This window comes from Barbus barbus (assembly GCF_936440315.1).
Source record: "Barbus barbus genome assembly, chromosome: 47".
Classification (NCBI taxonomy): domain Eukaryota; kingdom Metazoa; phylum Chordata; class Actinopteri; order Cypriniformes; family Cyprinidae; genus Barbus; species Barbus barbus.
Window position 1 is genome coordinate 16,977,897 of NC_136725.1, and position 123,405 is coordinate 17,101,301.

A 123,405-nucleotide genomic window follows, 5' to 3' on the forward strand; every position below is an offset into this window, starting at 1 on the left:
GGTGATTTGTTGTTTGGACCTCTAATTATACTTTATCAATTTTAATATCTAATTACTTTTCACCCACCCTGTAAATAACATATCTAATTATATGTAGGGTTCTTTATACATGCTTATTGCGTACGTGTGGTATAAGTCGTACATTTAGAATAAATTTTAGTACGAAAGTTTTTGATGAATCATGATTTATTCGTGAAAACGTCCGTATGCACATTTCACGCAAAATTTGTGCGTACATGTTTAGTGAATGAGACCCACTGTTTTTATTGTGTTTTTAATCAAACAAATGTAGTCTTTGTGAGCATAAGAGACTTCTTTCAAAGACATGCAAAAAAATCTCATCGAATCCAAACCTTTGAATGGTATTTACTTTTAAAAAACAGGTTGCATAACTGCAACACATTTATTTAGGCATGTATTTTACATCTAATCATCATTTTAACCAACATTGTGATCTGGTGTATCAATGGAAGCAAGAAAATCACAAATTGTGACCCTGAAGCACAAAACCAGTCATAAGTAGCATGGGTATATTTGTAGGAATAGCCAACAATGCATTGTTTGGGTCAAAATGATTTATGCCAAAAATCATCAGGATATAAAGTAAAGATCATGTTCCATGAAGATATTTTGTAAATATATCAAAACTTAATTTTTGTTTGGTAATATGCATTGCTAAGAACTTCATTTGGACAGCTTTAAATGTGATTTTCTCAATAGTTTGATTTTTTTGCACTCTCAGATTCCAGATTTTCAAATAGTTGTATCTTGGCCAAATATTGTCCAATCCATATATCAATGGAAAGCTTAATTATTCAGCTTTCAGAAGATGTATAAATGTCAATAAAAAAAATAAATAAAAAAAGACCCTGGTTTTGTGGTTCAGGGTCACATTTGATAAGCTCTATCTTAAATATTTCTTATATATTTTACATCATAGTAATTTAAAATAAAATTATTTAATAATGAAATTAATAAAATTAATTTGAGTAATTTGTCAACTAGCCAGATATATGCTAATATGTTTAGAGATTTTATTTAAAAAGCTATTTCTCTAAATCAAGCTTCCATTCAAATCAATCCAAACCAAAACAGTTCTCACATTCACTAACACAGGGAGCAGGTAAAAGAGCTCCAAACAAAAGTTCACATAATTCGTCCAACCTCAACGCTAAGACTACGAAAACACTGGCTCATATCTCTTGAGTGTGTAAAAACAAGTTTCTCAGCATCTTCTGTGACAGTTGTGTGGAATGTGTTGAAGTGTTGCAAAAATCTGCACAACAAAACAATCTGCAGTATCACAAAGGTAACAAAGAATCCCAGAGCTCTGATTGTATCTCTGTCTGCGGTTTGATGCAGCATTATTCATTTTCTGTTGTCATTGGTTGTACAGAGACTGATGCACGAACGTGCAGAGCGCTCAGATATCTGATCAACCCCAAACACAACACGATAAACCTTTTTTTAATCAGTCACTACCCTAAACTCTCCAGAGTGCAATGGTGGAGTTTGAAAATTACAGTTACATTCATTTTCTCATTGACTGTTAGCGATAACATGCAACTTTAAGACATGTCTCAGGGTGTTTCACAATGTTATAATTCTGTATGTAATTTGATCTCCCATTCAGTCAACTTATATACTGTTAAGATGAAATATTTTGCTATAAACCTCTACTGGTACATTTACATAATTTTAAATGCTTAGAGACAAATGAATGTTAAAAATCAAGACCACTAGAAAAAATTGGGAGGTTATTGTTGCACTCTATATTACTTACAACCTAGTTGATCTATAAAACCTAAAGCCAGAAAACACACTGTAAAAAAAAAACAACTGCTGAAGCTGGTTGCCTTAAACTTAAGTCTGCTCAACTTTTTTTTTTTTTTATACAGTGCAGATGACCCCCCCCCCCCCCCCCCCCCCCCCCGGAAGTAGAATATATGACCTTTCCTTAAACAATTACCAGGTCTTATAAAGGTCAGAGGTCATTCTGACTGTTTGATATGCATTAGTAAAAATGAGTCCTGAGGTCCCTGACTGATTTATTCCAGTGATTTATTGCACAGCACTGATAATTCACTTACCAAACAAAAATGACGCCCTATTAAACTGCCGCTGACCTTCACACCATCAGAAATCTTACACCCACTCTATTGCACTGCAGGATTGCTGGGCTGGAGGAGATTCTGTCGAAAAGGGGCTATGAAATGTTTAATTTGAGCTCTGAGAAAATGCAGGTTTATTATTTAAGACTACCTGAACCATCTTAACAGCTTTTTTATTAGCTCATCTTTATGGGAAATTGTTGGCAGCAGGGCTGAACCAGATCTGACTGAAACATTTCGTCAGCAGTTTGAATAGGTCGCAGAGAGTCAAGGTTTATTGTCTCTGTGTTCTGCATGGTAGATCTACAATAACACTGCGACAGACACAAAGACCGCTTCAATGTTTCCCAGTCCCTGTCAGATCTGGTGAACAGATACATTTGCTCTATGAACACAATAACACACATTTTCAAAAATGGGTACAATGAGGTGACATTGATCTACTCACCCTTTAAGCACTGTGTAAAAGCATTTTACAAATTACTACAGCAGACCATGAATAACTCCAAAAGCTTGATTATTTCCACAGCAATATTACAGACTTGTAAAATATCACTGTAGTTATATACAGTCGTGTGAATATAACTGTGTAAAAAAGTGCTTGCCCCCTAAACCTAATAACTGGTTGGGCCACCCTTAGCAGCAACAACTGCAATCAAGCGTTTGCGATTACTTGCAATGAGTCTGTTACAGCGCTGTGGAGGAATTTTGGCCCACTCATCTTGGCCACTCACAATTGTTGTAATTCAGCCACGTGGGAGGGTTTTCGAGCATGAACCGCCTTTTTAAGGTCATGCCACAGCATCTTAATAGGATTCAGGTCAGGACTTTGACTAGGCCACTCCAAAGTCTTCATTTTGTTTTTCTTCAGCCATTCAGAGGTGGATTTGCTGATGTGTTTTGGATCATTGTCCTGCTGCAGAAACCAAGTTCGCTTCAGATTGAGGTCACAAACAGATGGCCGGACATTGTCCTTAAGGATTTTTTGGTAGACAGCTGAATTCATGGTTTCATTTATCACAGCAAGTCTTCCAGATCCTGAAGCAGCAAAACAGCCCCAGACCATCACACTACCACCACCATATTTTCAGAATGAATCAGAATCAGAATGAGCTTTATTGGCCAAGTATGTTTACACATACAAGGAATTTGTTGTAGTGACAGAAGCTCCACAGTGCAACAGAAAGACAGTAACAGGACAGGACACAGGTAATAAAAACAAAATAACAAGAAATAGCCAATAACCAATGTACAAAGCAGCAAAAAAAAAAAAAAAAAAAAAAAAAAAAAAAACTATATATATATATAATATAGACAACTATGTATATACAGGTCAAGTATGTGCAAGTTAGAAATGAGAAAAAATAGAGCCTGTAAAGTTCGGACCTCTGACTGAACAGATAACTTGTTGATTTATTAGTTGGGTGGAGGAACAGAGCAACACCCCAAGCAAGGACAGTATCTAATTGGTCAAGACGTCCAGATGGGACGGTCTGAAAGCAGAGTTTAAAAACGCTGCTCTTTGAGCGTGCTCAGGCTCACGTGCCAGCTGCTGCCACAATGAGAAGAAAACCACCTAGTCTCATTACCTCCTTTTATTTTTATTCTTTTACTTTAGTTTCTTTTCTTTTCGTGGAGTTTCGTGTTCTAATGTAAGTTTGCTGCAAAGTTGAGCTCCGACTGCACTCGCTTCAAACTTCAACCAGACCAACTCCGCATTTTCAGCCAACGCCCAAGACCTCACTTCAAAGACTATTGAACTTCCAGCCAATCAGCAACTTCGGGGAACCCCCTGTCTGCAACGACGACGACACAGAGGAAACCACTTAACACAGGCAATGCAAGCAAGTAACACCTCCAGGTTCTAACTGAATTGGTGTCTTTAATATAAATTTTAGCCTCATTGAGAAACTCAAAGCGAGGGTTAAATAAGTGATTGGTGGTTGTTCAGGTCTATGCAATTGAACATATTGCTGTAAACTTGGGATTTCACATTTTTATTCTCTTAAACTCATCCTTTCCTTACTTTCTCTCTTTCTGCAACGTGTGAATGTGTGAATGCTTGTGTTCATGTGTTAAGATTAGTTTATGTCTTAGGTTTATATAAATAAAATCTTATTTATATTGAAAAGAGAAGTATATTGTGTTTTGTGCTCACAAGTTAATGTCATAATCTGCCGATCTTGTTACTGTGCTATTTAATAGTGTTTTCACTATATTTTGGATTTTAATATCCAGTGCAGAGTTTGTTATACGGCTCGTTCAGTAAATCGCCGTAACAGTGAGTCTGTTCAAAATTACCTATAAAATCATAAATGATTCCCTTTTAGCTAAATTAAACTATTTCTTTAAATTACATATTAATATTAAGTTTTTATTACGTTACAATTTCAAAGTGATTTCTGTCATTCGGACAGATAGCAAATATTGTATTTACCTGCTTTAGAAACATTCCAGTAAACACTGATAATTAGAAGAGAAAAAGGGAGACAATTACATTTTAAAACATCTGTGTGAAAACAAACCTGGAGAGAGACGTGAGGATTTGGGGAGAAAAGGGAGAGATTCTTAATGCATTTCAATGAGCTTTTAGGAATTCAGGAGGACAGACATCACTTGCTTATTAATAGTTAGTAACGTAGTTGTTAAGGTCTAGGTATTGGGTAGGATTAGGGATGTAGAATATTGTCATATAGAAAAAGGCATTATTATGCTTAATAAATACTAATAAACAGCCAATATGTTAGTAATATGTAATAAGCAACTTGTTAATAGTGAGAATTGGTCCCTAAGCTAAAGTGTTACATTTATTATTTGTGTCAGTCTTTTTAAGTAGCACTTCTCCAAACAGGAATTGCCTCTCCTAATCTCCTAAAAGGTGCATACAACATGCCATTTTTCTATGACTGTCCAAAGTCATGAATATGAGGTACATGATTGGTTGTCTGTTGCTAAGCATCTAGCAGTAACATTCTAAGTGCAGACGTTCACATTGCAAAGTTTGCCACTGCAATGCAGGGGTTAACACTGCAAAAGAGTCTGCTCTGGGGCTAACACCACTAAATTACAAGTGTGAAATGTTTCTCTGCTTGGTTAAAAGCGGATTAGAATGAGAATAACCCAGGGTTAAGCACAACATGATTTATTAACTGTTTAAAGTTTGCATCTTGTGCAGAAATCTCTAAACTGCTACTGAAACAGTCTGGCAATCTATGGCTGGATCATTTATCTATATATACCCTACAGAATTCATTCCATCTGCTCTGCTAATGAACTTTGGAATTAAATGGCTAATTAATTTTGCACTTTTAAGCAGTTTAACGTTCTGAAACATAAGTCTTTGGGGGGATCTTTATAATGATCTCAACACTGTAGAGACCATTAAAGCATGAATAATAAAAATGCAGTATTTTTAGTTAAGAATAATTTTCACATATTGCAAATCTTTTATGTCTCCCAACCCTGCAGTTATAAACCAAGCAAGCTGTTAAAAAACGATTAGCCACTTTGTATCATGATTCCTGATGTTCCCGCATCCCTCTCAACGGGAACATCAGTCTGCAGACAACACATTCCCTACACTTCAGTGGGGCTCCAAACGGGAACTGCACAGTGAGAAGATCAGAGCGTATTTATTAGGGGAATAAAGTAAATTTATATTGACTTTGTCTGACAATGGACACATTAAAAGACCATTAGCTACACCAGAAGAAATCCATCCTCAAACCAGAGAGGGCTATGTTAATTAGCTTCAGGACTGCCGCGATCAGTGGAAAGCAAAATACAGGTGTTAAATCACAGGATTCTAGCATAAGTTTAAACTTGTTGCGACTTGGGAATTTTTTATGTGATATTAAAAGACTTTTGAAACAACCCATCATCTGTCAGAACAACACGATACACAACTTTATGGTTATAGTTATCATAGGCCTTTAGTTCCTATCCTTTAATTCAATTGGCCAAGAAGCATTCAGTTTGTCTATTTAATAGAACATTATATCTTTGATGTGAGTCGCTTGTCAAATCTAGAAAACAAAGGTGTGACTATCATTCGTTACATTGCTATTTAAAACCTGCATTATTTTACTAGCACCTAGAAGAACAAACCATCGATTAGCATTATACTTGAACCAAAACAAAGCATGCATGTCTACAGGTAATAAAAAAACAAACTCTCATGCATTGCCCATTAATATCATGTAGGCTTACATTGAAAACAGCAGTCTTCTAAAACAGTACACATCCAGCACTAACTCCGACAGATAAAATCAAGCACCATAAGCCTCTGCCAGCTAGAAAATCACAAGACAATGCAAGGGAGGGTTTAAACCAGTGTCCTGCTGGTTTAACTTTTCCACTGAAGAGCAAATGATAACAGTGAACATGGATCAGAACAGAGTAGACAGATACTGTGGATGAGCCCAAACACAAAGCAGTGGGAAATCTCAGCATGCCTCTCCTGTGCGTTCCCACAACGCTGTTTATCTAACGGCCCCCTGGAGACTCCAGAGATTAAATGCTATTCTTGTGTTTGCATACTGCGTTCCTTCTAGTCTGCTAGACAGATGTTCTTATAAACCTTAAAAAATAAGGCAAATTTCTCAATAAAAAAAAAACTAATTTGCACTGTTGTTCATAGGGTAACAGAGGATATAATACACTAAAACAAGTTTGTGCACCTAATGTGAATCTACTGTTTTTGCACACGGAAGTACCACTTTTACACAACTGAATAAGACCCATTGTTATACTTTTTGATCTCATTAAATATGTCAAGATTCTAAATTTCCCTATTTAAATATAATGTTTCAGACAGTGTGTGATAAAATGAGCATGATCATGCTCGTATCATGCTCTTTTTCATTAGCTTGCATAGCACTTATAATTTATAATATAGCATTTAAACCTTTATCTCAGGATCAAATGGCATACCAACAAACTTCCCATAGTCCTTTAAGTAATAGTTTGTTGCATATGACACAAAAATAATAAGAAATGACTGGGTCGCCTGGCTCTATGCAACTTCCGGGTGTATGGGCTGAAACTATAGACACTCTTTAGTCATATCTGTCAGAAATCTAGTTCACAGCCATAAAAATCGATCAACATCTTTTATTTACAATAAAACAAATGCAAAACTCTTTCTTATATATATATATTGCTTTTATATATCATATTGGTTTTACTGCATAAGCCAGACAGTCTCTTGTTTGTATGTACTTTCATAATAAAAGTCTTATTTAATGCATAGAAAAACATACACACACTACACATGCACACACCACACTTACCCACAGACACATCATAAATTATTAGACTCCCATCAATAATTAATTTTGGCAGAGTTAAATTATATAGTACTAAATTATTATCTTAAATTAATGATTATAAATGTAATTTAAGGCCCAAACATGAAGCACCCCCAAGAAAATAAACTGAATCATATACAGGTGTAGAATTAAAATGCTGCCATTCAGTAAACCAGTGCTAAATTAACTTTCTCTGGTTAACAGTAGGTCACCAGCTCATTAAGGAATAAAGGAGAAAAAGATAAATACCCTATTTCATAACTGCAAACTACAGTAAAGCTGTGCTACACAGTTCACTCAAGCAAATTCAAGGCAAAATGTCATGAAGCAGTCACTCTAACCAAATAAAATAAACATAAATTAGGTAAAGATTCTCATTTCGTTTCACAATATATTACTTCATTTTCTTGGAGGGGTTGTTGATGGAGACATGTGCAATCTAAACAAATACAGGTGCCACACAGCTGCAAAAAAAAAATAATACTAAACTCTAAACATACTGTATATGTAGACCTGCAGTGATAAACTTTAGTCCCACTGTAGGCTATGAAGAAACCAAAGTGAATCAGTGCTAGGGTAGATGAGAGGTAAACCGAGGCACTTTTCAGCAGCAGATCAGATCTACGCAGTGCTTTCCGAAGGTTGACCGTCACCATTGCTGTCTTTAAGGATAGTACTTTCAGTTTGTGTAGTGTCTTTCTCCGTTCCAGTGTTGTCTTCATCATGCTGCACTGAGTGTGGTCTGTAGAGTCGGGGGCTGGAGGGGAAAAAAAAGACAAAATATTTTTTAGAAACATGAAGATAAGGTTATAGCCACACCTTCATACTAGTCCCTTGTGAGAGGTCAGACGGGCACAATGCCATGCAGAGATAAATAGCGGGAAATGCACAAATGTTTCAATAATAGTTCCAAAACATTCACTCAGTTTGCAATAAGGTCTTGTTCAGTTAACAGTTTAAACTCTTTCAGTATTTCTAAAGCTTTATGTAGGCCTACATTAATTGTGGCTTACTGCATTTCCAAGTATATCTTTTGCTGATCCTGGAACAAAAATACTGTCAAATTAACAAGCATCTCTTATTACCCGCTATCCTTTCCTATTAAGTCTCCAACATTTCCCTAACCATTACCCAAAAAAATCAATGGCTGATAAAGTTTTTCGAGCTCTAAAATCGAAGTCAAACCTACCACAAAGATCTGATTGATAGTATATTGTTTCAAAACCAACAAGGAACATGTCCTACTTGGCAAAATCAAGATATGCATTTGTGTGTTAGTACAATACTCTGTGCGGCCACACTTTCAATCTGTTTGTGTCCAAACCCAAAACAATGTTCAGGCAACGGTGTCATGGCATGCTTTTAATCCAATGATACAACTACTGTTTAGAGTTTAACACACAGCAGAACACATCATGCGTTTAGAGAGAAGCTTCTTGAAAATATCAATCCTGATTCTGGCCCATCCAGGGTCACCTGTTAATCATCTTTAATCACTGTCAGGCTTGTAGAGATACTTCATAACCATACTGTCCACTTTCTTCTTCTGTTTCTTTATTTCTTTTTTGCTTGGGGGTCGTTCTTCATCAGGACTTTCCGGACCCCCATCTGAGTCTTTCTGTCTTGGGGTTCTCTTGACGCTGTTTGAGCTGCGGTATGAAACTGTTGATGCAGAGCTTGAAGATGATGATTCAGAGTCAGATTCAGACTTGGACGATCCAGATTCTTTCTTTCTTGAGCTTTTGGATCTTTTCTTTTCTTTCTGTCTGGAATGCCGCCGAGTGTGACCCTCATTGGAGGAGCTGTCAGACTCAGAGCGCCTGCTCTTCTTCTTGTTCTTCTTCTTGCTGCTCTTGGAGCTGAAAGAACTCAGCGAGCTTCCAGAACGTCTAGAATCTAAAGCAGAACCTGAAGCTGAGCGTCTCAGACTTGACCCGCTAAGGCCCAGACCTTCATCGTCCTTGTCTTGCAACAAACTCTTGATGCTCTTCCTATCTTCTTCCTCTCCTGCAGCGCCACCTCCTTCCTCTTCTTCATCTGAGTTTTCTAAGCTGCGGCGTTTGAATTTAATTGGCTTGAAGCTCAGGACTTCATTGATGGCTTTTTCTAGCCCGGGGTCCAGGTAGTTGCGGTGGCTCACAGGTTTAATGTCAGAAGCGTCCTGTGGGTTCTCAGAGGAGCGTAGCTGGGCAGGAGTGGACAGACTACGGCCCACTGAGCGTGGACTGTATGCGGCCACACTCACAGAGTCAACATCGTCATCATCATCAACATCATCATTATTCAAACGAACTCCAAACTCGCTAAGTCGGGTGCTGCGGGCCAGGGAAAGTCGTGAGCCGACGCTGGTACTTCCAGGGCTTCGGCTTCTAGATCGTTGACTCATACTGGTACTTGTCGGCCCGTAATCACTGCGGCTGTCATCCATCCAAGAAGTACTACGTCGCAAGCTGAAGCTGCTCACACCAGACAGAGAATCGTCATCTTTGTCTATCCCACGGCGTGTGGAAGCTCGGCTCGGGGCAACCGAGGACACCATGGACTCTTTGTCAAATTCTGGACTGCTTTTGGTCCAGCGACGATCTAGACCTTTCCTGGCCCTACTGGCAGCCTCAGAGTAAGCCTGGGATATCACTGAACCCCGGTCATCCAGGTCATCACCAGTCTGAGGCTTGTCTGTGGATTTGCTTTTAGCTTTGCGCAACGACAACCGGTCAGGCATGTCCGGCTGCTCCCGAAGGGCACTGAAGAGAGAGCTCTCATCCCCTGCACCTCCGTTCCAGTCCTTCTGGTGGGAGCGTTTCCTGTAGCTGAGCGAGCTCATCACAGACACTGGACGGCTCTCGTCCGAATCTTTTTTTACTTCCTCCTTCCCCTCTTTTCCCTCTTTCCCTTCTTTTATATCTTTCACATCTGCATTAGCAGCATTGGTGTGTCTGAGACGGACAGAAAACACATAAAAAATGGCAGAATTGCAGATGATCAATGAATGAAACAGGATGATACCCGTGACAGAGATAAACATGAATTCAAATAACGAAAGAGATTTGAGAGGTAATTTAGGAGCATATTTTACACCAACCCCAGGAATAAACTTAAAAGGATTAAACTCCTAATGGCAGTTATGTAACGCGCCGTACTAATACTACTGAGGAACAGAACAGTAACAGCAGCTCCCGGTGAGACCGTCATGAATCCAGCATCATCAAATGCTGTCTTGAGCTAATTAGCACTTCTCACAGATGGAGAGAACATATGTAAATCTTGGCTGGTACTCTGGTAAACCACATCAGTAGCGCCCCCAATGTTCTTACCCTGTAAATTTAGCTACAAAAGCTGCCTATACTCTTTGAACGATTGTTCAATCAGCTTTCCACAGAAAACTTATAGAGGATTACATGAAACACTGTAAATTAAATATGCATCTGTTAAATAAGTATTCTTGTTTAGCTTGAAAGGGGTTCAAAATCAAAAATGTGAAAAAAGACCATATGTCAAATGTAAACAAACTCATAATTTTAGTCACCAGTTCCCCAACACCATTAAGTGTGGTTTAATTTCTCCAGCTCTGCAGATCATAAATTGATCTCAGTCTTTGAAATGAAACTTCAAAATGCAACTAAAGGGGTTCCACACTGACCTAGTGGTCTTCTGGGCGCCCTCATCAGAGAGTGTCTTGGTGGATCCTTTGCTCTTGGAGAGCAAGGACTTCACCCCATCCACGCGGTCCTCCACCTCAGAGTCCATATCCGATTCATCTCCACTGCCAAGAAGAGAAGCTCAATCAAGTATAGCACCTGACATAAAGGTCATTTTGGCTGGTCAAGGCAAGAGGGTTACAATACTTCGGTTAGTGCCAAAACAACACATGGTTTCAATAAAAGAAACAGGGGAAAAGAGGATTTCAATCCATTCCACAATAACACTAAAGGCAGATATTTAACTGCATTCTCTCTGCAAACGCAGTGGCACGTTATATCATTTCCATAAGCCGTTGCGGTTACTATGACAGTTTATATCAGGCCCTGATTTTAAGAAAATACACAAAAGCATTTACAAGTATAAATCTGTGTGCAAATATTGCACAGACACACAATCAGGGATGCCATGATTACAGTGAATTTAGGCTACAGATGTTTCTGGAGAATTTCAACTTACTGTCACACACAATTTAAAGCTTAAGCACACACACAGCTCACATTTAAATGCTAATCGACTGTGACAATCTGCTTCTATTGGTTGCATATCGCAGTTCCACTCAATTACAGCAAATCAACCGAATGCAATTGATTCCCCCTTTCCAGAATCCAAGCAGTTACACTTGCATAACAACAAAAATGAACATATCACAACTTGCTAAGCACAGTTAAGTAGCAATATGCACTAGTAATTCATCGAACTCTTCACAGAACTCTAGAAACTTAATACATTAATTTGGATTTTCAAACAAACACAGAATGAAAACGGGTTTAGTGGTGGGATTAATTTCAAATTGGCTTCTCTGTGTTTTTCGATGTTTAAATTTGATATTTTCATATTTTCCTGAGTGTATAAATGGCTCTGATGAAAAGATGGCTGGTGTAATGATGAGTATAAAAAACAGATGAGCAACACACAATGATATTGTTAAACGTGCAGCACATGCTCATGAAGACAGGAAAATGCTGCTGTATTATCAAATTAGTTATTGGACGAATAATTCTTCTCATTTCAGCTGAAAATAATACTTGCCATGTGAGACTTATCACGGTTTGTTGGACTGCAGAGTAATACAACAGCATTTTCACATGTTCTCAAAATGAACAGCATTATAAACTCAATTCAACAGACGAGAAACAAACACCACTTAGTGTTCTCACGTTTTGTTCTTTCTTTTCTGATACTTTGTCACCATGTCTTGTAAACTGTCAAAAATAAAATAAAAATAGATGGAAATAAAGGGGGAAAAGGGAAATAAGTAGTTGATCACATTCAACAACAAAAAAACTGAAGACAAGAAACAAAAGAAGAGGAAGAAAAACAAAAGAACTTAAAAGGGGTCTATGTAAACGATAGTAACATGCAGTGGTCATCCTGATCAACTTCAGAGAATTGTTGCCATGGAAACAGTGGCACTGACGGGATACCTGTTGATGAGGTCATCATCATCATCCGTCTCCATTTCATCTTCCATAGCAGCCTGCAGGTCCCCAATCCGCTTAAAGGCCAACTTCAAATCTGCTTGTAAGCTCTGATTGGCTGCTTCCAGACTTTCAATATCCATTTCCTGTTTAAAGTCCAACCAAAGTTATTAAAAAAAACTGACTATGGTTTTGCTACAGCAATCATATTGTGTTCTATGCATTACCATTACATTTACCTGAGAAGCCATCTATGGTTTAACCAGTGGCCTAACTACAATTCCACAGTTAAGCTATGGTTACTATGCAAGAACTATGTCACTTTTCATAAAAGATCCATTGTGGCAGTTTCCCTTCATTATAGTTGCAATAGCAATGGGAAGAGAATCTCCATCCAGCAGGGGGGCGCTCTGGAACTCACCAGCTCATGTTTTTTGCGACTGGCTTCTGCCTCTTTCTTAGACAGTTCAGTCACCTCCTCCTTTATGTCCCGGATCTGTCGTTGCATGCGCTTGTTCTGATCCTTCTCCCTGTTTTCGCAGCCAATACGCTGATCTCGTTCCTCAGTCATCTTCTCCAGGTTTTCCTTCAGCCGTGTTACAAGAGACTGAAGGACGAACATGGATAGATGGAAAAGCCAAAGATAAGAGCTCATAAAAAAGACAGAAACACACTGAAGCAGATCACTGTAAATGAATTGTGGCCACTGATGGAGTTGTTTATCTGCATGCACCATGGACATTGGTTTAGCAACCAGTTCACTAAAAGAATTATGTATGGAATAAAATAAAAACATTAAATCAAACTAAAATAAAATTACATTGAAATTTACAACTAAAATAAAGTGACTGAATGCAGTATGAATGCCATGCAGGGATCTGAGCATCACATGACTCACCTCCAGACGTTTGGTCTGGGTCCTCTCATATTCTAGTTTGGTCTCTAGTTCACGGATTTTGGCTTCCTGACGACTGACCAGCGATTTCTCCACCATAGACTGTTCCTGAAATTCAAGCTGTGACTGCAGGGAGTGGAGCTGCCAAAAAAAATAAAAACACACAGGTCACTCTGAGGTCATGTTTAAGACTGACTCATGTTTCAGACCACATTCGGCCAGCCCTCTGCACCTCTCTCACTGCATGGGCTCTAACCATCTACAAATCCACTATGTACTATAGAACATAACGATTGAGCGGACAGAAGGCAATTTCGGGCTCCTGCAAATAATTTTTAGTGCATTTGGGTGATTTTATAGTACCTTGTCCTGGATCTCTTGTTTTTCTTTCATGGCCTCCTCCACCTGGGCCTGTAGGTCACTGATCTGTGCCAGATCCCTTGTGGACTATACACATATCATACATACAGTTAATTTTAACTCTTAATCTGTGTATCAGACTTAGACTTATGTCATACACATTTTTTGTTTTTAAAGATTCTTTGATGAATAAAAAGTTCAAAAGAACAGCATTTAAATAGAAATAGAAGTGTTCTGTAGCATTATAAATGTTAATTTTGATCAATTGAATGCATCCTTGTTGAATACAAGTATTGATTTCTTGACTTCTTGATTGATTTCTTAACTCCAACTCCAAACTTTTGTACTATATATGGTACTATATATATATGAGATCACCTGAGCCACAGCAGCTTTGTGTTTCTTCATGAGTTCATTCATGTCCTCCTGATCCTCCTCAAATCGAGACTGCAGGTCATTCTTCTCTCTCTGCAGACGACTTAACTGCTCCTCCAACTGAGGGAGACAGAACAGACAGGGTTGAATGAGTACTTTGAATAGTTTTAGTCATGGTTTTCGAGAATGCCACGCAACCTGTCCCTGTTTGCATCTGTCTGATTTGGCAGCTTACCATGTGACAGATCAATACCACACCAAAATACTGCAGAGTTTGATTGGAAGCACAGAGTTTGACATCAACAACAAAATATTTTTTCTCAATTCTTTTGAAAGCTACTAAACCTGTTTATTACATATCTAATAGTTGCTCTTTATTCTCCATGACCCTTTCAGGACTAAATTGTCTAGAGAACCCCCCCCCCAAAAACATAACTTTTATTAACGGATCACTTCCCATAATATAGTCACAGAAGCCTTCAGTGTTTTAAAACGACGTTTCTGCCATTTTAGAGTAAGAGTTTAGAGTAGAATTTCAGAGTGGGTCTAAAACACTGTCATTACACACAGTAATTGCATATTTCTGGTTGAGACTGTGACGAGGAGATTATACCCTTAAACTCTTCTATTTGACATCATCTCCTCTTCCTCATAAATAATAAATCAAAAGCACATCCCAAGTGAACCATTTAAATCTGAGTGGCATATTTTTGGAGTCCTGAAAGAGCCTGTAATGTGTATGGGGGAGGAATCAGAGAAGAATAGCTGCACTGATTTTCATTTTATCTCCATCATCTCCATGTCGTCACCGAGGTAAATTGTGAAGTGACAAAATCAGAATATATGTAAGATATAAAATTTCATGTGAATCAGGATTTGAGTCAATGAGATTTCACTGTGGGTGGAGCCAGACAGCATGAATAAAAACCAAGCAACTGTCAAAATGTCTTGTCAGCTGTCACAGTCACAGTCGGTTAGGACAAAAACTCAGATAAACATGGAAGAGACAGGATTTAACGCTTTATCGCGTCATGCTTGGTTATGACACCATGATTTCTTTATCTGAAAATGAGTCTGGAGGTTTAAATTTTTCCCTCTGGAATATTTTCTAAATGTTTTTTCCCATCAGCCTGAGCAGGAAAATGATTGAACTGATTGAAATTTGTGAAATATCTGAAAATGTGGGTTAATTCCTCAATATTTTTAGAGTTGAAAAGGTCATAAATGTTGCAACAAATGAACTGTTGAAACAAAATGAACAAAACTATTAAAACAATCAAACAGCAAATAACCACAATCAGAAAGTAAACAAACAGCTTAAACAAGTAAACAGCAAACAAAAGACAGTAATCAGTAAACAAACATGTTAAACAACTAAAGGACAAACAATAAAGAAAACAAACACTCTAAAAACAAACAAGCAAACAGCAAAGAAAGAGCCCAAACAAACATATATAAATAAATGTACTCTCTGTTTGAACAAACATATTAAAAAACATTCAAACTTGTCCTGTTTATGACCACATTTCCAAATAAAATAGAATATGACTCACAGCCATCTTAGCTTTGGTAATGTCGTCCATCTGGATATGAAGGTCTTCAATTTCCAGCTCCATAGACTTGCGTGCTTTAACTGCGGCTGCGCAGGCAAACTCTGACTCCTCCAACTACACCAGATACAACATACACACATACGCTCACATGAAGCAATTAATCCTATTCTATTCCCATTAATTGTAATTTCTACAGCTCTGATTGCGATTGTACCTTATTTTTGAGTGCGACGATCTCTCTTTTGCTGGGCACATTACTTTTTAGGTGGTCCAGCATCATCTGCGCATCAGCCAGAAGAACTTTTGTGCGCTTCAGATCCTTCCTGAGACGTTTCTCTGTCTCTACATCTCTCTGACCAACCTGTTATATGGTGTTATACTGTGTTAATCTTTCTTGAGTATTGTATGCTATCTGCGATGTTTGTGTTCTGTTGTGTTAGTACCTGTTCCTGTGCCATCATCAGTTTGGACTCCAAGTCCCTCTTTTCCTTTAGGATTCTCTGTTTGTCTTCATATTCCTCCTCTAACTGCACTTCCATTTGCTTCAGCTACACATACATTTCAAAAGAGCCATTAGGAAACATGGAGCTCTCAAATTGTGTGATTTGAACCCATGACAGAGTGTTTAGATTCTGTTTGTTCACCTTCTTACTGCAGGACAGTCTGATGTCCTCCACTTCCTCGTCTTTACTGTCTAGCTCTTTAGAATGTGTTTGTTTCAATCTCTCCGTCTCCATTTCCAAACGGAGTTTAGCCTAAATAATCCACACAGATCAGATAAGGTTAACTGTTGATAATATCCTCTGAAAAATAAAGTTTCCAGGTTTTACTTTTCTGAAACGATGTTATTTTAATATGATTTACATGCTATTATATTATTTATTAATATATTAAATTAGCTTTTATTTTTTCAGTTTTAATTTTAGTTCAGGTTTTAGTAATTTCATTGTTTTTTAATAAAAAAAATAATAATTTTATAATTATTTCAGTTTTACTTTTCAGTTTCAGTTTCATGAATGAAAATTATTTTTAATCAGCTTTAGCTAACAATAACAATGGCTCTGAACAGAACATAACATAATTCATAGTCACTATCCATCTTTGATTCGGCCGTTTTTAGCTTGTACCTGTTCCAGCATCTGAATGGTTCCAGCCTGTTCATCAAGCTCCTCCTCTTGATCTTTGACCTTTGCTTCCAGATCACGCAGTTGCTTCTTAACCTTGGAGAGTGATGCCTCGTCTTTTGACTCCTGAGAGGAGAGATCCTGGAGCTCGGATTCCAGCTGCTCTACTTTCAGACTGACGGTACACAGCTCTGTGTCCTTCTCCTGTTTGTTAAATTATGAATTTGTCATTAGCAACTTACCATAGACTTATTACAGCAACCTGAATTTAAGCATCTTGCTTAAGAATGCGAGAGAGAGCAACACACACTCTTCTATCTTTAGTCTCACCTGTATCTGCTGTCTGATTGTAAACACCTCACCAGTTAGCATATCTCTCTCTCTGCCCAGTTTCTCCCGCTGGTTCCTCTCCTTCTGTAGTTCCTCGTGAAACTGGTTCTTCTCCACATCAAACCTGCCAGAAAATTCAGAAGATAGATAGGTTTTGAGATGTGTAATTTCAACCACAGTATGACAAGACCAACATGATAATGTGCTCATGGGCATAAACTACCAAACAAATCAGAAAGTAAACGAACTGACAAAACAACTAAACATTAAACAACAAACAAAAGACAGTAATCAGACAGTAACAAACAACTAAATGATAAACACAAAACAGTAGTGAGCCAGTAAATGGCCAGCCTAAAAAGTTTAACTAAACAACAAACAAAAGACAGTAATTAAGTAAACAAAAAAATTAAACAACACACAGCAACAATCAAATAGTGAAGAAATAGCCCAAACAATCATATAGTAATCAAATAACAAATTGTTTACTGTACTGTATTATTGAACGAACTGTGATTAAACGAACAGCCCAAACAATAAAGTAAACAAACCACTAAAACAGTCAGTAAACAAACACATCAAATTATAAACAAACAGCCCAAACAATCAAACAGTAAACATATGGCCCAAACAACCACAGAGTAAACAATAATCAGAAATCTCTATAATCAGACCCCAGCAGGTGACCAGGCAGGAGACTGAAGACACAGACTGAGATATGTGTGTGTGTGTGAGTATGATTGGCTCTTACTTCCTCTGCTTTCTCTCCAGCTCATGGTTGCGTCCCTCTTGATTTTCTAAGTGCAGTTTGGTGTCTTGCAATTCAGCTGCCAGCCGCTGACATTTCTTCTTCAGCTGCTGGACTGATCGCTGGGACTCCTCGTGGTCAGCCTGCAAGTCTGCTAACTACACAGAGAGACAGGAAGGTGAAGTTTGTTAGCAGGACTAGTATGTGTGCACTCTGTGTATGTGTTTATTTAATGTGCTATACTAACTTTTCTCTCCAAGTGTCTCTTGTTCTGTTGTTCTGTCTCCACCTTGTCGTCCATCTCCTGCTGGAGTTTTTTCTTTGTGAATTCTGTGTCTCTGATGGCACGTTCATATTTCAGCCTCCATTCACCTCCTGACATGCACAAACACAGAAAGACAGACAGATTTTTCCTGAGTTGTTTTGTTGAGCTGTGTGTGTGTGTGTGTAGAGCAGTTTTTGACCAATCCGGTCCTCTTTCCATCCCAGTGGCTAAAAAAAGCTATGTTCTAATCAAAATAAAGCATTTTCATAATCAGCTTCAAGTGCTGTCTGATTGTTTTGTTGTTGTTTTACCAGAATCATCGCCATCATTGTCCATCTCGCCGTTGAGTTCTGATGCTTGGAGGAGTCTGGCCTCCATGATCTCCATCTCCATGGACTCCATCTGTTTCTTCACAGCGTCAAACTTTACCTGAGTTTCAGAAAAAGAAAAGAAAAAGATATGTTCTACAGCAGCCCACTCACAAATTTACTCCTATCACAACTTTCACAAAAGAAAGTTTATATAAAGTATAAAAATCTCCCCAACACACTTTCACCACAACTTATTCAATCCATAACACAAGCTACTTATAATTTAAAAAAGTTCAAATTCAGTAAATCTACATTTATAAAAACATACACTACACTACGTTACTAAAATGAAGATGCCATATTATTTACTTTTTTTTTGTACTAAATATTGTATAAAAACATAAAATGTATTTTTTCATGGTAATCATTTAAATCCAAATTCATACTGGTCTGAATTAACCAATTTGCTAATAAAAGTCGTGACGTATTGTCAAGTATGGTGACCCATACTCGAAATTGGTGCTCTGCGTTTAACCCATCCAAGTGCACACACACAGTAGTGAATAAATGCGCGCACACACACACACACACACACACACACACACACACACACACGGAGCAGTGGGCAGCCATGCTGCGGCGCCCGGGGAGCAGTTGGGGGTTCGGTGCCTTGCTCAAGGGCACCTCAGTCGTGGTATTGAGGGTGGAGAGAGCGCTGGACATTCACTCCCCCCACCTACAATTCCTGCCGGCCGGGGACTCGAACCCGCAACCTTTCGATTACGAGTCCGACTCTCTAACCATTAGGCCACGACTTCCCCGCTCTTGGTTAATATGAATCAGACTTCCCAACTCTACATGTGAGAGACATTTTAGTTGAATTTGAGTTTGCTTATAAGAAAAACTGTAGGCCTACATGCAATATATTGTGACAAAATATTGTGATGCAGTTTTGTAAACTAAACCATATTATTTTACTGAATTATGTTACTTAGTTCACCTAGCGGCTATTTTTTATTTAGTTACTCTCCATCACAGTTTAATAAAGACTGAAGCAGGACTGATGGAGTTCATATACCTGCATGTCCTTCATGTCCTTCTCCAAACGCAATCTCTCGCTTGTTTCCGTCTCCAGCAGCTGGGACGTCGACTCCGCAGAGTTTCTCTCATCTGAAAGCTCTGCCGTCAGCTCTGTGATCTACATAAACACACATATGCTCTTGGTTTTCTAATATGGTGGAGGCTTTCTGCATTTTTATATTTTCATTTAGACACCACTTAATACATTTATTGTCTATACTTGTGGAGACACTCTTTCTAACTCAAAAATAACACCCTTTGCATTTTCATTTTCTCTCTGAAGGAGCCAAGCAAGACTTAAATAAGATGCTTGGATCTCTTACTCTGCTCTCCAGACGATCCGAGGTCAGCCGTAGCTCATTTCTTTCCTTCTCCACCTTCTCCAGCTTCAACTTCAGATGGATGATCTCCTCCTACAAGTGAAAACAAAACTTTTATCGCCATCAAAAGACAATACTGAATATTTAGATAAGAACAGCACAATCTTTGGCCTGAGGCTTGTTGAGCTAATATTATATGATCTGATGTTCTTTTGATCAGGCGAGATCTTTCTGCCTTCAGGTGAGTTCAGGAAGGGGCCAGACGCCAATGTTGCATTTCTAAAGCGAATGCTTTGAGCTGGGATTGGGATTTGATGGCAGCAGGACTCAAAGAGAAGTCTCGGCTCTAATGCTGATGCAACAAAAGCCCTCAGATCGTGTCATCTTTATGGCAAACGCATCCACACACACAGATAACCCTTCAAGCTCTACTGTAAACTGACAGAAGCTTTGCATAGCGAGCAAACCAGGGCATGAAATAAAGAGTAAGATGGAAAGACTAACGTCTTTTCCTCGAATCTGTTCTTCGGTGAGCTGAACCTCTACTAGAGGTCGTACAGTGGTGATGAGCTTCCACCAGGGCCAGTCCTTCACACCACGATTCTTCTTGATGTTCTTCTGGACACAACGGATGGCCAAATCCTGAATCTGAGAGACAGAAAGATTTGTTTTAGAATATTTAAAGTGAACGTTTACATGAAAATTTAAACTTTTATGTAGCCTAGTTTTCATTCATTTTCATTATAATGAACAGAATGGCCCATTTTTATGTTTTAGGGTAAAAAAAAAGCCATAGAGGTTTTGAGTGACATGAGGATGAGTTAATGATGACAGAATATTAATTTTGACTGAACTATTCCTTTAGTCATCAGGCTGATGATACAGATCTCCGTCTGTGAATGACATGACAGTTGCATTAACAGCGCGGCATGAAATGATTAATGTTCCATTGCAAACACAAACATAAAAGCCACAGTATGACTTTGAAATGACATTTTTGAAAAAGTACAGAAAGACTTGCAAACCAAAACTGTAAATCCGATTGGAATTAATTAAATTCATATTATGAGGAATTGAGAGGATTTTATTCAGAAGCCTGACTGCATGCCGTGATCTGAAAGTGTTCAGAGGAGCTTTTATTAATTTGACATCTTCTAATTCTAGGGAGACTAAACAGGAGAGCACTTAAAGCAGAAGTGTGTTTTTTCCCCCATGTGTTAAAATACTTTCTACCGTAGTTTAATATGCAGAGACCGCCAAGTCATTTGTAGGTGAATTCCCTCAAAATGTGTAAAAAAAAACTTATTCTGTGGTGCTTTCAAAGCATTTTCAGTTTGTTTAAATTGTAATAATATTTCACAACATCACTCTTTTTACTGTATTTTTAATCAAATAAATGCAGCCTTGGTGAGCATAACAGAAAAAAAAGAAAAAAACTGTCAAATAAAAAGAAAACTTACTGATCCCAAACATTTGAACGGTAGTGTAAGAGAAATAAATGTTGAGATTCTGATTGACTGACATTGCAATTTCAGCTCAAGACTGAAGCAAAATGGAAAATTGACTTTACCTTCCTCTTTTTGAAGGCCTGTCGAGACAAAAAGCCCCTGCAGGCGGCTTGGAACAGCGTGATGTTTTGTCTGGTGTGTTCATCCCTCTGTCCCTCTAGTTTAGCCACTGTTCCAGCCCTGAAGAACACCTAACAGACACACACGCACTACCATAGTTGTGACAGCAGCAAAGAGCGCATGTTATAAGTGCATATTATGATGGTCACAAAATGTCAGAGTAGAATCAAAGAAACACACATAAACTTATAGAGAGTCATATTTTTAAACGGAGGCAACATTTTAAGGTTCATAAGCACATGGATGAGTTTTTTTTATAATTAATTACCAAAATGTTACACTATCATTTGCAGTTTAAACTGAAAAAAGAGCTTTTCTTTACACTACAGTATCAGTATCAGTATAATTCATCAAAGAAATAAATATTTATTGATCAGTAATTTTGTTATATTTTTTCATATATATATTTGGTATAATATTTAACATTTTATTTATTATAATTATATTTGGTTTTTAATGTTTATTTTTTAGATTTTATTTTTATTTTATTATAAAGTACTATTTTAATTTGCATGTATTCATAGCATATGCTTTTATCCTTTCGTTTTTAACCGACTGGTATTAACAATCATCTGATCTGGTCCATGTAGTCACGAAATCAGATGAACTATAGCATTAGTGAAACAGCAGTTGTAAACGACAATCAGTCGATGGATGTTAAACTAGATATAAAGAACCTAATGGTTTGAAGAGAGCAAAAATTGAAAAATCTGAAATGTTATTACACGTATGCAATAATTTTATCTGGCATCATGTTCAAAAACTGAACATCTGACCACAGCAATCTGAATAACCTAAGTGAATTCATATCCATGTAATGCATATTTGGTTGCTTTTTCATTGCAAGCAATCGTAACAGCACAAGTTGAGCAGAACTGACAGGAGATGTTGGTGGAGTTGTAAATCAGTGTTTTGTTGCTTGAATCTTTCATAAAGGGCCCCTGACATTGTAATCCATTTCTGAATGCAGTTCAGCCTTCGCAAACCTTGACGCCAATTGCAGCTGCCACAAAATAATTACTAACTATACCAACTTATAATACGGTCCAATAAATCTCCATTCTTCTGGGAACGCGCCAGGCGGGGCTTGTTTACACACGCCACCCTTTTTTTTTTTTTGGCTTGCCGTGGTCTTCCAGCTGATGGGATTAAACTGTTGAGCGCCAGCGTCTGTTCACACTGATTAGGACGGCATGAAGAACCAGGAAAGACACAAACAAACAAAGCAGCTCATGCCGAGATGAGAGTTTCTTGCATTCAGCCGACGGACCACGCAATAGTAGACAGAAAAACATACAGATAACATATCTGCTGCATACAATTCACCTGCATCCTTTGATGCTTCCGAAGTGGTAAAATGAATATTAACTTGTGTGTGTGTGTGTGTGTGTGTGTTTGAGTTACTCACCCTGCTCAGGCCCATGTGATAGCTGCTCTTCTCCAATTCCAAAGACTCCAAAAGCTCCTCTACTGCCTGCAATGACAAACAAACTGTCATGTCTAGTTCACACAGTATACATTACAAAAACACTGCTGACCCCTATGTAGGGCTACTGGACACACACACACACACACACACTGGTTATTCTCTGCCGTACAGTCCCCAAACTGTCCAGACGACATCAGCCCTCACCGTGACTCTGACACTGTCTTTCTCATGTGGAAAGGTCTTGAGAACTCGATCTGTCTGAAAGGGCCCATCTAGATTACAGTACTAAAGGGGGCGCTGGCCCCTGACAACCAAAGGGCCATTGTTCGAATCACTTCGAAAAAACCTTTCCTCTGAGACACGGTTCTACCTCCCTCTGTCTTTTTCTTTCTCTCCGCGTCTCTCTAGATTTCCAATTTTGCATCGTTTCAACTTCCTCTGGGACTTGAAACACGACTGACCTTCTCTTCTGTGTCACAAAAAGAGGACGGTCATCTTTCTGTATTCTTTGTAAGGTCATTGCACACTGAGTCCGAAATTTTCGCACGTTAAAAAATAAATACGACCATAAATACGACCTCATGTTGTGTCAATCACATTTACACACTGCCTCCGGATTCGGATCAGGTTTGATTTTCTGCGTTTTCGCATCCGTAGCAAGCATTTTGATAGGAAAGGATGACGAATACAAAAAAACGCATACAAAAATTTCTGACTCAATGTGCAAGGACCTTTACTCTGAAAAGCTGATGGTCAGACTCTGAAATTGATTTTTTTTTGCTATACCTGTTAATTTACCAGCAATTAATATTTGAAACTGGTCATGCAACTTTATTTTGCTTTATTTTTAACAATGTGATTATTTAGCTGTTTATTATTTACAGCATAGGTTTGTATGAACATGTAAGTCATGAACATGTTGATTTCTGCCTCAGAGTAAAAAAATTAATATAATAGTGAATTTATTTCTTCTGAATCTCCCAATGATTTTATATCACACAATTGTAACTTTATTTTCTCATAATTGAGATTTTATATCTCACCATTGTGACTATATCTCACAATTCGATGTTATATATATGACTCCTACATGACTTATATCTCACAATATGACTATATTTTAATGACTAATTTTATCCTACAGTTTCTCAAAATATGATTTTTCACAATGTGACTTAACTTCTCATAATTGTGATTTTTATCTCACCATTGCAACTATATCTCATATTCACATTATAACTATTGTGGCTTCATTCCTCATAATTACAATTTTTATATCTCCCATTATGTATTATGCTTCTTTTGCTAATTAAGCTTCCATTCAATTCATGAATAACTCAATTTTATTTACTTGGCAAAGCTAATTTTTACTTGCATTTGGCACTTGGTGAGTATTCATTTGGACCCTGTCTGCTGTGTACATGCCCAGGGCCACAGTGCAGAGGTTTTGTATATAACTCTCCTTTCCCCTCGGCTAATCACAGGGCCAAAACGAGATTAGGAGACCCCTGGACGGAGACATTATCCTAGCAAATAATTACAGTACATTTGGGCATTTAGTAAGCACTAAAGCCCAGAGCAATTACTACATTTTTCCTGTCTGCTCTGCGTATTGATTCAAGTCAGAGACCCAGCTGGGGTTTCTTGATTAAGCCATCACAATAACCCTGATTACCCAGAGTTCATTCTGTCTTGGATTCATGGCACACAAGAGCAAGAGGAGTCCAAAACTTCATTTCAGTCATTTCTAAAGCTTTTGTTCTATTATTTTCATGCTCATTATTCTCTTAAATAGCTACTCACTCGTTTCTCATCCTTCACGATGTAGTTTCTTCCCAGTTTCTTGGTCAGGTGAGGGGCCAAAACATCAAAGCGTCTTCTGAACTCAGAGAAGACCATGTGGTCAGGGTAACCTGCAAAAAACATGCAGATATTCAGCAGGAAATAACAAAAAGGACTTGATTTTATCTATTTGATTGGATCTTTCGGTGTCTCTTCTCACCTTGTCTGTAAATCCTCAAGCTGTCCAGCAGCTTGAAGCCACGGATCTGGGCCCTGAGTAAAGCTACATCTATCTGCATGAGTCCAGGGTCACAGCTCTCCTCTGGAGACCCTGCTGCCCTCAGAACCTCCGCTCGGGGTAACAGACAGTGGACAAAGTGAACCCTGGATCTGCGCACGGTGTCCAACAGTACATCCTGATCAAAAGAGAAATACACAATGTGTATTTTTAGCCATTTTTTGGAACTAATAGGGAATTTGAACAATTTCATGAAAGATAATATTTTCAACGAGTATTCGGTGTAGGACCCTCTTAAAAACCCACCACTTGGAGTTTAATCTGAAGACAGAGAGACTTCTTTTTGACAGCTGCCATGCCTGTGGTGAAGGTCTTCCTCATGCTGGTGGCCCGACGCATGGCGAGCTGAGAGACGCCCTCCAGTCCGGCTATGGAGCCGGTCAAAACAGCACTGCTGGAGCGGCCCACAAACATCCCGCTGATGCTCTTCCTGTTAGGATCATCCAGTGAAAACTTGAGTCTGATGTAGGGGTGTGCAATATGTATATTCTACGATAATAATGTTTATTGTTTTAACTATGTACGAGCTGACATAGTGTATGTTACTTGCAACAAAAACACTGCTGTTTTCCTGAATATTAGCACGATTACAAAATGTTACATCAATAAACAAAAAACTTAAGATTTGACACACAATATTTTATTTTTGCTTTATTTTGTCAAGATAATGTGTATCCGAGCAATGCATAGTGGTGCTTTATTACAGAATAAATCTGCATTTTGAACAAAACAGTTTAATGACTGATTCTGAATGATGGAATGAATCTAGCTTTTCAAAGAATAATCTGAATAACTCAATCACTCAACTCATTAAGGAAGTGAATTGCAACCACCCACTGACAGTTTTAGTTTCAGATGTAAAATGTATTTTTTTATGTAATCAGTTTAAGGTGACACATCCCTAATATGGTGTCTTAACTGTCAGTTTATTTTGTCATTCTTCTTGAATTAAAAAAACTGCGTTTTTTGACTGATTTCCTGTAGTGACAAGTGCAAACGGTTGTGGGTAATTCTTACTTCTGGGAGTTCTGCAGCAGATTGGCTGCGTTCTGGGGGGTGGGATTTAGCCTGGCTAGGTTCAGCCAGCCGTGCGTATCATATTCCACCCAATCTGTCCCGTGACTGTGGCCGAGCAGGAAGTGATGTGTGTTTTCACTTTTAAGCACCACTGTGTGACCTGCAGAAAAACAATGCATAAATTGGTCTAGGGCAGCATGTAAGTGTGTGAGTTTGGGTGTTTGTGCATGTATATGTGAGTGACCTGTGCTCTCTCCCTCTGCAGGGCCGTAGTAACTGAAGAGTCGCTGCAGGAGTGTTTCCTCTGACCCTCCCGGCTGCAAAACCTCCTCCTCCATCAGCCAGAACAGACCTCTGGCCTCATCTGTCCTGGACAGAGAACGTACCTGAAACACAGACATGGATATCCAAATAATCATAGTAGTGTCTTTTCCACACCCACTTCTCCTTCAGATCTACCTCTTCTTTTTTGATACTTATAAACACGGTTTAAAAAGACTGCAGTATATATAACTGTGACCGGCCAACTAATTACTATTAATATAAGATTAAATGTGCCCTATATTGACATTCTGTCATTTCAAGTTTCAGCCTTTAAAAGTGAAATCTTTTGTAATGAACACAAACGATTGAAATAAAATTAAGTAATTATCCACAGAGCTCTTATTAAAATAATCACAAAGACACGCAAACTTTAAACATCAGCAGTTTTGACTTGTTCAGGAAGTGCGTCTCACCAGGGTCTGACTGGAGGATTGATCAACCACAGCTACTGAGCGAGAAGGGCTGGGCTCCAGGTCATCCAATGTGATCTCAATGTTTTCCTATGGAAAGACAGATTCTCAGTTATTCAAATTAATAATGAATAAATAATTTGTAAAGATGCGAACTGGAATTTTTTTCATCAAAAATCCTAAAAAACGTTTCTATAAAAAATATTAAGCAGCAAAACTGTTGATTGATAATAATAAAAAATGTTTCTTGAGCAGCAAATCAGCATTTCTGAAGGATCATGTGACATTGAAGACTGGAGTAATGATGCTGAAAATTTAAAAAGTTATTAAAAAATGTTGTAAATTTTAATAATATTACTGTTTTACTGTATTTTTGATCAAATAAATATAGCCTTGGTGAGAAAAAGAGACTTACATTTAACCTTCATAATATAATTTTTGATTAGCAAATTAATTGTCTGTCCAAGTATGGTGTCACAGACATCCTTGATCATCTTTAGCACCATCTCATGCCATGAACTTTGTTTTTCAAGATTCTATGTGAAATTAAAAGTAGTTCAAGTTTTGAAAGGGCCATTCACAACCCCTGCAATATATTTTATTGCATTATGTGGTGGTAATCTCAAACAGCTATATAATTTAGTGTTTTAATAAGAATTGTGAGAAAAAGTTGTAGATGTTGGTTATGGGTGTTTTGTGCACCTCTTTGTAACGCTCCAGTTCCCGTACGAACGTTCGCTCCTGGAACAGGGTCTGCAGGCGTTCCTGAGCGTAATTATGGCAGAGCTCCTCAAAAGTGGCCCCACGCTGGTTCTTCACCTGATGAGGGTTCTGGAACCCTGGTGTGTCCACAATCAGCAGAGAACAGAGAGAATGCTGACTGGACTTCAGCGCTCTGAAAGTAGAAGAAGATATAAGAATGCATCTCTTATTCAATAAATCATGTTGCTCTAGGTAAATCACCGGTTAGCGATTACCTGTTAATGAGAGAGATAATGAGTGTGAAAAGCTCAGAATATAAACCAGATGCCATGAACTCCAAACACTCAGCTGCTGTTGCTTTAGACACTGAAACGCACACAAAAACACTTTTTTAGACATAAAATAGGGAAGCATTTATCAAATATTTAAGAATGTTATGAAAAAAACATTACCTGAGCTATCTGTGTCATCCGTACTTTGCCGGACACTTGAGGAGCGGGGAAGACTGCCTTTGCCTTGTGTTTTAAAGATGCCGGACGACAGCCCTTCCAGTGTGCAGCCCAGGAGATACGCTGCTTTTTGTGCCCACTCATGCCTGGCAAACTGCTTTCGGCCCGCTGAGGGGTCAGAGAGCCACATTCACAAAAGAAAAGCAGTGTTATCACAAAACATCTGTCACATTATGGTGAACTACAATAGGTAGCCAAGTGTCCAGAGAACAAGAAGAAACTTTCATCTCCTGGATTGATGATCAAAGAGAACAAACATTTCCATTCTGGCGTTCGACATCAGAGTGGAAACTAGCACAAAGGTAGATGAAAGACGAACACGCAGTTCTGTTAAGATGCTAAATAAAATAAAAATAATAAAACCACCTGCCTTCAGTCTAAAACAGAAAGATAGAGACCTGCATTTACCTGCATCTGTTTCTGTGATATGATGGGGCAGCATGCAACATCAATATGCAATAAAAAGACATGATTACAATGGTTAAAACACAAACAACAACTGTTATACACAAAGAAGCATGATTAGAGGGATAGTCCACCCTAAAATTTTAATTCTGTCATCATTTACTTCCACTCATGTTGTTCTGAACTTATATGGCTTTCTTTGTTTAGTGGAACATACAGGAAGATATTTTGAAGAATGTTGGTCACCAAACAGTTTTGGTTTCCATTGACTTCCATTGCATGGACAAAAAATACAATGGGATCAATGGGAACCAAAACTGTTTGGTGACCAACATTCTTCAAAATGTTGGTTTTTGCTGAAAAAGGAAATGCAAACAGCTTTGGAATGACATGATGGTGAGTAAATGATGACTTAATATTTGGGTTGACAATCCCTTTCAATACTGACAAATGTTTTTAGACATCAAACACACACACACACACACACACACACTAAAGTCTAAACAGCCAGACATTTTCTCAGTTACATGACTGGAAAGACTCTAGTGACTCATAGTGGACAGATTTTAAAATACACTCTGTGCAGTCAGACATGCTGTATATTAATGTGTCACAGATTTAGTGTTGGTTCAGACACTTGAGGAGCCGGTAGCTTTACCTTTGGTGGCCCCAGCGGCACCGAGGTGGTATATGGCCCCTAAGATCAGCCACACGGATTTCTGTTCTTCAACAGAAATGCCCAGGAACTTCATGGCAGCCTGTAGCTTAGTGAACTGCTGAGCGGCTTTCTGCTTGTCCTCTGGCTACAGAGCATTTGACATATGACACACTGTTTCCAGATAAAATAGATAAAATGAGTCTAATGATGGTACATGTGGCTTTTCTTACCTTCAAGAGAGGGAGGAGCCCGAATGCGCTGTTCTCAGCGAAGTGATTAAAATGAAGTTCAGTCCTGAAAGGCATAATATTCTATTAGCTGGCCAACTTTAATCTGTACATGTTTCCTGCTTTGACCTCAATCTGTATGCTATATTTGCTATTTAGTATGCCAGAATATTACAAAATGGCATGTCAAAGGTGGCTGGATAGATTTATGCAAGATGTATGCATTTAGTATGCATGCTTTTTAGGTTAATACACTGTAAAAAATTATATGACCACTAAGTCAGGTCAACAATGATTCAAGATTTCTTTTTTTTTTTAATTCAACTGAACTTCAGTTTTTAAATTGAGGTAGATATAGATTTTTTTTTTTTTTTTACAGTGTAATTGTCTCTGATTTACTTTAGAGCTGCATCTGCTCCAGCCATCAGATAGTAAAACACACTGAAGCTTGATTCTGCTTCTGGTCGTCTGGTCACTCTGAACTTCTCCAGCAACATGGTCTGTATGCAAGACATGAAGCAAATCAGAGATAAATCCCCCAATGCCTTTAGAAATTTTGAGTAATTGCCCTCGTTATACACTACCTGAACAGAGGCAGAGGCCACCTGTCCTGTCTGGTCGAAGTCAAGAGAGACTATGTGTGAGAAGCGACTGGCGTTCATATTCATAGCTGTACTGCAGTTCCCGAAAGCCTCCAGAACTGTGTAGACCGCCTGCCATTTCTCAGCTGTGGGGAGAAGACAGTTCATAACGTTATATATATAAAATCATAGAATTTATTTAAAAAATACAATAACATTTAAAAAACTTAAATTAAAATTAAAAATAAAGTGAAAATGAACTCTAGGAAAGCTGAAAAGGAGAGTGGGTCTATATTGTGTCCTCCTCGTCTTCCTCACCTGAGTACACCTTTCCACTTCCGGCTGCGATGGTGACCAGGTACTGTAGCAGGTGCTGGCAGTTAGTGGTCTTTCCGCTGCCACTCTTGCCCAGCAGCACAATGGTCTGATCCTGACGTGTGGTCAGCAGCTGATGATACGCCGACTGAGCAACAGCGAAAATATGAGGGGCAGTTTCCTCCCTCCGGCAGCCCTTAAACATCTGCATCACCTGATATAAACAGACCGTGTCCCTCCATTAATCTTTGCCAAAAGTTTAAGGTAATTTTAAAACTTTGTGTGAAGTTTGTACCTTCTCGGAGTACAAGGCAGGGGTGCTGAGAGGATTGATCACCAGAAGACTTGGCCCAGCGTAGGAGTGAATGAGGTTTCCACCATAGCGCTGACGAAGGGTGTGAAGGATGCTGGACTCGTTGAGGTACAGAAGAGAGGAGAGATCCTCCACTCGATCATATGATAGAGGATTTGCCTGACAGACAGACAGACAGATGAGAGTAATTAAACAGGTCTCTTGGCTTTTGCATGAGTAATGTCACATATTTGTAACAATGACTCCACCCACCTTCTCCACATCATCCTCGTCCACTTCCAGTACTGTCCCATCATGTTCAAGTCTGACCTTAACTTTCCCCTCTGGGAGAGAACCCATCTCTGTCTTGAGCTGTGTAGCTATAAAAATAGAACATTTATTTACTTAAACTGGACATGATAATTCAGATCATTTTAGGAGTAATGGACTATGACTTCACTAACCCAAAGAAAAGCCATCTTTATGGACAAGCCAGACTTTCTCAGTGTTATACCAGGCCTTCTCTGCAGCAAGCTGCTCCTCCGTCTTCACCTGCAGCAGGAAGTGAGAGAGATTGTCATCACAGAACATGAAACACTACAGGTTTCCAGTCCATGGACTGATTGCGATTCAGTTCAGATTTGCATTCTGTTTAAGATTAATTGTGACAGAGACATATAGGTGTGACTTTAGAAGTGGGTGCTGCAAACAAAGACCGGAGGAGATATAAATTAAACATAAAATATAAATCATTTATACACAACAAAACAGCTGGAGTCTTGTACAATACAGACTGACAAACACGTTCAAATTAAAAGTAAACTGCAGAGCAACGCATATCAGGTTGAAGTCTATATGTTAACTATGGAAAATTAATTAATATTCTCTTCACACACCACAAAGAAAACTATAATGCACAGAAAACTGCAAATAAACTGAACTGTAAAACATGCACATATACACCAAAGTAGAATTTGAATGGGAAATGTGCTTTGGTTCAAACAGGAGCTCTGAGGTGATGAGATTCCTTCAATGGCACAAGAAGACTCTACTAAGCTTTACACATAAGCAGAATTACACACAGGCAATGCATTAGCCAGACCTTAGACAGACTGGCAGCTTCATGTGCAGCCTGCAGGATAGCCACAGGATCTTCAGCTGCCTTGGCCTGCAAAGGGCCGGGAAAAGCAAGAGAGCAGAAGTCAAAAAGTCATAAATACAAAAATCCTCACAGGACTTAACAGAAATTAACAGGAGAATAAAAGACTTCATATGAGAACTGTGAAAACAAGAAAGAAAGAAAGAAAAGAAAAGAAATGGTAGCGGTTAAGGGAGGTGTTTCTGCACCTGAATCCCTTGGGTGGGCATCATTGGAGATCCCTATAAATGGAATCAAAAAGGATCAGTGAAGAGTCCAAGTGGTCCTGACCAGGATCAGCAGTGTGATTATTATCAAACCACCTGACACTAACATTGAAACCAATGCAAGACCAAGCCTGACACAATAGTATAACTGCTAACAATTGTTAACACCGATCAAATCTGGAAATAAGCAGTGAGACATAAACACCAATAATGCAGAATACATTTAACTAACCACATATCTACTTTCAGGCAACACACAACTCAGCTGAACACCATTGTCTTACACATACATCTTGGCAGTTGTGGGACACACCTGTTGGTTGGCGATAGTGGAAATCTGGGATTGAAGTTTTCCAGCAGGAGCTGCAGAAGGTTTTGACACCTCCTTCACCTTTACAGACAAAGCGCTTGTCAGTACGATGTAAGCATATGGTCTACAATCATGCCAAAAACTAGCGAGATAGGAGCCACCACATTACAACTCTATAAGAAGTCTGCATCTGAAATGGTCAGCACTAATGCAATAATTGTCTGATATGTGATCACGGCTGCAGCCAACAATAATTTTTACCTCAACTTAAAGCCATTTGAAGGGTCAACAGACATGGTGTGCTTTAGAAAAGGATGTCAAGAATCAAAAAAGTCACTTCCAGCATCATTAGTTGACATGCTGAATTCTCGCAGGCAACAGCTGCTGAAGTTACTGCTTCAATCCACTTCAAAGGGTTAAAGTGAGACAGCAGTCAAAGTCTTTATGCAAGGGTGAGAAAAAGCATTGGACATGAGTTATGACAAGATATTAGTTCTGCAGTGAGCCTTGCATAGTTTCACAGCATTGGCCTGCTGAGCAAACATGCATTACTAAAGCATTCAGAAACACATGCAGGATGTACCTCTGGCTTTCGTACAGCAATGGACAGTGGCACAGGAATAAAGCCTGCAGGGGGTGCTAATGGGTCAACTTTGGGCTTGGGGATAAATCCTACCGCCAGGGCAAAAGGGTCTCGCTTTGGGGTGGGAACGAATCCCACTGGTGGTGCCAGAGGATCAGGTTTGAGCGTCAGTTGAGTGGAAGGGTTTGGTTTAGGAGCTGGTATGAATCCCGTCGGTGGTGCCAGGGGATCAGGTTTGGGTGTAGGTTGAGAAGGATTTGGTTTAAGAGCTGGAATGAAACCAGCAGGTGGAGCCAATGGATCAGGCTTGGTGACTGGAAGGAATCCAGCAGGTGGGGTAAGAGGATTTAGCTTAGAAGGAAAAAAGCCAACAGGAGGGGCAAGAGGGTCAAGTCTAGGAGGCGGACTGATTGCAGGGGTGGATGGTTGGGGTTCTTCTGAAGGGGTCTCACTTTCACCAATCCTTTCTTTACATTCCTCTTCAGGTTCTTTGCGTTCGGCAGCTCTCAAGCGAGAGCGATGCTCTTTAGTCCTTGCACGGCCCATTAGGCTGGTCAACCCAACAGAGAGGGCATCTCCATCCACAGAGCTGCCAGCTTGCAGTGGACGGCTTGTTTTGGGGACTGAAGTGGCTGTCGAAGGCTTTTCCTCTGGCCCCGCTTTGTACGCCAGTTTCAGTCCTCTCCTCGCCAATGTATCAGACTCAGCGCTGCCATGTTGTCCATTCATGGAGTCGCTGCTTTGCTGGTCTACAGTCAGTGGTCGCTCTGGATTCACCGCTGTTAATGGTTCACGCTGGCGTCGCTCGGTTGAGCCACTCACTGCTGCCTGAGACTGACTCATACTGTTCTCACTGTCCAACTGTTCACACAACCCAGAACACACACGTACAGGTTACCACAAAATAAAAAACCTATGAAATTACACAATAGAAGCAAGAACGAAAGGTAAAATTTCACATCCATTGTAACCTAAAATAGCACTATTTTGAGGTTCACAGTAGCTTTGATATAATTTCAAGCAACAACCTTCCAGAGTTTCCTGAATTTCCCAAATGATGACAGATGGGTGCCGTTCTGAATATCAGAACGTCTTCACACTCTCCAGCCCAGCTGTACTGAAAGTTCATCTGAAAAAGACTGTTGCTTCCACATGGCCAGGCACTTTGCAGTTCTTTTCTCAGCACAATCAGGCAGGTTAACAGACAAACCCAGTAATTAAGGTCACTGCAGTGCAACACTGGCTCACAGCCCTGAAACACAACTCTACAGGATTAACCACACAGGCTTTAGTCTCTCTCACACTATACACAATTCAGAACCTGGAGTATTGTAAAGACCAATCACCTCACACTATAAAATAGCAAATTCAAGTGCATATTTAGTGACAAGATACTAGGAATGAGCTCTTATGTGGAGACAGACCTTCATGTCTATCCTGAAGGTGATGATACTGGTGCTCTTCCAGCTGTGCACGGCATTCTGTGGGACACTGAAATTGACAGCAGCACTTTGAGAGCCCTGTGCCTCCATGATGACTTGCAAACCTCTCACACATTTGCTTCAGACACACACAATCTTAGCTCAGCATCCCTCTCATCCCTCTGCTCCTTCCCTCTATTTCTTCCTCCAGCTGCCCCTCCCACTACAGCAGCGATTGGAGGACAAAAAGGGCAGGGTGTGATGTCAACACACCCCACCCACTGGAGTACAGCAGCACTACAGTTCTAAACAAACATCCACATACAGTCACTCTCACCTTATTCTGCAAAAATTATCTTTACACCTGCTAATATTCACATTTGAGCATTTAGGACCCTATAGTTATTTCAACTCACCCTGTTTCCATTCAATTTCAGAAACTAATTTTCATCTGGATGAAGAGAAGAAACAGATGAACTGCTTTCATACAGTAATTACAGACAAAGTATGAGGTTGGAAGCAAACAGCTGTCCTAAAAGAAAAAGACGACCATTTTCTGAACAAACCCCATCTTTAGCACCTCCTGATGATATACGTGAAGTAAACACAGGATGTGTTTTAGAATGAACCACAGACACAATAACAAATGCAGATTTCTGGGAGATGTAATCTCTTCTGATCTCAGAACAGACACCCATCTGAAATCTGAGTCATGCAGTAATGACGACACTGCTCAAACACTTACATTCGAGCTTTTTGCACCCGGGACATTCTCATCTTTCACCTGAAGGGAAGCAGATAGAGACAGGAAAGTTAAACCAGAGATCAGACGCTCTAACCTGAGACATTGTTCTTGGTGTGACATCTGACCCTGCTCTCTCTCTGTTCTCTCGATATACAGTTTATCCCTCTGTCAGACTGAAGATTAACCACTGTCTTTCTCAGTTACTAAAAACCAGTACAGCTAAACTCTCATATACATGCGCTAACACTAACTAGAATGTCAGCAAGGGAGGTTCTTCTGGAGAAAAGTAATACTAAGAGAATGCAAAAGATTTGCAAGCGAATGCAAATCTACTTGGTGAAATCCAACACTTTTGAGAGAGAACGCAAACGCTTGGCAAGCGAATGCAAAAGCAATGAAATATATTTTTTCCTCCCATGTCATAGTTTTTCCATCACAGTGTCCTCTTAAGGGCTCTGTAAGATATTGACCAGACAATCATTTATCTTAATCTCTATGTCATTTATCTTAATCTCTATGTTCTATGTCATCTGTCCTGAACAGACAATAAATTAATGAACAAACAGCAGAAAACGGTACTTTCCTTTTTCTCCCAAAATGAAAAACGAGATGAGAAGGCCATGATGAAACGGACAGTTCAAGAGAAGAGAGGGAAGGAAAGGGGAGGAGAGGAAGGCCGGTTTGTGGAGAGACAGAATACAGGATCGGTTAAATGCAGGCAGTCTTTCCGATTGAAGTTTTGGGGGTACTAGGACCCTGCGGTGAACGGGTAGAAAGAATAGCTACAAGAAAAGAAATAAGGATTAACATCTAATCTGTTAAATGGAGAAAACATAAAGCAGGGAGCTTTATTTAGGCTTTCAGCATAACACTTAGTCAAAAGGCATTCTCATGATGGTCAAAACGTTCGACTTTCGATGTGCTATTGTTTTTAAAATGATCTTGGTCACTCCTTTCTGAATGAATGTGAATGACATGTCTGGTTGTTAATTTCCAAAATGACAATGCAAGCGGATCATATGACTCGTGTTATATTCCAAGTCTTCTGAAGAATGAAAATAAAGTTGTTATTTGGAGCGACATGAGGGAGAGTAAATGATGACAGATGAGAGAGCTGGAACTCAAACTTTACTGAAGTATAGCTACAGATAAAATAATGTGAATCAAGCTTCACGTGAACTGAAAAAAACAATGCTGAAAGAGCAGATTTGTAATGCAAAAAGTAACAATGTGTCTGAAAGTGAAAGTGCAACGGTACTGAGCTTTCATGATACACCAGAACATTCACTATAAATAGAGCACATGTGATGAGGCCACAATGTGAAGTAACCAGCACACACACACACGAACGGCTGGCTGTCCAGTAGGCTTTAAACACTGATTCTTGTACCTGTCAAACACAAAGTAGACGCATCGGATCTTCTTTGTTATGTTAAGCAGGTGGTCAGGTAGACATCCATGGGCAGACGTCTTGAGCGGGGCTCAACGTGGGACAGGACGTTACGACAAGGATGTCAAGCAAGAGTTCGGGCTCGGGAGGGGGGATAACAGCTGCTTGAGGACACCGAGGATATAAATAACCATGCAGACCCCAGTTCCCCCTGACCACACATTTACACACACACACACACATGTTGGTTTTTGTGGTTTATGGGGACTCTCCATAGGCGTAATGGTTTTTATACTGAACAAACTGTGTGTGCTATTGCCCTACACCAACCCTACACCTAAACTTAGCCCTCACGGGAGACTTTGTGCATTTTTAGATTTTCAAAAAAACACCCTTTGGTATGTTTTTGAAGCCTTTTGAATTACGGGGACATAGGCAGTGTCCTCATAAACCACCTTCATATTGTAATACCTCTGTCATACCCATGTCATTATACAAATTTGAGTCCTCATAAACCACATAAACATGCACACACACACACACACACACACACACATATAACAAACTGGATTACAACAGCTTAACTGTTCTTTCAGAAAATCCAGCCAAACTCAATTCACAAATTTCGCCAGCGGAGACAACATGTCTCACACAAGGGGGCCACAACACGTGTGAATAAACAGAACGCTGCCGTTTCCCAAAGATCCACCAGAGGGTAATGTTGTGCACATCTCTTCATGAGTTAATTTCTGGTGGCCTGACTTAACAAACCCCCAACCCTACGTGTTATAAGCTTTGCCATGTAACCCATCCCACATTGTCCCATCAAATCTAGGGACCAGAAGGTCATCATTGAGCTCTTTTAACTTGCAGGAGTAAGCAACACCCAAAACAACCCAACAACCACACAGCAGCATGCTAAAAATCCTCAAAACACTTAAGCAACCACTTAGCGACATACTTGCAACCATCCACAACATCATAGCTTGGTGCTAGCGACAGAATATGTGCAAATCTAAAAAATCTTCAGCTCAGAAGTAAACAAATCATGCTGGTGAAGTTTATCTATTGAATGTTATAGAGCTGCAATGAGCCTCTGTGATTGGCAAGAGTTGGTAACGGGGTGATTGGTTTTGCTGCAACTGAAAATTAGTTTTATGTAAATATAGTAGTCCAAAAATACATACGTGTGAAGATATATTATTGTTTTATACTATAAAAAGGAATTTTGGGTCCCACTTTATATTAGGTGGCCTTAACTACTATGTACTTACATTTAAATTAATCATTTGATACAATGCACTTATTGTGTACATACATGTTTTTACATCGTACTTATATTTTAAAAAATACCTATATGTAGTTACATCTGTAATTAATTTCTGTAATTACATTTATAATTACACTGTTGACCCATCCCTTACACCTTAACCCACCCTTAAACCTACCCATACCACCAAACCTGTCCCTAACCTTACCCGTATCCCACCTCAGTAGCAGCAAAAGTGTTTTACAATACAATATGAACATAGTAAGTACATTGTACTTATTTTTTGATGTAAGTACATGGTAGTTAAGGCCACCTAATATAAAGTGTGACCGAATTTTGTTGCTCTGTCACCCAGGCCTGTTCATAACACACAATATTGATGATCGATTACCTCATGCAAACCCACCATGAGGCCCTATAGTCTGGTGGGGTTGTAGGCCAGTCCAGGCCTGTCATATCATATCATATCAGTGCTACCAAGCAAGACACAAACAGGCTAGCATTGTCTATGGAGGACGTGGTGGGCTCTCCATGCAGATGGATCCCTTGTCTCTGTGTGGTCTTTCTAAGAAATCCTGATGGATCAGTGATTTTTTCTCGTCTTATCGGCTGTTTTCACTGAAATGCACAGTATTCACAATGCTATAAAATGGACACAAAATGAAAGACTGATGTGAATCTTATCAAACATTCTTTCATTTCTTAACTATAGCAACTGATTAGAGGAGAAATCAACAGAAGGCGGCACTAAATGGCATACATCACACACATGTGCTAACACATACATACATCAAAACTTACATTACTAGTATGATGAAGTGTGGAGTTTAGGTGAGTCTCCAAACAAGTACACAATGTGAAATGGTGGGAGGTCTAAAGACTTTTTAAGCCCCACCTAGTATCCTACACGTTGCTTGGGTAATGAAATGTGGCACCTTCTTCCTTTAAAGCCTGATTATTCTTAGCTGTTCTTGCTAATCCACTGTTTGCTAATAAGTGCTAATGGAGCAGAAAACTCTCAATTTCATCTGCTTTTAAATACATATGTGCTGTTTAGTCATGTTTAATATAAACTATACTGTACATGAAGGATTTGATCAAATCTAGGATAAAAGCATCTAGCTAGCATAGAGAAGATTAGCATAGCATGATTTGATCTCTAAGGGGAATCCAGGTCATAAGTTAAAGTATATGTTGTATCATTCATTTGGAATTGAAAATATGTCTTTTAACAAATTTCTAGTGTACTTTAGACATGGAACACACAAGTAAATTAACTACAGCCTGATTTAAACACCTGCTCCACAAACTCATAAAGTATTGCACAAAGATGTAAAAAAAAAAACAGATGTTTCCCTGCGGACAGATAACAGCAGCATGTCTGGTCTTGCTCTACATAGTGATTTACATAACATTTAGATTATGGAAAAAGTGCCCATATGATGTCTTAAGTAAATGATACAAGAAACCCTTAATAACTTTTGGTTATAACTTAATAAGGTTTGGTTTGGTTACAATAAACTCTGGTCTGATTGCTCAGATGTTCCCCCTTGGTAGAAATCGTGGTCTGGGGGGGTGTTCCCCCTCCGTAAAGATCAGTAGAAATCGTGTTTCCCCCTCGGGGGCCCCCCTCCATCGTCGGGCTCTTACAATCATCCTAACCTACCCCCCATCCCCCCACCCAGTGTCCAGTCCACAGCATTATTTTGTATATTCGGTAAGTTTTGATGCAAAATATACATCATAAAAGCTGTTGAATCAGGTTGCGACCTTATCCTTATATCTTTTGTTTTGTGTCTTGTACTGGTACTTGTAGTTCGCTAAGCAAACAAGGACCAAATTTATCCTTTTCTTTTTTGGTATGGACCAAAAGAAAACTACAAGCATGAACACACCCTTAGTGTCAAATTTGAAAGAAATCAAACTTCACCTTTGTGAAGCAACCAAATCAAATTGCAGACGTTATGACAACATCAAACTGCATTTGAAATGCATTAAGTAAGTAAATATGGTCATTGTTTTGATTCAATGCATTATGTCATTCTGAGGGTGTGAAAGGCCAGCAGGTAAATGACTAACCAACTGCTTCCGTTAACCCAGTCACATTTAATGGACTGGTAAACTGTCTGGGATCATCCCTATGCCAACATGCTCACAGTAAGAGCTTGAATACTGGACAGCTTCACACAGTCCCACTGCCAAGTCCCAGTGAAAATCAGCCCAAAATCCGCAGCTGGTCGTCACACTGACCCGACGATCCAAACCAGCATAATTATCAGCCTGACTAAAGCCACTTCCTGGACCCCTGCGTCCCCTAATCAGCGTCAATATTTAGGCCCTCTCAATCTCATGATAGCACTGGGGCGACACTGACAGCTCAAGAAAGACTTCTAGGTCATCGGCCAGGAAATAAAATGGAGACATAAAGGGAGATTTGACAGAGAGGACAGAGGGACAGCAGACACTGATGACAGACGAAAGACACTTCCTGTATTCAGTGCCTGATGTGCAGCCAAGTTAATCCATTACATAATCTAATCTGATACTAGTTAATGAAGCCATTCACGGACAGATTGTTTCAGAGCAGTCAGAGGACATTCATAGTCCACAGGCTGTTGAACCCTCACAGGGCAGATGAAAAAGGGGAGCCATTGAGCCCAAAGAATAATACAGGAGTGTGTTTATACAATTTAGTGGGGGTTATTTAGAATAGCAATGCAAACATTGACTGACATAGACATGCAGAGATATAACTGTTTGATTGATCGACTGTTGGTTTGTTCTTAATGCACAGTTTTAAAATAAAACATTTCGATACTACAAAAGTTTGGGGTCTGTAAGATATTTTGTTTTTAAAAGAAGCCTCTTCTTACCAATACTGCATTTTTTTCATCAAAAACAGTAAGAACATTAATACTGTGAAATATTATTACAATTCAAAATAACTTCATAAATTCATAATTTTACTATATTTTAAAATGTAATTTATTCCTGTGGTGGCTAAGCTGAATTTTCAGTATCATTACTCCTGTCTTCAGTGTCACGCGATCCTTCAGATCCTTCAGCTTATTGCCAATAATGCATTTCTGTAACCAAAATATTAACCAGCATAATATAAAGAAAACTGACTGAGTGCACCTTTAAGACTACATGTAATGTACATGTCAATCATCTCAGTTATGACTGGCTAACCTTTGCGTATCAGCATTGTTTGCATTGTTGTTCATCAGGACAGGCCAAGTTGCTGAATTCTGAATAGGTGTTGATATACAAGCGTGGGTGGTTTTAGGTTAGCAAACATTGCATTGTAAACTTTAAAGAATGTCTACATAGTACACTGAACACTTGTACTTTAAAAGAGCAAAGAAAAACCCTTCTAAACATGCTCATAACTCTCAGTCAAAAAAGCATTTGTGTGTTCAGATTTCCCAACAGATTCAGCAGTCATACACAAAAGAGCATATAAGAGCGTGTTGATTCCTTCATTCAGAGGCCAACCCTTCAGATAAGAGGACAGGAGAGGGTGTGAGGAGATCGTGCGTGTTTAAGTGTAGTTCTTCTCACTACAGTAATGCAGCTGAAACCTGTCTGTCTGGTAACTATCAGCACAAACAATCAAACCTGTCAAACAAAATCACTAGCGTTTCCTGTCACATTCACAGACACACCACGATTGAACAAATACCTGACATTCTACTGGCATAAAGCCACTCATGCTGCATGACATAAGAGTATCTGCCTTCCATTTCAGTTCTGGAGGGAACTCACTATGATAAAAATTGCTTTTGGTAATTGAAATAAAGGCAAAATGAAAGCTTTACTGTAATTAAATCTTGCATTAAAGCTTAAGAACTAAAACTTATAAAAATAAACACAAATTTGAATAAATATAACAAAGATGAATAAATACTATACAATAATACTATATAAATAATACTAAAATAACATGCATATGCTGTCTGCACTATTTTAGCATCCAATTCAAAGGAACTGCATATCAGGTAACCGTGTGAACGGGAACAAAGGTTTTGCTGTATTTGTCCTTTTCAAAAAGGTCAAGCTAGTTGCACCAGGCAAAAAAAAAAAAAAAAAAGGTTTTGTGTATAAATGAGCTATACTGATCCTAATTTGCATAGAAAGCCGTGTTTAACAATGACAATGACTGCGGAACTATTACAGCACATTTAGTCTCTGGTTAAACTTAATTGCAAGTGTTTAGAAGCAGGTGGAAAATCTTTTTGCACTGAACAACAAACAAAAGTGAGCGACTGTCTACATTTTACTATATTTTTCATCATGCAACTTCACCATGCTGCTTTCCACAGTGGCATAGTCTAGATTTTTTTTATCACAGTCTTTATATAGAACAAGTGCTTCTAGGCCAATCCCAAATGTGTCATGTCTTTTTCTGTGCTCGGCTTAAAGTGGGCCAGTAATAACCCCGGTGGGACTCCTGCCCCCTGCAGGCTGGGTGAGACTGGCCACTTTATCACAAAGGGTGCAGTTTATTACTGATTTGACATCTCCTATCCCGATAACATCGTCATTTGAGATGGACGGTATGAGGATAAGTGTTTTGTATCATTATCGTAAAATTGAATATTGTGAGTTACTTGTATTTGGTAACAGGAGCTGGGAGAAAACCTGGTCAACATAACTTGAATGTCCTAGATTCCCAGCATCTCTGATGTGCTCTTGTTTTTCAGCATTATTGGGGCAAATTTGCCAGGAGGCATCTAGACTGCATAAATGCATGGATTTGTATGAAAGCCCGTTTCCACCAATGGATTAAAAACAAAGCAGCTTTTTTATCTCACAATTTCCTCCACAATTCAGAATTTTGAGATACAAACTCAGAATTGTGAGAAAAGCCAAAATTGCAAGCTATAAACTTTGATATAAAATGTTTTTTTCTGACTTTTCTTCTGAGAATTGTGAGTTTATATCTTGCATTTTTGAGTTTATATCAGAACAGAATGCAGACCCACAGTTATCAACAAGGAAGAAATTCATGGGGAAATTTAACATTATGTAGAATAAATACATACTTTCACATACATAATATAAAGCAATCATGCTAATGTTTCTAATGAAAGTTATTAGAAATTTTATTTACATTTTTATACGTGATTGGCTATAAAACTTTTCTAATGGTCTGCTGATGGTGTTCTAAAATAACACTCAGACTTTGACACTGAGATTTCACTGGTTATCCATTAGCAGAAGGCATGTAAAGAGTTCTCTCCACACACACTCCTATTCAAACTCAAGCAAACCAACACCACAACAGGTTCAGCAGGAGTGACTGCTGACTCATGTGACACATGCCACCTCATTTGATTAGCTTGACCAAAACATTCTCTTCAAATACCTGTTTCTTCCTATTTTCACTCCATTAGATAAAATGCTGTTTCTGTAAAGAGCTGCTCTGTCAGATCAGCTCAGATGCCCTCAGCTGCACTAGGATAAACCTCTTACGGTTCAAAAGAACAAATATTACAGTACAGAAACACCGCATTCTATATTTTTTTTACCTCCCCCATGTTATTCTACACATCACAAATAAATCACTCAATGCACTTTAATCTCTTCTGAGCTTTGGTTTTGTGCTGAGCCAGATTAAATGAACATATCAGAGTTTGAACATCAGCCTAAACTGTTTGTCTTTATTTTTCTCAATTTGTTAAAACTGTTTGCATAATTGTTTGCAGTCATATTGGAAACATATTGGAAAAAATAACACGTTTTTCTTTAAAAATATGTCCCAGATCTTCTGTGACATTCAGCCTACTAGATTTGTACTATTTATGCATAAATATCAAGCATCTAATAATAATAGGAAATGCAACCACTGTGACTTCCTATGTGACTCTGAGCTTGTGACATTTTTTGTCTGAAACAAGGACAACTGAAATTTTTAAATATCTGATGAATCACGATGACAGACGATTATAGAAACAAACACAGCTGACATCACATCTGCTTCCACCCGGAGCACCTGACCTTCAGACTGAATACAAAAATCGCAGGAATCTTCATTTTCAGTGTTTTCCTTTCTGTTATCAAAAAACCAATACGACTAAAATATACTAACAGTGCTGTCAGGCCAACTGATTTGCCCACATTCTGAAACGGGGCCGTTTGCTCAGCTGTACCAGGATACAGAGATGAAAATGTGTCAGAGAGCACCTGGGGAATACAGCAAAGCCAAGAGAGCAGACAAGTATAAAGTCTCTAATTCTGCTGCAAACATTGAAACAAAAATCTCAGAAGATATGATTAGACCTTCAAGAATAGTTTCTAATCCATTTCTACGTCCAAATTCTATATTTATGCATTTCACAGATGCTTTTCTCCAAAGTGACTTACACTGCATTCAAAGTATATACTTTATATGTTCATACATTCAATGTAGGAATTGAACCCATGCCATTGGCGTTGCTAGCGCCATGCTCTATCCTAAAGTTATGTAGAGTAAATATAAAAAAACATTCAGTGAACAAATAAAAGACTCTTTCTGACTCAGAACTTCTCCATTTAACAGCATATTAGATAACAATATAGACTTTTTCTGCTTTTTTGCCATTTGTTCCACTCAGATGGAACTCTACTGTCTTTCATAATGGGACTCTACACAAATACAGATGCATTATGGGTGAACGACCAAAAACACATTAGACAAGTTATTAACCCCCATGAGCTGTCTCACTGAAACTGTTGACATCATCAACAGTTCTTTGCACAACGGTCTTTTCAGATGTCAACAGACACACTCATATTGCTCTGAATTCCCAAATACCTCAAGGCTGTGACTGATCTTCCATCTGAAATGTTGCTGAAACATACAACAGTACATACAGTTGTTTTTCCTGAGAAATGTCAAAACGCCAAACATGTATGATCCGAATTGCACTTTTAGCTAAAAAACACTATTTGTGAACCTGGACCACAAAACCAATCTTAAGTCACTGGGGTATATTTGTAGCAATAGCCAAAAATACATTGTATGGGTCAAAATGATTGATTTTTCTTTAATGCCAAAAATCATTAGGATATAAAGTAAAGATCATGTTCCATGAAGATACTTTGTAAATTTCTTACTGTAAATATATCAAAACTTAATTTTTGATTAGTAATATGCATTGCTAAGAACTTCATTTGGACAACTTTTAAGGCGATTTTCTCAATATTTTGATTTTTTTGCACCCTCAGATTCCAGATTTTCAAATAGTTGTATCTTGGCCAAATATTGTCCTATCCTAACAAACCATACATCAATGGAACGCTTATTTATTCAGCTTTCAGATGATGTATAACTCTTGACTCTTATGACTGGTTTTGTGGTCCAGGGTCACATTTATCAGATTATACTGACACAATTTCATTGGGCTTTACTGGCCTAGTGGATGGTGGTGAGACAACAGAACATTATGTGAAGAAGAAGAGCTTGCACCCATGCAACTCCATGGCTCAGAGTGTTAGAGTTAGTCTTCAATGTGCGATTCAACACATCAAAACCATAACACATAAGCATCTCACCTCGTAAACATCATGGTACGGGCCTCTGGTGTTCTTCAACCAGCAGTGGCTCAGCTCGCTCAACTCCACGATGGGCTGCACCTTCAGACGCACCGTGTCTCCAGACTGCCTGATCATCTCCACGATCTCATCCCTGCTTTTACTTTCCACGTTCCTCCCGTTGATCTCTACCAGACGGTCGCCTGGCACCAGTCCCAGAGTCAGGTCCTTATTCCCAGCACCAGGCTCAGCAAAGTGGACAACCTTTCGGTAGAGCGACCCATCGGGCCGCTGGTCCACCATGGTGGTACGACGAAGGGAAAAGCCGAAATCGCCCGTATTGCGGCGCTGAATTTCCAACTCTCTTGATGCAGGAATTTGCGGAGGTGCCACAGCAGGCAAGCGCAAGTCTGCTGGGAATGTTCGGTCCACTATCTCTGGGACCTGGATGCTCTTTGCAGCGCTGGTGGGATGGTAAGGTGTATATAGGGGCGGGGGATTGAACACCTTGACCTCTACCTGAGGTGAGGGAATGGCGGAGTTCTGCCCTGATGGTGCAGTTGACCCTGAAGGGCTTTCGTCTTTGCTCTTCTGTGAGAAAGAAAACCGCTTCAAGATTTGTTCGACTGGGGAATTCTGCTTCGTCATGGAGTCATACTTCACCGCCTGTTCTTTGATGGATGATCGACGGACGTCTTGGTCCAGCTTAATGTCATCACTGGAGCTTGTGGGTGTTATGGTACCCTGAGTATAGAGTTTCCTGAGGTCCGCGTCTGTCAGGCTGAGCTCTGTGTTTCGGACGACCTTGATGGGAATGGGGCTGGAAATCTCCAGTTTCCCTTTTGCCTCCCGTTTAGAGCTGCTTCGATGAAGATTAAAGAAACCTCGCCTCACGCTCATTTCCTCTAGGCTCTTCAGCTCGGCTTGAGACATTCGCTCTTTTTTCTCTTTCTTCTCCTTCTTCTCCTTTTTTGGTCCATCCTTCTCCTTGTCTTTATCTTTCTTGATCAAGTGGAACATGGTTGGGCCTAAATGTAGAATCCACCAGATGTTGGTCTCTTCACAGCATATAGATCAATGTTGGCATTCAGTCATGACCAGCACTGGTTCCACAGCACCAAGGGCACCTCAGCAGCAGGTGAAGCCCTCCTCTAAAACAACAGATTTTTTTTTTTACATTTTTTAAATAAACACATGATTATTAATAACAATATTAATTATTGAAATTAATAATATATATATATATATATATATATATATATATACACACACACACCACTAAATATTATATATAAAATATATAAAAAAATTTACGCCTATGTTTAAAGTCTAATTTTATTTGGTAAAAAATACAGTAATATTGCACCGGACAATGTTCCTATCAATAATTTCAGTAATTCATGGGTTACCACAGCTAAAAGAAATCCGCATAATTTATTAATCAAAAGAGTAAAGAAAGCGTACACGTGACGTCGCACACTCTCATTGGCTGTTCTTACCTTTCCTGACAGGTACAAAAAATCGGTAAGAGATCCGTACAACTTTTATCATCGACAACTATTATAAAATGTATATAACAACGGCATAAACATTATGTAAAACACAGCGACATAATCAGAGATGATGTTAAAACGATCAGTTTTCACAATTATCCAAACAAAACGAATAGAATGAATTACTTCCTGAAACTCTTCGTCTCATCGCCCCCTGAACGCTTCCTCTTCGAAGTAAACTAAACTCTATTTTTGGAATCTATACTTTATACTATTTATGTACCTATACTTGTGCTACGAAATCCCTTGACCTCACCTGCAGAATCATGTCTATCATGTAAAGTTGAATTCAACTCTATTTATAAACTACCGGCAGAAACTCTTACTGATTCAACTCTTAATGTAAATCTACGAGGCTTTTAAAAATGAAACTCCTTGTGCTTTTAATATATTACATAATTATGCAGTATTAACCCCTATACTCATATCCTGCATTTATATGCTGTAATTTCTAAATCACGTATATCATGGCTTTAAGGTGAATGTTCTGCTGCGCGTAATGCGCTTCTCTAAGCCTATTTATTCCGCATCAACGCAAACAGACAGTCTGTTCACCTGTACACTGAACTAAACACAAATATCGCTAAAGATAAGCAAACTTACCGTTGAAACAGCGCTGAAATAGTGTGGCGATGCCCGGTGCGCACTGATCTGCAGCATCGGTCCTGTGGCAGCGCGTCTGGAGCGTTTGACGGTCAGTGGGACGCGCGCACCAGCTGAGCGCGCTCTCGGATCACTGAGCCCTGCTGGATATGAGCCCCCCAAGAAGAGTTGAGCACATCAGTTCATCCCTTCTGCATGACTTTGAAACCCAGAGAGTTTTAGATACTTTGACTAAGTTCAAAGTTTAGTTTGTCTGATGTGCTGCAAAGTATCGTGCTTAAAAACGCAACCAGTTAAACTAAACTAAAATAAAAGGCATTTTAAGATAGTAGGCTAATTTGTATTACTCGATCATAAGAATAATAGCTATAGGTATTAATCAATTAACCCTATTTAGAAATAATAATAGTAATGAAAAACAATAAATAGGCCTAGTACAAGAATTGACTGGTATGCACACTGTTGACATTGTAAATAAATAAAAAAGCAATAAAAATGTAAAATATATTCAATAGAAATTATTGTCTTTTCAAATCAACCATGTCCTTGATTTTGCTAACACAAATTTAATCGCAATATGCCGTGTGTTGTATTGACAGTGGTTCAGTTTCATTTGCATGGGCATATCGCCCTCCTCTGGACCGACTCTGTGACAACACTAATCCCTCTTTATGTATGTTTTTAGATTTTTCCAATTACGCAATAATCTTCAAAATCCCCATCTGTTGCACATTTGTGATGTATTTATCTTACATTCATATTAATACAACATCTCTTGTTCTGCTCTTGGAACCTGAATCAGCACATATCTTTATATGTTTAGAAGGTTTAGTGGCATAAATTGCAAGAAAATAACAGATGGTCCATTTAAAGTCAGTCAAATTAAATCAAATATCCAAACCATTAATGGAAACTCCTCAACCCAATACAGATGAATAAACCATACGTTCTAATTTGGCTGTGGTGTTTTGGTAGAAAAGCTACATAGTTGCATGCGAAACTTTGGGAAACCCTTCCAGAATCTGTGAAAATGTGAATAATTTTAACAAAATAAGAGAGATCATACAAAATGCATGTTATTTTTTATTTAGTACTGTCCTGAGTAAGATATTTTCAATAAAAGATGTTTACATATAGTCCACAAGACAAAAAAATAGCTGAAATTATTAAAATAACCCCATTCAAAAGTTTGGGAACCCTTGGTTCTTAATACTGTGTGTGGTTACCTGGATGATCTACGACTGTTTTTTTGTTTAATTTATGGCTATTTTTTTAATTTATGTTTTATTATTTAATGTACATTAATTGAAAGAACGAAATCTTTACTGAAGTCCTAATTAAATTTAACGTTTAATGTTGGCTAGCCACGTGTACACTGCACACACACACACACACACACACACACAGCTATTACTTCTGGAAAAACATTCTTATAAAGCATGACCTTGTAATCTCTCTGTGACCTATTAGAAGGGAACCCCGCTGATAATAAATCGGGTTATTAAGTTAATTCAGTTCAGGACTCGCCCTGTGTGTTAATTATAATTATAAAACGATCCTAAAATAGACAGCGTCTTCAGCTAATCATTCTCGTGTGTCTGCTTGGGGATTTATAGTAATAAATCAGGTTAAAAGGGGCACAAAACTCTGTCCCATGTAGGTTTGCTGCATCTGGTGTTTCGGTGTGATTTGAACGAATCTTTTAAACGAACGAGTCGTTTTCGTTCCATTCCATGCAATGACTCGTTTTGAACGAACCCAATGAACTACTAAGCGACGATGCTTGATTCCATCGATTCGGTTAAGTGAACGATTCAATGAATCATTCAATACCTGCAGACAGAGACACTAAATTAATCAATAAACGAGTCTGAACAAATCTTTTTAGTGAAAAAAGATTAGTCTTTTAGATTAACTAAATTCCCCAACACTAATAGGCACATAAATAAAGCCTTAATATGCATAATATTGTATTTAAATGTATAAAATAGACTTTACATAGACAGACACGGATAGAGCATGTCTAATCGTATAAATGCAGATACATCCTGCAGTCAATCTCGCGCAGTGAGTTATGACGAGTCTCGCGACAGTTCCACGCTATTCATCAACTTCACTCCTGTTTTTTGGAGCGTCCCAAGAGTCTGTCGAGATGGAGATGAAAAACAGGGGTGTTTTGAAAATCACTATAGTCAGTACTTCGTGACATTTACCCCCGAAGCATAGACAGAGCGTACTGAACCACAATATTTGTAAAACTGTGTTTGTAAGGTACCACACTGTAAAACCGGATAGCGTTTTATTCATTAAATCGTTCAGACTGTTGTTGTATTCCCCCGTCCCGTGAGTGGTACGTTCCGCGGGGTGGCGGAAGTCTCGCTCTGCCATGTTGAGCGCTTTGTTTCTGTGAGTGAGACGCGATGATGGAGCAGAGCTGGAGCTCTTTCTTATTCCAGGTGAGAAACTCTCTCTCTTAAACACACACGCACATTCACACTCACACGCAGCTCACTCGTGCTACCGGCCTGCCTGCTTCAGTTTGCTTTATCCACAGAGATATTTGAAAAGGCGCAATTGGAGCAAAACAATAGTAGATGAGTCCCAGGCGCCCAGCTGCGCTCCCTCTCTAGATGTAGTAACACTCAATCTCTGTGTTTACCCCTCTATCTCTATAGATCTAACCCTATATCCCTCTTAACCCCTCTTATCTGACTCTATAGATGCAGCCCTGTGTATATCAGTTTGTTACTCTATCTGCAGATCTTTCCTTCTGTCCCCTGTTTACTCCTCTGTCTGTTCTCCATCTATCCCGCTTTATTTCTCTGTTATCCTGTCACTGTCTCCATCGCTCTTCCATCCATCTTTTCCTCTGCCTCTATCTGTTCATTCATCTCCCTATTCACTCCTTTATAGATATTTCACTTTATCTCCGTCTATCTTTCTATTTTCTCTCCTTCACTAGATCAGTCCATCATCAATTCCTCAATCTCTTTGTTTTTCCACCTCAACTTCCATCAGTACCCCTATCTAATGTTCCCATAGTCATAAAATCTGGGAAGATTTAGCATTTTTTTTTATTTGTGATTTTTCAATATGTATTAAAAAGTTGTAGTCGGTGTATTCTTAAAAAAATGGAAGTAATAAAAATATTTACAGATTCAATTTGGTGGAAATATTTTTGTGAGTGACTGTATAAAAAGTGTAAAATTATAACAGCTTATTTATTACAGCAAAGGTCATTAGTCAAAGGGGGTGGTATCTATCTTTCTATCAGCTTTGGGGCAGCAAAATTCAGACAGTATAATAAGCCGCTGTAGTGACTCAGATCCTGAGAACTTGTTCACATGTAAACTCACTTTATGAGGTGTTTGGATAAACTGCATTTTGCTTTCTTAGTCACTTCTATCCTCCGGCTTTAGTTTAACTTTCTGCTTTCCATTATACCTTTCACAAAATGCATTGGTTCATATTGCACCTGGTTCCTCCGTGCGGTTTTCTGCAGCTGGATACATGTATTTTAATATTGTTGAAGACCATATTTATCATGCCTTGTGATTACAGAGCTTTTGATGTCAATGAGAGTTTTACAGTATAAATTATTCTGGGGAACATGTTGTGTTTGCATCACACTTTGAGCCATATGGATGAGGTTACTTAACTGTTCTTTACTCTGCATGTCGTTTTTTATATATGTTTATTACTTGTGTTATAGTGTATGTAACATTGTGACCCCATACTTCACTATATGACTCTCCTGAAAAGATCCTAAGAAACATACCTTTTTTTTTTTTTTTTGCATTTTAACCTATGCTATTTACAAGATATCATATTTCCTTAAGCAATGGATTTTGGGGTCCTGTTTTGCCCTTGAAGTGCTTCACGACTGAGTCATTTCACAGTCAGTTCTCGGGAAGTGAGATTAGACAAATTTGGATGTTTGATGTTTGGATTAGCATGAATCAGGCTGAAACTTGTGACAAAAACAGCAGCTCTGATTTATCAGGTGACTTGTCTTTTTGGTAGAGCATCATAGTGAAAGTAGTGACTTTGGGCTTTAGTCATGAACTTGGTGAAACTGCAGAAGCTGTTCTGATGGTAAACCTAACTTTGAAGGTGAATCACTTCAGTGGGTGTTTAACAACATGGCATATCATTCAGGTGTCTTGGGATGCACTTTTTAAAAGTTGACCTGGTTTAAATTGGGCTTCTTGATAAACTAGTTGACCTCACTAATCAGTTATTGGACAGTTAGTTGGTCGTTGTGACCCATCACAACCTAGTGTAGCCTAGGGAAAGTAGAATTCCCGTAATCCATTTATCATCAAGCTGAGGTAGGTTTGTGACTCATGAGTCACTGACTCATAAAGCACCCTTCATTTGTTGATCAGAAGCACAGTACAGACGAGACCCGCCACATACCTGCTCCGTCATCTCCGGGGCCCATCCGCAGCTTGCCTTTAGTGCCTAACAGCTTTAGTCTTTCATATTTACTTGTGCTGAAGATTAAATTTTCATGATGAATGAAAGTGGTGACGTCCGACCGTCTGGGATCTAAGAATGTTTTTGGAGTCAGTGCCTCAGTCGACTCACCAGAGTGGAAATGTTTGCTGGGACGCTTTCTCAAATGTTTCATACAGTGTCACAGTTTGGGTTGGGTGGTATGATGCAATATATCAAGAAACGGTATGAATGTGTCAACACACCAATCTGTTATACCATTTATACCACATTTTTTCAAAGCTTTGGGTTTAACATCATATCAGCTCTTTTACAGTGACTTAAAATGTTTTTAATATTTACAATGTATTACACTAGTACAGCCTTGATTTTAGCTGTGTCTTATATCATGTGCTTTTGCACTGATGCCAAATTTCTTATTAAATTTATCTTGTGATTTGCATCCATCAAGTATAAATACCAGTATATACATGTATTTAAGTCAAGAGATAATGTTGAAAAAAAGAAAATAAATTTTGTAAAATACAATTATTGTTTCTATTCATTTCTAATACTTTATTTCTACTTATGCAAACATGTATGTGTGTTCAATAATATATTGAGGTAAAACACTGTACATCAATAAATTACATCATTTACATCAATAGATTTTTTTTTATTAATTATAGAGATTTTGAAAAATAACCAGTTATTTTATTATATATACACTTTGTTTTTATATCATATCATAGTTAATTCTAATTAGTATCTGACTATTTTTGTGGATATAATATGAGATTAGGCTAATAATAGACAGAATAATAGATTCAAATTTTAAATAAATAAAAAACTATCATGTGAAATATGAATCTATTATTAATGGACAAAAACAGATATATGCTATGATTATGTAATATAATCAACATTATGGGGTTGAAATTCCAGCAAAAATTATTTTAATGTATTCCGTTACCGTGATATAATATCTCATAGCATGATGTTAGGTTGTGGTCATACCGCCTACCCCAGTCCCAGTGAAACACAAGCTTCATGCGTCTGTGAAAATGTGTGAACTGCAGGGAGATTATGCATTGGGATTTGTCCTTTAGGGTCTAATAGTTGTAAACAGCTGGGTTGTGTAGTGTTATGAGCTGTTCGCCTTCCCACAAGCTCCCTGTTCCTTTTATACTGTTTTTTTTGCCCGTTTAATCACCTTTTCTTCTTTGCTGTTTCTTTTCAAATTCAAATTTAAGAAAGCTTTACTTGAAAATGAATTACCATGTGTTTCAGCATCCAGCCCGGGCCCGTTGCGGATCTCCATTGTGTGGCCGCTGGCTTTTCAAAACTCCTTATTCTCTGGCTGAACTCGTTTTCTCTGTTATTTACGTTACACTGACCTCAGCCTTCAGAGCCGATTTGTATCAAAATTGTCAGAGTGGCGTGAAGACGCAGCAGGGCTACAGTCATTCTGCGTCACACGCTCGCAAAGTTCACACACACACACACACACACACACACAGCGGCCTAGTCTAGACTTGCATCCCCAGACGTAGCCAGTAAACTGATGACTGGGATGCTATAGGAAGTGAGCGAGCAGGTGTGTGTGTGTGTCTGTGTGTGTGTGTGTGTGTGTGTGTGGATATGCAGTTCTCCTCATGAATAGAGGAACCAAATCAGAGAAGACTCCCGCACAAAGACCCCCTGCGGATCCATGAGGGCATCCCCGCTCCGATTTGTGTCCATCACAATAGAGCAGATGAAATAAGGAGCAGAAAGAAGCGTTCATTTTTCTTGTCCTGCGTCTGCCTGCGTCGCGGTCAGCCCTGCGAGATGGATGGATGATGCTGAATGCGAGAGGTCAGGTATTTAACCCTGCCCTCTCCGTGATTGCAGGAGAGCACGCATCTTAATTGCGGTGTCCTCTTTTTGCTGCGTCTGCATCACTTGCTCCTGATTAGGCATGTGCAAAATTACATATTTTTAAAATCTACCCTTTTCATAGACTGTGAATGTGTTTCCACAAATATTAACATCGTGAATATAGTTTTTGTTCATTTTAATTTTAAAAATATATAACACTAGACTTAGTTTTATGTTACATTGACATTACATCTCAAAAAATAGTGTCCAAGATAATATTTTTCCCACATATGTGATGTCATATTTTTGACATAGAATTTATTTTCCTATTGGAGCTAATAGAAATGGAAAAGAAAATGTGTTGTAGTTTCCATTCACCACCATAGAACTTTTCCTAATTATGACAAATTTCGCTTCTGAGAACCTCAGAAATGTGAAAAGGATCCATAAGTTCTAGTCAGGAAGGTCCAGCAGACCCTGGCTTTCATAAAGCATGGCAATACAATTGCTTTTTCAGAACATCTGTCTGCAATTATACATTTAAATAAATTGAAAAAAATAACACAGAAACAGACTGAATGCTAAAACATGCAATGCTTTAAAAGACAGATATGAAATAAATAAAAATGCTAAACCTCAATGTCTTTTTTTTCACAAAATTAATCAAATTTGAGTTTTTAGCATCCAGTTACTACAAGACTTTAGGCACACAAATTTTTTCAGTATATGCAGTATATAAAATAATATTAAATAAATAATGCTGTGCAATGCTTTGCAAGCCAAATAGTCATCAAATAAGCATGTTAAATATCAAATTACCCTTTTTAGTTTTGCACAAAACTATTATGGTCTACTATAAAATATTTTGACATTTGAGAAACCAGTTAACAGGTTTTAACATCCGCAGTTGTTTTGAGATTGTCAACATGATAAAACTCTTTATCAAGTTGAAAAATGTTAACTAGTGCACTTCACTAATCAATTAGCTTGTAGGACGACTAGTGAACCCATCCTTATGTTTCCTTTGCCTCTGAGAATTGACAGGCCTTGTTGTTTTATCAAGGCAGGGGAAGCTGTTCCCTCAGGGGCCGAGCACTAATAATGCCACCTTTGACCTTTCGCCGACTTCATTCATGGTTTAAAATCTACATCTGATTTTTGCTCATTAGTTGTGTGCATTTAGGTAAGGTTTTTTTTTTTTTTTTTAACCAAGCTGGTTTGGGGCTGTTTCTGTGGTTTGTGGGGGCTGTGCCTGTTTTAGATGCTCCATTGAACATCAATAGTGGGTGAACAAGGCGTTTGCCGCACTTTATTGGGTCTTTTAAGCGCCTCAGGCTGTGGTAGAGTTGAGAAGTCATATTCATTTTGGTGAACCGCTTCGTTAAGACTGTTCATAGATGTATTGGATTTAACTTTCATACATGTTCACAAACTCCCAGTTTGCCAATTGATCTGTTTGTGATCGTTGTATATTGTTTTCCCTCTGTTTTTTTTCCTGGTGTTGTGGCTCAGAGATCAGTGTCTGCCAGGGCAGGTGGCTGTGATGTAGGTTAACAGTGAGTGTCTGTAAGCTCTTGCCCCTGGCTGTGTAAACAAATCCCTCACGCTGCTCTGTGTGTGTAAGGGAGAACCAAAGGAGTGCATCCATCCTCCCAGAAGCCTCAGTAAACAAACAAACAAACATCCACCTCTGTTTCCAGGCCTGCGAGGTGGGTTTCACTGTGTTCAAGTTGGCTGCATCCCAATTCACATACATAATGGGAAAGTATGCACTTGAGTTGTAGTAGGACAGTATGTCAGTATTGTGTCACAAAACCACATCATAAAATTGCATGATACATTTTTAAACTTGTGTGGGAACATCTGACTCACACAGATGTAGACTTTAAAAATCAACTGTATTTGTGAAAGTCATGTTTTCCATTTATCCATTTTAGTAGTCGACCGATATATCGGCCGATATTAGGCATTTTTCAAATATCAGCATTGGCCGCTAAGTTTTCCTGTGTGGCCTATGCGTTCGAAGAGAGACTTTTATTTTGACGGTACTGAGAGCGGCTGCGCCTGAGCACACAGCGCTCACATTCTCCCTCTTGTTCGCTGTTGTCGTTAACAGTTCTGTCTAATACGGATATAAGTCTATCTAATGACCAGATAGAACTGTTAAACAAAGTAGTTAAAATGTATACAAAAAATGTATAATGATTGCTGTAATATTATTAGTAATAGAAAGGCAAACATTATAATACTTTCTCGTTTCCTGTCGGCATTCAGCAAATACGCATTTATATAATTTAAACAAATCTTTGAATGACTAATAAACACTTAATTTCACAAACCTTGCAGACTTAGCCGAAACTAGTTGAGATCTTGTGAAGTATGCATTTGTATCCTGTAAGAGTTCAGCTTCACTGGAGACACGCGATCGACAAACTGTAAACTAGTGAATTCAAATTATGCTGCGCTTTATGCATTTGCCCATTCATGTCATTTTCACTGTGTGCTATATATAAAATGAGTGTTACCTTGGCTTCATTTAAAAAAATATGATTCCCAATGCACACAAACTTCCCAGAATACTGAGTGCCCTGTTGGTTACAGGGTTGTTTACTTCCTTTTTAATTATATTTTTATTAAATATGTATTTATTTGTGAAAATACTTTGTTACTTATTTTACCCATTTATTTTTAATCCATTTTCAAATAATTTCAGATTTCTTAAATATTAATTAAAATAAATTAAATTATATCTACCATCGGCCACCCTGTTTTCCAAGATATCGGCATCGGCAGTAAAAAAAAAACCCATATCGGTCGACCACTAGTCCATGTATATATAATTGTACATTACCATTCAGAAGTTTGAGGCTAGTGAAATTTTTTAAAATGTTTTTGCGTTTAGGGATGCACAGTATATCGTTTTTCTGTTTGTTTTAATGGTGAGACTTTATCAGGCTCTCAAAAATTATATAAAAATTTTGGATATAGATTTATCGGCCAACATATAATTTATCGGCTTTTTCAAAATATCGGTTTTTGTTATCGGCCCAAAATTTTCCCTAAATTAGTTGATTAAAACTACAGTAAAAAGAGTAATATTCTGAAATATGTTTACAATTAAACTAACTGTTTTCTATTTTAATAAAATGTAGTAAAGCTGAATTTTCAGCCAACATTACTCCAGTCTCCAGTGTCGTTCATAAATCATTCTAATATATTGATTCAGTGCCCCAGAAACATTTCTGATAAATTATCAATATTGAAAACAGTTTTGCTGCTTAATATTTTTGTTAAAATCATGATATGTTTTTCAGGATTCTTTGATGAATAAAAAGTTCAAAAGAACAACATTTATTTGAAATAGAATATTTCATAACATTATAAATGTCTTTGCTGTCACTTGATCAATTTATTGCATCCTTACTCAATGCATTTCATACAGAAGAGATCTGGACTTTCAGCCATGCAGAATGTAGGCTAGTTTGATACTATCTCATTAGAGCCAAAATATTACTTATCAGATTCTGAATATAAATCTTACATATAACAGATTTGTTGAACAGATAGTTCAACAAACGCAACTATCTGTAGTGTAAATGCCACAACTCTCTGGTTTTCTCTGTAAAGTCCTTGTCATCTCGTTCACAGGTTTAGCTGAGTTTGTTCCTGACCTGCTGAATCATCTCACTTGTGTTACAGTTAATTTTGCAGTCACATGAAGAACCGGGAGCATCTCAGCAGATCGGTTTACGCCGGACAGATTTAGATTCCTCAGCGGCCCAGCGTTGTTTTTGAGTTCAGTTAATCAGAGCGCACAGCCTCTGTCCTGTACCCAGCGTTCATGCCAGCATGTGCTCTATCACGACTGCAGCGTAATCTGTGTCATTAGTTTGGGGCCCAGATGACACTTTTGATAACACTGTGAATCATTCTGAATCAAGATTCAGGAGTCCAGTCATTAGCCCAGCATGCATTTCTGTGGTTGAAGAGGGGAAACTTGACTCATTTGATTTAATGAGAAGATTCTCAATGGAGTGCCTCTTCCTCCTGCCAGCTGTCGAGTCCAGTGTGTGTTTGTATGTATGTAACGTGAGCGTGTGTGTTCATTTCTGAACTTCTGCTCATCGTTAGTCACCCCGCAGGCTGCCGGAAGTGCTGATGGGAACACAGAACACACACACAAACAGCAAATCTGTGCAAGTTGGAATTTATTATCTACATCTGTGAGATCTCTCAGAGTTTATTTTTTACCTGAAGAAAAGTCAAATAAAAGTAAAAACCAGTATATCTGTGCAAAAGCAAATATGTGCTTATGTGTGCATATATATTCTATCATTTAATTCTATTCTATTATATGTGATAGTCGCACAGGTACATTTTCAGCAATATCCAACATACATTGTATGGGTCAAAATTATACATTTTTCTTTTATGCCAAAAATCATTAGGATATTATGTAAAGATCATGTTCCATGAAGATATTTTGTAAATTTCCTACCATAAATATATTCAAATGTAATTCTTGATTAGTAATATAAGAACTTAATTTGGACAACTTTAAAGGCGATTTTCTCAATATTTAGATTTTTTTGCACCCTCAGATTCCAGATTTTCAAATAGCTGTATCTCGGCCAAATAGTGTCCTATCCTAACAAACCATATATCAATGGAAAGCTTATTTCAGATTTTAGATGATAAATTGACCCTTATGACTGGTTGTGTGGTCCAGGGTCACATATATTATTATCATTATTATTTACTACATATATTAAAGTTATTTTTCTAATTTAAAGATTATGCCAGGTTACATAAGTATTAAAGTTATCCATCTTTTGTACTGTAAGATACAGTGTTTTGATGTCTGACTTCACTTAAAGCATGTTAAAATCTTTATCTATATCATAAATATTTAAACCTGTGGTAAACAAATAAAAAATTTTTGGGTTTATAATATTTATCTGAACTTATTTTTGGGGCGTTGCCATACATGACTCTACTGTGTGTGTGTGTGTGTGTGTGTGGTAAAATCTAAACAGTTTTTAAATTATTTATTTTTGGGAATTCATTTATTTATCATCTCATTATTCTATTGTTTTATTTAGTTTTCAATTTTTATTATTTCATTCTATTATTTTCATTTTATTTAGTTCCTTATTTTTACTATTGTTATTTGTTTTTTATTTTATTATACTGATATATTTGTTTATTATTAAAAATGTGTCTCATTCTGTCTCATTATTTAGTATTTTATTTCATATTAAGCGCAGAATTTCTCTCTCTAGCACATTTCTATCAGCCATAATTTTGGTCAATATTGTTTTTATTTGTTTTTGGTCTAGGCATCACCGTTTTTAACCTTCCTCTCTGGTTCTGTCTTCTCCTTCCAGCAGGCTAATGAAGCCCTTCACCACCAGCACCAGGTGGCCCCAAACAGCCTGCTGCCACTGCTGAACTCTGAGCCGCAGGACCAGAAGCCTGTGATGCCCATTCCTCTGGACCACAAGCCCCCCGTCAATGCCGCCGAGCTCCTCAAGGACAACGTAGCCAGCGGGACGGGGGGAGGAGGGGGTGGCAATGCCGGAGGAGGTGGTCCTATGCCCGTGGTCAAGAAAGAGCACAAGAGCAAGACGCCGTTCATCTGTGGCTACTGCAACAAGGCCTTCCGCGACAGCTACCACCTCCGCCGACACGAGTCCTGCCACACCGGCATCAAAATGGTGTCGAGACCCAAAAAGACGGCGCAAGCAGCACCCACCATGGTCCCGCTCATCTCCACCATGCCCCGTGAGACCACGGGTGACCCTGCCTACATCTCAACCGTCGCTGGCATCTTTTCCACGGCGACCACTTCCACGTCCTCCGCCTCTACTGTCATGTCCCCAATGTCCATGTCCAACGTGACCCAACACAGTGCCCCCAAAAAGCCACCAAAGCCCGTAAAGAAGAACCACGGCTGTGAAATGTGCGGGAAAGCCTTCCGGGACGTTTACCATCTGAACCGGCACAAGCTGTCACACTCGGATGAAAAACCGTTCGAGTGTCCTATATGCCAACAGCGCTTTAAGAGGAAAGATCGCATGACGTACCACGTGCGCTCACACGACGGAGGTGTCCACAAACCCTACGTCTGTTCTGTGTGCGGAAAGGGATTCTCGAGGTATGTGGAGCTTTTTCACATGCTTAAATTTAGTCCATGTGTTTGGTTTCGAAGTTATGAAATACAAGGAATTTAATGATTCTGGTTCAGATTCTAGTGAACAATTCTGGTTCTTTAAAGATTCCTAAAGTATTTTTGAGGAACTTCTTCCCTTTTTTGACAACATACACTAAGTTTGGGGTCAGTGAGTTTTTTTTTTATTTTTGTTTTTTTTTATGAACTAAAATAATACTTTTGTTCAGCAAGGATTCATTAAATTGATCAAAAGTAAAGTAAATTCATAATTAAAAAAAATATATATTTATATTTAAATAATTGCTGTTCTTTTGAACGTTCTAGTCATCCAAGAATCTTTCAAAATAACTGGTACTGTTTCCAAAAAAATATTACGCAACACAGCTGTTTTCAACATTGATTGAAATGTTTCAGTAAACTACCATATTAAAATGATTTCTGAAGGATCATGTGACACTGAATTGCTGCTGAAAATTCAGATTTGCCATCACAGAAATAAATTACATTTAAAAATAAAGTGAAAAGAAAAATTATGAATTGTAATAATTTTTCACAACATTAGTTATTAGTTTTTGATAATAAATGGAGCCACAATAAATGTTATTAATTGTCATTTATGACATAATTCATGAAGTTGTTTAAAAAAAAAAGAAATCAGTATCTTTTAAAAACAGTAATTAAACCGAATTAAACTTAATTAACTGAACTATCACAAGTTTTGAGTACAGTAACAGTTCATTTCAAGTTGGAAATGAAAATAAATAAATAATCTATGTTTCAGAGCAGCTCAAAAAGATTCAAACCATAAACTGCTTTGGTTTGAGAGACTGATATTTGAGTTTTTTACTGATTAATTTAAAAAAACGGGCTCATTAGATTAATTTGTTTGCATATTGGGCTGCTCACATTGTAACTTTAAGATCTGCGCTAAAAGGCATCATTTTGCACTGTAGATTTGGTAGCTTGGTGTAATTGTTAATTGATTGATTTAATGTTGGTTAATCATTTAATAATGATTTAATGTTGGTTCTGATTAAGAACCAGTTCTTAATAGAAATCCGTACAAATAACTATATCTTCGCTGTAATCAATATTAGAATGTATACGTTAATGGCGAATGTGAGTCATTTCCATCCTGCATGAAATGAGGTTGTTTGTGGATTCTGATGATGTCAGTGTGTTTAATAATGTCTGTTGAAATATGTGTTCAAAGCTCGAGCTGAATCCACCATCTGCTGTTCTGATGATGTTAATGTCGCCTCGTTCCTATTGGCTGCTGCTGGCTGATTTATAGTTGTTGTGAATGGATCTGACTGGCTGCCTTTGTAGGGCCCAGCATGCCGAGGTTCTGCGTGAACAGAAGGAGGAGGGGGTGCTCTTATTCCTCTGTTATTCCCTCCTTCCCTCCTGTTTGTTCTGTCTTAGAGGATCAGCGCTGGGGTTTCCTTTGAGTCACTCAGGGGCCGCAGACGTACGGCTGCTTTAGGAGTCTCGTCTATAGCTCGTCTATAACGTCCCTGAATATCCGGGAAAGCATCGGAGAGGCCTAGCTATCCCTGAAATTAATCCTGGGATTATTAATCACGCACTGACACAAGTCAAAGCGCAGAGATAAAAGGGGCTGTTTTTAGAGCTCTGGCTGTTTCTGAGAACACCACCTGAAAACAAAATGTCCCAGTCTCCTCCGGCAGGTCATGTCACGTTCATATTTAGTGCAGTTTTCAAACCTGAATTAAATTATTCTCCTCCAAATGCCCCTGTTCATTTGCTTTCACTGATATTTTGTTCCACATTGTAGTAAAATTGCAAAATACTTTTGTTACGAATATGAGATAGCAAAAGTTCAAATCTGATAGTTCGAATGTTATTTTGGTGTCTTTGAGCTACTAAAATAGATACTACTTGAAATTATTATATTATTTGATTAATAGATACTGCTTGATTAATGTAGTTATTAGCTTGTATTTGTACATTTTCATGTTTTACTTAAATTAGAATTAGTTGTTGTTTTTTAATGTTTATATAGTTAGCAGTGTTTATTTCGGTTTTACTTATTTTAGTACATCAAGTGAAACTAAATTAAAACGATGAAGCTGAAATATTAATTCAAATTTCATTTTATTTATTTTTAATTTGATCAAAAATTCAGTAAAAGTGTAATATTCTGAAATTTTATGGGCAATCAAACTTATGTTCACAATCACACCAAAACCTCCAGTATGAAAGCAGCTTCATTTTTTTCTTTTGGCAGCTGTGAACAGTGAATTATTGCTGGTGTAGGCCAATATTTACTGTATGCCACATCTGCAAGCATGCTTTCCAGCTGATGAATCTGCAGCTCAGAGGCGGACTTGTCAAAACGGTCTCTCAGAGGCAAAGTACAGCACCTGAGCCTGCTGGTTTTGTTTTTGTGAAGTGCACACAGATGCAGCTGGTACCAAAATCCAGTGGCTTTGTTACAGAGATTTGATGCTGTTTTCCTTCTTGCCATGCTTTTCATTTTTCCCTCTCTTTTCAGGCCTGACCACCTGAGCTGCCATGTGAAGCATGTTCATTCCTCGGAGAGACCTTTCAAATGCCAAGTAACGGTAAGAACAGGAACCCATTTATCCGATTTATTCAGTTGAACCTCACAACTTTTTGCATCTTGATTTGAACCCCGTAAAGGGTTAATATTGAAGCTTGCATCAATTTGGATAATTTAAAGAAAACTGATTGAATTTGTGCTGTAAATTATGTAATTCTGCATGTCCATTATAGGCCTGTACATCAGCCTTTGCCACCAAAGACAGACTTCGGTCGCATATGATTCGGCACGAAGGGAAAGTCACTTGTAACGTGTGTGGAAAGATGCTGAGCGCCGCCTACATCACCAGCCACTTAAAAACACATGGCCAGAGCAACTTCAACAATGCCTGTAACAAAGGTAAGTGCAACATGATTGGCTGCCCCATCAGCCAATCAGACAGTAGTCTGCACAACGACTCTCCCAGCCTCTCTGGGTGACTCATGTAGCTCTAGCTCCAACATATTTCTACTAACACTCTGTTCATCCTTTCCTCTGAGCTCTTTGCTGTCCCTATAGCTCCCAAACTCTCCTATACACTCAAGTGCACTAGTTTAAGAAGTGACTTTCCAAGCACAGTTTGGGAGATTTTTTAACCCTCTTGGAGAACCGTCCAGAATGACAGCGTAATCTGCCTACAATAAATTATACTCTGTTGTGGTCTTAATAAGTCCTACAACTTTTCAGAACATATTTTAACATCTACAATCATTTAATTCAGTGTTTTCATGACATCACAAGTTATTCTGAAAACTTCACTTGGTTTGGACACTATCCCGTCCCTGGCCTATGAGGTTTCAGGTTCTTGGAATGACAAAAGTAGGTTTTAGGAGCCTGTGCAAAGTTGGTTTTTCTTAGATGAAAAAATATGGGTATCTGAAGATGCACAGAGAATCTTGGGAGTGAAGTCTCTGTAAAGTAGACATGAGGGCCATTTGAAGCCATTTTTTGGGCATTTCAGTTCAGAATGATACTTGAACATGGCTTCCAAGATTCTTTTTCATTCAAAGTCCTGTGCCATTGGCATCATTTATGGTTGGGATTGTTTCACTGTGATTCTTGAGAGCTGTTTGGTTGTGCAGTCCATCACGTTTCATTGGTCATGGCATTTGACTCGTTTGTTCAGATCTTAAGTCAATCAAGCATGTCAGTGAAGAAGACCAGTGCTTTGCTTTAGGCAGAAACTGCGCTGACTAAACCGGATCCTTTCTAAGGATGTGTACGACAGGGTCAGGAGTAGGTCAAGGGGCAGGTCTACTGCAAGGATTGAAAAGAGGTCAGCAGCACTCTGCAAATTAATTCTTTCGTTTACTTTAATTAGAATTTAATGGGTAGAATTTGCTTAAATTCATGCCTGAGGTCTCAGTTTGTCTCAGAACTGTTGTGCTATTTAGTGATAGGTGCCATTACATGTTCTTATAGATTTTTTTCATGAATTAACCCACTGATCCCCATCCCATAATCTGTCTCTGTCATGTAGTTTATTTATTTTTTCATTAATTTCTTTATCATGATTAGCTCATTTTTTTGTTGTTGTTGTTGAATGGGAGTCTTTTTTTTTTTTTTTTTTTTCGTCGAGTGTTAGAATTTGGTAGAGTTGTATATTTTAATAGCTAAAATCTCTGAATGTTCTGGTTTCAAGACAAATTCTCTCTTTATCGACAGAATCGGCGACCATGCTGTTGATTACCACAGAATATTATTTAGTAATTCTGTTAAATTAAAAGTATATTAAAGTATTTTTTATAATATAGTATAATAATATCATATGTGACAAATTGTATGTATTAATTTATTATATCCTTATTTATTTAATTATTTTTTTATTCTCGCCTCAGTTAAAAACAGATATAAAAGGGTGCAAATTGAATTATTCTATATTACTTATATTATATTATTGAATTGTTATATACTATCATATTGTTTAGCACCTCAAAATTCAAATAATTTTTAACAGTAATGCCCTTAATAGACAAAGAATTTTTGCTAATTTTTGCTTGTTTTTACAAACTGATGAATGAGATTTTTTTTCTATGCTAACGTCTACATACCGTCGATAGCGCATAACCTGTACTGAACCTGAAACATTCACATTCAATTTAAATTTCTCCGATTTTAACACAATAGTCATGTCTGAATTCACACTGTGCATAAATGCTGCAGCCCTGCATTGCTAAAAGCCCCATAATGCATCATTGCAGGCAGCTGCCTGCCCATCATAACCCTCTGTCTGTTTCTAAATAGGAGATTGGCAGTGGAACCACTCAGGGCTCCGAAAAGGTAAAAATGAAATGAAACAAAAAGGTGGAAAAGCAGATGTACACACACAATAACCATTTGCTCTCTTCTGTCTCTGCTGTTGATAACAGGAAGTTCAAACACAAATGCTCCCATATATCTACTGGTCTAGGTCTTGCCACACCAGTCTAGACACCCAGAGAGTTCGGGAACAGAATACACACAAATCCCCAACATAAGTTCTAACGCTTCTCCTGTCTCTTTCTCCGTGCTCTACAGACAACACTGAAGTCTGCAACTCTGCCTCCACTACACCTGTCACAGCCCCAATCACCACTGCAATGAACCGTGGCAACATCAGCAACCCCGTTACAATAGCAGCCCAGATGAACATCTCTACCAACACGGTCAACATCACGTCTCCCATCAGCCTGCAGCACCCGGTTACCATCACCGGCCCTGTGAACATCGCCCATCCGGTGGCCATCACCACGCCCATGCCCATGCCCATGAACATCGCCGCCCCGCTCAACATTGCCATGAGACCTATGGACACTATGCCCTTCCTGTCCCAAGTCTTGCCATCTTCTCACTGGTAGAACCGGGGGTGCTGACCAGCATTTTTGCCCTGACTGCTGTGCTTCTGACGTCTGAGTGGCGCGAACAAACCCATCACGTGGCTACATTGCAACACTAGCAGAAGATTTGCACGGATTTCCAACTCTCTGGCCTTCGAGTATGTTTGCGTTTGCACCTGGTGAGTAGCTCTGTAGTGGGGCATTTCGCAAGCTCCTCTGAGCACTTCAAACCCCGATGACGGACGTTTTTAAGGACAAATGCAATAATTGATATGCATTTCGAAATCTTTTTTTAATAAGCAGAGTGCCGGTGGGTTCTTCAATGATGTTGAAGTGTAACCTGCTAATCAGTATTTAAGGAAATTCGTTTGAAATTGACTGTTGCTTCCATTGGGAGGGAGGATTATTAAAATATCTTTTGCATTATTTTGATTTTGCGCAGGGGTGTGAGTGCGTGTTTTTTGTGTGGCAACTTTGTTTATTACTTTTCAGTTTTTATGAGAGGAAGGCAGCTTCGTTCTCTTATTGTTTACGCGGCCATTTTTAGCTGTTGCATGATTCTTTTTTTTTTTTGCATACAGAAGAAAGCGTTTGGAGGAAGGAAAGAGAGTCTTGCACTGAAAGCATATCCCTAGTCTTAAAGAGGCAGTATTATCTAAATATGAATATCAAGATGTGTCCCAAATGGTGCACTTGATGTAGTCGCTACTATCCCATGGTCTTTGTGCGGATCTACAAAGTCCATGAAGACGTAGAGTATCCAATTTGTTATTTTATTATTGAGAAAGGTGCTCAAGAGCGCCCCCTTTGCACAATGGTGCAGACTTCACAGCAGACTACTCCACAGTCTTTGCAGCATTTCTTCACCAAAGTGTGGACTCAGAAGAGGACCATAAGGGCCAAGTGTGTCATTTGGGACAGGGTTTATGAGCTGTAGGTAACCAGCTCGTATATAACAAGGCCTTCTATTGGTTGGAGTACCGCGCTGACGCCCTTTAAAGTTTTAATTTGGACTTTTGCCTGTTAAAAGTATTTTATAACCTTGTTTTTTGTATTTTTATATGATGTTTGCAAGATCTCTGTTCTAAAAACATATTCTATAAAGGAAATGAGCTGAGAATAGGAAATGAACATGAATAATTCCAGGAAAATGCCTTGGAATTATTCATGTTTGTTTGTAAATATTTCACTTTGATTTTGATTTTATTGTTTTGTTTTATTTATTTATTTTTTCAATATTTTTTTTTGTTTGGTTTAAGGTTTTGTTTTTGTTTGTTTTTTGTTTTTTTGCATGTTTTTTGTTTTTGTTAGTTTTCTGTTTCTGATTTGTTAGATTTTCTTTTTCTTCCTTTGTTTTATGGTTATTTTATGTGTTATTTCAACAGCAGCACCATCCTACTCATTTTATTTGGCTCCAGTAGTTTGAACTCTGTAGATGATAGTATTTTCCTGTAGCTAAAGCCCAGAAGCACCATTTAACATAAAAGTCTGAAATAATGGAGAATGTTTACAGACTGGCTCTGGAAGTTTCGACATTGTGTGCTGGTCTGTGTGGACTGAAGAGTTTAATCATTTTGTGTTAATAAAACACAACAGTAGAAGTAGGAAAACTGAGCTGTGTCACTCACTACACAGATCTGCCACCAATGTGAGAGAATTTAGGTACATTATGTCGGCAACTTCCTCTACAAGCTTCCTGTGGATGGAGCAGATGCCAGAGAGAAGAGACTGCTGTAGTGAAAACACTAATTATTTGACTTGTATGCAATTTTTTGTGGGTAGTTTTCCCACTACAGCCTGTGATGTGACTATCTGGAGTGTCTGAATGGATGCCGTCCACCCCAGCACTGAGTCTCAGGAAGGGGATGCTTTTTCCTGATTAGACACAATGAATCCCTGATCCATGTGTGTTTGTGTTTGCGTGTGTGTGAGGCATTTGATTCTCCCGTCACACTAGAACAAACAAAAGCATGTTTCCATAGTTTAGTTTGTGGGAGAGAGAATACACGTTTATGCATTTCATGGTAGATGCATTACAATTGCCTCTTTTATTTGCCAAATTTAAACCAATTATGAAATTCAATGAAGTGAACATTTTTGAATCGAGTCTAATGTTGCTTGTTTTGAATCAGTTGACGAACTGGATGATTTTTGGAGCCCCTGTGAAAGAGGTTGAATGTATATGTTTGTACAGAAGTGTTTAGCTCAGAAGATCTTAGAGTACAGATAGACAATGTGAGCGAAGAAAAGCAAAATAACCTTTTATAAAACTTTTGTATTAGTATATTAACAATGGTAATTTTGTATATATGAAGACTAGACTTTCTGAGTAGCAGAAAGAAAAACATTCCTACATTTTTTTTAAATGTAAGTTTGTCAGAAATAATTATGTAAACATGCGCAATGTTTATGTGCCTTTTATTTGGGTTGTCTAAATAAAATAAAAAAAACTGTAAAACAAGTGTTTGAGAGAGATCTACCAGCATTTATTCTCAACAATGCCAAAATTCATTGCATAAATTTGGAAAAGCTACACATTCTACATCTACACGTTTGTCTGCATGACCTCATGTTAACATTAATCTTTTATAACTTTCTTGCTCTCTTCACACAGATGTACCTTTGTTTGACAGGTTCTCTGCAATCTAGGAAAAAAGAAGTAACAGTATTAAAATGATTTGACATTTCTATTATATTTCTAATTATGCTCAAATGTTTAATTGGCCTCTTTATCAATGCAATCTCAATGCAAATTATTTTGGTCCAAAAAAAAGATAAATTATTTTGCTGCTCAAATATGGAGACCCTGATCTGAAATTGTTAAACTAGCTTCTGGCTTTATATCAGGATTACATGAAATACTGTTACTGTTGTTGTTATAGATTTATTTATATATTTTGCATCTAAAATTCAATTATTTTTGCTGGTTAAAAAAAAAGTGGAAACTCTGACCTTAAAATATGATCTTGTTTATGTGTTAAAAGGCTTGATATCAGGATTATATGAGTAAAATGTTTTGCTAGAAATCTCTTTGTAAAATTACACTGGAAATTCGGAGTCTGGCCAATGGGAATGCAGAAGACCAGTCGGCACTCAGCCTACTAGGCAATGGGCCAAATATTTTGTCCAACACTTGATTTTGCATCAGTACAGCATCAGGCATTGCACATCACATATAAGCGTTTTCTCAATGCATGAACCGCACCCAAATAAAAGAAAAATCCTCTTTCATCTCTAATTCATGGCTCTCCATCTGGCCCTGTTCCAGTGTTCCCCTCCCCCCGCACTAGTTCCTTAATCTTACATGCTGCCTTTTCTTTCTTCGCAAATCTCATATTGGTCGTTAGGGCTCATTTCCATGTGCATTGGCTCCATTGGTGCGCGTTCACGGCCTCACGCTTGCCGCATCATTTGATCAGGCGTGACGCGCCCCTGGGATCCCAATACAATCAGCCCTGGGTTTAATCTCGTGTCCATGAGCAGGTGCTTCGGGTTCAAGGTCTTTTGTTTCACCCCTCACTGTCGCCTCACAACGGGGATAAAAGACAATGAGCCCCATTGAAAGAACAATTGCGCTTTTTTCAGGGCGCCGCTGTTCACCATCTGCCCGTGTCTGTAAGTACAGGCAGCTGTATTAGTATTTGAAGAGCATTTCTCTTCATTCATATTCATGAAAACATCTCATTTGGATGTTTCAGCAACATTGAGCACTTAAGTAATAAATAATTTAGATTTATTATTGAAACAGAAAACAAGTATCGCCTCTATAAGAAATATTATTGTGGGGTTTTCTGTGTTAACGTTTGGTTTATGTATACATACACACACACACACACACACACACACATATATATATATATATATATATATATATATGATTTACAACTCTAAAATGTGTGGGTATATGGCAAGTTTTTAAAATATTTTTTGAAATAGGTATTATTTTCACCAATGATGCGTCCAAAAATACAATAAAAACAGTAGGCTATTACGGTAAAATATTATTATAATTTAAAATAACTATTTTCTATTTGAATATATTGATAATATAAAATGTAATTTATTCCATTCCAATGTATAACCATTACTCCAGTCTTCTTATTATCGATGTTTAAAACAGTTGTGCATGTGGACACCTTGATGCAATTAGGCCTATATTCAAGATTATTTGATGAGTAGAAAGTTCATAAAAAAGCATTTATTTGAAATATAATGTTTGATCAAATTCATTAAAATATTAATTTCTTTAAAAATCTTAATATAATATAATACTTTATATAATATATAATAATACTTTATTTAAAAAATCATATAAATGAATGAATATTTATGTAACGGAGTTGGTTTAATCTTTTGGAATGAATGGGATGCTTTGCTCACCTGTATCCGCTAGGTTGCTGTTGAGCGCGGTGAGAGGAGGATAATCTGTCCACAGCTCAAGCGCTCCAGAGCCGATAAAGAGCTTCCATCTGACGCGCTGTGAACGCCGCGGTCTGCTGCTGTCACGCACTCAATATCACTGTTTATGAACAACATGGAGGAATTCAACATCGAGTAATGCGATCAGAGCCGATCTCTTCAGCTGGTAAGCTCTCGTCCTCATTATAATGCTCCTCTCCCTGCCAAATGATTTGATTATGCATTTATTTAGATTAAATTAAATACAGAAGCGCTGTTTAGTAATAATTCTAGCCAGACAGGCTTCGAGAATGAATCAATCCTGCGGCTGTGCTCTAAAAACGCCCAATATAGCTCAGGTGCTTTTATGTTGCTACAGTATGATGCTGGAGTTAGACAAACACACATGTGTCTCTGGGCCATTTATGTCAATATGTAACAATTAAATAATAATAGTTTACTATCTTGTACTGAGAGGTATTACTTGCACTTTTTCTTTCAGATAAATAGTAGTATGCTATAGAATTTTTGACTAGAAAAAAGAATACATGCCTATGTGACATTTTAAGATATGACATTTTCCACAGTACTGCTTGGTTTCTGTTGTGGATTCCTATTAACTGATAACAGACTGATGTTTGACCTCCCAAAGGATTCTGGGATGGGGTCCATTTACTTCCAAAAGTCTAAGTGACCATGTGCCTCTAATATCTGACATTATTTAGTCATTATATTATGGCTTAAGATCAGAGATTCTATTAAAGGGATAGTCCACCCCAAAAAAAAAAAGAAAATTCTGTCATTATTTACTCCCCTCCCCCTCATGTCATTCCAAATTTTTGCATTGCATTTCTTTCATCTGTGGAACATAAAAGAAGATATTCCATAGTATGGAAGTCAATGGTACATGAAACCACTTGGTTACCAGCGTTCTTCAAAAGAAAATGGACAATTGGATCCTCTGCAGTGAATGGGTGCCGTCATAATGAGAGTTCAGACAGCTGATAAAAACATCACAATAATCCACAAGAAGTTTCTTACAAACACACAACTTTTTGCTTTACAAGATCTTAAATGATGGAGTCATGTGGATTATTGTAATGTTTTGATCATGTGTTTGAACTCTCATTCTGACGGCACCCATTCACTGCAGGGGATCCATTGCTGAGCAAGTGATACAATGCTAAATTTCTTCAAATGTGTTCAGATGAGGAAACAAACCGATGGCCTGAGGGTGAGCTAATTTCAGCTAATTATCATTTTTGGATGAAATAATAAAGTTATGTTATTTAAAGGTGATGTGCAACTTGATTGCCTCAGTATTAGTCTAAACACCATTGTAAAAGTACTGGACTGTCACCTCTCCTCTGGACTGTTCCTTCCTGTCCTCTCCTTCTATCTCAGTGGAACCAGGTCAGAAACAAGGACAGTGTCAAAGCCCTGCTCATGCTTTTGGTTCAGTGCACTCTATGCAACTTTTCCCCTTTTCTTTAGGCTGAACATTACAAAAGCCTTTGGGAAAATGCTTGCATCCTTTCAATGCAATCTGCAATAGATTTATTTTTAATTCTGTTCCTATAAAATGTATTAAAACAAAAATCTTGAAAGTGTGTAAGGGACTGCTGGAATTTATCCTCATGGGTTTTGCCCCATTAGAGCTAATGATAGCATAGTGTAGAGAGGTGCCAGTGAACGTGCTGCTACTTTTATACGTAGACAGCAGGCATGTGTTTTGACATAAGCACTAACCCACAGACGACTCCTGTGGTGATAACAGCTCTCCTTGTCAGACACCACAATCTGCCTGCTTGGATTTCACTCTCCTCTTGGCTGCTGAATCAGCCAGAAAAGCATCCGAATTTGGCACAGTAATACAGAAATGGAGACTGGGATCATTTTGGCAGGGACTGCCTTCTAAATTTCATTAAAACTTTGTTTTTAGCTTATTATTAATGACTGGGCTGTCGTACGTATGCCAGCTTCACACTTATGTCCTGTTCCAAAAGGAGTCATGAAAGATTTGTTCAACTTGTAAAGGAATAGTTCACCCAAAAATAACAATCCTGAAATTATTTGTTGACCCTACACACTTAAAATTCTTTATTGGTATCTGTGGTTATGTGAAGATCCTTTAACATTCATAGAACATTTCCATTCCACAAAAGGCTCTATATAGTGCACAAAACACAAAACATTGATAGCCAAAAAACATTGATAGCCATTCAGAATATCCTACTTTAAAGCATTTAAAGCAGCAGACAACAAGACTGCAGTGCACTTATTATGACCAGAATGTATGTTCTATATAAATGTATAAATTCATATATCTATATAAATTCAGCTTTGAAACCAAATGAAAGTGTGTAAATGACAGAGTTTTCATTTTTGGGTGAATTATATGACTTCTTGACCCCAGGTTTGACCTTCACCCAATTCGTATCTGAAAAGCTTCACTTACAGTGGGGCTTTTATTGATTTCATATCAAGTGTGTGACAAACAGCAAGACTGACTGAAGCTTTTAATTGGGTTCGATGCTTTAACACCACTGCTGTGGTTTATTCTGAGCTTCCTTAATGAATCACTTACTCCGAGGGTCCAACGACTGCGGGATTGATAGTCGTGGGGGTTGCCATGGAGACAAGACCAGCAGACTTTGATCACATTGACTGTCGATGATGGCCGTAATTTAAAATAACAAGCTTTCCTGTGTTGCACCAGAAGGATGATTGCCCCCATTATGATGACACCTCCACCGTGCTGAGATCTCTTTCACAATTATCAATCAGCTCCTGCTCTGTGTGGCATTCCTCCGGCTCTAATCCATCTCAGTGGGTCACACGGACCCCTGCTTAACCGATATCAGCTCAGCGGGCGTATTAACTATGGGTGACGTCAGTCTTTGCTGTATGTTATTCACAAGGGCACAGCCGCCCTTCTTCAGAGACACATCACTAAGCTGCTACTGTTCCTGCGCTCGCTGGTGAACTGTGCCAGAGTCTGTGGCTATATTTAGCACTGCCTGTTTGGTTTTGGGTGCAGATTAATGTGGAGAGATGAAAATGGGAGCGAGGGATATCCGAACCTCTCCGATGACGGATTTTATGGAGGAGCCCGCAGCCTGTGATGGGAGCTAAAGGTTTATCCTGCTGGCTGTAGTCGCTTCCTGGTGGATCTTTTGGTGTGAGCCTGCATCTCCTCTGCAGACAGACGGTAAGCAGGAAATAGATACATATATGGGCATGAGAAGCACACTGCACATACATGATTACATTGTGAGCACAGTGTCCGATCATGTATGGTGTGGGAGCAAAATGTGCCCTTTTAAAGAGTTTAATACCTATCCTGTCTTTTATGGAAGCCTTGTTTGTTAATGACCCTGATCCATTTAATGTCCAGTGGGGACCATCCACTGTGTGACTCATGCTGTTTATGTGTGTGCATATGTGTCTTTGTGTGTGCATGCTTATGATTTAAAATAATAATTTTCTTAAAAAATTAAAAGAGAGGTAAAGATGTAAATTGAAGATCTATAACCACTTCTATAATTGTTTTTGGGTTGTTCACATGACATCTGAAACTATTTTAACTACTATTTAATGTATAATATGAATATGATTTATTATATTATATTATATTTGATACTCTTACACTGATGTTAAAGCCAATAAATACTGTAGAATCTACCAAAAATCAATCAATAAATATAGGTTCATGGTGTTTTGGGGTCCTCATATTCAGTTTACTGTTAACTAAATATAAAACAATTAAAATAATTTTTGTTTATAGAAATAAAGCTGAAATACAAAATATAAATATCAGATGAAAAACTTACATTTTGATTTACATTATTGCCTTGGTAACTAACTGAAAGAAGTAACTAAATGAAGTAATAAAATAAAGTATTGAAGTATTAAATTATTAAAACTGCAATAAAAATAAATTAAATCTATATAGAAATATTTAAACAGACACACACTCACACAAAAATGTCAAAAGCACATAACATAATTACTAAAACTTGAAGTAAAATTATAATAAAAACTGAGAATATAAAAGCAAAAGTATTTATTCAAAATATTAATAATTATTACTATAATAGTATAGAAATAATAATAATAAATAATAAAATACAGTGTTCATATTAAATGAGAGACGACATGGAATAATTGTTATTTAAAAAAAAAATCTATTTTCACATTACGGGACCATTTATAATTATTTAGTGATGACAACAAAGTTATCAAAAATGGTGAAAAACTTTCCCTTATGTATTCATATATAGACATATAGTTTATATCCATGTTTTTTTTCAGCAACCCTTTTACTGAATGAAATATCAATGGTTAACATTTTGCCGTTCCAATGTAGGTCTTCAGGAGTGCGCCGCTGTTTGTCCTTTGCTTTGAGGGTGACTGTGAGAGTGAGAGCAAGGTATTCTGGGAATCCCAGCCAGACCTGGATCAGCAGCGCAAGAAAAGTTTGTCCAATGCTGCCCCTCTATATACTGAAGCTCACCTCCAGGGGCATCATGAGTGGATAACGGGTGTGGCCGGAGGCGGTGCATAGGTCAAGGGGTGGAGCCACTGCGGTGGATGGGCGGTTTTGAGTGGGAGCGAGGTGCTGTAAATGATGACCAGTCTTTTCCGCCGTAGTAACGCGAACAGTAACCATGGCAGCGGTACGCGAGAAGGCGACGCTGCCTCAGGAGAGCTCAATAACAGGAGGCCTCCACGTCAGGTCCGGCATTTGGAGTTTAGCCAGGCTATGGATGACTTTAAGACGATGTTCCCCAGCATGGAGCATGAGGTTATCGAGTGTGTCTTGAGGGCCAACCATGGTGCTGTTGACTCCACCATTGACCAGCTATTGCAGATGAGCTTGGACAGCCAGGCCACGGATGACAGCTCGGATTCAGAGGACAGCATCCCTCCAGAGGTGAGTTTAGGAACTTCTATTGAGACCTAAAAGTCTGGCATTTTTAGATCTTGGTACACAAAAGAATCTTCCTATCGAATCTCCTGCAGATCCTGGAGAGAACGCTGGAGCCGGACAGCTCAGATGAGGAGCCTCCACCCGTCTACGCGCCGCCCTCCTATGACATGCACATCTATGACAGAAAACATCCCGCAGATGTTCCATCCACACCACCACCCAGGCAAGAAGAACATCTGTTCATGGTTCCTATTGGAAGAAATTACTAATAATAACACCAGACTGTGTTATTTCTCTGTGAGAGAGATATTGTATCTGCATTCGTTTTCTTCAAATGCTTTTTATGTTGACTTGAGAAATTAGTCTTCCTCTTCTTCAATCCAAATAGTTTTGATGACAGACTTTGGATCAGGCATTTCAGAATGACAAACAACATTTGAGATGGTTTACAATGAGATTGGTCCACTAGTTATCCAATCACATGATCTGCTGATGCAAAGTCGCATAAGATTAAATGTGTGAAGAAGTAAATGTTTCCATCGAAGTTTAAGTCTTTCTATTGGATAAAAAATGTATCCACATCATACTGATCTACAATTCTTCTTTTTCTTCTTCTTCTTCTGAGACCAAATTTGTAAAATTAATGCAGCCTAGACGTTCAGGCTATAATCACCAAACTCGGCACAGATCTTCGCGCTGTTCTGACTCGGTGTAGGCTACTACATTTTTTCTAACTGATCCAGTTTACAGAATTTCCATATTGGACTTCCAAACAGGCCCAAATTCCCATAGACTTTCTTTGGGGGGGGTGAAAACTTTCATACAATAACTTCTGTAGGGTATTTAAGATGTAATATCACTAGCAAAGCCTAGCAACTACCCTGGGATAAAGTGCTAAATTATATAGTTTAAAGTTTAATGTTAAAATATGCAAAAACATGCTTGCAACATGGTAACTTATGCTAGCCAAATGATAGAATATTCTAGCAATGTACTTAAAGGTGCTGTATGTAGGATTGACACCCAGCGGTGTCAATATTGGTATTGCAGTCCAAATTCAAAATATTGGAGACAGTTTTCTTCACCCGGCCCCTCCTCCTCAGACTTGATGCACGCACAGGTTGCCAGATTAACAACACCGAAATGCAATTGGGTAAACTGGCAGTGGGCAGGTTTCACAAACCATAACATAAATAGGGCTCGCTGCATCCTGCGGTGGACATCCAACCCTGCCTACATCCAAGTGTGACATCATATTGGTAGGTTTAGGGGTGGAGATGGGGTGGGTTTAGGGATCAGGGCGTGGAGATGGGGTGGGTTTAGGGGTGGAGATGGGGTGGGTTTAGGGATCAGGGCGTGGAGATGAGGTGGGTTTAGGGGTGGAGATGGGGTGGGTTTAGGGGTGGAGATGGGGTGGGTTTAGGGATCAGGGCGTGGAGATGGGGTGGGTTTAGGGATCAGGGCGTGGAGATGGGGTGGGTTTAGGGATCAGGGCGTGGAGATGGGTAGGTTTAGGGGTGGAGATGGGGTGATGGGCACATTTTCAAAGGAGAGTAACTGACTGTAGCATTGTTTTTCAGATAAACTAGTATGTTAACTTAGCATGTTTCTTAAATATCTGCAACTATATTATGGTATTTTTATGCTTTAGTAGAGTCGTTTGATGTTACTACATCAAAGCATCAGTCTTGAAGACTACATTGTTTTATTATTCAGAGGTGTTTATGTCTGTAATCCAAACTGACATCAAAAGCTGTTTCCATCCAAACTTGATCATTTAACTTTTTTGAAAATTTGAATATCGCATGAAACATTTGCGCATCAAGTAAGTGTTCGAAAGAACAAAATCACTTACTGGGAAACTGAAGCAAGTATCAATAATAAAAACAAAAGTTGCTGCAACTGGGGAAGCCAGTGTAGCTTCTGTCTTCCTACATAATAAATTACTTGCGCTCCGAGCGCACACAGACAAAACGCAATTTATTGCAATTTATTACGCATATTTTGCATTTGGAGGAGGATACCTGTTGTTTGGGAATGCGAATGTGTGAGACAGGTTTGTGAGGTAACCAAATCAATTTGATGACAGACTTTTGCCCAGGGATTTCTAAAGCAACATTTGAGACAGTGTTCAATGACATTGATCCACTGGTTAGTGCACTTATCCAATCACAATATCTGTTCATGTGTTCAGGCAAATTTACAGATGTTTTTTGTTGTGCATTGAGGAATTTATTCCACCTCAGTCGAGAGCATGCATTTTTATGCACAGCTTGATATTTCCATCATGTGTTTTTTAATGCAATATTACAAAATTCTCATAAAATATATGGATGAAAATTAGTTACTGACCTATTAGTGTGTGAACTCAGTAAACAACAGTTTTTAAAAATGATTTAAATCACAAGATGAAAATCCCATCTGACCTTTCTAATTTCAGGAGTGTTTCATAAGAAGATTTAGCTTTCTTTTATACTCATTATTTTGTCAGGTTCGATGATTATCCCCCTCCTGGGCACCAGCAGGTCGGCAGATACAGAAACTGGAATCCACCATTACTAGGCAACCTCCCTGATGACTTCCTGCGTATCCTGCCTCAGCAAACTCTCCAGGTGGATTTATAAACCATTTATAAACACGTATTCTGTTGTAAAATAAAGGCTAAATATCATGTGTTTACATCAACAAACATATCGATCCAGGTTCAAATTCTGTCCAAATTCGGTGGGTTTATATACAGTGGCCATATCATACATATAATATTTTTGTTGCATAAAATGCATACTGTTTTTTCTGCAACAATTACATTTAAAATGACACACAAAAATCTTGAATTTAAAACAATAAGCATAACATCTTGATTTGAGGACCTCAGTTAATGTCAAAGCCAATTAATTTGTAATTTCTTTCTCTTGCAGCATTCTCAGAGCAACCTGTCTCAGCCTTCCTCCTCCTCCTCTTCCTCCTTGTCATCCCTGACGCAGCTTTCGTCCAGCAGCAGTGCCCTGTCAGGTGGTGTTTGGCCATCTGAACAGGACAGGAAGTTGAAACAGTACTTAGAGGACGAGCGAATAGCCCTTTTCCTGCAGAATCAGGAGTTCATGAAAGAGCTACAACGTAACAGAGATTTCCTCATAGCTCTGGAGATAGGTACACATACACACAAATGTATATGCTGACCTCAATGCGAATTTCATATTGCCTTTTGTTGTTTATAATGTCGTAATATAACAGAAGTAGCAACAGAATTTTTCTTCCATATTGTGATGTATATCAGAGTGAAATGGATTATGGAAAAGAAAAAAAATATATAAGGCAGAAAGGGGTGGAGTTTAAGTGGACTAAATGATTGGAAAAGATCAACAAACATCACCAGAAAGAACTCTGTCACTTTACCAGAAGATTTGATTATAACATTTTTATTTTTTTTAAATTACAAGGCCAAAAATCGTTCACAATAAGTTTCATAATAAGTGTATTTTATTTTATTGTTTTGTTTTATTTTATTTTATTATTTAACTTACATTACATTACATTACTATGGGGAAAATTTTCAGACATCCCCCCTCCTCCCACAAAGGTTTAGTGAAACTTAGTCCGAAAAACATCGCACACTGTCACACAAAAACTCATTTCTCAAACATACTTCACATAAGATGAAATAATGTTTGGATTTCTCCATGTGAGGAAAACCCCTCATTCATATTAAAGAATTCATTAACCAACATTGCATTAAAGCATTTTTTTACCATATTTTGGAGCCCCTCAAAGTCTTGGTTCCTTCCAAGATTTCTTCCACATCTTACCTGCTTTTTGGAATGATTTGTATAATGAATAGCACCATACATATAAATTCACAATTGAGTACCACATGCTTAATTTTAAGCCCCTTTCTATTTGCAAAAAGATTTGCAATGTTTTTCATTCTCATATTAGTAAACCATTCCTCCTATCATTCTGCTAAAATGCATTTTAAATAAACCCCAGAGGTGTGTGTGTGTGTGTGTGTGTGTGTGTGTGAACAGCTTTCATTCCTCACTCACTGTTTGCAGTGTTGTGTTGCTCACTCCACTCTCTCTGGAGCGGCAGATCTTCACCTGCCCTCAGTGACCCTCTTACCTGCTGTGTTTTAGATCGTCAGAAGTGCGAGAAAACACAGTGTGGTCATTCATCCGCTTGCACGGAGAACTCCGCCGAAGGTAGATTTCCTTCATCTTCATCCATAAGCCACGTCTGCCACACAAAGACCGACAGGAAGCTTCATCTGACAACAACACACAGATAACGGCCTACAGGGACCATATTCTACACTTTTGCAGCATTTTGTTTTGTTTTGTTTTTTATTATAAGGTTAAATTAGTCTGTTAACCAAAAAATGAAATTTCGGTCATCATCTGCAGAGCACAAAGGAGAATGTGATTTGTAAATGTTAGCAGTCATATAATGATGCTGTCATGTCAAACTCTTGTAGGTGATAATTGTGGCTCGGGGTCTGAGGAGGCCTGTTCATCAGTCTCTGACGATGCCTTATTCCTGGAGAAGCTTAAGCACATGGGCAAATGTAAGAAAACACAGACCTGAAGTTTAACAGCAAATTCATGTAATGGCTTGAGCGCTCACCCCTTTCTGACCACTGTATTATTACCTACAGCTACAAGGAAGAAGCTCTTTGAAATTGCTAGATCATTCTCGGAGAAGACCAGAAGAAAGAAGTCCAAAAAGCGAGCTCTGCCCAAACACCAGTCATATCCTCACATGCCCAGCCCTGACAGTCGCTGCCTGGAGATTGCATCTGTGTATGTTTTGTAGAGGAGGACTTCTTATGTTTGTATTTCTAGATTTTTCTTAGTCTAGCTATTAGTTTCAATGTAATGTGTGTGTCTAAATCTGATTATTCGATCGAATATGTATTAAAAGGTAAACTTTTAAAAGTTAAAAGTGCTAGTTTTAAAGTACATCTTAGGAGCTATATGGCATTGTAGTATTAAAATTGTAGTGTGCTTGGTCCTTGACTTCTTCTCAGTCTGGGCTCTGCAACCTCCACCGTCAATCTCCTGGAAGAAGTAGAGGGTCCGCCATCAGGTGAATATTTTCCTTATCTAAATGCAATTGTGGACTGTTTTGGCACTGCATAAATGTATAATATTTGGTGAAACCTTATAAAGTGAATATGTGTGTGTGTGTGTCTATAAGCTGAGGATGAAAGCCAATTTAAGAGACTCTCAGGAAGAGAGGAAGGAGAGGAGTCAAAGGAAATGATGTCATGGTAAGCGTACACAAACACACTAAACATCTTTAAATCACTGGACAAATTTAGATAATTACTACATATTTTTATGATCTCTCACAGATGGATGAATCCTGGCTGGAGAAGCAAATGGTCTCTGCTTTAGAGAGCTTGTTTCAACAGCTCTGAAGACTGAAGCATCATGAAGATGGAGATTTTACTCATTAGTTTCCTGCAATGCTTAATTAAAGCTGAGCCATAAAATCATCATAGTTCTATATTGTTTGTAATATTCTGGTTTATCGGTGAGGTGATAGTTTCTGATGAGGTGTAGCAGATCTGGTGGTGTTTAGAAGAATGCTGTGCTGGGACTCAGGACTCAGAACATCCACAAGCACAAAACCTCATTGCTCTGCTTGATAAGAAAATCTGTGTTTATCTCAGGAGAATTTAATCGGCCTGGAGCCCATGTACAGTTCCTGCCATGTTTATAGATAACGCTCTTTCCATTTCTCATGATCTTATTTGATAGGTATTACTTTGATAACCGGGTGATTGATTAAAAAATAGTTATCAAATAGTTGCTATGTTGTGATGTGTTTTCAACCAACTCACAATCTGAAATCATGCTCAAGACTTTTTCGAAAATGCTGCTTCTTTTCACTATTCATTCCTGAAATTAACAGTCATATTTTATTCTTAGTGTTAAGTAAGGTCTGGTTGTGTGTGGGATAGTAATTATTAAAACTAAATTGTACTTTTCACAGTTTAGAGCTGTCAGCTCACTATAAATTGCTATAGATTTTCAGAGGATCATTTTGTTTGTTATTATATAAATTACATTTTGAAACCAACACGTCCTTGTTTGTCCTTTGATTATTAGTTTCCAGAATGGATGAAACTTTAAAATTTACTCAGTCAAATATTTAGAATTAGAAATTATATATATATATATATATATATACAGAAACAGTATATTTCAGTATATTATAATTATTGATTTCTCTGTTGATTTTTTTTGTGCTGTTTATTTGGATCCCCATTAGCCACTACAAAGGTAGTGGCTATTCTTCCTGGGGTCCAACAAGTAAAAAACAAAATTACATAATCCATAACAACAAAAACCAATACAATAATACATAAAAACCCCAAATTCATACATAACATCAAGATCAACAATCCACTTAATACTGTACTGTACCATTAAATATTTCTTCAACGATTTTTAAACCTCATTTTACTTATTAAAAAACATGTGATGTCCGATGGCAATTCATTCCATGTTTTCATTCCTCTATACATTACAGTCCGTTGCTTTGCATTAGTTTTTGAAAGAGGAAGCAAAAAATATCCTTTTGATGCATGCCTGGTGTTAAAATTATGACTAGCACTACTATACAAAAAATTGACAGTACAATACACTTGGAACTCTTGATACTGAAATGATTCTTATAAAACAAAGCAGAGAAACAATTACCCTATCCTTCACCAGTAGCCAACCTAGAACCTTCTGCTGTTGTGGTGTCCTACAAAAACCAGTAGAAGATGTCATATGTGCCAAAAGGTCAACCCTTATAAAAGATTAACCATAGTTTTACTATAAATAAAACCAAAAAACCATGGTTACTGTAGGCTAGTTAAACCATGGTAACCACAATTCAGCTACGGTTTTGCTAAACTAACCATAGACTATAGAATATTTTTTAAAACTTTTACTTTTGCGTGATGCTGCATCCACAATGCTAGGTGTCAGCATCATATTGGCCAACATTACCTATGCACGTTAAAATAATCAGCAGCAACAAACCACTTTAACAATAAGATATACAGGTGCATCTAAAAAAATTAGAATATTGTAAAAAGTTCTTTTGTTTTGTAAATTATTTCAAAAAGTGAAACTTTCATATATTCTAGATTCATTAGGCTACATGTAAAGTACAACATTTCAAAAGTGTTTTTTGTTTGAATTTTGATAATTAGAGCTTACAGATCATGAAAGTCAAAAATCCAGTATCTCAAAATATTAGAATATTTACATTTGAGTTTTATTAAATGACCATCCCTACTGTATAAATTCAGGGTATCTCTTGTTCTTTGAAACCACAATAATGGGGAAGACTGCTGACTTGGCAATGGTCCAGAAGACAACCATTGACACCCTCCACAAAGAAGGTAAGTCACAGAAGGTCATTACTGAAAGGAGTGGCTGTTCACAGAGTGCTGTATCAAAGCATATTAAATGCAAAGTTGACTGGAAGGAAGAAACTGTGCACAAGCAACAGGGATGACCGCAAGCTTGAGAATACTAACAAGCAAAGCTGGTTCAAACACTTGGGAGAGCTTCACGAGGAGTGAACTGAAGCTGGAGTCAGTGCATCAAGGGTCACCACGCTCAGATGTCTTCAGGAAAAGGGCTACCAAGCCACTTCTGAAACAGAAACAACATCAGAAGCATCTTACCTGGGCTACAGAGAAAAAGAACTGGACTGTTGCTCAGTGGTCCAAAGTCTTCTTTTCAGATAAAAGTAAATTTTGCATTTCATTGGGAAATTAAGGTCTGGAGGAAGACTGGAGAGGCACAGAACCCAAGCTGCTTTTTGTCCAGTTTGAAGTTTCCACAGTCAGTGATGATTTGGGGTGCCGTGACGTCTGCTGGTGTTGGTCCATTGTGTTTTATCAAATCCAGAGTCAATGCAGCCGTCTACCAGGAGATTTTGGAGCACTTTATGCTTCCATCTGCTGACAAGCTTCATGGAGATGCTGATTTCCTTTTCCAGCAGGACTTTAGCACCTGCCAACAGTGCCAAAACCACTTCCAAGTGGTTTGCTGACCATGATATTACTGTGCTTGATTGCAGTGCCACAGGCTGATCGCTTCCATGCCACACCTCACTGATGCTGGAGTTTGTGCTAAACGAGCCACGACCAAGTATTGAGTGCATAAATGAACATACTTTAAAGAACTTGAGCTTTTCTGTTTTGCAAATCTTTTTTTTTTATTGATCTTAGAATATATTCTAATATTTTGAGATACTGGATTTTTTACTTTCATGAGCTGTAAACTCTAATAATCAAAATTAAAACAAAAAACTTTTGAAATGTTTTACTTTACTTGTAATGAATCTAGAATATATGAAAGTTTCACTTTTTGAAATAAGTTACAAAAAAATTACTTTTTCACAATATTCAAATTTTTTTTTAGATACACCTGTATGCGAATGATAGAGAGATATATAGAAATATCCTTTGCCTATTTCTGACCTCGATTGTTTGTGACTGTTTGTGATTGTTTGCTCATGACCTGGAACCTGCTGTAATTGTCCAGCAGATGGAGCTATACACCAGTGCCTTGCTGTTCAGTGTTTGTTTATCTCAAACACAATCAGATTTTTCTTTGCAGTCATAATCTGTTATTACTGTGATAGATGACATTTATTTTGTTATCAGAAACAGCCTAAACACCTGCAAGTGTCCCTGAGAGAGAGAGAGAGAGAGAGAGAGAGAGAGATGGCTTTGTGTGCACACGTGTCCGAGTGTTTCTGCTCATTGTCTGGTGTCTGCAGATTGGGGATTTATTTATAGCTGTGCCTGTCTACCTCAAAGCCCCATAATGCACCACTCCCAGATCCTGCGACTGGTGGCCTTTTTACCTAGGTCTCGAAAATAATCTCAAATCTGATCTCACAAAACATAAATAGAACAAAAGCACACACCGCACCACCTGCCCCGCAGACACAAACTGTCTGAAATGTGACTGAAAAGACATGTCAGTCGGGTATTTACTGAAAGCCTGTGTCACGGATGATCCCTGCCATCAAATTCCCCACAATCCAATTTAATCTGCTGTATCCTGGGAAGGGATTCCTCAGGCTGACCAATAGAGTGCGAGTATCATGACGACATAGCAGTAGCCAGGTGGAAGCTGCACTTTGTCTGTAGTACATTTGTAGGCTTTTTTGGCTTAGTGCTCTGAAACTTTATCACATAATTGATTTAGATCCTGGTTTAATTTAAATCTTTGTTTGACCAAAGAATTTTAAGAATGCAATAACATCAGATATAATACTAAAACTTATCATAATAGCTTGGAAAGAGGTCATGGTATGGTTGGTTTTTGGATGAAACAAACTCTCATGCGACGTTTCTTCTGTCTGCATGGAAAGGTCAAGTTTCTACAAGAGGTTCATACGGTCATCAGCATGGAGCAGATGTTCACCTGACACTCTGACTGGTGAGAGAAACAACTAGAAGAAAATGCTGGAGTTAATGTTGATGTTAAAAATGTAAATTTTGAATTGAGATATTTACTTAAACTTCTGCTCTAGCTTTATAACTACTCTGAATTACTCTTAAAGGGATAATGCAGACAAAAATGACAAATCTGGCATCATACACTTGTATATACAAAAACGAATAAAAAAACAGCAATTAATAAAACAAGGTGGGCTATTTGCACTTAATGTAAATAGACTCTCTGATAAAAAAAGAACACTTAAAATAAAAAAATGAAAGCTAAAACATTAATAAATATTATAATAGTATATAAATATTACTAAAATAACTGCTTTGTATGAACAAAAACATATTCTGATATTTTAACTGAAAGTCATAAAGATTTGGAACGATCTGAGGATGAGATTTAAAAATGTTTATTCTTATACTTCTCTGACTCTATGATATTACTTGTGCTTGTTCTCATTTTAAGTGCCTTTTGATAAAATCGTGTGCGCTTTTCACACTATAAATGCTCAAATGTCTCAGATCAAATTTGAACAGGAGACACGAATGAAGAAGGTTTCTGGACATATTTTGATGTCTTTTTTTTCATACACTTTAAGGCCTTTTACTCAGTGGCGACTTTCTTTCTCATATTTGTAAATTGAGACTTCTTTCTCATTGTTTGAAGATTACCGGTTTGGATTATAATCCATCCATGCAAACCGAACCTCAGCGGACACCTAGAATAATGTTCTGTCTCTGAGATGTGTGTGTATGTGTTGAAGGGGAGGGTGTAGAGTGTTATGCAGCACGCAGATGGAGAGATGGAGGACAGATGGAAGCATAGAGAAAGAGAGTGAGATGGAGGACAGATGGAAGAGGAGGTGAGGTTTGGAGAGTGACTCAGCAGTCAGATTGAGAACATCACACCCTCAGTGAGATGAGAAATCCTTATAACACCCCCCCCCCCCCCCCCTTTACATTTTAATACATGTGATTAAACATGCTCGTACGGAAGCACAAGGCAAAGGGGTGAATTTCCATTAATTTATTGCATTCTAGACCCTAAGATGTGAAAAGATGTGAAAGGCCCTCTGTTTGAGCCGAGGACACCCTAAGGAAAGAAAAACCACTAATAAAATCCCATTAATACAGCAGTTGTTTTTCCTAAACAGTATTAAGTTAAATTAGAACAAATATGGGTTTTGGTTTGCTTCAAAGATGTCTTGTAATCTTGCACGTGTCTCCTCAGAAGAAATCTCAACAACGTGTTTAACTGTGCTGTGATTTGCCAAGATAATAAATATCCTCCTTTTTATTTCCAAGAGACCATATATGACACAGTGTGAAGTCCTATCATAAAGAGGACTTCCTGGAGGCTTCAGATGAGGGATTTGGCCATGACAATTTCCTTTCCTTTTTAAAAACACCAAAATATCTGACACCACAATTCAGCACATTTTATGGAAATAAGAACATTAGCAGTTATTTTGGAATTCATAAAAAAAGTTGACCTAACTAAAAAAAAAGGCAACCTATCACAATCAACTTTTTAAGTTAACTCAACTAGCAACCGACAACTTAAAAACTTTAGTTCATCTAATGAATAAATGTCAGTCTACTGAGTGTTAAAAGATCTGTTAGAGCAACCAATGTGTTTATTTTCAACAAGCCTTCAACATAATGTGGGAAGTATTTGCCACATTATTAGACAAATGCATTAAACTAGCTGCAATTAGATACCTCTACAAGATTCTCAAAAATGGTGAGGATCATCATCTTAAATCAGTAAAAATATGAACTCTGATCCACATGACAGCTAACTGACAGTGACAACAGCAGCAGCAGCATAAATTAAGCCAGTAAAATTTTAAAACAATGATAATATTTTAATAATAATTAACGTAAAATATCTTCAAGCTGCAATGCATGCTGGAAACTTGTGCAATATTGTTCAGTGTAAAATAGTTTGTTCAGACGACTCAATTTGAAAAGTTGGGAGAACATTGGATATGTTGTGAACAAATACTTGAGTATCTAAGTAAGGTAAACAAAACAACTTTTAGCAACATATTTAGAGTATTTTTGTTCAGTTCACCTGTTAAGTTCAACTGACTTCTACTAAATATTCTTTGTTCAGGCTACTTTTTTACACTGGGTTAGTACAACTTTTCAAAAGTTGGATTTTGTTTCTTGTAAATAAATATCTCAAGTAATAATTTGTGAGTATACATGGACATTGATGTCTTCAGTGTCCTCTACTATTGACTGCATGTGCGTAGTTAACTAGGGTAAAAAACTAAATTATTATGAAATATTCCTAGTACCTAATTATTTATTTATTTATACATTTTCTCTAGTCCTTAAAAATCATGTATAAGGTCGTAACCACATTTTGGTCCTGTTTACACAAATTCAGTAATAAATTTACAAATTACATCTGTCAAAAAAACACATTTTGTATGAAAATGGAAAAACATCGTTACTGGTTAAAGTGTATTTCTTAATAACAGGATCCTACAGTTCTCTACAGAGGAAATATTATTCAAAATATGAATTAAGTACTTTAAAAAAAGGCTATATATTTAGAATTAGAGTTATTAAAACAAAAAGACATGGTAAAAATAAAAATGAATATAAAATAATATAATAATAAATGAAATGTATACATTATTTTTAATGTTTTTTAAAATAAATTAATTGAATAAAAATATCTATCTATCTATCTATCTATCTATCTATCTATCTATCTATCTATCTATCTATCTATCTATCTATCTATCTATCTATCTATCTATCTATCTATCTATAGCCTACAGTCATGTGTGTACGGACTTCATTTCCCAGCGCGCATCGCGTCGTGCGATGTTTCCCACAGCTGACAGACAGTGAGCAGAGACTCACAGCAGAACGCGCAGCTCGCACGACGCGCTTCCAACGCGCACTTGGATTTGGGATTCCCTGAAACCACATCTATCTTGTGGATCTCAGTGTAGACTGCATCTATCGTCTGTTCGGACAGTCTGATGGCATGCGTCAGTAGTAGTGCATGTGGATTGTATTATTATTTGTAGTTGCACTCATCTCTCCATCCACGGCGTGCCCGATGCAGTGGGATGGATGGTGTTAGAGTGGGGCTGATGATGGTGGAGGAGAGTGATGAACAGAGGGACAGGGACAGCAGCAGCAGCGGCGGTGGTGTCGCAGCGATGGCCGCGCTACACCAGTGTGAACTGATCCAGAACATGATCGACATCTCCATCTCCAGTTTACAAGGGCTCCGGACCAAATGCGCGGCGTCCAACGATCTCACGCAGCAGGAGATCCGCACTTTAGAGGTAATAACGACGAGAGGGGCCGAAGTGCAGCGTCATGAAAGAGCGGATCCGCTCGCGCGCGCTTTATCCGTTTCTTCCTATTTTTTGCACTGCAGCTGTTTATTGTGGTGCATTATAGAGGCGCACAGGACTGGGACTGAACCCCTCTTATTGCAATTTACCAATTAAGTATTTACCACGTTTTCGCAGGGTACCGTGGTAATACTTGGAATTTGGACAGTACTGTGATGCTGTATTTTTAGAAACGCACAGTGATGTGATAGAACCTCTCTCACAAAAATATACCAGGGTTTCCTGAAGAATTTGGTCCGGGGTTCTCCATTAAACAGCAAAAAAAAAAGGTACTATGGAATTGACATTCAGCCATTGAGGGTTGCATAGTAATACCATGGTTTCTGGATTAGGCTAAGGTGTAAATTTCACTGTAATCATATAGCAGCACAATATCAATGTACTATGGTAAGAATGGTACAGCCACAGTACTTTCTTCATAAATGAGCATAAGAAGTTTTCAGAATTTTTTATGTCTGTTGTGGTGGCATATAGGGGTTTCTATAGTTAAACATTTTGGAAGCACAATATAATCTAAAAACATAAAAAATAAAACACCACAAATACCACAGTGCATTTTTGTAAAGGAAAACATTGAGCATTGGCTTATGCATGGAGTTCACAGCACACTAACCCAGTGGGGGGTTCATTTGGCCTGGTTCTGTTGACTAGGTGAAATATTCTTGGCAGTGAGATGCTGCTTAAAGCACAGAATCCCTGCAGCATCTCAGAAACAGAACCAGTCCTGATATTTTGAAAGTAAAGGCCTTCACTGGACTGTCGTCTGGTCTGTGTGATATTTTGCCAATAGTGTCTCATCCTGACTTCCACAACATTGGTAGTTAGTTGTCAGTATTGATGTGTGCTCCACCTGGAAAGTGCCCCATTGCTCCACCGGTAGGGGTAATTAATGGGGAATCAATACAGCCGTGGGGTGGATGGTGTGCAAACAGCCCCGGAGGGCCTGTAGTTTGAGTATTGGGTGAAGATGTGACCGCATGCACCAGAGTGATTGGTCTGGAGATTTGAGATGTTTGTGGAGCACCTCAGAGGTTTTATGGAGTGTTACGGATCTGTGTTTCCTGATCTAAAAGGAAATTGGTCCTGATTGGGGCTTAAAGGCCCAAGAAGAGTAGTTATATTTATATGACAGTATAAAGATACTGTTTTTGTCTTTTTTTCAGTACAATTGGCCATTTGATGTTTGCGAGCATGCATTCTTAAAATTCTATATAGTTTTTTTCTAAATAAATAAAAAACTAAAATTGTTTTACATCCTACAAGTGAGTTGAGTAATCATATTATAACGTACACTGTAAAATATGATTTTTTTCAAAGGTTGTTGGAGTATGTTTTGCAAGGAAAATACTATTTCAGTCATTCAAAATTTCATGTTTAGTTCAATGTGTTACTTGCTGTTTAATTGTAATTAATTGTGAAATTTACAAGCAATTTCTGAGTGAAAATAGTTTGTACACCATTTTTTATTGTATGAAAAAATATTAATTTTGAGACTTGCTTAATATTGCATTCAACAGTGTCAATCGTTTGTGTTTTTAAAGATCAACTTTAAGTTAGCGTTCGCTGTGAAAGTAATCTAAATGAGGGGAAATGCACTATTAAATATGAATAAATAAATAAAAAAATAATATTGCTTGATAAACGATATGGTACAGATATTCTGTACATCATAAGCTATTTCTTCCACCAAAGATAAAATAAAAAACTATTTAGTAAAAGAACAGCAAGCTGATTCCTTAAAGGAATAGTTCACCCAAAAAAGGAAATTCTGTCAGTAATTACTCACCCTCATGTCATTTCAAATCTGTGAGATCTTTTAGGTGAGATATTTTTGATCAAATCCAAGAGCTCTCTGACCCTGCATAGGCCGTCTCTGCTGTCTATGCAGAGTCAGAAAGCTCTCAGATTTCATCAAAAATGTCTTAATTTGTGTTCTGAAGATGAACAAAGTTCTCACGGATTTGGAACGAAAGGAGGGTGAGTAATTAATGAAAATAAAAATAAAAATCTAATATTGATCATTAACCGATATGGCACAGATATATGCTGTATGTATTGAGTAGGCCATTTTTGCGAAAATTAATGAAAGAACAGCAAACCGACTTCTTCAGGTCTGCTTCCTGCTTTAACAGGAAGTTGAATGTTCTACCTGTGTTCCAAATCAGGCACTACTGGGCCGTTAAGTCTACAGGAAATGATGGAGTCACCACCGGGGAGCGTTTTCTCAGCTTGCTTCCTCTTTATGTCTAATGTAGCACTTTCTGGCTGTGTCTCCTTCTCTTAGAGCTTGTAACTCGAGTAGTTGAGGTTAATCATGTTTCAGGTAAGCAGCCCAGGTTTCTCTGAGAAAATCCTAGAGTTCTAGGACAGCCAGCATTACCTGTTTAACCCGGCTGAACAGGTTGATGTATTGTAACTGTGCTCTTATGAGCGTTGTTCAGAGGGACAGATGGAGCCCGTCAATACTCCAGCTGTATAACAGGCCCTAGATGAACAGTAGATTTGAAGTGGTCACATTCAAACCCTCACCACTTCCCGTACACTTCAGCGCAATCAAGAGACGCTTGAACTCGCATTAGATTCTCACTGAAAGCTCTTTATAACATCACTTCATGTCTTTTTTTAACAGCTCACCACTCTGGCCAGGAGATAATTATTCTCAGTCTCTCCTGCTGAAGTGCTGTGTGGTTATGTTTGACCGAATGTTCTCACTCTCTCCCACGTCTGCCGTCTTGCTGATCTACACCTTTTTCCAATCTGCATCGATTTTGAATCGCTGGTTCACGCAAGTAGGACGTGTTTCTGGATGAACGTTGTTGATACTGGAGCAATGTTGCTATCAACCAGTCAGATTTTAGGGTTAAAGTCAGCATGAAACAGTGTTCGAAACCACTTTTTAAACAGGGTATGGAGAAAATGTTGGGTAGGATTTGATATTATCCATTGGGAACCAGTGTTGTTTTTGTGTACTGAAACTTTTAAAAATCATTAAAAAAACTAAATGAAAATTAGAAATGTTATACAACTAAATGAAAAAAGATTTTGTAATTTTAATGCTTAAATTTAAACAAAATAAAAATAAAGTTAAATAGTGATATAAAAAAATCCCAAAAAATTAAATTAAAACTGAAAGTATAAAAATGAAAGCTAATTCAAAATATGAAGAAATACTTTAATAGAATATAAAAAAAACTAAAATAACGCTGTTGGGAACTGATTGGATTGTGAGTAGTGATGCAGTAGTAGTGAATTGAGCCATCACAGCATTTTAATCTACAAATGCAAAACTGATCTTCATTTTGAGACTGGCTAAAGATTATTATTTAGGTTTAATTTCCTTTTATTTCAGTTTTAGGTTCTATTTTTTTCCAGTGAGTAATTTTATTGCTTTAACTGTATTTTAATTTGAAAGTTTTTCATATGATTTTTATATTTTATTCTATTTCTGCTGTTTTTTTTAATTAACAAACGTGTTTATAATGGTTTTAGTTGTAGTTAAGGATAATAACCTGCTTGATTTATAGGACTTGTATTCTATTCTTTTGGACATTGATCTAGAAATGTAAATTTAGCACGATCACTAGAAATCGTTATTACTGATCAAACCAGAGCAAATCAGCTTGTACCCTATGTCTTCATCTCAAGACTTGGGAATGTTAGTTACCAGTTGTTTCCCTAGCTGCTGCTTCCAGAGTGTGATTGGTGTGTTTCCTCACATCTTTTCATTGTGTAGATTTTGATGAACTGTGATGTTTGATTCCGACAGCATGAGATGCCATCTCAGGAACGCCGTGACCTACTTATATGCAGAGATCTTCAATCTCTCTGTGGATAAACGAGTTTGTTGATGGTAAAAAAGAAGAGCTAGCTTGGCTCCAGAGGGTTCCTGTTCTGCGGACTCGAGCGGTCAGCTGTTGAAGCCCTCATCAGTCTGGGCCCCCCCCCGCAGTGCTGTTTGAGAGAGTTTTGCAGTGCATTCGTGTCGTGTGCTGTCGTGGCTGTGGCTATATTTAGATGTCTTCCTCCCTACGCGTTTTCAGGGTTGGTTGTTAAATAAGAAAATAATGACGTGAAGAGCATGAGCGAGGGGGGGAGGGGAGAGGGAGAGTGCCAGCCAATCAGCTTGCGTCTGGTCGAGGGCTCCCAATAGACTGGGAATGGGGGGGGGCACAGATTCAGCCAAGCAGAGCAGGTAAGAGATGTTCCATCATTACTCGTGGCTGTCTCAGCGCTGAGCTCTTCCCTTGATATTCTCCAGCACATCTGAGCTGTGTCACTAAGGCCTGATGAGGAGCTGTCATCCTGGCTGGCAGCGATCATGTAATACGATGTAGACGATCAGATTGTTTAATCAAATAAATAACGCTGATGGCAAGATTGTCAGATCTTCACTGTTTTTGGTGTTTCTGAACATGTGAGGAACATTTTCAAACCTCCATCCACATTTCCTCTTAGTTTGGACGGTCAGATGTGAAGATCTGACCTCCTGCTTGAGTGTTTGGTGGACAGGTCAAGACAGATCAGTCCAGAGCCATGAGCTCTAGTCCTCTGTTACATTACTCCCACAAGGGTTTTTATTTTAGTGCATATTCGGTTCAGCTTAAACTGCATGCCAACAGGTGTTTGATGCCATCTTTAGTGTTGACTGGCTGCTGTTGGGTATAATGTAGTTTTCCATCTGGAGGTTTGTTAGAATTTGATAGAAATTGCCATGAACAATAAAATGGAATAAAACCCTGGACCACATAAGGGTCATAAAGGTCGATTTAAAAAACAAAAATAGATTTATAAATAATTTGAAAGCTGAATAAATAAGCTTTCCTTTGATGTATGGTTTGTTAGGATAGAACAGTACTTGGCTAAGAGACAACTATTTGAAAATCTGGAATCTGAGGGTGCAAAAAAAAATCGAAATATTGAGGAAATCACCTTTAAAGTTGTCCAAATTAAGTTCTTAGCAATGCATATTACAAATCAAAAATTACATTTTGATATATTTATGGTAGGACATTTACCAAATATCTTCATGGAACATGATCTTTACTTAATATCCTAATGATTTTTGGCATAAAAGAAAAATTGATCATTTTGACATTGCATTGTTGGCTATCGCTACAAATATACCTGTGTGACTTAAGACTGGTTTCGTGGTAAAGGGTCACATATATTAACATTTTGTATGTCCCATACAATCATGAGTGTATATACACACACACACACACACTCAAAATGAAATTATATATATACACACAGTGCCCTCCAAAAGTATTGGAACAGTAAAGACAAAATTGCTCTGTTGGCTGTGGAGTCGAGACATTTACAAATATGATTAAAAGATGAATATGAGACAAAACTACAGAATGTCACATTTTATTATTGGGTGATTCAACACATAGATGTTTTACCAGCTAAGAAATTCAGCACTTTTAGAGTTTCATCCCTCTATCTGATGTGAGCATAAGTATTGAACAGTTGCCTCACAGGTCTTTCTAAGTGATCAGCTGTGTCCTGTTGCATTAATTCTTCAGATATTAAAAGCAGGGAATGTGTCGTATCAGTTATATCCATTACTTCTGTATTCTGAATCTTGCATTCGATGATGACACACACAAACCAGGATGAAGATGAGGGAGCTGACTTTGAGAGAAAAGCAAGCAATTTGGATGCTAAAAGAAAAGAGGAAGTCAGATAGAGCTCTAGCAAAAACAAAGGACATGGAGAAATCAAGAGTTTGGAAACCACCAGCAACCAACAACTACCTGATCGACTGAGAAAACAACAGTAGTTGATGACAGACAAATTATAAAAGCTGTGAAAATGAACCCTAAAAGACGTGTCTGTAAAATCAGCAACAACTTCCAGAAAGCTGGGGTGATGCTCTGACAATCTACTGTCCTCAGGAGACTTTGACACAGAATTACAGATGCTACACAGCAAGATGCAAACCTCTGACCAGCACCAAAAATAGAAAGGCAAGATTAGAGTTTGCAAAAAAAGCACAAAGGTGAGCCAGAAGAGTTTTGGAACTGTGTTTATGGACCGATGAGACAAAGATGAACCTTTATCTAAGTGATGGGAAAGCAAAAATGTGGAGGAAAAAACGGAACTGCAATGATCCCAAACATACAGCCTCATCTGTAAAGCATGGTGGAGGTGGTGTCATGGCATGGGCATGCATGGCTGCCTCTGGAACAGGCCCTCTCAACTTTACTGATGACTTAATGTATGATGACAGTAGCAGAATGAATTTGGAAGGGTACAAAACCATCTTGCCTACCAATATTCAAGAAAATGCCACCAGATTCATTGGGAAGTGCTTCATATTGCATCAGGACAATGACCCAAAACACCCTGCCAGTTCAGTCAAGGAATTTATAAGGGCAAAGAAATGGAAAGTCTTAGATCGCCCAAGTCAATCTCCAGATTTAAATGAGACCAAGAGTCTGGTGATGTCTATGTGTCACAGACTCACTGCTGTGATTGTGTGCAAGGGATCTGCAACTAAATAATAGCTTTTAATCTTTTATATCTGCCTTATGTTCAACTGTCCCAATACTTATGCTCACATCAATGAGTGGGATGAACTCTAAAAGTGCTGTTCTTTTTATTTGGTAAAACATATATGTGTTGAAATGGCTAATAATAAAATGTGACATTCTGTAGTTTTGTCTCATATTCATATTTTAATCATATTTGCAAATGTCTTGACTCCACAGCCAACAGAGCAATTTTGTCTTTACTGTTCCAATACTTATGGAGGGCGCTGTATATATATATATATATATATATATATATATATATATATATATATATATATATATAATAAATTGTAATTGTAGTTTTTAGTGTGTGTATGTTATATTAAAATGCATACAATGATGATATTATATGATGATATATGATGAATTATATATATATGTGTGTGTGTGTGTGTGTGTGTGTGTGTGTGTGTGTAATGTTTTATAATAATAATCTTTTTATAATATATTTTATACATTAGATACAATATTTAAAGTTTTGTATTTTATTTAGATATGTTATTATTATGTAAGATGTAATGTAATATAATTTAATATTCACAGTTGTTATTGATATGAATTGAAAGTTTAGATTAGAACATTACTTAATCTTTGGATATCTACTTAAATGCAGTGGTTAGTAGTTTTCCAACTTCCAATTAATCTCAACTTTGTTTAATTGTATAAAAAAACCTGAATGTGTAGTTTGTGTCATTAATTACCAAGTCAAGAACTCAAATTGTGTTTATCTTTGAGCTGCTGGGAATGGATGAACATGTTTATTTCTTCTATAATGAATCCCTAATACAGGCTCATTAATACTCCTGTATCTTATGAGATTATCGGGCTGGCATTGTCAGCATATACACAGACACACGACCCACATGTGACATGACACTTTACACGTGTAAACGTCTGTGAGGCAGTGCAGGGATTAGCTGCAGGTCTTTGTAAATCTCTCGTGTGTGTAGTGTAGGGGATTGTCTGAGGTCGGCATTAAACCCTGGAGGAAGTTTAGGCCTGCAGGCAACTTGTAAGTAGGGATTGGCGTTAAGCACATTACACCAGGGTGACAGGTGAAACTGCATACAGAGACATGCTAATCAATGTGAATCAGGCTGTTACCTCACAGCTTGTACCTGTGGTTGCATTGTTTTTCTGCAGATCTGTCTGTGGTCTTTGAGCAGCTGGGCGGTTCCTGCCCTTTGGCTGTCAATCACACCTGCTGACCTCACTGAGCCGTTGTCATGGCAGCCTCGTCCCTGTGTTTGCAGTCGGGCAGGTGCGAACCCCCCCCAATATCACCAGTATTGATTACCATAACATTTAAATCACTAAATGATAGATTTTGGTTTATTTTACATGTGAAATAAAATTATGCAGTGATTTGGAGGTGCTTTTGTCTTGACGCACATGTGTTTGGCTCCATTTTAGTTTGTTCCTAATGTTTTATTGCTGTCTGAGAACAGGTTGCCCCAGATATTCCTCAGTAAGATTAAAAACCTCATCTTTTTAGCAGTTACTCTATTAAAAAAAATGTGTTATCATGGTATTACTATCATCGGATGCTATTTCCTTTTTACTTTGAGATACCATTGTATAAATTATTACTGTTATTATTATTTTTATTATTGAATAATATATTCCCATGGTGCCAAGGTATTTTAAAAACCTTATTATGTTACTATATTGGATATTAATCACAAATTAAATCACTTTAATACCTCAGGCTACAGTTTTTACTTCTCAGATTTTTTCATAGTGATTTTTGTGGTTCAACTTATTTTAAGTTAGTTGCAAATGCAAAATATTTATTTTTTATTAGTTGATATTTAATTGTATTTCAGTTAACAAAATGTTTATAATAGCTTTAGTTTTAGTTGGCTGCAGTGCTAGGTTGATATTACAATAACTTTTTTTTTGGGTGAACTTTAAGTCTCCTAAACCATGAAAGAGCAACTTTTCAGCAATACATGTCCCAAAATGTTTTGCCACTGTAGGAACATTTTTAGCTTCAATAAGCTAAAAATATTATCATGTTATATGTGAAGATACAACAAACTCAGAACAAGTTGAGAAATTTCTGAGAAGATCGTAAATGCAGATTTGTAGATTATGACTAGATGACTGTGCCATGCTGTGTAGAGATGTCTAGTTTTCACCATGTTTTTCTGTCTGTGGGAAAATCCCACTCTGAAAAAAAGCGTTACTGACTACCCAGGAGTGTAGTTGCTAGGAAACCTGACGTCACACTTTCACCAGTTTATTGTTATCAGTGATGAGTGTGTGTGTGTCTGTGTGTGTGTGTGTGTGCGTGCAGAGACAGCAGCACAGGCTCAGGACCTGGTCCGGTCATCAGCAGCTTGGAACAGAACCTTCCTAAAACATTTAATCTGGGTCACGCATGCATGTGTTATGAATATGAGAAATTCAACTGGAGAGACTAAAATACAGAGACTTTTTATCCTGCTAGACAATTTAGTAAATAGATTTAATACAAAGACATTTCCAGTGAGCTCTATAATACCTGGAGAAAGCTAGCTGTTAGCATTCCCATTCATCTCAATGGCAGTTGCAACTTTAGTGCAGTGCACAACTTAAAATCTGCTATCAGAAATAACGCAACCCACATAAATGAAGTGTTTAGCTTTGTTAGAGTTTCCTGTGTTAACACACATGAGGAGTTGAGATGGTGGGCTTTGTTGTTTGGTCTGAGAAAAATAGGCTGTTGGTGTGTCTCTGCAGGTTTTAAGCCGCTGCGGCCTTAACTTTCACACCAACAGCGAAGAATCATCCTGTTCATCTCCATCTAGCTTTGGCCAAGCCCCAAAATCAATGTTCACAGAGACGAACCAACAAAAGAACATGAAAGTGGGTGTTTCTCTGCTTTGCTCAGAGCTGTGAGACTAGAAAACCAGGAATCACGCCAGTACTGTGGCCATTATGGTGGACACCACGTTTAGTTCCAGAATCGTGACGTTCTTTTTGACCACATGTTCAGAAAGTAGTCATGGACTTCTTTTATTGTACCCTGATTACCTTTTTAACATTTTAAAGATTCCAGTTATAGTTTATAAACCATAGGTAACTCTGTTGGACAAACAAAGTCATAGCAGCTTAAGGTGGTCAAGCGGTTTTATAGGATGTGGTAGTTGTTTTGTTGCTGTTCCAGGGTGATTTACCAGTTCTGACCAGCTTGACCAAGGTGGTCATCTAGAAACCAAGTAAAAACCACCAGAAGCTGGTTTGACCTGTATATGCTAGAAGGTAAAACAATGGATGACGCCTCATTACAGAGGTTAGATCAATATAACTGTGATTTCAATTAAAAGATCTAAGGACAATAGAGGCTAAGAAAAAAAATATATAGATAGATATATATATATACAGTGCCCTCCATAAATATTGGAACAGTAAAGACAAAATTGCTCTGTTGGCTGTGGAGTCAAGACATTTGCAAATATGATTAAAAGATGAATCTGAGACAAAACTACAGAATGTCACATTTTATTATTAGCCGTTTCAACACATACATGTTTTACCAAATAAAAAGAACAGCACTTTTAGAGTTCATCCCACTCATTGATGTGAGCATAAGTATTGGGAGAGTTGAACACAGGGACTGGACTGGGGCCAAAAAGTGGCCCTGGACTTTTTGGCACAGAGCGGCCCACCAAACCCAGTCCACACCACACCATAAATGAGTGGCATATTCTTGACATTATAATTTGTCTTTTCTGGTGTATATGACAAATAGTAAATAATTTTAAAGAATTTTTATGAGGGACAGTTTACTATCACTAAAGTCAAATACCAATATTATCAGTCCATATGACACGATGCTCCGGTATTGTCTAGAAGACTTGAAGAGTGCAGAATGTGGACTGTTTCTAATATGGGTCTTTCTATTGGTCATCATATACAGTATTTGTCCTTTTGCAGAAGCTTGACATCTATCATTTTAAGGAATAGAGCTCCAGTTGTGGAAAAGAGTATACAAATTATTTTGATGATGAAAAATACAGTAAACAGTACTGTGAAATATATAATGTTACAATTTAAAATAGGTGTCTTCTATGTGAATATATAGTAAAATATTATTGATTGCTGTGATCAAAGCTGTATTTTCAGCATCATTTCTCCAGTCTTCAGTGTCACATGATCCTTCAGAGATCATTCTGATGCTGATTTGCTGTTCAAGAAACTTGCCTGATTATTATGAAAACCACTATTTTAAGTGTAATATTTCATAATATTATGATATTGTTTTAATTACTTTTTGATCAAATAAATTCAATCTTCTTTCAAATAAATAAATAAATATGTGTGTATATAAAATAGGCTAATGCATGTGAATTAATAAGCAAATTATATTTTTATTAGGCCTATAATATAAATCACATTCCTATGCACAGCACTCAAAAGCAAAAGTCTTCAGATTAACATAGTTCTAGAGTAAGATTGAGAACGATTTTCTTTTATTTTTAACACGTGAAATCATGGAAGAAAGCAGATTTACATTAACTTGCGATGCTCGCGGTGATTTCAGCATCTGCCGTCTAAATGAGAACATAAACACATGAACAACATCCCCAGAACTGCTCTGAGAGTCACTTCATGAGCATTTTACCATTTGATTTGAGTAAAACTAGCGTCATATATACACACAGAACTGTAAAGGTATTTACGGCAACCTGTCAAAATAAACGTTTGGTTGAACTTGGAAGACAGTGCGGCAGAAATATATTAATATTGTTCAGCAGTGTACATACTGGGCTACTATTAAAACTATTTTTTTCTTCCATGTTTTAATTTTAATAGTAAAATTTTGTTTGCCAAAATAAATAAATAAGGTTTGATTTTCAATAATTTAAAAGATAAATGAAATTGTTTTATGCCTTCATTTGAAATCCAGATACAGAACACAGAATTTCTGAGGAAAAATAAAACATTTCATAAGGCTGTTTTAAGAATAAATTTGAATACATTAAGTAGTTTTTATGCATTCAAATAATTAGACATACTACACCAGAATTTAATAACAATATGGTGAAAGAAAAAAAATAAAACACCCACTTATGAAAGTGGATAAAGATTTTCAATTTCTTGAAGTCTTTAACAACCTAGAATAAATGAATAGAAATGATGATTCTGTCTGAGCTATGCGTTTTAAAACGAACTCGCACTAGTGTAAACCGAAAACTATTTGAGCTCTATTAAAATGATTTGCACTGATTTATTGTGTTGAATTGGATTGGTTTGTTCCTTTGTGCAGAGTCTTTGAGTCTGTATACATGTCAACAAGCTGAAAAAAATAAAACCAGAGTTTTTGGAGATAATGTAATCTTGTTAAAACTGATTTCATAAAATTGGTATCGAAAAAAGTATTGTTCTGGAAACGGTATTGAACTCAAGGTATTGGTATCGATATCAAACATTTTTGATCGATACCCAGCCCTAGTTGCTGGTGTCACTGGTGGTTTCCAAACTCTTGATTTCTCCATGCCCTTTGTTTTTGCTAGAGCTCTATCTGACTTCCTCTTTTCTTTTAGCATCCAAATTGCTTGCTTTTCTCTCAAAGTCAGCTCCCTCATCTTCATCCTGGTTTGTGTGCATCATCATCGAATGCAAGATTCAGAATACAGAAGTAATGGATATAACTGATACGACACATTCCCTGCTTTTAATATCTGAAGAATTAATGCAACAGGACACAGCTGATCACTTAGAAAGACCTGTGAGGCAACTGTTCAATACTTATGCTCACATCAGATAGAGGGATGAAACTCTAAAAGTGCTGAACTTCTTAGCTGGTAAAACATCTATGAGTTGAATCACCCAATAATAAAATGTGACATTCTGTAGTTTTGTCTCATATTCATCTTTTAATCATATTTGTAAATGTCTTGACTCCACAGCCAACAGAGCAATTTTGTCTTTACTGTTCCAATACTTTTGGAGGGCACTGTGTGTATGTATGTATGTATGTATGTATGTATGTATATATATGTGTGTGTGTGTGTATATGTGTGTGTGTGTATATATATATATATATATATATAAATATAAATAAAACTTAAAAAGCCATTACAAATTCATGCAAACATGTCCTGTGCACGTTTAGTTTCTTCAAAAATAAATAAATAATAACCAGGAACCTTGTCCTAATGTTAAAGGAACGTTGTTATGTTTCCCTAATGTTAGCATACAAGAATCTGCAGTAAAATACCAGTTGCTACAGCTTGTGTTTCAGTGGAACAGTGGCTTAGTACTAGATGCAAGTACTAGTATGCCCAATATCTATATTCAGAAACGGTATAGCACCTTGATAATGGCTATAAAATAGAGCTTTTTAGCTGGAAATGGTTCAGGATTCTCTTGTGTGTAGTGTGCAGTATGTGAGCATCGGATGAGACCTTGTGCTGTTGAACAGTTGTGAGGCTTTTTTGTTAATGCTGAAATCTGAGCGCTGTTAAAAACTCAGACCTCAAGCACTTGACACAAATTTTCATATTGACTGCGATGGATAAAAGCTTTTGAATGGCAGTTGAGCTTTATTGAGTGGAGTGCTCACTGTCCTCTGTGTAATTAGCATTTAGCTGTTAGCAACGGAGCTTTAATTGCTTGTTTATTGGCTCTGACCTCCCACAACGTGCTTTCGGTTCCTTATCCTCCTACGCGTGTGACCCCTGACCCCAGCTGGTGTTTATACTGCCGTCTGCTATGAGATGCTCGCCTGCAGTGCGCGGGTCCTTTTGTTGGCGTCTGCCGCGACAGTGTGCTCAAGGTCTTTTTATTTTTTACTGAAATATGCGTGTGTGAGTATGTGTACAAAAGAGTGCGTTTGTAAGCTGATGGCTCTTGAGAGGTTGTCATTGAAGCTCTGATTCACCTGTTGAGGTACTGGTTTCTCTCAGGGCCGTGTGTGCGTGTATGTAACGGAGATAAAGACTGAGAACTTTCAGCCAGAAAATCCCCAGCACAAAGATCTGATCATTGCATTAACACAAAGGCCTTTAAACAGAGCACAAATTGAGTGTAGTTTTAGTATGCAATGATCAGTTTGAGAACGTAGGCATCATTTCAAATAACAGGTAACGATTTGATAATGTATGTATCATTTTGAATATATGAGTGACTTAAGTAAGGATCTGTTTGAGTATGTATGGATCATTATGAGTGGTGTGGACTTACATTTGATTATCATTTAATTACAGGGTTAATTTTAGTATGTAAGAATCCGTTTGAATATTGACTATTTTTGTAATTAGTTTTTGGGATCAGTTTGATTATATGGGGCCCATTTTAAATATCTAAGGACCAGTTTGAGTATATAGTGATTAGTTTGTGTATGCTAGGGATTAGTATAAGTATGTAGGCATCATTTTAAGTATATAATGATTATTTTGAGTGTTTAGTGATCAGTCTGAGAATACAGGGATCAGTTCAAGCATGTGGACTTGATTTCAAGTATATAGAGATCAGTTTGAGTATGCAAGGGATCAGTCTGAGTATACAGGAATCAGTTTAAGAATATAGACATCATTTTAAGTATATATTGATTGGTTTGAGAATTTAGTGGTCTAAGTATGCAGGGATCAGTTTAAGTATGTAGGCATTATTTTAAGTATGTAATGATTAGTTTGACTATTTAGTGATCAGTCTGAGTATACAGTTCAAGCATGTGGCCTTGAATTATATAGAAATCAGTTTGAGTATGCAAGGAATCGGTCTGAGTATACAGACTGAGTGTACATCAATTTAAGTATAAATTGATTGGTTTCAGTATTTATTGATCCGTCTGAGTACAAAGGAATCAATTGAAGTGTGCGGGCATCATTTTAGCTATAAAAGATCAGTTTGAGTATATAGTGAGCAGTCTAAGTATGCCAGGGATCAGTTTAAGTATGTAGGCATCATTTTAAGTAAATAAAGAGCAGTTTTCATATTTAGGGATCGTTTTACATGGGCGTGATTTTGAATGTATAAAGATCCATTTGACTAAGTTTGATTTTATTGTGATCATCAGTGAATGAGAGAATAAGTTTGAGTTTGAGTACACAGGGATCAGTATAAAGTATAAAGATGAGTTTTGGTATGTGAGGGTAATTTCGCATATGTTACGTATGTCAGATTAAATGTATAAAATCAATTGGGATATGATTTTGGCATCAGTTTGAAAATACAAAGGTCTCTTTGAACATGCAGGTAAGATTATACACATCAGTTGATTATGTAGAGATCAGTTTATGTATGCTATGTGTATGTTGGTGTGTCTGGCCACTGCTGTTTAAGCGTGCTCTTCTCATTAAAGCAGTGATTGCAGGCAGCCGCAGTGGGATGGGGGGCGGTGGAGGGGGAAGTGTGAAGGATGACTCGTTTTATGGCCGTCGGCCTCATGGTAACGGGTCTCTGTGCGTCAGTGAGCCGCTGACCTGAACTGTCACAGCAGGTGAGCCCTCCTCTCACCCTACCCCCTCGTTCTCTCTCTCTCTATCCCACTATTTCCCCCTTCTCTTCTTTCTGTCTCACTGCGCTCATCAGCGCTTCTGTTCTGCTGAGGTGTCCATGCGGCCCGTCCAGGAAGCTGGATATAGGAATAGGTGTGGTTTTTTGTGTATCGGTGAATTTGAGGTGGGTCAGCATTCTGCACCAAGCTGGAAAATTCCTCCTGTATAAGCCAGCATGGTTTGTTTGTGAAAGATTTGGGAGCGTGTTTATTATCCAGAACAGGCCAGAATGGGGAGAAATCCTGCAGCCCAGTGCATATGGCGGCATGTACAGCTGGAAGCAGACGTCCACGGCCACGTTCGACGAGACAGACTGCCGTCTTAGCCTCCGTGTGAACTCTGCGTCTCGTGGAGCTGTGATGTCAGAACGCTCCCACCGTCAGCGCAGTGTTCCGATGACACTTGGTTGCCATGCCAGCAGTGCAGTCGCCCCCATGAGGAGGGCTGCAAGCTCCCTTCCATATAATAACAGTTATTTATAGCTGACAGCCCTGTTTGCTGAAGGGGAGCACAAAAAAGAGAGAGGGAGAGAAAATCCAGTCAGATTTCAAACTGCGTGTGTTCTGATGCCGTGTTATTTATCAGACTTGCAGGTGCTGCGATTTAATGGCGACTGATGCTGAAATCTGGCTGATGAGAGACACTGCAGTAATGCATAGCTTTGGATCAGTGTTAATTTTGACATTTGTTACTGATTATTTTATGTACCAGAATAACACTGCTATATCAATGTCAAGAGAAATAAACAGCAAGAAATATCGAAAACCAAAGATAGATGAATAGCATGTAAAGGTTATATATGTCAGTGCGTATATGTAATATGCATGCATGCATATGTATGTGCTTGTATGAATGTGCGTACATATATCCATGAAATGAAAACACGAGTATATATGTAAGCATATATAAGTACCTGTGGAGAGGGTATTCATTTATAAACCAAGAAACAAATACTATAAAATACACTAATACACACAATAAATGAGAGAGCAAAAATAATATAGTCTTTTAATAACATGTTATAGAAGAACATTTTTTGACAGATAAGCTGTTTTAAAATGTAGTTTAGTTGAGTACTGACCTCTACAATTCTTTGAGTTTTCACATCCACGTCAATTAAATCTAAACTGAACTGATTATATGTGCATGTCTGTATTATGTGCATGTGTCCTTTGCGATGTCTATCATGTTCATGTAACAGTTTTCTGATGAGCTGTATGTAAAATCGTCCTTTGGTTGTAAGCGAAACCCGCAGAGGCAATAAAGGCCTCTTACAGACCCCGCCCCCTGACGGCCCCTCCCTCATCTGCTTTGTGCTCTGCTGCCCCCTGCAGGTCAAGCTCATGAAGTACATCTGTAAACAGCTGCAGTGTAAGCGGAAGGTGCCAGACACAGAAAGGCCACTGGGCCTGAACAGCTACCCACGGCTGGAGGACTGGTTACGCACCATCAACGTCAGACCTGAGCTCATAGAGGTAATGTGTATATGTGTTTTTTGGAGGAGAGGGAATATTCCTGTAAATATTCAATACTTTGATAATGTCACCTGTTTTTACACAAAAATGTAATTTATCAATGTAGCAAGGTGATTCTCAGAAAGCCAATCAGAAGTCATATTTGTCTGGATAATATTTCATACCAAAATCAAATAATAATAATAATTTAAAAACATAAAAATAATAATAAATAAGTAATAATAAATAATAAAAAGTCATTATGAAAGTAATATATTTTCAGCTAAATTTGTATATGGTGTTTTTTATGATTGTCATGTAAATATTCATCATTTGATCATGTATATTGTGTGTTTATATAAAGTTTGTATAATGTTTTTGCTTACTAGATATTCAAATTATGAATGTGACAACAAAAAACAAAAAAATGGTTTTATTTGTCCGGATCATATTACACACCATGTGAGCATAAGTATTGGGACAGTTGAACATCAGGCAGATATAAAAGATTAAAAGCTATGATTTAGTTGCAGATCCCTTGCGCACAATAACAGCAGTGAGTCTGTGACCCATAGACATCACCAGACTCTTGGTCTCATCCTTTGAAATACTTTTCCCAGCCTTTAATGCAGCCAATTTCTATTGTTGCTTGTTTTGGGGAGTTTCTGCCTTTACTCTCCTCTCCAGCTGGTGAAATTCGTGTTCAATCAGATTTAAATCTGGAGATTGACTTGGGGCAATCTAAGACTTTCCATTTATTTGCCCTTATAAATTCCTTGACTGAACTGGCAGGGTGTTTTGGGTCATTGTCCTGATGCAATATGAAGCACTTCCCAATGAATCTGGTGGCATTTTGTTGAATATTGGTAGGCAAGATGGTTTTGTACCCTTCCAAATTCATTCTGCTACTGTCATCATACATTAAGTCATCAGTAAAGTTGAGAGGGCCTGTTCCAGAGGCAGCCATGCATGCCCATGCCATGACACCACCTCCACCATGCTTTACAGATGAGACTGTTTATGTTTGGGATCATTGCAGTTCCCTTTTTTCCTCCACATTTTTGCTTTCCCATCACTTAGATAAAGGTTCATCTTTGTCTCATCGGTCCATAAACACAGCTCCAAAACTCTTCTGGCTCACCTTTGTGCTTTTTTGCAAACTCTAATCTTGCCTTTCTATTTTTGGTGCTGGTCAGAGGTTTGCATCTTGCTGTGTAGCATCTGTAATTCTGAGTCAAAGTCTCCTGAGGACAGTAGATTGTCAGAGCATCACCCCAGCTTTCTGGAAGTTGTTGCTGATTTTACAGACACGTCTTTTAGGATTCATTTTCACAGCTTTTATGATTTGTCTGTCATCAACTACTGTTGTTTTCTCAGCCGATCAGGTCGTTGTTGGTTGCTGGTGTCGCTGGTGGTTTCCAAACTCTTGATTTCTCCATGCCCTTTGTTTTTGCTATAGCTATAATTGACTTCCTCTTTTCTTTTAGCATCCAAATTGCTTCCTTTTCTCTCAAAGTCAGCTCCCTCATCTTCATCCTGGTTTGTGTGTGTCATCATCGAATGCAAGATTCAGAATACAGAAGTAATGGATATAACTGATACGACACATTCCCTGCTTTTAATATCTGAAGAATTAATGCAGCAGGACACAGCTGATCACTTAGAAAGACCTGTGAGGCAACTGTTCAATACTTATGCTCACATCAGATAGAGGGATGAAACTCTAAAAGTGCTGAACTTCTTAGCTGGTAAAACATCTACAGGTCCTTTTCAAAAAATTAGCATATTGTGATAAAGTTCATTATTTTCTGTAATGTACTGATAAACATTAGACTTTCATATATTTTAGATTCATTACACACAACTGAAGTAGTTCAAGCCTTTTATTGTTTTAATATTGATGATTTTGGCATACAGCTCATGAAAACCCAAAATTCCAATCTCAAAAAATTAGCATATTTCATCCGACCAATAAAAGAAAAGTGTTTTTAATACAAAAAAAGTCAACCTTCAAATAATTCTGTTCAGTTATGCACTCAATACTTGGTCAGGAATCCTTTTGCAGAAATGACTGCTTCAATGCGGCGTGGCATGGAGGCAATCAGCCTGTGGCACTGCTGAGGTGTTATGGAGGCCCAGGATGCTTTGATAGCGGCCTTAAGCTTATCCAGAGTGTTGGGTCTTGCGTCTCTCAACTTTCTCTTCACAATATCCCACAGATTCTCTATGGGGTTCAGGTCAGGAGAGTTGGCAGGCCAATTGAGCACAGTAATACCATGGTCAGTAAACCATTTACCAGTGGTTTTGGCACTGTGAGCAGGTGCCAGGTCGTGCTGAAAAATGAAATCATCTCCATAAAGCTTTTCAGCAGATGGAAGCATGAAGTGCTCCAAAATCTCCTGATAGCTAGCTGCATTGACCCTGCCCTTGATAAAACACAGTGGACCAACACCAGCATCACTGACTGTGGGTACTTGACACTGGACTTCAGGCATTTTGGCATTTCCCTCTCCCCAGTCTTCCTCCAGACTCTGGCACCTTGATTTCCGAATGACATGCAAAATTTGCTTTCATCCGAAAAAAGTACTTTGGACCACTGAGCAACAGTCCAGTGCTGCTTCTCTGTAGCCCAGGTCAGGCGCTTCTGCCGCTGTTTCTGGTTCAAAAGTGGCTTGACCTGGGGAATGCGGCACCTGTAGCCCATTTCCTGCACACGCCTGTACACGGTGGCTCTGGATGTTTCTACTCCAGACTCAGTCCACTGCTTCCGCAGGTCCCCCAAGGTCTGGAATCGGTCCTTCTCCACAATCTTCCTCAGGGTCCGGTCACCTCTTCTCGTTGTGCTGCGTTTTCTGCCACACTTTTTCCTTCCCACAGACTTCCCACTGAGGTGCCTTGATACAGCACTCTGGGAACAGCCTATTCGTTCAGAAGTTTCTTTCTGTGTCTTACCCTCTTGCTTGAGGGTGTCAATGATGGCCTTCTGGACAGCAGTCAGGTCGGCAGTCTTACCCATGATTGCGGTTTTGAGTAATGAACCAGGCTGGGAGTTTTTAAAAGCCTCAGGAATCTTTTGCAGGTGTTTAGAGTTAATTAGTTGATTCAGATGATTAGGTTAATAGCTCGTTTAGAGAACCTTTTCATGATATGCTAATTTTTTGAGATAGGAATTTTGGGTTTTCATGAGCTGTATGCCAAAATCATCAATATTAAAACAATAAAAGGCTTGAACTACTTCAGTTGTGTTGTAATGAATCTAAAATATATGAAAGTCTAATGTTTATCAGTACATTACAGAAAATAATTAACTTTATCACAATATGCTAATTTTTTGAAAAGGACCTGTATGTGTTGAATCACCCAATAATAAAATGTGACATTCTGTAGTTTTGTCTCATATTCATGTTTTAGTCATATTTGTAAATGTCTCGACTCCACAGCCAACAGAGCAATTTTGTGTTTACTGTTCCAATACTTTTGGAGGGCACTGTACATATATAATTGTACATATATAATTATAATATACATATATACATATATAATTATAATATTACATATATAATTATAATTATAATATTTTTTTTTTGCAGTGTGAAACACTGTACATATATAATTGTAATATATATATATATATATATATATATATATTATAATTACTAGTAAATTGTTACATGTTACAACGTTTTTTTATAATATTAATAACATAAATGATAGATTTTGTGCAAAGAATATTTATTTAAAATATAATATTTTAAAAGATAATAATAATTATTGGTTATTATTGTATGTAATCTACACTTTTTTTTTTTTTGCTCAAATGTTTGGATTGATTATGTTTTTATGAAAAATGTATGTACATAAAACCAAGATAGTGCTGCCATCGTACATATTAAATATTACAACAAAAGATCCTAAATAGGTGCCCAAATAAACAATCTTCCTCAGATCTTCCTTTTGTAATGTGTGAGGCTGGACTCAGATCTTCTTAGAAAAACAAAAACATATTATTGAGTGAGCAAGGATATGTTTTTTTTTGTGTGTGTGTTTTATGCTTTGTAGTTCAATATCCTTGAGTAAATTAGAAAAGGAATTAGAAAATCTGCTGTTTTTTGGCAGTTTGGCCACAGCCATGTTCCCAGCAGACCCGAGATACACCAACTCTAATTACCCAACATGCTGAGTCGGCCTCTCTTTCTCTCCCTCTGTCTCAGTCTCTGTCTCTGTCTCTGACACTGCTCCATTCCTACATTACATAACATCCATTCTCACAGACTTTTCTCATTTTATTCTGCTCAGCTAAATCAGTTGCATATGTGTGGTATGATACTGTATGTCACATACATGTCATTTCATTTTATAATTGCTTTTCTTACTTCTCCGCATCATATCCTGTGCTCTGCATTATGAATGGCATTAAACATGTCACAAAGCCCAAAAAGAAATCAGTTTGTGAGATTTACTACATATTTACAGTATGATTGTGTGAGTAGTTCAGGAATAATACGTTATTAATATCAGTCCAATGTCACAAGCTACTCACTTCAAATCAGTCACACAGGTTTGTAATTAGGGAATCAGATTAATTAGTTTAAAGAGGTCATGTGTTCTGGGAATTTGAAGAGCTTTATTCACAAGGGAATGCATTGATTGAGGTGAGTGTGTCCTGTTGTATGTGACCTTAAATCACATGAATAACCCTCTAACTGACAGTTAAGAACATGTCAGCATCTTGCTGATGTCTTTAAGAGTGTTTCCTTATTATTTAAGGAGTAAATATGTCAGAATAGACACACAGGCACATGTTTCGCAACATCTAAAAAGAGGCAACATGAAAACATATTTGATGTTTTTGAAAGAAGTCTCTCAGGCTCAACAAAGTTGCATTTATTTGATCAAATATAAAAGTAATCATGTGAAATTGCACACGGAGTCTGAAATTTTTGCCCAATTTTTTTCACACGTTAAAACATAAATACGACATAAATAGGAAAGGATGACGAATACGGAAAAAAAAGTATACGAAAATTTGGGACCAAGTGTGCAAGGACTGTTCACAGTTTATAAACACAAATTATATATAAAAAAAAAAATAATAATAATTTTTTGTCAAAATGTTATTTCCCTCACATTTTTCAGGTTCACATTACAGAAGCATTTTTAAAAAGGTATTTTAGACTGTCATTCTCTTTCTCGGGCTCTTATCAGGCAGTGAACGTGAAGCTGTCATTGGATGCGCTGCTGCAGATGCCCGGCATTCAGGTGAAGGAAACCATGAGACGGCTGGGCTCCAGTTCAGAGGACTGCACCAGGCTGTGTGCTGCCCTCAACTGTTTAAAGAGTGCCTCTGAGTCAGGTGAGTGCTCTTTCCCTGAGATTCACCCAATACTAGATATCTTCTTAATTGACTGTGACTTTATGACCTTCAGGGGAGTTTAAAGAGGACAGCGGTTGTTGGTTCTCCGAGCCCATGAGGCGGGACAGTGGCGGCTTGACACCAGTGGACCAGATTCCGTTACTAGGAGGTTCCCTGCGCCCCCACAGCCCTTCCCCTTTGGCCCGGCCCATGACCACTCCCTCCACCCCCTCTACGCCTCTCACCTCCTGCCCGTACCCCCGCTACATTCTGTCGCTCGGTGAGGCTCACATTTACCACGGTTACGCAGAGAGTCTGACCGACCCCAGCCCGTATTACACCTCCCGTCCCGTCAGACTCCACGGACACACCTCGACTCCACCCATAACCCCGCCCTCCCGGAGGAGACACCGCCTCAAGCCTCCCTGCACTCCTCCTCCACCGTCCCGCAAAGTTCTGCACCTCCTCCCAAACATCTCGATGACCCGCAGCAAGAGCCACGAGAGTCAGCTCGGCCACCGCATTGAAGATACACCCACTAACAAGTAGGTCTTGAGGAAACGGACCACAAAATAGAGACTTCAGATAAGACTCTATAAAAGTATTTAATGTTATAAAGCCTAGTTTATATGTATTACATGTGATAAGTTTCTAAGGCCTAAGATTTTTTCTAATATGGTCCATTTCTAATATGTCAGGAAAACACTTGTATTATCAACAGAGTCATTGACTGTGTTTTCATAAGTCATGCCTGTTTCTATGCAGTGACTAATAGCAATCTGCGATGATGTAAAAACCAATAACGCCAACAATGTGACCACAGATTAAGGACACTCTACTTGCCGGCTGTTTGCTCGATATGGACTTTTCAGCAGCTGATTCTGATATTTAGAGTCCAATATATTAGTCAAAAGTTTGGACATAATTGGCAATTTTTATCTGAACACTTAATAAAAATAAATATATAAATAAATAATGATATTAAATTATGCATACATACAGAATGAATTCCTTTATAAATTAATTTTAATATAATTAATTCTATTAATTGTACTAAATGATGCAGTTGGACTACATAGTGATAGAAATCAGCCAACAAGTGTCCAACATATATGGAAACATCAATTTCCAAACTATATGTTATATTATATTATATTATATTATATGACTAATGTAAAGAGAGAAACGAAGAATACAGAGAGAATACATTATTTTACATTATCATTATCATCATTATTATAAATACATTTTTTGAGGTGTAAATACATTTGGCATTGAATAAATGTTTATTTGACACAATATTTCCTCCAAATTGACAAAAATATTTTTTAAAACAGGAGATGTGCATGTTCATGTTTCATGAAAAATTTACCAAGCAGGCTAAACTTGTGCTATTAATCCCAAATTAGCCAGATAACAGCCGTTTAATTGGCCTGACATTGACTGTCTTTCGTTGTTCCTAGGTGTGTGAAGAAAAACAAGCTGCTTCTGAACGTCCAGATTAATGGAAACGGTTGTGAGGACTCTCCATCTCGCTCGCCCACTCTCTCCGCACGGACCCCTGGGGCAGCACCCGCCACGGCCCCGTACACTTTGCCAGGCACTCCCACACTACAGGAAGAGCACATCGGCCTGCGGAGTGAGTTCAGCAGCACAATTACAGCATTTCAAAGACATGCACGGTTCTTGACTGAGCAGATCTGTAGTTCAAATAGACCAGACTGCAGTGAAGTGCCTGCTGAATGCTGATCAGACTGAGGTCACAGTTCAACCTCTCAGAGTGAAGAGGAAGCTCTCACCTGCGCTCTACACACTCAAATACTCCTGCTATCGCCGATGGTTTTCAGTGAACGGAGTAAATGATTCACCAGCAGCACTTTGTAAAAGCACAGCTGTTTACTGAGAGTTTGCTGCTGAGTCTAGACGAGTGTTTGTTGTGTTTTGGAGGTCCAGTATATCTGGTGGTTTTGTTATGTCTAAAAGCGTGCTGTTTAGAGATACTTAATCAACTGAAGTCTCTCATTTAAACTGTCTCTGTCTGTTCTGTCGCTCTCTAGATAATGTTACCGTCCACCGCAGCTCACCTCAGGCTCTGCGGCGAGACATCGGGCTGGCTGTCACTCACAGGTATCCCCGCCTCCTAGGCTGTCCTTTACTGAACAAAATTGGTGGAAATAATTGTTGAATATTTGTCCCAGAAACAAAGATATTTTGTGTGTGTGTGTTTATAGGTTTTCTACAAAGTCTTGGCTCTCTCAGACATGTCAAGTGTGCCAGAAAAACATGATCTTTGGGGTGAAATGCAAACACTGCAGGTGAGTAAATACAAGTACTTAAAGGCATAGTCCACCCAAAAAAATCATTTTGTCACCCTCATGTTGTTCCAAACCCATGTGACTTACTTTCTTCTTTTGAACATAACTGAAGATATTCTGAATAATTGTTCATAACCGAACAATTTCAGGTCCCATTATTATTTTTTTGTCTATACAGTAAAAATTAGTGGAAACTGAAACTGTTTAGTTACCAACATTTTTCAAAATATCTAAAATATAAAATATTCTTCTTTATTGTTTAGTGTCCAAGTCATATTTCACATCTCGAAAGGGGAAAAAAGAAACTTTATTTTGCATTAAAAATGAAACATTTTAAAGATGCCTTTTTTTTGCAGTGTGAAATTATTTTAATGACAATTAAAAAAAAAACAAATCATTACCAAATTCCCATTGCAGTAGTGCAAAACATATAATCATCTTTATTGTAATAAAGTACTGAAAGTGATCCTGCCTGAATGCAATAATTTTTTTTTTTTTTTTATTAAATTCAGTATAGTAAAAAATACCACATACATTTACAATTATATAATATAATATACTGCATATCATCCATATCATATATTTAGTTTTTATAACCTGTAAATGTTTTGAAAACCACACTCATTTACCACTATTGTCTTTTGTGTTCTCAGAGTAATCTATGAATATCACGTCTCATCTTATCCTCTCATAGGTTAAAGTGTCACAACAAATGCACTAAAGAAGCTCCACCCTGCAGAATCTCCTTCTTTCCCAGTAAGATTCTCTTATCTGTTGCTCAAATATAAGAACATCAATAATGACAGACATGTTTTTCTAATAATTTCATGTGTGTCTCTCAGTCACAAAGATTCGTAGAACTGAGTCTGTACCCTCAGACATTAACAACCCAGTGGACCGTCCACCTGAAGCGCCACAGTTCGGGACGCTACCGAAGGCAATAACAAAGAAGGTACTGGTCCCTGTCTGACAGAATGATATACTAGTATACAGCTTGTCCTGGTTTTGTAGTATGCAGTATATATATTCTCCAGATTATGCAAATCGCGTCATTTTTTTAATAGCATGCAATTAAAAGCAATTCTGCGGGATCAATATGGTTAATTTCTGGCAGGATCAACCTCCAGCGCTGAATCAGCTGGACTCTAGCAGTAATCCATCCTCCACCACTTCCTCTACGCCTTCATCTCCCGCCCCCTTCCAGCAAAGCAATCCTCCAAGTGTAACCCCGCCCCCAAATCCCTCCCCAAAGGGCCACCGTGACAACCGCTTCCACTTTCCAGGTAAGCACCTGTAAACACTGACGCTGCAATAAATGATCACATTAACAAATACTACACTCATACTACAATACATAACACACATCTGCATTAATCCCAGGTAAAAAAAAAAAATTCAGGATTCTTTATCTGCATGTAACACTGTAACTCAACATAAGGCATAATGGGACTTCGCCTCTAACCCCAGACTGTCTCTCTGTCTGCTTCCTGCCTGTCTTCCTCTCTTCCTGTCTTCCTCCTGTGTGGCAAAGCTGCATGTTATTTTCAGCACCGACAGCAGTTCATCTTCCCTGGTGAGTTAACAAACACAGAGTCTGTTATGTTCTTCAGCCCTCATAATGACCTCCAGGATTCAGTGGGGCAAATGCAATAAACAGTTGCACCATCTGAGTGAATTATTTCAGCACAGTTATATAAATGCATTGTTATAATGCATTGTTAATATATAAAGTGTTATAATCAGACATATATTCAGTCTCACATTATGTTGGTGAACAGAAAAGGTAAAAGGTAATTTAATATATTAATAAATACTATAATAGTACACTAAAAACTACATGCTGCTAATGTTATTCTGAAAATAAATTGATGATCCAATAACACCATATTTACAGGTGTAAGAACTATAAAGTGCCTCAAACTTTTTAGCAAGATCTTATTTTTTTCCCATCATTTTATGGATTCCTTGTCTAAAACAATGAAATTCAGCAGATTTTCAGCCATGAAATGGCTTGCATAGTCTCCAGCATGTCATTTTTTTCCAGTCTGCAGTGAACTGAACTGACTTTTACAAATCTGAGTAATGCCTAAAGTAATGTGTTTTGCATGCTAGGCTTTGGTTTGGTTTTGCACAAGTTTATATTTGAGAGATGAGCTGCACCCTGCTGGTGATTTGTGGCGCTGCATGTTACATTGAGCAATAATAATATCAGTAATTCTGTATTGGTACAAATAGAAAAAACATGTTTACAGAGTCAGTGAATTTAACTCTTTCAAACATAATAATCTGGTCAATATTTGTTTGTCTTTCACAGATGTGTGCGGCTCCAGCCTCCTTCATTCAGACGGACTTCCAGTCACAGTGTAAGTAACGGTAAAATTACTGCTCAGAAGCATAAATATACCGCTGCCTGTTCTGCATTCAGTCATAGTGACAGCTAAATGTTTAATTTTATACACAGTAATGAAATCGATCCATCAGTGGAGGAGATGCATGCAGAACAAGACGAGGAAGATGACAGAGAGGTGAGATGCTTGTGGAACTGAATCTAATTTAAAGCTGGAATACAGATGTACTATAAAATCACGTTGTGTATAATAGGCACAGTTTTTCCTCTGTAACCATTAGCAAAGTCAGCAAGATCATGATATAAATTTATTCCAGCACTGCAAACTCATTGTGGTTGGTTCCTCTCATCTAGGAACTTGAGGAAGAAGAAGAGGAAATAGAAGCAGAGGAGGAAGAATATGTAGCAGTGGAGGAGGAAGATGAAGAGCTGGAGGATGAAGAGGAGGAGGATATGGAAGAGCTGAACCACAGCTCAGAAGGAGAGTGTGAAGGAGACGAGCTGGACGACCTGCCCAGCACGCGAGGAGGAACCCACTGGAAAGGTCCCATCTCTCGTAAGGCCAGCCAGACCAGCGTCTACCTGCAGGAGTGGGACATTCCCTTCGAGCAGCTGGATCTCGGTGAGCTCATCGGGAAGGGTCGCTGGGGTCGGGTCCATCGCGGCCGCTGGCACGGGGAGGTGGCCATCCGACTCTTGGAGATCGACGGAAACAACCAGGACCACCTGAAGCTCTTCAAGAAGGAGGTGATGAACTACAGACAGACGCGCCACGAGAACGTCGTCCTCTTCATGGGAGCTTGCATGGCTCCACCTCATCTCGCCATCATTACCAGGTAGTGTCTCAAACATCTGAGTCCGTCAAGCGATCGAGAAATGGTCATTGACAAGCACGTCTTAATTTCCCCACAGCTTCTGCAAAGGCCGGACGTTATATTCTGTCGTGAGGGACACGAAAAACACACTGGACATCAATAAGACTCGGCAGATTGCGCAGGAGATTGTGAAGGTAGTGTTTGGATGTTTATGGGCCGTGTTTCTCAGAAACGCAAGTCATCATAGTTTGGAAGGCTTGTATGGTGGTGAAGAAAGAAAACCAATCTTTTAGTGCTTCTATGACTTTACAGGAAGAGAGGGAAAAACACTGAAAGATTCATTATATTGGTCTGAAGAGAGAAATATGTCAAATTTGCCATCATTGCCTCAGCCATTCTATTGGAAACACTCATGCAGCAGCATTAAATAGTTTTCTGTAATTTAATACTAAGGTACTAAAAGTGTATAGTGTTATAAATGTACACTAGTGGTCAAAAGTTTGGAATAATTAACTTTTTTTATGTTTTTGAAAGAAGTCTCGTGTTCAACAAAGCTGCATTGTTTTATTAGAAAACCATTAAAAACAGTAATGTTGTGAAATAAGCTTAAATTGTTAAAAAAAAACGTTTTCTGTTTGAATATATTTAAAATGTAATTTATTCTTCTGATGGCAAAGCTGAATTTTCATCAGCCATTACTTCAGTATTCTCATAATCCTTTAGAAATTATTTTAATATGCTGATTTGGGGGTCAATTATTGTAAAAAAAATAAAATAATTATTGGTGCTTAATTATTAATAATATTTATTATTATCATTGTTTTACTGCTTAATATTTTTGTGGAAACCATAAATTGTGGATTCTTGGAATAGAAAGTTCAAAAGAACAGCATTTATTTGACAGAAATCTTTTGTAAATCTTTTGAATGGTGTATCACAGTTTCCACAATATATTAAGGAAAAAAAACGAAAAACTTTTTCATCATTAATGGTTATAAGAAATGTTTGGATCATGAAGGATGGTGTGACACTGGGGTAATGGTTGCTAAATATTCAGCTTTGCATCACAGTAATAAAATAATTTATTTTAAAATATATTAAAATTGAAAACAACACGTTTAAGTTGCAATAATTGTCCATAATGTTATCATCAAATATATATATATATATATATATATATATATATATATATATATATATATATATATACACAGTGCCCTCCAAAAATATTGGAACATTAAAGACAAAATTGCTCTGTTGGCTGTGGAGTCGAGACATTTACAAATATGATTAAAAGATGAATATGAGACAAAACTACAGAATGTCACATTTTATTATTAGCCGTTTCAACATATACATGTTTTACCAGCTAAGAAGTTCAGCACTTTTAGAGTTTCATCCCTCTATCTGATGTGAGCATAAGTATTGAACAGTTGCCTCACAGGTCTTTCTAAGTGATCAGCTGTGTCCTGTTGCATTAATTCTTCAGATATTAAAAGCAGGGAATGTGTCGTATCAGTTATATCCATTACTTCTGTATTCTGAATCCTGCATTCGATGATGACACACACAAACCAGGATGAAGATGAGGGAGCTGACTTTGAGAGAAAAGGAAGCAATTTGGATGCTAAAAGAAAAGAGGAAGTCAGTTAGAGCTCTAGCAAAAACAAAGGACATGGAGAAATCAAGAGTTTGGACACCACCAGCGACACCAGCAACCAACAACTACCTGATCGGCTGAGAAAACAACAGTAGTTGATGACAGACAAATCATAAAAGCTGTGAAAATGAATCCTAAAAGATGTGTCTGTAAAATCAGCAACAACTTCCAGAAAGCTGGGGTGATGCTCTGACAATCTACTGTCCTCAGGAGACTTTGACACAGAATTACAGATGCTACACAGCAAGATGCAAACCTCCTGACCAGCACCAAAAATAGAAAGGCAAGATTAGAGTTTTCAAAAAAACACAAAGGTGAGCCAGAAGAGTTTTGGAACTGTGTTTATGGACCGATGAGACAAAGATGAACCTTTATCTAAGTGATGGGAAAGCAAAAATGTGGAGAAAAAAAGGGAACTGCAATGATCCCAAGCATACAGCCTCATCTGTAAAGCATGGTGGAGGTGGTGTCATGGCATGGGCATGCATGGCTGTCTCTGGAACAGGCCCTCTCAACTTTACTGATGACTTAATGTATGATGACAGTAGCAGAATGAATTTGGAAGGGTACAAAACCATCTTTCCTACCAATATACAAGAAAATGCCACCAGATTCATTGGGAAGTGCTTCATATTGCATCAGGACAATGAACCAAAACACCCTGCCAGTTCAGTCAAGGAATTTATAAGGGCAAAGAAATGGAAAGTCTTAGATCGCCCAAGTCAATCTCCAGATTTAAATCTGATTGAACATGAATTGAACAGCTGGAGAGGAGAGTAAAGGCAGAAACTCCCCAAAACAAGCAACAATAGGAATTGGCTGCATTAAAGGCTGGGAAAAGTATTTCAAAGGATGAGACCAAGAGTCTGGTGATGTCTATGGGTCACAGACTCACTGCTGTTATTGTGTGCAAGGGATCTGCAACTAAATAATAGCTTTTAATATTTTATATCTGCCTGATGTTCAACTGTCCCAATACTTATGCTCACAGCAGATAGAGGGATGAAACTCTAAAAGTGCTGTTCTTTTTATTTGGTAAAACATGTATATGTTGAAACGGCTAATAATAAAATGTGACATTCTGTAGTTTTGTCTCATATTCATCTTTTAATCATATTTGCAAATGTCTTGACTCCACAGCCAACAGAGCAATTTTGTCTTTACTGTTCCAATATTTATGGAGGGCACTGTATATACGTATATGTCGTTTTGTCATATATATATATATATATATATATATATATATATATATATATATATATATATATATATATATATATAAATATATATATATATAAATAAATATTATTATTATTATTATTATTATTATTATTAATGTTTTTTTTCATCAAATAAATGCAGTCTAGGTAAGCATAAGAGACTTTAGAAAAACATTAAATAAATCTTAATTAATCCAAACATTTGAGTGTACGTTATTTTATTAAAAAAATTTAAATATGAAAAAACTTTGCTAGATAGATTTACAATGGTAATAACTGTGGAAACGCGTCTGTGAAAGTGGTCAATGTGTTGTGCATGTGTGCGGCTGTATACGATTCAAATCCTACTTGTGTTTCCTGTATTTCAGGGAATGGGCTATCTTCATGCTAAGGGCATCGTTCACAAGGACCTTAAATCAAAAAACGTCTTTCATGACACAAACAAAGTAGTCATCACTGACTTTGGCCTTTTCGGGATCTCTGGAGTGGTTCAGGAGGGCCGGTACGTCACTGCATTAATCTTGATAACATGGATTGTTACTGTAAATTACTGGGGAAGTCGTGGCCTAATGGTTAGAGAGTCGGACTCGTAATCCAAAGGTTGCGGGTTCGAGTCTTGGGCCAGCAGGGATTGTAGGTGGGGGGAGTGAATGTCCAGCGCTCTCTCCACCCTCAATACCACGACTGAGGTGCCCTTGAGCAAGGCACCGAACCCCCAACTGCTCCCCGGGCGCCGCAGCATAAATGGCTGCCCACTGCTCCGGGTGTGTGTTCACGGTGTGTGTGTGTTCACTGCTGTGTGTGTGTTGGATGGGTTAAATGCACAGCACGAATTCTGAGTATGGGTCACCATACTTGGCAGTATGTCACTTCACTTCACTTTTTAAATCAGTGGTTTAAAGGGGTCTGTTGTGTTTTTAGACGTGAAAACGAGCTGAAGCTTCCTCACGGGTGGATCTGTTATTTGGCTCCAGAAATCGTGCGTAAAATGAGTCCCGGAAACAACGAGGACAGACTTCCGTTTTCTAATGCTGCTGATGTTTATGCCTTTGGGTGAGAATTATACTTGACTTCAGACAATTCACCCCCAAATAGTGCTGCGTTGACCTGCCGCCTTATCTGCTCTCTTTCAGCACCATCTGGTACGAGCTGCAGGCGAGAGACTGGCCCATCACCAGTCAGCCCGTAGAGGCTACCATCTGGCAGGTGGGCAGTGGAGAGGGCATCAGGAGGGTCCTGGCAGAGATCAACTTGGGAAAAGAGGTCACGGTGAGTGCCACATTTTTAAGTCTATTTATTATTTGACACATGCTCAGTGGAATGGCAGTGAAGTTATGCTTCTCCACTCCACTTCCCATGCCAAGTGTCCATACTGGGCTTTTTTATAATAATAGTAATAATAATAACAATACTTTTACGTATTATTAAATATCAATTATGAATTATTATTGTTAATTATTAATATTATTAGTTTATTTTGTGCTTTTCCATAGCTCTCTCAAGTACACTTGATCAGTCAGATTAATAAATATAATTAAATTAATGCAGTGAAAAAACTATTGTCAATACAAATTAAAGAATAGTGTCATTTAGAAATAACAGTAATATAGAGAAATAGCATAAAAATAGATCAAAATGAATGTGTCATAGTTTAATATAACTGTATATTTTGCTAACCATTTGTAAATAATGTGAAAATAAATGTATTAATTTCTAAGTCTAAATTCTTTTAATTTCATTTCATGGTTTAGTACTGTAGAAGTTGTGTTTAAGAGAAGCACAAAACACTGTAGAGTGCCACCTTATAATTTGGCCTAAATGAGGTATCTTAGATGTTATCCTTGTAAAAACCATCCAAAGGTCAGCTGTTTGTGCTGACTGCTTGATTCCTGTCTGTCCCACAGGAGATTCTGTCTGCCTGCTGGTCATATGACTCCCGTAATCGGCCAACGTTCACGCAGCTGGCCGACATGCTGGAGAAACTGCCCAAACTCAACCGCCGCCTGTCTCATCCTGGGCACTTCTGGAAGTCTGCAGAGTACGTATCCTAGAATCTAGCACACTGTGAAAAGAGGACAAACAGGTGGTAGAATCCTGCACAGTCTGCAGAAACGACGATAAAGTTGACCTCAGAGACACCGCAATGAATCAAATGTGTTGCTTGCTTGGTTACTTTCTGTCTGACCTTCTCTTCACAGAGTAGAGAGAGTATCTTGTTCAGTCATTATTTTTATCAGCAGCATCTGTCTAACATTCAGAAGAGCAGTATCAGCATTTATAACAGCATAGGTAAACTTTTCAATTAGAAAAATAATCCCATAATCACAACAATTTAATAGCAATACAAATGATGTAAAATAACACACATATATAAAATGATTATTAGTAGTATTTAATGCAAATATAATATAACTTGTTTGTTTGTTTATAATAACAATATTAATAATAGTAATTCTTCTTACTATTAATATTATTCTTCATTGTTTTACTTTTTGAGGTTTTTCTAGTAGTGTTTGCTAGTAATGAACATTTCAGCTTTTTCTAAAACTACATACTACGTAGAATAGAATTATTTCTTCAGCTTGGTCAAGTTTTAGAAGATCTCTTTGTCTGTTTGCACTTGTAACTTTGTTTCAAAACATTCATTATTAATTCTGAAGGTGCATTAAGTAATTGAATTCCAACAATTAAAATGATGCTCTCTTGGACTCTAGTCATAGCTGTGATATTGTGTATATAAAGATGGTCCTTCTCATTTCACTCAGCACTGTAGCTTCCATCTTGAGACCAGTTAAATACTAGGTACTTTATGACAAACAAAAATGACTTGGTGCACCTTTAACAAATTCTTTCTTATTGCTAATTTCCTCTCCAACTGTAAATTCTTAACTGTAGAACTATCAATTTCTCTCTCTAATCTGCTTCTTTTTCTGTTTTTGTCTTTGGTTATTTCTTGTCGTTGTAGGTTGTAGCCGCGTGCCTGAAACATGAGCAATGCAAAACACAATTTCTGGCTCTGCCTTGCATGCCTGCTGAAAGCCTGACCTCTTCTGGATTTACAAACTAACATCGCCTGCTCTTCCGTCTCTAACTTTCTTTGGTTCTGTGGGTGGTGGTGGGATGAGGGACTGCTGTGGCGATGTGTAAAACGAAAATCTTTGCCTTTTTTATTCCTGTTCCTACTTTTATTTTCAGAGTGTGCGACTGGTTCTCCCTTTCCACTCTAGTTTGTGATGTCACGTGACGCATTTTTCCCGCTGGATTTGCAGGATTCAATGACACTATGATGAAGATGTTCTCTTTCTCTGTCTCTCTTTCACTCTCTCCCTCTCCTGTGGTCTTGGTGCCTCTTAGTCCTGTGTGACATGCACTGATTCTGTCTCTGATTGGCTCATCTGGTTCATGCTAACACACCTTTAGTTGTCACTTTTCCTCCACGGTGTCTGATAGTAGACGTTTTGTTTCACAAATGATAATGTTCTTGATGGAAAGTGATTGAACTGAGGGTCTAACAAAATGTGGTGTGAGTCACACAAGGGCCGTTTCTGAGTACAGACTGCGAAAATGAGCCAAAGAGAAGCAATGTGTGTTTTCTCACCCGACTACAGGGCCTGATTTTCCACGAAGAAGGTGTTGAATGTTTGTGTTGAAGCAAGATTTCGATGAACCCAGCAGAACAGTGTTCCATAAGTTGTGTAAACATGAACTCTCATGGGTGTTTGTGTGTAACGTGCGTTTTTGTAACGTTGTGTATGTGGAAGGGTGTGTGTTTGTTTGTTCTGTGAAAGACTGGACTTTGTGGTTTGGAAATATCAATGACAGTGTAAAATATTTATGTATAAATATGGTTTATTTATTGTACAGTCAATGAACAGAATTCTTTTAATATTTATATGGACATTTTATATAAATATATATATATATATATATATATATATATATATATATATATATATATATACATACTGTACATCATGACATTTTGAATAGGTACTGCTGTGCTATCCCAGATGTAAATATTCTTTATATTTTTTCATGTAAAAAAAAGCAACAAAAAACAAAAAAACATGGAAAACTTTTTTAGAATGGGTCGATACATGTCATGTACAGTCATATTTTTGTATTGCATGTGGCTACTGTACACAGTGTCTGTTCTCATCCTTGAAAGACAATAAAATCGAGCTTGTCACGTGACTGTGGTTTTTAAAATGATCTCAGAGATTTGCATTGATTTATGACGTGATGTCAGAATTAAACGTGTTTATGATGATATTACAGTATGAATTGTTTCTCATATCGCACAGAACATGCTTAAACCTGAAGTACACAAGTGTGTTTCAACATCCTACATTAAATGAATGTTCCGGATTGAGGGGTGTAACCAAATAATTATTGAAAAACCTGTATTAGTCAACCACTCATCTGAACATTTTGGATCAATATAGGCAACAACAATTGCCTCAGACTTCTAAGCACATGACTGTATGTAATTATGACTAATGTCCCTCTCATTGAACACAATTCTGTTTGCTGTTACAATGGTTTCTCAGTGGTTATACCTGTAGAGGTCAGTGTTACACTGTCACACTGAAGAAAGTCCAGCCCATAACTGGAAAAGGTGTAAGGTGTATCAATACTTCACCAGCACAATGAGGCCCTTGATACCACTTTTTTTTCCCCTTTAAAAATCATTTTCCTCTTTCAAAGCTGTAACTAACTATACATTCAGAGGAACGATATGTAACACGAGTGATGGATGCAGGCCCCTCAGTGTCTGTGGAAGATAAAACCCTGTCATTTAATATACTGATTATAATGCATGCTTTTTTGTTTTCTTTTAATATCAAGAAATATGGCCTATCATTAGAGAACAGTGAAGTTTGCATGCTTATATCACAGTATTCAACTGTAAGAGAGTAAACGAACTGCCAAAAACACTCTGAACTCAGCATCATGCTGCCGGCAGTCCATATTCTTGTGAGGTCTGCAGACTCTTGAGAAACTGTCCATTCACTGTTTCTACTGCAGAGGTTTGAGCTCCAGGGCTCTTCACAAAGGTTTTCTTTGTGTCTCGAGGCAGCTTCTAAATTCTCTGTGTCTGAGAGCGTTCACTGTTCTGCGTTGACCATGCTGTTTCCGGCATCTGCAACAAGCTGCTCTTTCTTCTGCTCTCTCTCTGCCTTTCCCAAAATTCATAAATCTGTTCCCTTTACAGCATGTGACTGCAAAATGGCTAAATGCAAGAGAGATGGCCTGCTTTTAGACAGAGGGTTATTATTAAAACATTACTTATTTAACATTACACAAGAACTGATATTCACAAACCTCATGTGTTACATTCTTTTTTTGTTTATTGTTTTATAATAATGCTCAGAAAGTTCTAGATGAGGGATTGTTATATTTAGAGCTAATATGAACACAGTATGTTTATTTCTAAATAATCATTATTATCATAAAGTCATTTCCTGGTTTGTGATCCTGTCCCACTGGTTCTCTCTCTTTATATATACATGAATATTAGTTTCAGTTTTTATGGTAGTTTTCTTCTCCCTCAATTAATTTCACCTCCAAGATGCTTTATTGACATGATGACTATTGATTACAATGTTGGCAAAGCATTAAAGAATATTGTGTGATATTAACAGAATAAAGTTTCATATTAGGAATATAGAATTGTGTTTAAATATAATTCAAATAAAAAATTAAGTATATACACACACATATATTATATATATATATTATTATTATTATTATTATTTCACTGTATATATGATTTTTTTCTGTATTTTTTTCTCTGATAATTAATGTAACGTCCGAGAAGCTTTACTATATAATTATAAACAAAAAGACAAAAAGAAAAGAAAAAAAACAAATATTATCTCTCTCTCTCTCTCTCGCTCGCTCGCTCGCTCTCTGCTGGCGCATGCGCACTGGTCTTTT

General features: G+C 37.9%; 4 protein-coding genes across 9 annotated transcripts; 3 read left to right on the forward strand and 1 right to left on the reverse strand.

The window, feature by feature from the left end:
* Positions 1 to 7,207: 7,207 nt before the first annotated feature.
* LOC306866036 (unconventional myosin-XVIIIa-like) lies at positions 7,208 to 46,167 on the reverse strand. The gene is made up of 41 exons (XM_079410994.1): positions 45,102 to 46,167; positions 30,943 to 31,030; positions 30,752 to 30,858; positions 30,482 to 30,658; positions 30,190 to 30,400; positions 29,875 to 30,017; positions 29,690 to 29,790; positions 29,294 to 29,357; positions 29,043 to 29,208; positions 27,944 to 28,108; positions 27,767 to 27,857; positions 27,492 to 27,684; positions 26,793 to 26,879; positions 26,300 to 26,441; positions 26,056 to 26,215; positions 25,285 to 25,468; positions 24,961 to 25,156; positions 24,762 to 24,871; positions 22,938 to 23,003; positions 21,472 to 21,600; positions 20,406 to 20,549; positions 19,905 to 19,994; positions 19,580 to 19,699; positions 18,502 to 18,619; positions 18,173 to 18,300; positions 17,929 to 18,083; positions 17,178 to 17,301; positions 16,851 to 17,051; positions 16,368 to 16,478; positions 16,167 to 16,271; positions 15,938 to 16,084; positions 15,724 to 15,837; positions 14,174 to 14,290; positions 13,799 to 13,882; positions 13,439 to 13,576; positions 12,962 to 13,147; positions 12,547 to 12,686; positions 12,280 to 12,324; positions 11,061 to 11,183; positions 8,897 to 10,356; positions 7,208 to 8,177 (listed from the first exon to the last, which is right to left on the reverse strand). The coding sequence occupies exons 1-40, from the start codon at positions 46,098 to 46,100 to the stop codon at positions 8,910 to 8,912; spliced, it is 7,416 nt and encodes a 2,471-aa protein (XP_079267120.1). The 5' UTR covers positions 46,101 to 46,167; the 3' UTR covers positions 7,208 to 8,177; positions 8,897 to 8,909.
* A 3,464-nt stretch (positions 46,168 to 49,631) lies between these two features.
* On the forward strand, positions 49,632 to 67,520 carry LOC306865949 (vascular endothelial zinc finger 1-like). 2 transcript variants are annotated; one of them, XM_079410817.1, is made up of 6 exons: positions 49,637 to 49,692; positions 58,921 to 59,690; positions 62,224 to 62,293; positions 62,466 to 62,631; positions 64,516 to 64,551; positions 64,789 to 67,520. In XM_079410817.1, exons 1-6 carry the CDS (start codon positions 49,657 to 49,659, stop codon positions 65,106 to 65,108), a joined length of 1,398 nt encoding a protein of 465 aa, XP_079266943.1. In that variant the 5' UTR covers positions 49,637 to 49,656; the 3' UTR covers positions 65,109 to 67,520. The 2 variants fall into 2 exon arrangements, with proteins under 2 accessions (XP_079266944.1, XP_079266943.1); XM_079410818.1 differs by lacking the exon at positions 64,516 to 64,551 and having other exon boundaries at positions 49,632 to 49,692.
* Positions 67,521 to 69,515: 1,995 nt separating this feature from the next.
* On the forward strand, positions 69,516 to 80,497 carry LOC306865950 (CUE domain-containing protein 1-like). Of its 4 annotated transcripts, none has more exons than XM_079410819.1 (12): positions 69,517 to 69,672; positions 72,526 to 72,696; positions 73,855 to 74,421; positions 74,511 to 74,641; positions 76,910 to 77,030; positions 77,337 to 77,568; positions 78,471 to 78,617; positions 78,890 to 78,979; positions 79,070 to 79,214; positions 79,442 to 79,500; positions 79,612 to 79,684; positions 79,769 to 80,497. In XM_079410819.1, coding segments are annotated over exons 3-12 (1,308 nt in total). In that variant the 5' UTR covers positions 69,517 to 69,672; positions 72,526 to 72,696; positions 73,855 to 74,112; the 3' UTR covers positions 79,770 to 80,497. The 4 variants fall into 4 exon arrangements, with proteins under 4 accessions (XP_079266948.1, XP_079266945.1, XP_079266947.1 ...); XM_079410821.1 differs by having other exon boundaries at positions 69,519 to 69,672; positions 78,552 to 78,617; XM_079410822.1 differs by lacking the exon at positions 78,471 to 78,617 and having other exon boundaries at positions 69,516 to 69,672.
* Positions 80,498 to 86,979: 6,482 nt separating this feature from the next.
* LOC306865477 (kinase suppressor of Ras 1-like) lies at positions 86,980 to 120,554 on the forward strand (the record flags this gene model as incomplete). 2 transcript variants are annotated; one of them, XM_079410086.1, is made up of 19 exons in its annotated part: positions 86,980 to 87,201; positions 103,636 to 103,776; positions 108,961 to 109,108; positions 109,182 to 109,653; positions 110,572 to 110,747; positions 111,166 to 111,235; positions 111,340 to 111,423; positions 112,118 to 112,179; positions 112,266 to 112,375; positions 112,538 to 112,706; positions 112,955 to 112,996; positions 113,738 to 113,786; positions 113,885 to 113,948; positions 114,125 to 114,606; positions 114,683 to 114,779; positions 117,834 to 117,967; positions 118,387 to 118,518; positions 118,599 to 118,734; positions 119,370 to 119,516. In XM_079410086.1, the coding sequence occupies 19 exons, from the start codon at positions 86,980 to 86,982 to the stop codon at positions 119,514 to 119,516; spliced, it is 2,937 nt and encodes a 978-aa protein (XP_079266212.1). The 2 variants fall into 2 exon arrangements, with proteins under 2 accessions (XP_079266212.1, XP_079266211.1); XM_079410085.1 differs by lacking the exon at positions 112,955 to 112,996 and adding an exon at positions 120,431 to 120,554 and having other exon boundaries at positions 87,073 to 87,201; positions 119,370 to 119,503.
* Positions 120,555 to 123,405: the final 2,851 nt, after the last annotated feature.

Excerpts from the sequence above, each read along its gene's own strand:
- LOC306866036 (XM_079410994.1), bottom strand. The coding sequence starts at position 46,100 with ATGTTCCACTTGATCAAGAAAGATAAAGACAAGGAGAAGGATGGACCA. Across the intron at positions 13,148-13,438 it reads CCCAGACCAAACGTCTGGAG|TCTCTTGTAACACGGCTGAA; the intron begins GTGAGTCATGTG and ends TTCGTCCTTCAG. Across the intron at positions 12,325-12,546 it reads GATGATGACCTCATCAACAG|TTTACAAGACATGGTGACAA; the intron begins GTATCCCGTCAG and ends TATTTTTGACAG.
- LOC306865949 (XM_079410817.1), top strand. The coding sequence starts at position 49,657 with ATGATGGAGCAGAGCTGGAGCTCTTTCTTATTCCAG. Across the intron at positions 49,693-58,920 it reads GGAGCTCTTTCTTATTCCAG|CAGGCTAATGAAGCCCTTCA; the intron begins GTGAGAAACTCT and ends TTCTCCTTCCAG. Across the intron at positions 62,294-62,465 it reads CTTTCAAATGCCAAGTAACG|GCCTGTACATCAGCCTTTGC; the intron begins GTAAGAACAGGA and ends TGTCCATTATAG.
- LOC306865950 (XM_079410819.1), top strand. The coding sequence starts at position 74,113 with ATGATGACCAGTCTTTTCCGCCGTAGTAACGCGAACAGTAACCATGGC. Across the intron at positions 74,422-74,510 it reads AGGACAGCATCCCTCCAGAG|ATCCTGGAGAGAACGCTGGA; the intron begins GTGAGTTTAGGA and ends AATCTCCTGCAG. Across the intron at positions 79,215-79,441 it reads TGCCTGGAGATTGCATCTGT|TCTGGGCTCTGCAACCTCCA; the intron begins GTATGTTTTGTA and ends ACTTCTTCTCAG.